The sequence below is a fragment of the Mesoplodon bidens genome, assembly GCF_964165515.1.
Source record: "Mesoplodon bidens genome assembly, chromosome: X".
NCBI classification, from domain to species: Eukaryota; Metazoa; Chordata; class Mammalia; order Artiodactyla; family Ziphiidae; genus Mesoplodon; species Mesoplodon bidens.
In genome coordinates, this window is record NC_138163.1 from 745314 (window position 1) to 880591 (window position 135278).

Below are 135278 nucleotides of genomic sequence, written 5' to 3' on the forward strand. Positions count from 1 at the left end.
CTGCAAATCTACATGAGGCTGTGGCTTCTGCCTCTGGTGTTGGGCCTCAGGTCAGCAGTCGTGGCCCTGGAAGGGAGAGACAGCCGTTCGTGGGAGAGTAAACCCGAATGGAGCCTGCCTGCATCTTTCTCGCTGTATCCAAATGCTGGCGATGCAAGTGGCCTACAGACAAGCGGGCACCCCACAGCACAAAGTCACGTGGGCAGCTGGCCTGGAATTTGGACCCGTGGGAAGTGCTGCTGTGGGTTGCTGCCCCCCAGCTGCCAGATCCCATGCAGATTTCTCCTGTGGCCAATCCTGACCTGGGACCACACAGCGAGCGGGACTCTGGGAAACGTTGTTTCAGTTCAGCTAGCGTGACGCGGTACCAGAGTAGCCCAAGCATCCGACCTGGGAGCAGGACTGGTGGGTCACGTGGGATGCGTGCGGTCGGTTTTAGCAGATTTCTGACAGACGTTTTCCAGAGTGGCTGTACCAGTTTACCCCCTTCCCCAGCACGTTTTCATTGTAATCGTTCTGACAGGGGTTAGGCTCGTTGTGGTTTAAGTTTGCGTTTCCCCGATGACTAATGGTGAACAGGAGTTCGTTTGTTTATTGGCCATCTGGACGTCCTGTCCTGGGAAAGGCACACTGTGTGATGAGGTCCTTGTCCTTGCTGATATGCGGTGCTTCTGTGTCCATTCAGAGGATTGGTCTTGGATGATATGTGTCCCATAGTATCTCCTGCCACTCTGGAGTTTACCTTTTCACTCTCCTAATGACGTCTTTGATGAACAGTTCTTCATTTTAGTGAAGTTCGACATGTTGATCTTTTCTGTGCTCTGTTCAAGGTCATGAAGATATTCTCCTTAGACTTCTAGACACTTCATTGCTTTACGTTTCCTATTTAGGTCCATGCTATATCTCAAATTGATTTTTGTTTCCGGTGGCAGAGGCCTGCATCAAGCTGTCCTTTTTTCCCCACATGGACATCCAGTCTGTCCCACACCAGTTAGTAAAAAGACCATCCTTCCCCACTGAATGAAAGTGGGGACTTTGTCATCAATCTGCTGGCCAGATGTGACCTCTGTTCCATTACACCAGGCTCTGTGGTGTCCCTCTACCAGCAGCACCCCAGCTTCATCACTGCAGCCTTAGAGGAAGTCTCAATTTCTGTGAGTGGTGAGCCCTCAGGTTTGTTCTTCTTCCAGATTGTCGTAGTTTTTCTGGGCCCTTTGCATTTCCATATAAATTGTAGAGCAGTTGGCACTCTCCTCCACTGCTGGTGGGAATGTAAAATGGGTCAGCCACTTCGGAAAATGGTGTGGCAGCATCTTAAAATGTTATCATCCACTTATACCATGATACAGCTCTTCCCCCAGCTAACATCGATCTGAGAGAAACGAATTCTATGTCCACACAAAAACTTGTTCATGAATGCTCACAGCTGCTCTAGTCACAGCAGCCAGACAGTGCAAACAATCCAAACGGCCATCAGGTGATGGGATAAACAAATTGTGTGTTCACACAACAGAAGAAAACTTACCAATAAAAAGGAACAAACTATTGGACCCAGAATAACTACAGAGTGAAAGGAGCATACACACTGGATGAATCCACTTATATACAATTCTAGGAAATGCAAACTTCTCTCTCCTGACAGAGGCTGATAGGTGGCTGCCTAGGGGTGGGCGGGGAGGGAGGGGCAGGAGGGAAGGGTCACCAGGAGCGAGAGGAAACTTTTGGAGGTCATGGATATGGCCATTCTCTCAGTTGTGGTGACGGTTTCACAGATAGAACTTTCAAAGGCTAGGCTTTAAACTACGTGCTGTTGATTTTATGGCAATTTTACCTCAATATAGCTGTTTTTTCAAAATACAACGTGACTCTTTTAAGCAACATATTGTCAGGGGTTTTTTTCCATTTAATCCAGCCTGGCAATCATTGTTTATTCATTGACATTTTAATGTAATTGCCCATATGGTTGTGCGTGTGTTTGTTGTGGTAAAATACACATGACATAGTATTTATCATGTGAACCATTTGGATCCGATTCAGTTGCACTGGATACATTCAGTGCTGCGTAACCATCAGCACTAGTGAAACCCCCAGACTTTTTCATCATCTCCAACATAAACCCGGTGCCCACTCACCAGTGGCGCCCCATTCTCCCTCCTGAGATGGCCATGTCGTCCCATCTGCTCTGTGTTCCTTCCTGTTTCCTTTCGCACCTTCTTTCAGTGTCACTTGTGTCATCCTTCTTGGGTCCCCCTTGCCCTGGTGCTCCTGTCTTCACGTTGGCATGGTTTGACTTATGCTGTGTTTACCTCATAGAGTCTCCTTCTGGGGCTTCCCTGGTGGCGCAGTGGTTCAGAGTCCGCCTGCCGATGCAGGGGACACGGGTTCGTGCCCCGGTCCGGGAAGATCCCACATGCCGCGGAGCGGCTGGGCCCATGAGCCATGGCCGCTGAGCCTGGGTGTCCGGAGCCTGTGCTCTGCTACGGGAGAGGCCACAATGGTAAGAGGCCCGCGTACTGCAAAAAAAAAAAAAAAAAAAATAGAGTCCCCTTCTAACGCTCTGCTTGCCTTCCCTCAGCTCTGGTCTTCCACCCTGGATCCCTCCTTCCCTCCCTTGCTTTCTTTCTCAGATGATTTCATTTCTTGACCGAAAATAAGGTCAAGAAAATAATCGGAAGATAACATCACCATAGGAGCCATTAACAAGCATGATCCATCCTCAGATGTTTTCTGACCTTGACTACTGCAAACCACCAAAACCCCTCTATGGATCCCATGGCCTAGACGTCAGTACTTTTGGAATAACTTCATTTTTTAAATTTTTTAATAAATTTATTTATTTTATTTATTTTTGATTGCATTGGGTCATCGTTGCTGCGCGCGGGCTTTCTCTAGTTGCGTCGAGCCGGGGCTACTCTTCATTGTGGTGCGCGGGCTTCTCGTTGCGGTGGCTTCTCTTGTGGAGCACAGGCTCTAGGCGCGCGAGCTTCAGTAGTTGTGGCTCGTGGGCTCTAGAGCGCAGGCTCAGTAGTTGTGGCGCACGGGCTTAGTGGCTCCGCAGCCTGTGGGATCTTCCCAGACCAGGACTCGAACCCGTGTCCCCTGCACTGGCAGGTGGATTCTTAACCACTGCACCACCAGCAAAGTCCCGAGACCACACTTTGTTTATCCATTCTTCCATAGATGGAAATGGGGGTTGTTTCCACTTTGGGGCTGCTATGAAGAGTGCCGCTATGAACGTTTGTGTATAAGTTTTCCTGTGGCTGTGTTTCATTTCTCTGGGAGGGGAGTTGCTAGGTGATATGGTAACGTATGTGTAACATTTTGAGGACCTGTCTATCTCCACAAGGGCTGCGCCATTTTACAGCCACACCAGCAACCTGTGAGGGCTCTAATTTGTCCATGTCCTCAGCAACCCCACGTTACTGTCTGTCCTTTCGATGATAGCCGTTCTAGTAGGTATGAAGGACCAGCTTATTGAAGTCTGGGTTTCTCCTTCCTTAGTGACTAATGACGTTGAGCATCCTCTCACGGGCAGGGTCATTTTCCTTCAGCCTGAAGAACTACCTGCAATATTTCTTACAGGACAGGTAGGCTGGTGTTGAGTTGCCCCCAACGTTTGCCTGAAATGTATTTATTTTGCCTTCATCTTTTTTTTTTTTTTTTTTTTTTTTTTTTTGCGGTACGCGGGCCTCTCACTGCTGTGGCCTCTCCCGTTGCGGAGCACAGGCTCTGGACGCACAGGCACAGCGGCCATGGCTCACGGGCCCAGCTGCTCCGCGGCATGTGGGATCCTCCCGGACCGGGGCACGAACCCGCGTCCCCTGCATCGGCAGGCGGACTCTCAACCACTGTGCCACCAGGGAAGCCCTTGCCTTCATCTTTAAAGGCTATTTTGCTCGGTATAGAACTCCAGGTTGGCAGTTTTTCTCCTTCAGCGCTTTTAAATACATTATCCCATCACCTTTCATTATTTCTGTTGAAAAGCCATCATCAGTCTTATTACAGTGCCTCTGCAGTCAATGTGTTGTTTCCCTCTAGGTGCTTTCAGTAGTTCTTCTCTGTCTTGGATTTTCAGCGGTCTGACTGTGCGATGTGCTTCCTGCCTAGCTGGGATTTTCTTGGTGTCTGTGTTGCTTAATGTTTGTAACCTCCTTGAACCTGGGGTTTGATGTCTTTCTGTCACTTTTGGAAAATTCCCGGCCACTATCTCTTCAAATATTGCTTCTGTCCTCTTTCCTCTGCTGTTTGAGAACCAGCCAGGGTGACTCTTGCGTGCACCCTCATCTCAAGGATTGTAGCCCCTCAAGTCAGGCCTTTGCTGCTTGCTTGTTCTCTGGTGCCTTCAAATGGTTCTTTAAAAATATACATTTTGGGGCTTCCCTGGTGGCGCAGTGGTTGAGAGTCCGCCTGCCGATGCAGGGGACACAGGTTCGTGTCCCAGTCTGGGAGGATCCCGCATGCTGCGGAGTGGCTGGGCCCGTGAGCCATGGCCCCTGGGCCTGCGCGTCCGGAGCCTGTGCTCCGCAACGGGAGAGGCCACAGCAGTGAGAGGCCTGCGTACCGCAAAATATATATATATATACATTTTGTCCAGCTTCTCTAGCTGTTTTCAGTGAGAGTTAGTCTGATATACTCTTATCAGTCGTGGCCAGAATCAGAAGAAGTTGCCAGAAGTTTTTCTTGACGCCTCCCACTCCTTCACTCACACCAGCGAACCAACACATCTTATCTTCTTCCACACTGTGGATTTCTCCCCCCTGCCTCGTTCCATCTCCATAGCCCTGCCTTGGCCAAACCGCTGTCAGCTCTGTCACGGCTGGCTGCAGCTGCCTGCATCCTGCTGCGGGGACCCTGCCCCTGCCTGGCCCTCCAGCCTTCTCTCCTACCAGTCGGGTCTCCTCACGAAACTCAGAGGTTAAACTGTGCTGTCAGTCAGATCTGTGCTCAGGCAAGCCAGAGCGAAGTCCAAGCAAACCTATGTCCCTTCACTTTTCTCTCCGTTGAAGGTACGAACCGTACTAAATTGCACCGCTAATGCTGGGTGGTTTTTTTGGTTTGCTTGTGCTCTACGGGCCATCAGTTGCTGTGGCAACCTGGAGTAAGCACTTGCGAAAGGAAGCTTTCTTTGCACCGTCAGCAGGAGGGTCCAGGCTGGCAGAGGGCAGGGGACCCATGGTCTCCTAAGGACAGGAGAGCAGAGAGACACCGCTCAGCTAGTGACAAATTAGAAGAGACGGTCGACTTGTCCTATCGCCTTCATTTTTTATCATCTCACCAGTTTGCAAATGTGACATCAGAAGTACTCCCTCGCTGTTGTTTTTCTGGAAGAGAAAGCAGGCACAAACAGTGAATGGAGACCTCCCTCCTGGGTTGGGTTTTCTGCTGAGTCACTGCCTTAATGGCTCCCCAAGATAACTGGCTCCCCGTCTCTTAGCCTGTTTCTAAGGCAACCAGTGAGCAGGCTGGGAGCAAAGCCAACCTGGGATCAGGAGTCCCATTCCTGGCCACCATGTGGTCATTTTTTCCTAGCCAGAACATTTTTAGAGTCCATTTTTTAAAAAAACAAACACTGCCTTTTAAAAATACCTGCTCCTTTTGAAGAATCCCAAACAGTACATGAGTGTAGTGTACAAAGGAAGACAAACCCCTTCTCACTTTCCCCGCCTGCATCTCCTCCCTGAGAGCAGAGCGCAGCCGCACAAGCCTCAGTGGTCCACATCCCGAGACCCAGACCACGCTCGCCCCCCTGCACCCAACTGGGCCCCCAAAGGCTGTGCCCTGGTGCGCACACTGTCTGGATATACTATCAAGTGACGTAAGTGGTCCTCTGCGGAGAGTCAGGTTGTTTCCAGTTCTTTCTTCTGTTTGTGCTTTTGCCACCATAAACAATCCTGCATCCTCGCATGTGTATTTTTACACACTTAGGCAAGGGTATTTTTTAGGTGACGCCCTCGGGAGCTGGATCACTAGGTCATTTTGGTACATGTAGCCCACGTGGCCTCCAAAGCACCAGGTACTGTCAAAAGTTTCACCTTTGCAATCTTTTTGGGTTTTTTAATGTTTATTTATTTATTTAGCCAGTGCCGGGTCTTAGTTGCGGCACGCGGGATCTTCCCTGCCACTTGCAGGATCTTCGTTGCTGTATGCGGACTCTTAGTTGCAGCATTTGGGCTTCTTAGTTGTGGCATGCATGTGGGATCTAGTTCCCTAACCAGGGGTTGAACCTGGGCCCCCTGCATTGGGAGTGTGGAGTCTTACCCACTGGACCACCAGGGAACTCCCCACCTTTGCAAATCTAATCGGTGAGAAGGCATATCTTGCTTTTTATTTTCATTTCAGTATGAGTGAGGTTGGACGTTCTTCACTGGTTTGCCTGCATTGGCCTTTTGAATTTCTTTTCACGTGAGCTATCTAGTCATATTCATGGTTAGATTCCACTGGGCTATGGGTCTTTTTCTTATTGGTACGGAGAGTTCTTTCCATAATCGGGATCATATGTACAAGTATTCTATCCTCATTTGTGATGTGTCTTTAACTTTGTTCCTGGTACTTTCCATTCAAAAATGTACTAATCTTCACCTGCCAGAATGGCTATCATCAAAAAGACCACAAGTAACAAATGTTGGCGAGGATGTGGAGAAAAGGGAACCCTCATACACTGTTGGTGGGGATGTAAATTTGTGCAGCCACTACAGAAAACAGTATGGAGGTTTCTCAAAAAACTAAAAATAGAACTACCATGTGATCCAGCAATTCCATTCCTGGGTATATATCCAAAGAAAACGAAAACACTAATTTGAAAAGATTCATACAGCCCAATGTTCATGGCAGCATCATTTGCAATAGCCAAGATAAGGAAGCTACCTAAGTGTCCAACAGATGAATGGATAAAAAAAGATGCGGTATATGTATACAGTGGAATACTACTCATGGGTTAAGGAGGAAATTTAAATCTTTTAAAATACTAAATACCAAATGTAACCTTTGCCAGTATATTTGAATAATAGCTTTTTTTTTTAACATTTATTTATTTATTTATTTAGGCTGCGCTGGGTCTTAGTTGCGGCACACGGGCTCTTCGTTGAGGCATATGGGATCTTTAGCTGCAGCATGAGGACTCTTAGCTGCAGCATGCGAACTCTTAGTTGTGACTTGTGGGATCCAGTTCCCCAAGCAAGGATCGAACCTGGGCCCCCTGCATTGGGAGCGCAGAGTCTTACCCACTGGACCACCAGGGAAGTCCCTATGCTGGTGGTACATTTGAAATTCTAGATTAAATGAATGATTTTCTTTGAAAAATAAAAATCTCCAAAATTGTCTCAAAAAGTAGAAAAACTGAGTACAACAAAAATCACATATGATATGGAATCATATGCAAAGGGCCCGTGTTCAGCAAATTGTTCTCACCTTTCACAGAGGCATTCCCACAGTGGGACAAGCCCAGGGATCCCCGAGTGTAAGCAGAAATGAGACTCGGGGACCCTCCCCAGCTGAGGCCTGTTGGGGGCTGAGACCGCGTCTGCACCCTCTCCCCATACCCCGTGTGGCCATCTGGCTTCGGACCATTCTGCATCTTTGGCTAATTAACCTGGGAACCTAACACCAGCTACGCTGAGGGTGTGTGCGTGGTCCCTTGCTACCTGTGTGCAGCCACCAGAGCCACTAGAGGTGACCAAGGGGGCAGACTCCCCAAAATGACCACCAGAAAAACTTGTTGATCAGGCAAAGCTGAGTTTACTGGACTCACTGCCAAGGCAATGAGGAAGAACACCCGCCTCGACAGAGGAACCTAGAAGAAAGGCTCAGAGCCTTAGAGCCACGCAGTGATTTCCAGGTGGGAACCTGGGGACAGGACTTTGGATTGGTGGACACAGCCTAGCGGTGGGGCTCCACCCAGGATTGGGTTACAGTCTTACCTTCCTAGGGCAAGTCTGTCCTGAAGCCAAGCGCTAGTGTACTCTGCTCCGTTCCCAGTTTGACAACGCAATGGGAAAGGATGCCCAGTCCCAGAATTGTTCGTCGTGGGGACAGGGTGGCCTGTTTGTTCCCAGTTCAGCTTAACACAGGACTAGGAAAGGGTACTGGTGTCAGATTTCACAAGTAAGACCCCCTCGGCCACCGTTGGCTCCCACTCCCCTGTGAGCCCATCAAGATGACTTGGTCAAAAAAGGCCAAGATCGGGCTTCCCTGGTGGCGCAGTGGTTGAGAGTCCGCCTGCCGATGCAGGGGACACGGGTTCCTGCCCCGGTCCGGGAAGATCCCACATGCCACAGAGCGGCTGGGCCCGTGAGCCATGGCCACTGAGCCTGCGTGTACAGAGCCTGTGCTCCGCAGCGGGAGAGGCCACAACAGTGAGAGGCCCGTGTACCGCAAAAAATAAAAATAAAGAAGTTTAAAATTTACCATTTTGACCACTTTTAACTGTGAGTTCAGTGGCATTTAAGTTCAGATGATTCACACAGGTGTGCAGCCATCACCACCATCCATCCGCAGAACTCTTTTCATCTTCCCAACTGAAACTCTGTCCCCGTTAAACAATAATTCCCCCTCCCATCCCTCAGGCCCTGGCACCCACCATCCTACTTTCTGTCTCTATGAGCTGGGCTACTCTAGGCACCTGATAGAATGGAATCATACACTCTGTCCAATTGTGTCTTGGTTTATTTCACTCAGCACAATGTATTCAAGGTTTGTCCACATTGAAACATGTATCAGAATTTCCTTCCTTTTTAAGGCTGAATGACATTCCACTGTGTGTCTCTACTGCGCTTTGTCCATTCATCAGTTGATGGACAGTTGGGTTGCTTCCACCTTTTGGCTGTTGTAATGCTGCTGTGAACAATGGTGTACAAATATCTGTCCCGATGCCTGCTTTCAGTTCTTTGGGGTGGATCCCCGCAAGTGGGATTGCTTCAAATACCTTTTGACAATGATCGATGTCATGTTTTCCTCCTTGGACGTATTAATATTACTAATTATAGTAACATCATTCCTAATTGAATCATCTCTGCAGTCTTGGAATGAACTCCACTTGGTTATGGTATATTCGTTTCTTAATCTGCTTTTGGATTGTCTGAGCTAATTTTTAATTTTTGAAATGTGCATCAACATTTCAGTGAAAAGGATCTGCAGTTTTCTTTGTGGGGTGTGTGTGTGTGTGTGTGTGTGTGTGTGTTTGTCAAGTCTGGAAACCAGATCATACAGTTACTCAGGCCAGAAGCGCCCACTGAGCACCAGACACCGGCCTGGACTTTCGGAATGGATCCCGGACAGAGAGCCACAGGGAGTCTGCCTGTGTGCTGCTCTTGTTCTTCTGCGAGAAGGTTCCTTCAGTTTCATTAAACACACTTGGAAGCTTGTCTTTACTTTCTGGGGTCAAGGTCGGGGACATCGGTTTCCCCGCCTCCCAGCTGCCAAGCCGCAGAGAAGCTGGGCGAGGCGAGGCCACAGCTCGGAACCAGAAGGCAGCTGGCCTGGGGTCTAGCGGTTCAGGAATGAGGAGCTGGCCCTGCGGGGCCCCGAGCTCCTCCCTGCGGGGCCCTGCCCCTCCCCCGCCCTCCCCCCTCCTCCAACAGCCCCGCCCCCGCCTCCTGCTCAGCCTCCTCAGTCGCGGGGAAACGCAAGAGAAAACCGCAGTGACAGGGCTGTGCACACACACCAGGATGACTAACACTAAAAAGACTGGTCATACCAAGTGTCGTCAAGGGAGTGGAGCCAGCTGCGGTGCAAAGTGGGCCAGCCACTTCAGATGACCGCTGGCCGGTTTCTTATGAACTTGAACTTCACCTACCCCCAGGAAGCCATTCCGCTCTAGGTGTGTACCAAAAAGAAATGAATGAGCACGTCCATACGAAGACATGTACCTGCGTGTCCACAGCAGCTTTCTTTATATGAGCCCCCAACTAAATGCCCATCAACAGCCTAACAGATCAACAGAGCTGTCGGACATCCATATCGCCCACTACTACTCAGTAATAAAAAGGAATCAATGTGCTGATACGTGTATGAATGTCACACGCTGTAAGCTTCCATTTATATGAACTTCTAGAATGTGCAAAACCAATCGGGAGTGATAGAGGTCACGGTAACATTTAGTTTGGGGCTTGGTTTGATGGCGCCTGTGCTGTGTGTATGGAAAGTCCAAGTGATTACACTTAATATGTTTTGGGTCAATAAAAATAATGTGGATACGTGAGCCCCTAAAGCTGTAAATTTTACTTTAAATAACATTTTCAGTATCACCCACAACTTGTATTATTTCGTTCTTTTTATTGCTGTAGTTCTAAGTATTTTTAAATTCTCGTTACGATTTTTTTTAAACTTTGCAATGTGTGGCAATTGTGTGTCTGTGTGTGTGCACATGCGTGCACCGACTTCTAACCTAATCACACTCTTCAGATACACCAAGCTTCCAACTTGCCATCATCTTCAGACACCATTTGCGGCCATGGGGGCAGAGGGAAGATGCTCTGACTGAGGAAGACTCAGTCAGGGTGCCCTTAGTCACTGGCTCAATCTTTAGTCACTGGCTTAATCTCTAGTCACTTTCTGAATCTTTACAGAACTGTTGTCTGCTTGACCTAAATACCTTCGAGGAAAGCCCATGGAAACCTCCCTCTACGGTGCTAGATTTGTCTATTTCTCCCTGGAGTTCTGTCAATTTTTGCTTTATATATTTTGAACCTATTTTAACATGATTCCTAAAATGTTCTTGTTTTGTCTGATTAATATAGCCACGCCAGCTCCCTCTGGGTTAGGAGGTGCAGAGTATATCTTTTTTTCTCCTTCTTTCACGTGTGATCTTTCCGCAGGCATATGTTTTAGGTGAGTGTCTAGTAAACAGCATATGCCTGGAGGTTGTGGTTTTGATGCAGCGTGACAATCTCTGTAATCTCTGACAGTTCCCCGATCTGAAGTCCTCTCAGAGGTGACATCTGTTGTTTGTTGTGTCGGCCACCCCAGAAGCCCCGCTAGTGGGGCTGGCTCAGCTCGTTTTGGGTGTCACAGGCTCAGCTCCACCACCTGTTTGGGTTGTACACTATAAAGAACAGTCTGGAAAGAAAGCCCATCTGAATGGCAAGGACAAATAGTTTCAAATGGAAAACATTTCCGAATGGCTGCCCGGCAAGGGCAGGGTGCTCTCTGGGGAAGCTGAGATGCCCCATGACACAACCAGGTGCGTGTGCCAGTGCAGTGCTGATGAGAGGGTTTTGAAAATTAAGAATATATTTTCAAAGCATAATGAGGTCCCATGTCACGCCCACTAGGATGCTTATAATCAAAAATCAGTAACAAGGGCTGGTGAGGATGTCAAGAAATCAAAAGCTTTGTGTGCTGTGGTGGGAACGGTGAGGCTGCTCCTTGAACAATTCCGCATGGAATCAGCCCCCATCCCAGCATGGCCACTCCCAGCTACCGACCCAAGAGAAAGGAAAACACCCTGTCCGCACAGAAACTTAGGCACAAATGTGCAGAGCAGCATTACTCATAAGAGCCAAAGGTACAAACAACCCAAATGTCCAACTGATGACTGGCTAAGCAAAAGGTGGTCTAGCCACACCGTGGAGGACTATGCGGCCGTCAAAGGGAATGCAGTACTGGTAGATGCTACAACACGGATGAACCTCGGAAACATGATGCTGGGTGAAAGCAGCCAGACACAAAAGGCCACATGGTGTATCAGTCCATTTATACGAAAGGCCCAGAAGAGGCAAATCCAGAGCGGCAGAAAGCAGCTGAGTGGCTGCCAGGGACTGGGTGGCAGTGTGGGAAGAGACTGCTAACAGGCCTGGGGTTTCTTCTGGAATTCATGGTGATGGTTGCACAGAATATACTAAAAAACACTGGAACGTACACTTTAGAAGCATGAATTGTATGGTATGTGATTCCTGTCTCAATTTATTTATTTATTTAGCCTGCACCGAGTCTTAGCTGTGGCACGCGGGATCGTTTATTGCAGCATGCACACGGGATATAATTCCCAGACCAGGGACTGAACCCAGGCCCCCTGCATTGGGAGCGCAGAGTCTTACTCACTGGACCACCAGGAAAGTCCCTCAATTTTTAAATGTATTTTCAAAATGAAATTGGGCTCCCAAGCCATGGTGGCAAGGACTCTAATTACAAATAACAACGTAGCAGCCGAGAGCAGGCAGGGAATTCTGAAGCCCCAGGGCCAACCCCACCTTGGCCACTTCCTACCTCCACAAACTTGAAGGTTATTCAACTTCTCTAAACTTACTTTCCTCGACAGTAAGCCCTCAGTAACCATTAACTACTCCCAGTATGATTCGTGTTTCCTCATCTACGGTGCAGCCCAAGAGATGCAGCTCTGCGCTGGGGAGAGCGGCCAGGACCCACAGCTGGTTCTGAGCAGACACTTTCCTGAACTGCTTTTATGGGTCACCTCGACCAGTGCTCACAACCAGCCATGCCGTATGAGAGGGGAAACTGAGGCACAGAGGGCTGACAAAGCGTATTCAAGGTGTCTCAGCTAGTGAACTGCAGAGATCAATGTCGATTTTTAAAGTGTAGTTAAATACAGATAACATGAAGTGTACCACGTTAACCATTTTTCAGCGCCCAGCTGGGTGGCATTAAGTACATTCAAGTTGATGTGCAGCCATCCCCACCATCCATCTCTAGAAGTGTTCATCTTCCCCAAGGGAAACTCTGTCCCCATTAGACACTAGCCCCCTCCCCCTCCCCCAGCCCGTGACCTCCTTACCCCTCCCCCAGCCCTGCCCCCTCCCCCTCCCCCAGCCCGTTCCCCCCCATCCTACTTTCTGTCTCTAGGAATCTGATGGCTCTAAGCAGCTCATACAAGTGGAGTCACACAGTATCCGTCCTTTGTGTCCGGCTGGTTTCCCTGACCATGATGCCTTGCAGGTGCAGCCATGTTGTAGTAGGTGTCAGAACGACCTTCCTTTTTAAGGCTGAATAGCATTCCACTGATTGGATGGACCACATCTTGTTTATACATTCATCCATTGATGGACACTTGGGTTGCTTTCATGTTTTAGTTATTGTGAATGATGCTGCTGTGAACACAGGTGTACAAGTATCTCTTCAAGACCCTGCTTTCCCTCCCTTTTTCTTTTTTTTGAATTTTATTTTATATTTTTTATACAGCAGGTTATTAGTTATCCATTTTATACATATTAGTGTACATATGTCAATCCCAATTGCCCAATTCATCACACCACCACCACCCCTCACCCCCCGCCGCTTTCCCCCCTTGGTGTCCATATGTTTGGGCTCTACATCTGTGTCTCTATTTCTGCCCTGCAAACTGATTCATCTGTACCATTTTTCTAGGTTCCACATATATGCGTTAATATACGATATTTGTTTTCCTCTTTCTGACTTACTTCACTCTGTATGACAGTCTCTAGATCCATCCACATCTCTACAAATGACCCAGTCTCGTTCATTTTTATGGCTGAGTAATATTCCATTGTATATATGTACCACAACTTCTTTATCCATTCGTCTGTCAATGGGCATTTAGGTTGCTTCCATGACCTGGCTATTGTAAATAGTGCTGCAATGAACATTGTGGTGAATGTGTCTTTTTGAATTATGGTTTTCTCTGGGTATATGCCCAGTAGTGGGATTGCTGGGTCATAAGGTAATTCTATTTTTAGTATTTTAAGGAACCTCCATACTGTTCTCCATAGTGGCTGTATCAATTTACATTCCCACCAACAGTGCAAGAGGGTTCCCTTTTCTCCACACCCTCTCCAGCATTTGTTGTTTGTAGATTTTCTGATGACGCCCATTCTAACTGGTGTGAGGTGATACCTCATTGTAGTTTTGATTTGCATTTCTCTAATAATTTGTGATGTTGAGCAGCTTTTCATGTGCTTCTTGGCCATTTGTATGTCTTCTTTGGAGAAATGTCTATTTACGTCTTCTGCCCATTTTTGGATTGGGCTGTTTGTTTTTTTAATATGGAGCTGCATGAGCTGCTTATATATTTGGGAGATTAATCCTTTGTCCGTTGATTCGTTTGCAAATATTTTCTCCCATTCTGAGGGTTGTCTTTTCATCTTGTTTGTAGTTTCCTTTACTTTGCAAAAGCTTTTAAGTTTCATTAGGTCCCATTTGTTTATTTTTGGTTTTATTTCCATTACTCTAGGAGGGGGGTCAAAAAAGGTCTTGCTGTGATTTATGTCACAGAGTGTTCTGCCTATGTTTTCCTCTCAGAGTTTTATAGTGTCCGGTTTTACATTTAGGTCTCTAATCCATTTGGAGTTTATTTTTGTGTATGGTGTTAGGGAGTGTTCTAATTTCATTCTTTTACATGTAGCTGTCCAGTTTTCCCAGCACCACTTATTGAAGAGACTGTCTTTTCTCCATTGTGTATTCTTGCCTCCTTTGTCATAGATTAGTTGACCATAGGTGCGTGGGTTTATCTCTGGGCTTTCTACACTGTTCCATTGATCTATGTTTCTGTTTTTCTGCTTTCCCTTCTGTTGGGGAGATACCCAGAAGTGGAATTGCTGGATCCTATGTTTGATTTTTCCAGGCAACCTCAACTTTAAGCCCAGAAAGGCAAACCATAAGGAAATGAAATTCTAGTTCACCACCATCAGAGCAGCAGACAGTAACTCCTCTCCCAGTACTACGTGCTGGTGAGGCCACGGAGCAACGGGAACTCGGCTGGGCAGTCATTTCAGCAACCACCGTGGCGAGGGATTTGGCAACTTCTAGTTCAGCTGAAGTGCAGATGTGCTGTGCACAGGCAGATCCCCTAGCGACGTGCTCACACGTAGGCAGAGAGGCCCAGACAGCAGCACCAAAGGAGGAAGTACCCTGATGGGCAGCCAGGAGACCTGGGGAAAAACACCCACAGATCCAGTCCTGAAGCCGGTGGGAGATGGATCAGGGCCACGTGGTGCATCTAGGGAAGGTGACAGCACGTGCGAGACGGCAGTGCACACTGCCGGTCATCTACCCCCGCTCCCCTGTAGGAAAGGTCTCAGAACGTGTTGGGGAGTGGACTCCACCCAACTCTGGACGGTGGCTGCCGCTGGGGCGGGAGAGTAGGCTCAGGCCCCGGTGTGATCTGTTAGGCTGCATGAAAAAGAAGAGGCAGAAGTAAAACCACAAGTCAGCAGTTCTGAGGATCCAAGTGAAAGGCAGGAAATGGAAGAAAAGACTAGAAACACATGAAAATGGTGAGAAGGGCCTGCTGGGCTAGCAGGGCGCGGGCTGCAAACAGCAAGCAGGCTTGGGGAGCTTTCCCGGCCTGCGGGCGCCAGGCCCCAGAATTCAGCACTTAGCAGAGAGGCAACCAGGGCTCGAGGGGCACCTGGGAGCTGAAAACACAGGGAAACCAAGACCCACTTAGAAGGGGAAGAGGCGCTCTCTAATTTCATAGCTATTTGGGGGCTCGCTTGAGAACAGAAATTGCCTGCTTTATATTTACCCAAAGATTTCTACTCATGGAGGTTTTCGGAGGTGAGAGGGAAATGTTTACCTGTGGGACGTGCCCAATTTTAAGTGCCAAGAAACAAAATCTCCTTTGTCCCCCAGGCTGCGATGAAACATGCTCCAAGGGGTTTGGGCATTTCCTCTCCGCCATGGAACATGATTGTGAAGGGCTCCGGTCAAGAACAGTTTGGTGAACTGTCCTGTTAACAGTGATGACAGCTGCACTGTTTTGTTTCTGAATGTAACTTTCAACTATTTTATGAGTATTAGTCTTAATAATTTTATAATTAACTTTTTATAATGAAAACTACCTGAAGCAGCTATAGGAGATGTTAAGATTTGACAAAGCTACCTGATGTATAGACAAGAAACCCAAAAGCTACAAAGAAAAAGACAGACATTTAGACATCCATGACTGGGGAAACCTTCAACCACGTTCCTTTAAGATGCCCACAAAGGCAAAAGACAAAGGAGATTAACAAAACGTATGTATCATCTGTATGACAGATGAATGGTTAATGTTTATAATGTAAAACAAGCTCCTGCAAACTTTTGGAAGAAAAAGTCCAATAATGAGGAAAGGATATAAACCAACAACCTACAGAAGAATAAATCCTAACTTCCAACAGACAAATGCACAAGCACCAGTTGTGCACAAGTGTGCATGCGTGTGTGTGGAGGGGCACGAGTTAAAGTCACAACGAGGTCTTGCTTTGCCCCCATCAGATTGGCATAAAATGCCCGGCCTCTGTCGTCGCTGTTAGAAACTGAACCATAATGTCAGTGGGAAAGGCAACCCGGGTGCCCCTGATCCTGGCCCAGGGGAAGGCGAGCTCCGGGGCGAAGGGACAGCCACAGGAGGTTGGGGTGAGGGCGGCCGGTATAGATGCCACTGCAGCGGCGCGGGGCCGGGGGCGGCATCTGGCCCAGCACCGTGAGTGGGAAAGACAGGTGCAGGGGGGTGTGTCCCATGCTGGGGCCACCGCAACCCTGATGGCGCTCTCAGGTGGCTCGTCGTCCCCACCGTGAGCCTGTATACCTGCACGATCAGAGCAAAACCAATACCACTACTTTCAGGGGAGCCACGTGTGGGGAAGTGAGGAAGAGGCCAGGTGGTACCGCCACTGTCACTGTTTCCCGGGAGAGGTGGGGCATCACAGCAGAAGGGCCTGGAGGCCGGCCGCCTGCCTTTCGGATGCTCAGTGTTGAAACCTTCAGCAAAGTCACACATGTATAGTTTCAGTTTCTGCGAAATGAGGGCGCTGCGCAGATGGTTTCTGAGATCCCTCCCAGCTTCGGAGCCTCTAAACCATTAGGCCAGACGCAGGGGGAGGGCCCGTCTGGTAACCATCGGCTTCTCTGCTTTCCGGGGGCAAGTTGCAGAGGAAAGAGCAGAGCCCAGAGGGGGCCCGGCCGCCAGCCTCCGTCCTCCGGCACCTCGGTCATCGCGGGCGCCCTCGCAGCCTGGGGCAGGGCTGAGGCTGGCTGAGGCCCCGGCCCCGGAAGCCAGGACTCACCAGGGCTGCAGGGGACGCAGGAAGCTGCGTGGCTGAGGCTGGCCACACTTTGAGAAACGCTGATCAAAAACAGGGGGCAGACAGAGAACGTTCCAGGCCTCTGGCTTTGGTTGGATGGGTTCAATATAGGGTCGTCTGATTTAGCAAATAACGACAGAACACGCAGTGAAACCTGAATTTCAGATAAACAATGAACATTTGTTTAGTATAAGCACATCTCATGAGACATTGGGGACGCACTGGTACTAAAACATTATTTGATGTCCTGCATTTCATCTGACCACCTTGGGCTTCTGGAGGTTTCTGCCCCATCCGAGGTGTCCCTTCCACACGAGTCTCTCCTTTGGGTGGAGTCCACCCCGCCCAGGGTCTCCTCAGGCCCCAGAGCGGGAAAAGACCCCCTGCGGTTCCCCCCCTTCCCTCCCTCCCCGTGGCACAGGGGTGTTCGTAGTTCTTCATGAAACAGTCCTGAATCACCCTGATCTCAACGTGACACCTGTTTCCTGTGGGGACCCAGCCTGACACACGAGTGGAATGAAACCCAGAAGGTTCCCAGGGTTATTTATTAAATAGGTATTGGTAAAAATAAAATAAAATAAAAACAACAAAATAAGTTATGGGTGCTTGCGGCTCAAAGGTATGGAATGAATGAGGCTATGCAAAGCCCCAATTTTCAGGGGATCCACTCTGTCAAGGAAGGAAACAGCGACTAAGAGAGAGGTAGCCAAGTAGGGGGGGATCACAGCCCACCCCACATCAGACCCTGGTCCTCCCCCATTCCTCCACACTGCCACCTCCGTCTCTAACTGAGCCACCCGAGAAATCACGTCTTTACCCTCTCTCCCCCTGGCCTCTTCGAGGAGATGCCCATAGCCTTTTTCCTCTTCTAGGACATACAAAGCCTTCGAAATAACTGTAGTGGAACAAAGCTGCTTCCCGAAGCAAATGTTGGCCCTGCTCTTCAAAACCGGCAGGCCCCGCCCCGGGCCCCAGTCCTCAGGGGAGGGGCAGAGGCAATGTTCACCGACAGGATTCTTCAGGTAACAACTTGGTTGAGACCCGCCACCCACTGGAGATGTGCCCAGAACAGATCATCCTGCCCAGGTACCCGGTTTCAAAAGCACCTTGGTAGTCATGGCAACGGTCCACACGCCAACCCTCGAGGCTCCAGGGAGAGGGGCCTCAGGGGGACACTGAACAGATGCACGTGGGCTGCCCGTCCTGAGACGCCATTCGGCAGGGACAGACATCCTCTCCCTTCTGCCCTCACCTTTGTCTTTAAAGACCAGATGCCTTTCAGGTGAGGGGGAATGAAACAGGTGTCTAAAGAACACGTTAACAAGTCTCTAAAGGGCAACCCAAAGGCAGAATCCTCAGCATCACTTGGGCCTCAGTGTCCCCCCACCCAGGGGGTTCTCCTGTTCAAACATCATCACCTGCATCAGAAGCACGCTTTGGGGTTGAAAGATGCCAACTCCATGGCCCTACGCTGAGATGCCATCAGGGGATCATGGTTCCTAAGGACCCGGGTTTCTCCGTGGGTGACAGACACTTGACACTTCAGTAACCCTAGCTGCTGAGGACATCTAAGCTATACCCTGGCTCTGAGGGAAGACCCAGCAAGCAACATTCTGTTGAGGATTCAACTTTTGACATTTGTGGGTATTTTTTCATCTAGACGCACCCTGCCTTGTTCCACAGAGGATCTGAGGTGACGTGACTTCCATGTGACCTGCTGTCAGCTTGGCAGTCGCAGATGTCACAGTGAGTTAGTGCTCTGGACTTCGGATTTCCCCACCAGTCTGCTAGGCGCATGTGTTTACTATGACTCAGTCTCCCTGAAGCCAGATACCTCTGGGGATGCTCACTGGTAACCCCAGAGCCTGGCCTGGCACGCCAGCCAGAAGCTACCCTGCCCCACTGTCGCCAGCCCATGCTTGTAGCCCACATCCCGAAGCAGACAACCATTCTTTGTCCAACTGTGAGTCTGATGGATTTCTTGGGGTCATTTCCCCCCAACATTTTATTTTGAAAAATTTCAAACTACAGAAAAATTACAAGAATAGTAAAATGGAACCCCACATCCCGGCCCTTAGGTATTTGCTTTAACCCTTTGAAAGTAAGTTACAGAGAGCATAACATTTCATAATGTTGAATATTTATACTCAGAGTACTGAAGCCCATAAGTTTGAAGGGAGGGGCAGTCTTCTGTCATCATCCTATCTTGTTGCACCCAGGACACTGAACACTGATGACAGGATGCCAGCGGAGAGCGCATTTTGATGTTAGGGTGGATCAGCGGCCGGAAGCACCTTCCTTCCACACTTTAACGCATCTTCTCCGCAGGCGGGCATCTTCGGCAGGTGTTTAAGTTGGTCAGGAACAAGAAGGCAAAGTGGAACTGGAGCACATCGCAGACTTTGGACCAGAAGTGGCCCGTGAGCCGCTGGAAGAGACACCACTGCGAGAGCTCGTGGTCACACAGCTTGAGGACCACAAAGCCCAGGCAGCAGAGCACGCCCAGAGCCAAGTACGTTCCCGAGGAAGTGCTGCCGTGACGCCCCTGAGTGCGCAGGGCCTGCCCCACAGCTGCTGCGATGTGTACGCCCAGCGCCACCTCAAACCCACGGGGGTGCAGCAGGGCCAGGCTATAACTGCACAGGGAGAGGCCCTCGACAGCCAGGAATAGCCAGGGCTTCCAGCCCCTGTCCAGGCAGAGGCACCAGGCCACCGGCCATGCAAAGATGGGCAAGGTGAGCCACTGGTCCAGCACGGCGGTGGGGCACGTCTGCATTGCGATGCGCAGCCACTGAACCGGGCCGTAGACCAGGGCCATGCCCGCAAAGACGTCCTTCAGGTAGCAAGCCTTCCGTGCCTCTGTGGGGCCCCCCGGGGCGCTGGCCTTGCTCTGCAGCCAGTATATCCCCAGGAGCACATAGGCCACGTTAACGAGCGAGTTGAAGGGCATGGCCAGGAAGGCAGGGAGGCTGGCGACCGGCACTTCGGCGTAGTGCTCATAGCCCACTTGGACAGAGACACCTGCAAAAACACCGGTGTGGACGGTGGCCGCACAGAGGCAGCTGACCAGGGCCACGTGGAAGAGGGCCTGCCCCGACTCGGGCTTCATCTGGAAGCCTATGTGTGACCCGGGTCAGAGAGCTTAAGAGAGCAGCCGTCTTCACTGTTATTTCAGAATTCAGATAAACAGTTTTTTTGCAAAACACTCCTCGGCCTCCCAGCTGAGCCAGCAGGAAGGAGTCCCTGTGATTTCCGACGCAGATGCTGCGACCTTGCCCCGAGTGGAGGTGGTGGCCCAGAGGAAGGCGAGGGTTCTGTGATTGGTTGGCACCAGTGGAGGATCGTTCTGCCTTTTTCCTCTGTGGTTAGAAAAAGAGTGTAGTTAAAGGGTGTGGGTAGAAAGAAAACCATCCAAAAAAGAGCCTCCATCTTCCCGATTCTCAGCCTCAGGATCCACCAACAGTTTTCATCAGAAAAAAAAAAAAAAACAGAAATAAAAGTGCAGGAATACCCACAGTCCATTCACCTTCTTATGCATGGCCTCTAGAAGGCTCTGGAACCCTCTTTCACCTAGAGGTTTTGTGCCCCTCTCTCCTGATACCTATGCTGTTGTTCTTTCATCTCTGTGCTATAAAAATCCCGCCCCTTGCCCTAGTTCCCTTCGAGCCACTGCATTTAGAGACTTAAATCTTTCCTAGGCCTGCTGTTAAAACTAGAATGGGCTTTTCCACCTCAGTGGCATTACAAATGTGGAAGTTTCCAAGCCAGTCCCAAAGCCCTTTGAACCAAATACCCAGTTAAATGAGAAACCATTAGCTGTGTTCCGAGTTCTGGAATCTAACGCAAGGATGGTGGGGGTGGGTAGGAGGAGGGGAGGGGGAGGACTCCCTTCTGCTTCTTAGGTGTGAGGCCAGGTGGCACAGGGAGCCGTCCCCCAGGCCTGCCACCCTGGTTCACCCTCCTGCCTGCCCCCGAAGTGCCGCGCCTTTCAAAATCACCTTCTGTCCTTGACTCACAAGAAAACCTTCCACTTCCTGCAGTCACAGAAGCAGTCCGATAATTTAAAAACAATGTGGACTTTTCATGGACCGTCAACTGCTCTGGGGCCTGCTGCAGTGTAAGCTGGCCTGGTAGCCAAGAGATGTATTAATATCAACAAGAGAAGAGGTTCAATGCCCTGAAAGTGACTGAAAGCGAAGACAGCAATCAGGCAGGCAAGCATGGGGATGAGAGGGACTGTCCATGTTCAAACCCCAGCGCCCCCACCTACTAACCGTGTGATCTTGGGCCTTAACTCTTCCGGGCCTCAGTTTGCATACCTGCAGAATGGGGATGCTACCAGTACCTCCCTGCAGAGTCGTGGTGTGAATTAAATGAGTTCTTAGATATGTAGACCACAGTTTATTTCTGAGGCCCAATGTCCACCTGCCCTCCTGCAGTTCAGGCCCTGAAAGGGCGGGGCAGGGTCTGATTCTGTGCTCGCGAAGACCTGCTCAGTTTCAGTTCAAGCACAAAACCAGCACCCCTGCTCTTTTTCCTCATCCTGTTTGCCAGTTCACTTCTCAGACTGACCCTGGGGCCCACCTGTCAGACCCGGGAAGGGGCCCACTGGGTCTCTTGGTCAGCCTTCTCGCTCCCATCTTGCCTTGGGGGCCTGTTGTTAAGGGGACCAGCATTTCCACGAAGGAACTGAAGGCCTTGTCCCGACTGCCATCTCAGCATGCAGCACTGTCTCGCACCTCCCCGCTGCAGCTTCCGGTTAAGGAGCCTCCAGGCTGGGGGGCTGCCCCTGCCCCGGGGTTCCCGCTTCCAGGCTGGCCACCGCTAACGTGGTCTGCACACAGCAGCCCCCAGCATCTCCCTCAAGGACCGCCCCTGCCTAGCACCCTTCCGTGGCCGGCTGTCCACTCACACATGATCACGTCCCAACCTCTTGGCCAGACACCAAAGTGCCATGCTCATGTAGTCCTGTGGGTCCCTCCTGGGCCTGGCCTGCTTACACCCTCAACTCGGCTGTGGCTTCCGCTCTGGCACCGGCACTTCCCCATTCCGCTCCTGAGTCTGGCTGGGACACCAGCTGAGGCCCGGCCTCATATCTCCAGGTCCTTCCCTGGCGCCACCTGGGGCCCAACTCCCTGGTGCGAAGAGCCAGGCCTCCCGGGCCCCACACGGCCAGCACTAGCCTGACCCTCTTGTGTGCCAGCCAGCATGAAGGAGAGCTGGGGACCGGAGTCCAACACTGTCAGCTTGATAGACAAGGAGGCCCAGGAAGGGCGTGGAAAGTGACTCCTCTCCGGCTGCTGGGCAGAGGCTACTGAGCCCTTGCGCAAGCTGAAAGCAACGTGTAATCAAACCAACTTCCCAAGTCCACCAGGAAGGCCAGGCTGGGTACCTTATGGCCTAGCTCCTCCGTACCCGAGGTGCTGTGACACTTGTTACATGACTCTCAAAGTTCTTCCCAGCTTCCCCTGGCACGTGAAGGTCCGAGGGCTCACCAGCATCACCCTCTCCCCTGGTCTGGTGCTGGGGTCTTTGGGGGAAGTCCTGCAAAACGTGACAATCTCCTGGCTAAGGGGTTAAGACGTGTTCCTTAAACTCTCCTGCTTCCTCAGTCTGTATGCATTGAAGCAGGAGCCACTGTCATGTGTCACAGTGGTGGTTTCTTTGGCCTGTATCATTTATGACAACTGCTTATTGTGCCCGTGACTACCCTGACCACCTTTGTTCCCTTTCTGCGGGTAAGGGGATGCCAGTCTGAGGGCTGTACCATGGGACACCAGCAGCAGGAGAGCTCAATCTGGGCCACTTGGATGCCCAAGGAGCCTGGAACTACCATAGTGATTCTTGAACTCTGAGGACAGAATCACTGAATGTGGCTAAGGCACCTGGGAGCCAGCAGCTTGGCTTCCTTATTTTACAGGGGACGGAGTTGGGGCCAGAGAGGTGACGTGAACGGACAAGGTCACTTAGGGCAGTTGGTGGCACAGAAACACAGATGAGGGCTCTTGTCCTTTGGCTGTGTCACAGGACTCTTTGGCCTTTTCTCAAACAAATGTTTCCAAATGCATAAACTAAAACAGAGAATTACAACAGAAACTTAATATGTCGAAAGACAGTTATTAAAGTATTTTTGAAAATGTATGATATAGTAATATATGTGCTTCTTACTAACAGGTTAAATTACAGGATCTATGGGCAGGTTGAACAACTACAGTAACTTCCTTTTTTAAAAATAAATTTATTTATTTTAGTTATTTATTTTTGGCTGTGTTGGGTCCTATTGCTGCGAGCAGGCTCTCTCCAGCTGCGGTGTGCGGGCCTCCCACCGCAGTGGCCCCTCCCGCTGCGGAGCACAAGCTCCAGGCACGCTGGCTTCAGTAGTTGTGGCACGCAGGCTCAGTAGTTGTTGCTCACGGGCTCTAGAGCACAGGCTCAGTAGCTGTGGTGCACGGGCTTAGCTGCTCTGCGGCATGTGGGATCTTCCCGGACCAGGGCTCGAACCCATGTCCCCTGCCTTGGCAGGCGGATTCCCAACCACTGCACCACCAGGGAAGCCCAACTACAGTAATTTCAAAGCAGTTATTCTGTAATAACGTGTAATTTAGTTAATTTCAGGATATCTATAAGAAAAGCTATATGATCTCAAATGATCTGTCATTTCCTTTGGTGACATAGTCACCAGGCTAACGCTCTGTGCTTTGCTGCCTACACTTGTAATTGAGGGAAAGGGCAAATTTCGGCTGGAGGTTGGTGAATGTAAAGATCAAATAAAGATGAGAGAAACAGGAAAAATCATCTGTTGTTATTCCAAGAGCCCGGACAGCAGCGCATTACACCCTGCGTCTGGCAGTGAGCATGACAGTGCAGCGACCAGACGGTCTCCTGCAAGATTTGGAACATCGCGGTGATGACAGTACCCACCTCTCAAGGTTGTTGTGAGAACTTACAGGATTGGCGCGAAAAGGCCAGCGATCACCATCCGGGTATTTTGCCTCTCTCGCTTTGCTGGGGGAAATTCAAATCTCGAAAAAGGGCGGACCCGAAAGGCGGCCATGCGCCTGCGCGCGGGGCGGGGCACGAGGCCCTGGGAAGCAGGCGGGGCGGGGTGACGCGAGGTGACGCGGGGCGATGCGGACCGCTCCCGCGCCCGCCCGCTCGCCTCAGGCGCCGCCAGCCTGGCTGCCCGCCCGACAGCAGGAGGGGCGGCGGGCGGCTCGGCGCGCGGCGGCCCCGCTCTTTTTCTTGGGGCGCCGGCGGTCGCGGCGGCGCCCCCGCGTGGGGGCGGGACAGCAGGCCTGGGAGCCTGGGCGGGCTCCGCCCCCGGCGTGGCGCGCCAGGCCGCGTTACCGCCCACTCTCACCCCGCCTCCGGCTCCCCTGGAGGCGGGCTTCGGGCCACCTTTCCGGAGGCAGCTGGGCGTGCGCAGCAGGAAAACGTCCCGCTCCCCGGTCCGAGGCCTGACTCTAATGTCTCCGTCAGCCACCCTCAGCAACCTGTGCTCTGTCCCCACTGCTAGTTAAAGCGATTCCTCTGGCGTGTGTCCCTTCAGCGACCCAGGGGGCAGTTCCCAAGGGGGCGGGGCCAGCGGCATCTGAGGCATTCTCATCCGGGCATTCCCCAGATGCCGCAGCCGCCATCTTTGTTTTGTGCTGAAAGTCGCTACTGACGCCCGCGGACGGCCGGGCGAGGGGAAGTGGCAAGATGGCGGCTCCCAGGGCGGAGGCGTGGGGGCGCGCTTCGGCGGCCACAGGGCTGGGGACGCCTGTGCTTGACCCGAGCGCGGCCTGACCCCAAGCCAAGCGCGCAGCGGCACCGGTCCCTCGCCGCGAGGCAGCGCGAGGTTCTTTTAAGAAGCCTCGGCCGGGAGGAGAAGCCTGCGAGGGCGGGGTGTGGGGGGAAGCAGTGACGTCGCCCGACTCCGCCCCCTCGCCCGACCGCCGCCGCCGCCATGTTTAGTTGTTACTTCTTCACACAAGATGGCGGCTCCCAGGGAGGAGGCATGAGCGCCCTGCCGTTACCGCTCCTCCTGCCGTACAGTTGCCACTTCGGGGCCTAACTCTGCCTCTTTGAAGCGGCTCCTGTGGGACGGAGTCATAAGGAGGGAAGCGAGGATCGGACGCTGCCTTGTGTTTGGTTTGCAGTGGAAGAACTGACCCAAGAGGAAGAGAATAGGGGGGAAGGGGGAGCTAGTCTCAAGATGGCGACTCCCAGGGCGGCAGGCGCAGCCTGAGCAGCAGAGGCGGACTAAAGGGAGACGCTCGAGACCTCACGAGCCGTACGGCGCGAGCCTCCGAGCAGCCCTCGAGAACTCAAGCTCGTTTCACTGGCCTCCGGCGCGCCTCTATTCTTTACAAGTGTCGAGGCTGTTTAGGGAGCGGCCTCTGCACTAAGCGCTGGGCGGGGAAGCGGGACGTTCTCAAGATGGCGGCTCCCACAATTGTGGTCTGAGCTCCGGCGGGGCTGGGACAACCGCGGCGCTTGTGGCTCATTTCCACCCGCCCCGGAAGCCGGCCAGTGCAGGAGACTTGGGGGGTGTGGGAACCGGGCCGGGGCTCCGCCATTTCCGGCGGGGGAGGGCTACGATTGAGGAAGGGAGGAGAGAGAGGCGGCTCAAGATGGCGGCTCCCAGGGCCTCCCGCTCGAGCTTCTAAGTGGGAGCTCTCAGGCAAGTAGTCAGGGCGGCGGGACTCAGCGGCCTCCAGCTTCTCGGGTCTAGGCGCTCGACAGCTTCAGGAGGCTCTTAAGGAGACGTGGTGAGCGAGAAGAAGGGGAAGAGTAGAAGAGGAGGAGAATAGTTAAGATGGCGGCGTCCATGGAGCCGTTCACCGCTGTGTGAGGAACCGCTTCTCTGTGCGAGACGCCTTAGACGAAAGGGGGTGTGTGTGAGTGGAATTGGGGGTCTCCCTTCTCGCTTGGTGACTTTTTTCACCGCGCCCTTTCCCGGAACTATGGCTTCGGCCGTGTCACCCGCCAACTCGCCAGCAGTGCTCCTGCAGCCCCGCTGGAAGCGAGTGGTGGGTTGGTCGGGTCCAGTGCCCCGGCCCCGCCACGGCCACCGCGCCGTGGCCATCAAGGAGCTCATCGTGGTGTTTGGCGGCGGCAACGAGGGGATAGTGGACGAACTGCACGTGTACAACACGGGTGAGTGCAAAGCCCGTTGGGTTCTCGGATCTTTCCCTCCTCCCTTCATCTCCTCCCTCTCCCTCCTTTTCCCTCCCTCTCTCTCCCCTTCCTTCCCTCCTCCCTCTCTCTCCTTCCTCCCTCTCCCGCCTTCTCCTCCCCTCCCCTGCAGCCCTCTCCCCCGCCTCCTATTCCCCCTCTCCGTCCGCACCCTTCTGCTACTTCTCCCCTCAGAGACCGTTTGCTCTGCCCGGCATCTCTGCTTTCCCTTTGCTCTTTTTCCCATTCTTACACCCCTGATTCCCATGTGTTTGAGAGGCGCTTTTCATTATTGGAGAGGAACCCTGTACCCTGGCTGGTGAGGGAGCGGGGGCGGCGCCCGCGGTGGTGACTTCAGACAGACACCGTTACCCCCGCCAGGCGGGCGGATGCGTCCCTTTGGCGCAGAGTCCCACCCCCTTCCTCCCTCCTCCTGCGCCCGGTCCGCTCTTCCTCATCTCTGGTGCTCTTTCGGGAGAAATGACAACTTCTAGATTACAGATTAGGTCGCCGTCTCGAGAAAAGGAGCAGAGTTGAGCAGCCTAATCCCGACCTGGGGGAGGGGGGCGGGTTGTGTGCTGCGCTGGGTAACCGTCTCCTGGGGACCCACAGGTCAGACGACATTGCTGCTTCCCTCTTGCAGCGTTGACTTCTCCAGTGTTTCTCTACAGATTTCCTGTTGTCTCGATCTGGGATCCTTTGATGTGAGAAATGATTTAATTCCAGTGATCCCGCAGCAGGCTGAGGAGGTTCCCCTGCCCATTCTCATGCCTCCCCCAAAGCCCGGGCCTGGTTGGTTGGGAGGGGCAAGGTTCGGTCAAAGCTGAAGACTGCGGTGCGCCTCTGTCTCTCCGGGTGCTGCTGCCGTGCCGTGCCGGCTCGCCTTCGGCCTGTTGCCTGGTGTCTCCGCTAAGTCTCTAGGGCTTAGCCGCATCCTCCTGCGGCCCCCTCCCCCGTGGTGGCCACTTGGCCCGGTTGGTACACCTGGCGCCTCCTTGGGCCCGAGCTGCCTGTTGAATGGACGCTGGCCCGCAGGGCCTCGCCTGGCCCGGAGGGAGGGAGGGGCTCGGCGGGCGTTTTCGCCGGGAGCTGTGGGCCTAGGTGCCTTGCGGTCCAGTCCACAGCCTGAGAGATGGAGGCGGGGCTGCGGAAAACCCCCTCCCAGCTCAGACAGCGTGCTTTTAGGAAGCTCCCCTCCGCAGCTCGCAGTCGCATTCGGGTCAGCCGCGGCCAGGGGCCGGCTTCCAGCTCTTTCCCCCTCGCCATCTCATCTGGTGAGCTCCTTTGGCCCCAGAGCCATCCTGTCCCAGGGTTCTGGCGGTACGGTGTCCTCGGGTCTGGGCATCTCCTTCCAGCTTTGAGGTTGCTCTGGGATAAGGTGTTGGTTGGAGTGCTGAGGCTTGGAGCTGGGCTCTCGGTTGGGTGCTCCCCACCCCCGCCTCCCCCAAGGCACAGAGTTTAGTTTTCTCTGCATCTTGTAGGTTATTGACCCTACAAAGTTGACTTTCAAGAGGCTGGTGGGTTGCCGGTGACCCTTCACATTCTGGGTCTGAGCACCTGTTGCCTCCAGTGAGGCTGGGCTGGTTGGTGGTGCTCTGTGCCAGATCAGACAGCTGCAGCGGCAACGATTAGCCCGGTAAGGTAAGGTTGAGGGGCAGGGCTGTTTTTAGAGAGGCCGTTGCCCTGAGCAGAACCTCCTAAACTCCTTGGACCAACTTCATTCTCGTAAGGCCTGGAGCAGGCTCCTTGGCAAGGAAAGACAATTTTAGAAAGTAGGGCAGGGGCCTAATTACCATCAGCTCCAAAGTCCACTGCTTCCTGGGGCCTCTGTGTATTCATTAGTTTATTAAAATGAATTGAGCCCTTTGGCGTTAATTCATTCCCCATTTGCAAGGGTGTGTTGTATAGTAGAGGATAGCCAGCCTTCCGAAGGGCTGCAGCCCTGGATTCCTCCAGGGTAGCAGTTTGGAAAGTGCCCTATGAACTCCCTCGGTGACGTCTCACGGTGACGTCTCAGGAGAGCCGTTAGCTGACCCAGCTCCCCGGTCCTCACCAAGTGTTTGCTATTTGACAGAGCCTTGAGCTCCTGCTGTTCTCAGAAAGACAGGCTTGGTGTTGCCTCTCTCCCACCAGCTGTGGCGCAGATGCGCAGCATCCTTAGCTGCTGTCTTGACAGCCAGCCTCCTGCTTATCTTGGTTTTGGTTTGTTTATGAATTTATTTATTTATTTATTTTTGGCTGCGTTGGGTCTTCGTTGCTGCGCGCGGGCTTTCTCTAGTTGCGGCGAGCGGGGGCTACTCTTCGCTGTGGTGTGTGGGCTTCTCATTGCGGTGGCTTCTCGTTGTGGAGCACGGGCTCTAGGCGCGTGGGCTTCAGTAGTTGTGGCACTCGGGCTCAGTAGTTGTGGCGCGTGGGCTCTAGAGTGCAGGCTCAGTAGTTGTGGCGCACGGGCTTAGTTGCTCCGTAGCATGTGGGATCTTCCTGGACCAGAGTTCAAACCCGTGTCCCCTGCATTGGCAGGCGGATTCTTAACCACTACGCCACCAGAGAAGTCCCTTGGTTTTGTTTTAAATGAGGTCAGAGCATACTCTCTAGTGCTTTTTCTTCTGCAAGATGAGTGCTCAGAGACACTCGCCCTTGGGAGAGAGTTCCCCATTGCTAAGACAAAGGGCTCCAGGGGGCACGTGCTTGCCTCGCTGTCTTGGTCAGCTCAGAGATCGGGGTCAGGGGCTGACAGGGCTGGGGGTGGCAGGTGTGCACTTGAAGGGTGTGTGAGAGAAAGTGTGTGTCCTTCCTCTTTGGTGGCTGTGAAACCACAGGCCTTTGGGAGATCTTAGGGTAGCAACTGTCCTTGACCTCGGGGAATTTTACTTCAACAGCAAAGCGGATTACCCAGAAGACCCGGCCCTGACACAGTGGGGTGCGCCCTGGTGAGGGGAGGGTGTGGCTGGTTGCTAAACCAGTGGCCCAGGGCTGGTCTGCCTCAGTGGTTCTCAAATGTCTGCAACTGATACCACTGGAAGGAGCCTTGGAAAACATCTAGTGGGACTTCCTTGTTTTTGCACATGAGGAAATTGGGGTCTGAGAGGGGAAGTGACAGGTCCAGGGTCACCCTGCCAGCTGGCAGTGGAGTCAGGCAGAATACAGGCCGTCACCGAGACTGTCGGGCTGTCTCGCCCTTCAGTTAAGGGGTGCGGGCCACCACCTTAGAGACACCTCCCTGTTCCTCTGTCCCTGGAGCTAATTGGTCACTAAATTGAGCTTATCTCAAACCCGTTCCCCCTCCGTTCCGGGTCCTTCTTGCTCTCACAGTCACTTCCTGCTCGGCCCGGCTGGTTTCACTTGTCGGGAAGTCACGTTCAGCCTTCAAGGCCCCGCTCCCATGTCACCTCTTCTGAGACACACACACACCCACCCACCCCCACCCCCACTTCGAGCCTCGGCCGAGCAGGAAGGCAGCTGCGGGGGGGGTTCGGCCACCTCCCACCTCCTGGGTACAGGCCTCCCTTCCTCGGCCCCCCTCCCAGCCGAGAGTGGCGACAAGCCCAAGCCTAGGGAGAAGGAGGGACCCGGAGGTCAGGTCATGCACTGCCCGCCCCGCTACATGAGCGAGAGATGATATGACTGGGGGCAGCTGCCATCTCAGGGTAGAACTGGGACTGTACTTGATGTGAAGAGCGGCGGGTTCTGGCTTCAGACCAGAAGCTGCACCGCCTCACAGACTGCTCCTGATGGCGGTGCAGGGGGCCCCTGCCCTGCCTGGAGTGTTCTAGAATGAGATCAGCCCCTCTTGGGTGCTGTAGAATGAGCTGTCAGGACGTCACAGGTCCCTCTAGCCCGGCCCGCTGAGTCAGAGGTGGCAGGTGACGACAGAGCTGCCGTTTCCCGTGTCGCCTCCTCCCGGCCCTCAGGTGGGCACCTAGCAGTCACTTTAAGTTGGTGACAAGGTTCTCATCTCTGTGTGTGTGTTTCGCCCTGTGACTTCGGGTAAGTTACTTCCACTCCTGGTCTCTGTTCCTTTGTCCACGGAGGGAGGCTCAGAGGTCTGTGTCGGCTTCTATCCCGGGAACTTGGATGAAGCTCCTTCCGGGCACCGCGGGAGGCCATCTCCCCCAGTTCGGGTAGGGCTGATGGCTCCAGCCTGGAAAGCTGCTGCTCTTCTCGGTTTGTCTTTGTGCTGCGCGGGAGGACGGGGCGGAGCGCGGGGGTCTGGGGCCTGGGCGTGCGGAGCAGGCAGGGGACCCGGAGGGGGGCGCTGGGCGTCCCGGAGGCCCGCTGGCTGCTGAACTGAGGACGGGACCCACAGCCCACTGCAAACTAACGTGTACACTTGGGAAGCGGCGAGCCGGGCGCCTTTACCTCGGCAGGTGTGGTGTGCTTTCGGGGGGGGGGGGCGGGGGGCAGGCCTCTCTGCCCAGCTGCAAGTAGAGTCGGGTTACCCAGCCCGGACGGGGTCAGGGACCGGGTGCGCAGTGCTGTCCCGGCTCCTATCGCCCCGGCAGGGGCTCTGTTCGCTCCCAGATCCGTGCCCTGCCCACCGGCCCCTCAGTCCCAAGTCGCTTGCCTACGTTCGACCAAAAGTGATCGAGGGCCGTGGAATCAGATTTGCAGTTGGCTGCCGGTTTGGGGTTTTCGGAGAGAGTGTGGTGTATGTTTTAGGGGATGGCCCTTCAAATAACATAGGACAGAAGGCATCCCTCACAAGAGGGCAGTGTTTGCCCCCGGACTTTTCCGGGAAGACCTGGCATAGCAGACGTGGGGGCGGTGGCCCAGGAGGGGCAAGGATGCCAGGCAGAGCAGGGGCAGGTTGGGAGCCCCAGCCCGGCTAGAGGCGATGGGCTTTGGGCAGCTTAGTTGGCACTGACTGCCGCCACCTCTGCCCATGTTCTGGAGGGGGGAGGGGTGGGCCCCGGGGGGGCTGCTCCGGACCGTCACCCGGGAAACAGCAGTAGAGATTGATTCGTACCCCCATGGTCCTCCCCAGCTTGTACCGCGGGCTGCTGCTCCCCGCCTGCACTGGTACCTCTTTTGGCCACTTAGAGGTGCAGCCATGGGCCCCTGGACGGTATTTTGGGTGTTAGATGTTTCTTTCCGATGAGCCGTAGAGTGGCGGGAGGTGGCCACATCGCCAGAAGCTGACGAATTTTCTTGGTCAGTGACTTCCTGCTTATTAAGACGACCGTGACGAGAAGCAGGGTGATCACAGGCTGTTTTGAGGTGGCCTCTGAGGCCAAGGGGTTTGGAAGATGGCTTGGATAGAGGGCTGGCACTTGGATGGTAAAAGGAGAAAGTCCCACATCCTTGGGAAGAGAGGCAGTGCCTCAGTCCCTCCTTTCTTAGACTGTATTTTGAAGGCTGGTGGGTGTGGGGAGGAAGAGGGGTGGAGGTTCTGGTTCTAGGGGCTCCCGAGGCGGTCTGACTTCTGCTAACTTTTGTTCTCCAGCGACCAACCAGTGGTTCATCCCGGCCGTGAGAGGGGACATCCCTCCTGGATGTGCAGCCTATGGCTTCGTGTGCGATGGGACTCGCCTGCTGGTGTTTGGCGGGATGGTGGAATACGGCAAATACAGCAACGACCTCTACGAGCTCCAGGTGAGGCCCCGGTTGTTGGGGCGGGGGCGGGGGCAGGCCCCGTGCCACCCAGGACCTTCTCACTCCCTTCAGGTCCCTCCCTCATCAGCACCAGCCCTTCCCTGTGCGGCCAATGGCCCGGCTCATCCCCGATTTAATCACTGAGTCTTGATTTTGCAGGCAAGCCGGTGGGAGTGGAAGAGACTCAAAGCAAAGACGCCCAAAAACGGGCCCCCTCCGTGTCCTCGGCTCGGGCACAGCTTCTCCCTTGTGGGCAACAAATGTTACCTGTTTGGGGGTCTGGCCAACGATAGCGAGGACCCCAAGAACAACATTCCGAGGTGAGGCTTTGTCCTGTTCACGTGGAATCCCATGAAGGCGGCTGCTCGCCCACACGCCAGCCAAGCCTGCCGTACCAAGTCCCTTTCCTTTGTGAAGCAGGAGGGTGGCACTGGATGCCCTCTAAGGAGCTTTCCAGCACTGAGGTTTCTAACCCCGAGGAGGCCTCGTGGGAGGAGGGCCAGGCCAGGAGGTAGAAACCCACCTTGCCTTGGGCTGCTTCCTGCTCCTCGGACCCAGTTTAGAGCTGGCGCTTTGCTTCTCAGCATCTGCTGCCTGCAGCCTTCGTGATGGGTGTTGTCCTTTCTAAAGTTTGGCGGTAGTCCTGAGATGGTGCCCCCTTTTCACCCGGGAGGCCCTCATATCATGCCCAACTTTGTGTGCAGGGCAGACTGGCACACCCCATCCAGCTCTTTCTCTTCTCCTCTCTCTACTCCTCTGGAGCTTCTGGTAGCCCCTCCTTCAGGACGAAGGTAGAAGACCTTGGAGTTCGTGCGGCCTCAGCCCCCTTTGTCTCCCCAGGAGTCCACTGTTCACCCATCGAAGCCAGTGGCCCGCCATAACTGACTGTCCTTCTCCAGGTACCTGAATGACTTATACATCTTGGAACTGCGGCCAGGCTCTGGAGTGGTAGCCTGGGACATTCCCATCACTTACGGCGTCCTTCCCCCACCTCGGGAGTCGCACACCGCAGTGGTCTACACCGAGAAGGACAACAAGAAGTCCAAGCTGGTGATCTACGGAGGGATGAGTGGCTGCCGGCTGGGTGACCTCTGGACCCTGGATATCGGTAAGATGTGGGGGCGGCCGGCGTGTGGTGTTGTGTTGGGGCTCACGGGGAGGGGAGTGTCCCCCCCAGCCCCGTACTTGCTGCAGGGTCAGGATAGGACCCATCTGGGGCTGTCATCTTTGCCCCGAGCTTGTGGCGTTGCTTGAAGAAAGAGCAGGGCTCGGTTGGCTGAGTTGGTCTGCTGTCTTCCAGAGAGTGAGGGGAGAGGGAAAGGCCTTTCTAGAATGGAACTGTGTAGGTGAGGTAGCACCCGTCCCTGTCGACTTGTCAGTGGTCAGGCTGTGCCAGGAGCGGGGCCCCCTGCTCTGTCACAGTCAGGGGGGATGTACAGATGCCCTTAGAGCCACGGGGACTCCTCGGGCTGGTCGGCAGGTGGGGAAGTGGGAACGGTTGAAAGGAGTTCAGGCTTTCGACCTGAAGAAGGCTGAGGGGAGAAGGTGGCCAACCACACATCTCTGGAGGGTTAGGTGGTCCTGTGGGGCAGCATCGGTGCTCGAAAGAAACAGTGTCTCGGGAGCAGAATCCCCAGCAGCAGCGGCTCTGTAGGTGGCGGAGGTGGTGTGGGAGAGAGTGTGTCTCGCGGGGAGGCAGAAGGTGCGCCCGCCGCTCCTACCCCGGCCCCAGGCGCGGTGCTGGCTTGTAGCGGGTGCTCAGTGAAGGTTCAGAGGACGGTAAACACAGCTTGGGAAATGCCAGAACCTGGTGATCAGAGGGCCTCCCATGGGCTGTAGAGAGTCCAGGTGTGGAATTCTTACGCTGGGTCAGCACCTGCCTCCCCGCACCTTCCCTGTGTCCGGGGCACATCCTGTGGGTCAGAGGGCCCGTGTCCGACCCAGTGTGGGTAACCTTCCCTTCCCATTGCTCTGCAGAGACTCTGACGTGGAATAAGCCCAGCCTCAGCGGGGTGGCACCTCTTCCTCGAAGTCTCCACTCGGCTACGACCATAGGAAACAAGTGAGCAGCCAGCCACGGCTTTTCCCTTCCTAGCCCGCCCCACCCCCACCCCCACCCCCACCCCCACCCCCGTGGGCTCGCAGCTTCCTTCCAGCAACCCCTAAGGCCTGAGGAGACCTCTTTCTGGCTGGGCTGGCGTTCGGCAGCCCCGTCTTTCCATTATGACCCTGGGGGACTGAGAAAAGACAGAGGGTAGAGGGGCACAGACCGTCTTCTCTGCCAGCAGCTGAGTGTTTTTGTCAGTGCCAAGGTCCCAAAGTGAATATAAGAACGATGGGGACTGAGGTGAGCTTTAGGTGAGCTAAACCGAGGCTCCACATACTGGAGGTGACACAGTTCTTGTGAGGGCTGAGCCACCAAGTAGGAGAGGGCCACGTCCAGAGCTTCGTGCGTCCTGGGGAGAGCTAGAGGACCAAGTGTGTTCAGAAGTTTCTGGATGGAAGAGGTGGCCTCTAGCTTGGCACCTCCTCTACAATCCTCTCCTACTCTTCCCTCCCTCGTCCCAGAATGTACGTGTTTGGTGGCTGGGTGCCTCTCGTCATGGATGACGTCAAAGTGGCCACACACGAGAAGGAGTGGAAGTGTACCAACACACTGGCCTGTCTCAACCTGGGTATGGCCTCCTCGGGCTGGGCTCAGAGCGGCCTCCTCGGCCTGAAAGCTGTGTGGGGAGCGCAGGGAGCTGAGCTGCTGCTAGGCCGTGCCTCTAGAATCCGCAAGGAGTAGCCAGTGGTCCAAGTGCTCTGAGGGACTCTCCTCCTTTGCGTCTTTTGAATAGGCTCTTCCTACCCAGCGTAACCACACAGAGCATCCTTCCTGTCTCCTGTTGGTGGTTTCTCACCCACCCTGCAGGGACTTTGCTATATACACGAGCGTTGCCTATAGGTTCCTTTAAAACCGAGGAAACAGGACAGCGGCCTGCTCTACGCAGCACGGCGCCTGACCCTTGCATTTACTCTGTCCTGGAGACCATCCCATCCCTGCAGGGCGAGTGGCCTCATTCTTTTGAATTGCTCTCGTGGTGTCAAAACTTGCACCAACGCTTCTCGTGAGTATCCTCGCACCATTCTTGCCAAGTGCAGTTGTATTCAAAGAGGAAGACTTAGACGTAGACTTGCTTTCAGAGGGATGTTGCTGTACACACAGATGCCCCTGGCAGTGTTTGCCAGGCCGGCAAACAGTTCGCTCTTCGCGGAGCCCAGTAGGCACTTGACTCTCCCCATGGGCCAGCCCCCATTCCCTCCCCTGAGCCCTGGCTGCATCAGCACGAACATCAAACTGCCAGGCACCTTCTGGGTTAAGTTTGCCTTAATCGTGAGTGAGGGTATGTATTTTTCCTTGGATCCTCTTGTCACCTTTTCTGTAACTTGCGTTCATCTTCGCCCATCTCTTTCTAGAGGCTCTTGTGTTGCTTGATGTGTGAGAAGGGAAACCTTTGGCTGTGTGTTTCACATAGTTTTCTCAGTTTGTAGTTCATGGTTTATAATTTTTTACGGTCTTTTTGCTATATGGAGTTGTTTTTGTTTTTGTCTTTGTCTTAATTTAGTAATCTTTGATGACTTCCTGGTTTTAATTCCCCATCCCTGACAGCGAAAGGCCAAAGAGCCCTTGGGGGTTGTCTATTCCTCTGCCCCCTGCTAACCTCCACATCCTGCCCTCCCCAGATACCATGGCCTGGGAGACCATCCTGATGGATACGCTGGAGGACAATATTCCCCGGGCCCGCGCCGGCCACTGTGCTGTAGCCATCAACACCCGCCTGTACATTTGGAGTGGGCGTGACGGCTACCGAAAGGCCTGGAATAACCAGGTCTGCTGCAAGGACCTCTGGTACCTGGAAACAGGTAAGGCCGACCAGAGGAGAGCTGCCATGCCCACCCCTGAAGTCTCTGCCACCGCCTTCTCACCAGCGGTGCTCTCTTACAGAAAAGCCACCGCCCCCGGCCCGGGTACAGCTGGTACGAGCCAACACCAACTCCCTGGAGGTGAGCTGGGGGGCTGTGGCAACAGCCGACAGTTATCTTCTGCAGCTCCAGAAATATGACATTCCTGCCACGGCTGCTACTGCCACCTCCCCTACACCCAATCCAGTCCCATCTGTGCCTGCCAACCCTCCCAAGAGCCCTGCCCCAGCAGCAGCCGCGCCTGCTGTGCAGCCACTGACCCAAGTAGGCATCACGCTCCTGCCCCAGGCTGCGGCCACGACCCCATCCACCACCACCATCCAGGTCCTGCCGACGGTGCCTGGTAGCTCGATCTCCGTGCCTGCCGCAGCCAGGACCCAAGGTGAGCTGGGGGCCGGGCTCTCAAGGGCAGGATCCGGCCCACCAGGGGGTCACGTGCCTGAGTGAGGACCGCTGGACAGACGGCACACCTGGTGGCCGTTCGTGCAGGCTTGTGGCCAAGTGGTGGTGGGGGACCTCGGTCTTGACCTTGGAGGCTGTCACTGAGGGTGTCTGGAAGGGCCAGATGAGAAGCACAAGCAGGTCACAGAAGCTGTTCGCCTCTGCCCCTTCTCTTGCCAGGTGTCCCTGCTGTTCTCAAAGTGACCGGTCCTCAGGCTACAACAGGAACCCCGTTGGTCACCATGCGACCTGCCAGCCAGGCTGGGAAAGCTCCTGTCACTGTGACCTCCCTTCCAGCAGGCGTGCGGATGGTCGTGCCTACACAGAGCGCCCAGGGGACAGTGAGAAGCTAGGGCGGGGCGGGGCTTTCCTGGTGGTCGGTGGTGCGCTGACAGGGTTTGAGTCCCGCTCATCCTGGACCTGTAAAGCGCTGATGAGGCAACCGCTCGTCACTAACTTAAGGGTTAATAAGTTCACGCCTCAGAACAACCCGTCTGACCTCAAGGGCATTTTAAATGTATATTTTCTTGTCCTGGAGCCTGAGGGGAGAATCTAGCCAGCTGGGGTTTGATTCAGCCACATGAGGAGAGAGCTGTATCTGTCTCCGTGGTCTTTAGGAAAGATCGAGAACTACTGGTAACTCTTGCTGCTGGGTTGTTGTGCCTCGTCAGTGGTAGGAGTCCACGTCTGGGGTCAGTAGAGCAGGGCCCGGCAGTCCTGACACTGAGAGGTGCCGCTTCAGGGCGAGCCAAGCGGGTTCTGGCGCAGGCCGTGGAGCAGGGAGCGTGGTGGCCTCGGGCCTGGCACTCCCTGTGGGCTCACACTCCCTGCGCCCACTGCAGGTCATCGGCAGCAGCCCGCAGATGAGTGGCATGGCGGCGTTGGCAGCCGCGGCTGCCGCCACCCAGAAGATCCCTCCTTCCTCGGCACCCACGGTGCTGAGTGTCCCGGCCGGCACCACCATCGTCAAAACTGTGGCCGTGACGCCTGGCACCACCACCCTCCCAGCCACTGTGAAGGTGGCCTCCTCGCCAGTCATGGTGAGCATCCCTTGGGCCTGGTTCTCAGCCTTGGGGCCTGGGGCTTCTGGGCCCTGTGATCAGACAGCGGTCACTCCTTCCGGGCTTCGGACCAACCCACGGAGGCTGTAGGTCCGTAACTGGTGTTTGCTGTGGGCTGTGGAATAAGCTGGCAGCCGTAGGGGTGTGGCAGCCTTAGGCTAGACTTGCTGGCCCAGTGTCCTCCCTTGCTTTGCTAGAGGAAAGGTAAACCAAGCTGAGCTGGGGACGCACTCACGCATGCATGCGTGGGGCAGGGCAGGCTAGAGTTTTGCTGTGCGCCCTCTCCCCACCCCACCCCCGCCCCCGCCATTCCAGGCAGAGGCTGGTGCGCTCTCTGCCCCGCCCACCACTCTTCTCTGCTCCCTCCAGGTGAGCAACCCAGCCACCCGCATGCTGAAGACTGCAGCCGCCCAGGTGGGGACGTCTGTCTCCTCTGCTGCCAACACGTCCACCCGCCCCATCATCACAGTACACAAGTCGGGGACTGTGACAGTGGCCCAGCAAGCACAGGTGGTGACCACAGTGGTGGGTGGGGTCACCAAGACCATCACCCTGGTGAAGAGCCCCATCTCTGTCCCAGGAGGCAGTGCTCTGGTGAGTGGTGGGTGCCAGGAGAGCCCAGTCCAGGCCGTGCCCTTGACTGGTCTCTGGATCACTCTCTGTGCTCTGTCTCTTCCTTTTCAGATTTCCAATCTGGGCAAAGTGATGTCAGTGGTCCAGACCAAACCAGTTCAGACTTCTGCAGTCACAGGCCAGGCGTCTACAGGCCCCGTGACTCAGATCATCCAGGTGAGCTCATGGGCCCCAGACTGTGACACAAGCAAGAGTGGGCGCTGGCCTGGGGTTAGAACTCGTGTCCCTGCCTAGACATGATCCCATGAGCACAGATGGCACAGAAGGTCCTGCTGCTTGGTCCTGTCACCCTCGGTCTTCAGAATATTCTGAGCTGCTTGGGCTGCCAGTGGAGACTAGCCAGACCAGAGTCACCGTTAAACTTGCCATTCTTCTAAAAAAAAGATGGATAGATATATATGGGTATAACTGAATCACTTAGCTGTACACCTGAAACTAACACAACATTGTAGATCAGCTGTGTTTCAATTAAAACTAAAAAAAAAAGAAAAAAACATTTCCCATCTTGACAACGATGCCGGTTCAGCTCACCCCCACTTCACGTGTTTTCCCCTTACAGACCAAAGGGCCCCTGCCAGCCGGGACTATCCTGAAGCTGGTGACATCAGCAGATGGGAAGCCCACCACCATCATCACTACCACGCAGGCCAGCGGGGCAGGGACTAAGCCCACCATCCTGGGCATCAGCAGCGTGTCCCCCAGCACCACCAAGCCTGGCACGACCACTATCATCAAGACCATCCCCATGTCGGCCATCATCACGCAGGCGGGCGCCACGGGTAGGGGCCTCCTCCAGCATGCTGGTGAGGGACAACGTCAGGAGGGAAAAGGCAGGCAGATGGAGGGCGGGCTGCGACGTGTTTCCATTCTGGTTTTCCCCTCTTTTCCACCCTCTCCCTGCCTTTTCCTTAAGATATGTCGGGAGGTAGCAGGGGTACGGCTACAGTTGGTACTTCTTTGTTTTAATCAAGGGGCAGCAGGAGTAACTGCTTGAAAGGGGGCCCAAGAGAAACGGGACCTGGCAGCAGGCCCGGGTGGGAGGCCGGCGCTGTCCCTCGTGGCCCGGCCTGAAGCCAGGCTGCCCCCCTCTCCTCCAGGTGTGACCAGCAGTCCCGGCATCAAGTCCCCCATCACCATTATCACCACCAAGGTTATGACTTCCGGAACTGGAGCCCCCGCCAAAATCATCACTGCTGTTCCCAAAATCGCCACTGGCCACGGGCAGCAAGGAGTGACCCAGGTGCGGCGTGCCTGGCCCTCTCCTCACCCCAGAGTCCAGTCCGGGAGCCCAGCAGGCCACGTGGGTCTTCCCGTGGGGCCTGGGAGGGCCAGCGCAGGGTCTGGCCAGCCCACATGTGACGTGGGGTTGCTTTCCTCTGTCATCCCAGGTGGTGCTGAAGGGCGCCCCCGGCCAGCCGGGCACCATCCTCCGTACCGTGCCCATGGGCGGCGTCCGCCTGGTCACCCCTGTTACCGTCTCCGCTGTCAAGCCGGCTGTCACCACGTTGGTCGTGAAGGGCACAACAGGTGTGTAGGCCGTGGGGGGAGTGGGGCAGAGTTGGGGTGCGCCCCGGCCCCGCCTGCCCAGGGAGAAAAGCTGCCGGGAAGGCGGCGCCAACAGCGGGCTTCCTCCCACATCCCACCCCCGCCTCCCTCTCTGCCTTCAGGCGTCACGACCCTAGGCACCGTGACAGGCACCGTGTCCACCAGCCTCGCCGGGGCCGGGGGCCACAGCACCAGTGCCTCCCTGGCCACACCCATCACCACCTTGGGCACCATCGCCACCCTCTCGAGCCAGGTGATCAACCCCACTGCCATCACCGTGTCGGCGGCACAGACCACGCTGACGGCGGCCGGTGGGCTCACCACCCCCACCATCACCATGCAGGTAGGGCAGCCGGGAGAGCACGTGGAAGCGCGGGCCCAGCCTCAGGGTTCCGGTCTCCACGTTGGGGCCATCCTCTCCAGGCTTCCTTCTGCTGCCATGTGCAGCTGGGTCCTTTTTTTCCCTCCCGTGTGTGGCACCCGTAGGACGGTTTCCCTGTAGCCATGTAATCACGATTCTTAGTCACCGTCTGATAGCGTGTCGTGCTGAGATAATATATTTCAGCCATTTTTAGTTTTTGAGCGTTAGGCTTTTTCTTTCGTGATACTGTAGAGGATACGATAATTCATTTTGGGGTGCATATGGCATCTTTCTCTTCGTACGTTGTAAGCTGAATTGCTGGTAAAGTGCTGAAGCGTCTGTGGCTGGCCTTGGTACAGCCTGGGGTCACCAGGGTTCCCAGCCCAGGCCTTGCCCCCGCCCAGCCCCTTCCCAGTCCCTGTGGCCCTTGAGGTGATGCAGTACCTCTTCCTAGGTTCCTGAGAGAGTCAGTGTTTGGGGTCAGAGGGTGAGCAGGTCCTGGATTTGCCAGCTTTGTTGCTTTAGGAGCCAAGTTGGCGGTCCCAGCCACCGTAGGGGATGCTGTACTAATTCCCCTTCTGGCCTCTTCCCCAGCCTGTCTCCCAGCCTACCCAGGTGACTCTGATCACAGCGCCCAGCGGGGTAGAGGCCCAGCCTGTGCACGACCTCCCCGTGTCCATTCTGGCCTCGCCTACTACAGAACAGCCCACGGCCACGGTTACCATCGCTGACTCAGGCCAGGGTGACGTGCAGCCTGGCACTGTGACACTGGTGTGCTCCAACCCGCCCTGCGAAACCCACGAGACGGGCACCACCAACACAGCCACCACCACCGTCGTGGCTAATCTTGGGGGGCACCCGCAGCCCACCCAAGTGCAGTTTGTCTGCGACAGACAAGAGGCAGCTCCTTCTCTCGTGAGCTCCACAGTGGGCCAGCAGAACGGCAGTGTGGTTCGCGTCTGTTCCAACCCGCCGTGCGAGACCCATGACACGGGCACCACCAACACAGCCACCACCGCCACCTCCAACATGGCTGGGCAGCACGGCTGCTCCAACCCGCCGTGTGAGACCCACGAGACGGGCACCACCAGCACAGCCACCACCGCCATGTCGGGCATCGGAGCCGGGCAGCGGCGAGACGTCCGGTACACCTGTGTGGGAAGCACTGTGCCCGCCATGGTCCGGGTCAGCATGGCTGCCGGGGCGTCAGAGGGGGCCCAGGGCTCTGTCAAGCCCTCGTGCCAAACCCGCCAGACCAGCGCGACCAGCACCACCATGACTGTGATGGCCACCGGGGCCCCGTGCTCAGCTGGCCCGCTCTTCAGACCAAGCCTGGCCCTGGAGGCTGGTGGCCGTGGCGCCACGCTCGTGCAGTTGGGCCCTCTGAGCACCCAGGTCAGGCCTGGCGGTGAGGGTAGCCCCCTAGCTGGCCTGGGCCCGCTGGTGTCTGTGGGGCGCCAGCCGGAGGCGCATCACGCCCACACGACGTACACCGCCACCACGGCCCGCTCTACCGTGGGTGGCGGGGAACCCATTGAGGTGCAGGGGATGCCCGCGCTTGGGTACGAGAGCTCGCCTGGCGCCGCTGTGACTGCGAAGGCCCTGGAGGCACTACTGTGCTCCTCGGCCACCGTGACGCAGGTCTGCTCCAATCCCCCGTGCGAGACCCACGAGACGGGCACCACCCCTACGCCCACCACCGCCATGTCCACCGGGGGTGCAGGCCAGCCAGAGGGTGGGCAGCAGCCCCCCGCTGGCCGCCCCTGTGAGACGCACCAGACGGCTTCCACCGGTACCACCATGTCAGTCAGCATGGGTGCCCTGCTCCCTGACACCGCGCCCTCCCACAGAACCCTAGAGTCCGGCTTGGAGGGGGCGGCACCACCCGCAGTTACCCCCCAGGCTGGAGCTTCGTTGCTGGCTCCTTTCCCGACGCAGAGGGTGTGCTCCAACCCACCCTGTGAGACCCACGAGACAGGCACCACGCACACGGCCACCACCGTCACCTCCAACATGAGTTCCAACCAAGGTAGGTGGACGCAGCCAGCCTGGCACCCGTGCTCCCCGGGGCCCGGGGCCCAGGCCCCAGCAAGAGGCCCTCGGTTTGATTCCGCAGAGCTCGGTTAACTAGCCTGGGCGGGTCCTCTGGGCGATGGTGTCCCCTGCTGGCAGAGCTGGGTGGAAACCCTGCTGGAGTGGGGCCTGTCATCCTGCTCTCCGCTTGCCCCCTGCAGACCCCCCGCCGCCCGCCAGCGACCAGGGAGAGGTGGAGAGCACCCAGGGCGACGGCGTGAACATCCCAGGTTCCAGTCCTATCACGACAACGGTGTCCTCCACGCTGACACGGGCCGTGACCACTGTGACACAGTCCACACCGGTCCCGGGCCCTTCGGTGCCGGTAAGAGCCCCTGGAGGGCCCCCCTCTGTCTGCCTCCCTGCTGCCCGCTGCACTTCAGGCCTGCGCTGTTCCAGGGTTGGACACCAGGTGTCGCTCTCGCTCCAGGCACGTGCCACTCCTGGTTCCTTTTCCAGACCATAGAAGGGCAGCCTCGTGCCTGACAAGGCAGGGCGCAGGAGGCCCCCAGGCTTGGTGGGTGTCTCCTGGGCGCTTTTCTTTCTGTAGCTGTTTCCTATGGCTTGTTACTTGTCTGTTGCCTGTAAAAGTGGCACAGCGGGAGTCTGAGGGCCCCTTTGTCGAGGCAGGGAGACCTCTGTGAGGATGGGGTAAAATTGGCCGGCAGGTCAAGGGTCTCTACTCCTCTTGCCACATCCCCCACTGCTCAGTGACCTGCTGCCCCTGCTCATCAGATGGGGTCGTGGCGGCCCCTGGGGAATGCAAATCCTGGCCCACAGGGAAAGATGAAGGTCTGCCTGGTTCTGGTCTCCCACTCCTTCCCTCTGACAGGGGCTTCTCTCCCTTTCTAGAAGATCTCATCAGTGACTGAGACTACCCCAGGGGCTCTGACCACCGAAGTCCCCATCCCGGCCACGATAACAGTGACCATAGCCAACACAGAAACTTCTGACATGCCCTTCTCTGCTGTTGACATCCTGCAGCCCCCAGAGGAGCTCCAGGCCTCGCCAGGGCCTCGCCAGCAGCTTCCGCCACGGCAGCTCCTGCAGCCTGCCTCCGCACCCCTGATGGGGGAGTCCGCCGAGGTCCTGTCAGCCTCCCAGGCCCCCGAGCTCCAGGCCGCCGTGGATCTGAGCAGTACAGGGGACCCGTCTTCAGGCCAGGAGCCTGCCAGCTCAGCCGTGGTAGCCACTGTGGTGGTCCAGCCGCCCCCGCCCACGCAGTCCGAAGTAGACCAGTTGTCACTTCCCCAAGAGCTGATGGCCGAGGCCCAGGCGGGCACCACTACCCTCATGGTAACGGGGCTCACCCCCGAGGAGCTGGCGGTGACTGCCGCTGCTGAAGCGGCCGCCCAGGCCGCGGCCACAGAGGAAGCCCAGGCCCTGGCCATCCAGGCCGTGCTCCAGGCCGCGCAGCAGGCCGTCATGGGTAGGTGCTGGGGGCACGGTAGGTGGCTCACCCCACTGTCTTTGGTTAAAGGGTAGGTGGGAGCCCCGAGGGGGAGACGGACTCCTCGGGAGGCGTGAGGAACCCGGGTTCCGGAGCCTCCCTGCTGGCAGCCCTGGCTGGCAGGCCCCGGTGACAGGCAGCCTGGGAAGAGGAGGCTTGTCTCCCGCTAGGGCAGCACGCCGCAGACTTGACGGGGAGGGCAGGCTGACTTGGGCGCCCAGGAAGGAAGCGGGCTTTCTCGGGCGGGGGAGGGCAGGGTAGAGGTGGGCCGGAGACGAGGTCTGAGAGACTCTGAGGGCCGGTTCTGAGGGCCGGCGCCCACCAGGGCTGCCCCTAGCTCCGGGAGGGCGGTGACCGTGGGCAGCTGGGGCTGGGCTCTCCCGCCTGCTGCTGCTCCTAAGTAGAAGTCGTGTCTACCTGGAGCAGGCACCGGGGAGCCCATGGACACGTCGGAGGCGGCGGCCGCTGTGACGCAGGCGGAGCTGAGCCACCTGTCGGCCGAGGGCCAGGAGGGCCAGGCTACCACCATCCCCATCGTGCTGACACAGCAGGAGCTGGCCGCCCTGGTGCAGCAGCAGCAGCTCCAGGAGGCGCAGGCCCAGCAGCAGCAGCACCATCTCCCCACGGAGGCGCTGGCCCCTGCCGACAGCCTCAACGACCCGAGCATCGAGAGCAACTGCCTCAACGAGCTGGCCGGGGCTGCGCCCAGCACCGTGGCACTGCTGCCCTCCACGGCCACCGAGAGTGAGTGGGGCCCTGCTCCCCCGGGGAACTCGGTTGATTGTGGAAGAAAGTCTCGGGACGGGGCGGGGGCTGGTCCCGGGCCCCTCCGTGCAGAGGCGGGCGTGTCCTCTAGCCTGCGGGAAGGGCTCCCACGCAAAAGCCAGGTCTCCGGGGCCTTTCCTGTTGATGCCGTCTTTACTCCCAGGCCTGGCTCCATCCAACACGTTTGTGGCCCCCCAGCCAGTCGTGGTCGCCAGTCCCGCGAAGCTGCAGGCCGCGGCTACCCTGACAGAAGTGGCCAATGGCATCGAGTCCCTAGGCGTAGTGAGTCTGGAGTGACGGGGACTCGGGGGTGGGGTGCAGCATCTGGGCCCCGAGGGTGGAGGGCCTGATCTCTTCTCCCCTCTCTGACTTCCAGAAGCCAGACCTACCGCCCCCGCCCAGCAAAGCCCCCGTGAAGAAAGAGAACCAGTGGTTTGATGTGGGGGTCATTAAAGGCACCAACGTGATGGTGACACACTATTTCTTGCCACCCGATGACGCTGCCCCGTCGGATGTAAGTGTCCCCGCGAGCTGAGACCCCCGGGTGGGTAGCGATTTATGAAGCTCCCCGGGGGCACGCCTGTCTTAGAGCTGCCCCCTCTCTCTCCCTGTGACTCTTGAAGTGGCTGTGAAGCCCAGCGTCGGCCCACCTTGCCCTGTCCCCCCCTTGTCGTGAAGGGGCTGCCGTGGCTGCCCTTTTCCCGGCCCACCCACCCCACCGTGTGGACCTGCATCGTGCCCAGGGTAGAAAACTCCTCTGCTGGCCCCAGAGCCATGCTCCAACAGCCCTCTCACGTCACTTCCGTGTCTCCCTTCCTGTTCGCCCGGCCTCTTCCCGCAGGACGACTCGGGCACGGTGCCCGACTATAACCAGCTGAAGAAGCAGGAGCTGCAGCCTGGCACTGCCTATAAGTTCCGTGTTGCCGGGATCAACGCCTGTGGCCGGGGGCCCTTCAGCGAGATCTCAGCCTTTAAGACGTGTCTGCCTGGCTTCCCGGGGGCCCCCTGTGCCATTAAGATCAGCAAAGTGAGTCTCGCCGTTGCGTCAGCCTCTGCCCTCGGCTAAGTCCGTGCGCTCTGTGTTGGCCCGGGTGGGGGTGACTCGGGAGGGGGCCCCAAGGTGTGGGCGGAGCCAGCTGGCTCTGGGGTGAGGCTTCTGGTCCTGGCTCTGTCAGCGACTGCCAGGGAGACAAGGGCAAGTTCCTCCCCATGCCTCTGCCACCGCCTCCCCCTTTGACACACTGTGTGCTGTGCTCCACGTGGTCTTTCATCTAATCCTTAACCCCCCGATGAGGAGGAGACCGAGGCCCCAGGAGGCTAAACGAGAAGCCGTGCGCTAGGGGGCCAAGCAGGGCTAGGACGGCTGTCTGGGGCCCCGCTCGTTTCGTTGTGCTGTCGCGTCAGGCTGCCTTCCACGTGTGGGCAGAAGAAGCCATCTCCTTGGAGCTCCTCGAACCCTGCTCTGAAATAGCTTTGTTGTGTTAGCAGGAGGGGTGAAGTATGAGCAGTCAGTTCCGGAGGCTTTGAAGCATTCCAGGCCCTCTGTACCCGGGCGGGCGGGCTGGGAATAAGTCACGAAGGCCGAAGATGGCCCAGCTTTTGGTCTCTGCCCCCCTCGGTTCCAGAGTCCAGATGGTGCTCACCTCACCTGGGAGCCGCCCTCTGTGACCTCCGGAAAGATCATTGAGTACTCGGTGTACCTGGCCATCCAGAGCTCGCAGTCTGGGGGCGAGCCCAAGAGCTCCACCCCCGCGCAGCTGGCCTTCATGCGGGTGTACTGTGGGCCCAGCCCCTCCTGCCTGGTGCAGTCCTCCAGCCTCTCCAACGCCCACATCGACTACACCACCAAGCCCGCCATCATCTTCCGCATCGCTGCCCGCAACGAGAAGGGCTACGGCCCAGCCACGCAAGTCAGGTGGTTGCAAGGTGGGTGCTGTTCGTTGGGCTCCTTGGGGCAGCTCTAGGGAGAGGTTGGGGGGAGGCGGAGGAGAGCCCCGCGAGCGTCTCCGAGACCACCCGGCTCCAAGCTGGACTTGGTGGCTTTATATTCTGGGGCGGGTGAGGGCCTAGGGCCCTGGGGCGATGTCTCGGAGTGGAGGGTTGCTCGCCTTATCTGGGGGTGCAGAAAAAGCTCCTCGGGGCTGGTGGGGGCGGGGAGGGCTGCCGGGACCTGCAGCAGGAGGCACGGGGTGGGGAGCAGAGGCCTCGGGCTGCTCCGTCAAGAGTTGGCACGGGGTTGGGGGGGCCACGGGCGTCGTCCCCGCTCTCGTCCCCTCAGCTGGGCCACTGGAGTCATCTCACCCCCGTTGCTGAGCTGCCCCCTCACTGTTGCCTCTTTCCCTTCAGAAACCAGTAAAGACAGCTCTGGCGCCAAGCCGGCCAGCAAGCGGCCCATGTCCTCTCCAGAAATGTAAGTGGGGAATGCCTTTCAGGAGCCTTCTGAGGCCAGGGATGGGCGGATCCCGGGAGGAAGGAGCGGTGGGGACAGTAGGGCCCACCTTCTCCTTAAGCGAGGGGGGCTGCTTAACCGGGCGTGACGCCCCGCTAGGGCCCAGTCAGAGCCCCCGATGAGTCCCGCTCGCTTCACCGTGGGGACCCACACTGACGCTTTCGCTCTGCCTTTGCCTCCCGTCTCCCAAGGAAATCCGCTCCAAAGAAATCAAAAGCAGACGGTCAGTGAGAGGCAGCTGTCCTGCGCCTGGCTGCTTCTCCAGATTCCCCTCTGCTTCAGGACCGCCACCCGCCCGGGCCTGCCCGCCCCGCCCACCCGGCGCTCACTTCGCCCTCACGAGCCACCACACCGGCTGCCCTTCTCTCTCCCTCTCTCTCTCCCTCTGTTTTAAAAATAATCTTGAGAAAGCACATTTTACCATTGCTGTGGGGAGGAAGCAGAAGGCAGATGTGTAAGAGGCCCCCTTCCTCTCCCCGCCCAGCGCCTGCCAGGGGACCAAGGCCCCAGGAGTGGGGGGTGGGCGTGGAAGCCGAGGAGAGGTGCCCCCCCCCGGCCCCTTCCCCACCTCCACACCCTGAACTGGGTGTCTGTCTGGTTCTGTTGCATTTTCTTCCATTAGTGTTTCCCGACACCCGCCCGCCCTTCTGCTTCTCCCACCCTGCCCTGCCTGGCACTCCCATGGGAAGCTGACACATTTTCTCAGAGGCCTTCGTACACCCACCTCTTTCTCCCTTCCCTTTTCTTTCCCATTTGAAAAAAGAGAAGAAAGAAAGAAAAAGAAAGAGGTGGAGAAGGAACCCCGTGGTGGCCTGAGCAGTGTTCTGTGAAAACCTCCCGACTCCCAATTGGGGCGTAGAGTAGCCGCCCACGGAGCCTGGCTTCTGCCTCTCTGGGGTTGGGGCTAGGGGCCACATCACCAACTGCTGCATTTGGGGTTTTTTTGTTGTTGTTGTTGTTGTTTTTTTTTTTTTTTTGCGGTATGTGGGCCTCTCACTCTTGTGGCCTCTCCCGTTGCGGAGCACAGGCTCCGGACGCGCAGGCTCGGCGGCCATGGCTCACGGGCCCAGCCGCTCCGCAGCATGTGGGATCTTCCCGGACCGGGGCACGAACCCATGTCCCCTGCATCGGCAGGCGGACTCTCAACCACTGCGCCACCAGGGAGGCCCTGTTGTATTTTTTTTTAAGTTGAAATTGATGGAGTTAACATTTTTATTGTAATTTTAGCCTTAGCGTGTGGGGTTTTGTCCCTTTTTTTTGTTGTTGTTGTTAGCTGTGTACAGAATGTGTATCTCCCCCCCCCCTTTTGTTTAAACTCTTTTTCTCCTTGGCTAAGCCTTGGCAGGGATCTTTCTGGAGGAGAAGCTGGGGCAGCCAGGGTAGGAGAGACATGGAATCTCCCCTGTGGGCCTGGTGTTTGCTGCCCAGCCCGGTTTCCTCTTTCTGGCCCCTGCCCTCTGTCCCTCTGCCTGTCCCCAGGCCTCTGGGACAAAGGAGGGTGAGCCGTCAAACCTCACTCCCCATGGGCAGTTGCTCCACACCTAGAGGCTTGAGCTTGAGGGTCCACTAGAGCCCAAGATCGGGTCGCTGAGGAGGATGGTGTGGAGGTGGGGGCCACGGCCTGACACCCAGTCCTGGGTTCACAGCACTCTCCACGACCCCCAGGCTCGATCCCTGGCATGACCGCTTAGAGCATCCAACACCCACAACTGCCGCTTCCTGCAGCCGCCCTCTCTCGACAAAGCTGATGCATGATGGAGGGGAACTTGGCCTCAGAGGCAGCCTGGGAGGGCAAGTTGGGTGGTACCACCGATTCTGTGAATTTACAGTGCAGTCCCCAAGCTGGGCCCATCCTCCTAGGGCCAGGCTTGGTGGGCTTGGGGCTCTGCTCAGAATGGCTAGTGACAGCTTGCTGCCCCACGTCCCAAGCTTTAGGCAACGAGTGAGACTTGCAGGCGGGTCGCACAGAAGGATTTGAAATGACCAGCCGGTCTCTTCAAAACCCCTTTCTCTGCCCTGGAGACGCAGCTGTGGCCGGGGGGACCCCAGCCTCTGCAAACCCCCGCCCCTGGCCCACGCCCTCTGGGGCCTCTGATTTGTTGTATTATAGTATATTTCGCTGTGGAAAACGTTATGTTTAGTCACCTTGGAGCCCACCGCCTGGTCCCATTGTTTTCCCCCATCCCTATTCCCGAGCACCCGTTGATCTCTTGTTTCTGGAAACAGTAAGCTCGTTCACCTATTGTAGAGTAACCCCCGTGACTCAATATTACCATAGTGCGATGTCGTTTTGTGCTATTTTGAACAATTAAAAGACTTTTTTTGAAATAACCATCTGCCGTATTGCTGTGTCTGGGGCTCCCACAGGAGGATTCCTGAGGTGGGAAGTTGGGCCCCACAGGGCTCACCAGAACCCTCAGGGAGCCTCTTGTTCGCAGGGCCTGCTGTGAGCGGGATTCTGCTTCCCCATTGGCTCCCGTGTCTCAAAGTTCTGTGGGCTGTGGCCTTGGCACTGAGCTGCATTAGGACCAGGTTGCCCACAGAAGATCCCATGATGGTGGCCAGAGCGCAGGCCACAGGCCAAGGGGCTCCCTGGACACCTGTTGCCGATTCCCTGTGTGGAGACCAGGTCACCTTCCTTCTCCCCAACCAGCGGACAGGGGACCGGGTCCAAGGCCTGGCAGGTCGCCAGCCGCCACCCTCCTTGGACGGTTGGCCAGGGCTGAGCACCTGCCACTGAGCGCTCACAGACCCCGGAGAGCCCCCAGGATGTCAACTCTGCAGGAGAGCCCGGCGTCAACCGAGGGGTGGCTCCTCTGGTGCTCAGTGGGCGCTGCCCGAGTGACTCCTTGTCTACTCTTCCTGCACACGGGCCAGGGCCCCCAAGGGGGAGCAGCAGAGCTTCTGTTGAACCAACTGTGACAGTTGCACTGTTGGAGTGGGCTGCTATCGCTAGGGTGGTGCTGTACCCAGGGTTAGACGGGCAGAGTTCGTCCTCAGCGCGGACCAGACAGGAGCTCCGCGGAGCGCGGGGTGAGGTGGCCGAGACTCAGCACAGCCTTGGTGCCACGCGGGGCAGAGGGGAGCACCTCGCTGCAGGCCCCGCACTCTGACAAGGATCGGGTGCCCCGCCTCATTCCCCGCTCTTGGCAAGTCGCTCTGGTACCAAAAGCCATCTCCTCCCTCTCTACCCCACGGACGCGCCATGGCATCTCGCCTGAGAGGCCTCCCAGAGTGCGCTCCTGTCCCTGGTACTCCCTCCACTGGAAGCGCGGGGTCTCATGAGTGTGGGGTCCCGTCGCGCCTCCACCACACCGACTCTGACCTGACTCAGAGCCCAGACGCCTCACAGCTCATGGGGGTTGGCAGGGACAGAGGCCCAGGGAGAGTGGCAGGCACGTGTCCTTCAGGCTAGAGCAGGAGAAGCAACGTCCAGGGGTGGGAGGATGAGGGCCAGCCGGGGCGGGGGGCCCACCTGGGGGACTCTGGAAAGAAGGGGCCTGTGCAGATCTGCCAGACACGTGGTACGTGGCTCTGTGGATGCTCACAGCGTGGGGGGGACGGGCGCCAGGTTCCTGGCGCTCACTCGTCCCTCTGCTCACTTGCACGGCTCTCTGGACGGCCAGGGCCATGCTGCTGGTATCTTCAGCACCGGTCTCAAAATACTGGGCTCCAGCCCCGCCCAGGGACAGGAACACCACCGGCTCTCACCTCGCGATTGGGACCCAGGGCCGGGGGCCACCCGTAAGAACCTTAGAACCCTCCCCATAGCAAGGCTCCTCCTTGCCTAGGCATGAGGGAGACAGAGTGCCAGGAAGGCATGGGATCCGCAGGCAGGTGGCTGACACCAGCCCAGCTGGGCCTACGGCTGGGACCCCCCTACGCAGGCACGAGGGAAGGCGGAGGGTGGAGGGGCACAGCAGCCACAGGGCACACCAGATGCCGGTCCCCCGTGCTGTCGGGACCAGCGCACAGCTGCGGGAGCCGCAGGGGCGCCAGGCCCCTGTCCCAGGGCTGTAGGACACTCCTGGGCTGTTGTCCCTCCTTCCGGAAGACGGGGCGACGGACCCTGAAGGCCACGCTTCCCTGAGCCCCACTGGGAGCCCAGGGTCCCTGGAATGCCCCCTCCACATAATTCTTCCATTGGCTGGGCAAGTAGGCGACAGTTCGGCCAGCCTTCCTCAGAGCACCTGACCTAATCAGACAGTCACAGAGCCTTGAAGTGAAAAGCAGATCCGGGTGCTGGAAGATATGCCTGAAGAACTCGGGGGTGTGACGGCGGAGAGGGCCCAGGATGCCCACTCTTGCCTGGCCTTCGAGCTGCCGTCCCTGGGGCGAAGAGGTCAGGTGCTGAGGGGCTGCTTCATCAGAGAGGACTTGCTCCCCTGTGGGGCCCTGGTCAGAGGAGCCGGGGCGTTCAGCCAGTTCCAGCTGCTCTCTCTCCTGCTGCACCGGGGTCCACGCCCCGCCCTGTCCAGCCCCCTGCTGGTCCCCCCCCGCCCCACCCCCCGTCCCAGACCATCCTCCTGCCAGCTCATCCAGCACTTCCCACCGGGACGATCTTGAGCGGAGGCTGCCCAGCAGAGGGGCTCCGCAGGACTCTGCCGCCCAGAGGTGGGGTAGGCCAAGAGTCGGGGCGCAGCCGGAGGGCGGGGTGGAGTCGCAAGCCAGCCAAGCCCCGCCCCCGCTGCGGGCTCTGCCCCCAGGCCCGGGCGGAACCCCGGGGAGGAGGGGTGGGTGGGGCTAGGCTGGGTCAGCTGAGTGACAGTCACGCGACCACGACCAGCTCGCCTCCGAGCGGCTTCCTGGAGGAGAGAGGGGGACAAGCGGGAGTCTCCGAGTGTGGCAGGCCAGTGGTGTGGGACCCGAGAGGGGGTGGGGGAGGAGGGCTTGTCCTGGAGGCTCCCCAGGGCGGTGGGGTCAGTCCTGGGGCTGGTCTGGGGCTGGAGGGCAGACCGGCACAGGGCTGGGTCCCGAGGCCTGGGGGCCTGGGGGACCCAGCCCTGGGGTCCACTCGAGCCTGGGGTGAGCTGGGGCACCAAGGGGCCCACTGAGGAGGCTGGGACCCGGAAAGATGGGGAGGTCTGAGGGGGAGCTGTGCCTCCAAGTGCAAGTTTCCCAGGACATGGAGAAGGAGAGAGAGACCCTGCAGGCCTGGAAGGAGCGTGTGGGGCACGAGCTGGACGTCGTGGTGGCTTTCTGGTTGGAGCACTCCCACGACCAGGAGCACGGGTGCGCCTCGCCCTGCTCGGGCCCTGGGTGGGGTCCCTACCCCTGCTGAGCCCCCACCTCACTCAGCTGACTCAGACCTGCTGGGCTCCCCCCCGCCACCGGCTCCCCGCTCGGCTAACGCTGCGCGTGGCCCACAGGGGCTTCTTCACGTGCCTTGGCCGTGACGGGCAGGTGTATGACGACCTCAAGTACGTCTGGCTGCAGGGGAGGCAGGTACGACAGGGGCACCCGAGACTTGCCGTCATCCCGGCCTCGAGGACTGGGCCGCTCCCCACTTAAGCCATGTTTCCTCCACTCCCCCACAGGTGTGGATGTATTGTCGCCTGTACCGCAAGCTTGAGCGCTTCCGCCGCCCTGAGCTTCTGAATGCAGCTAAAGCAGGTGCCCCCTCCGTGTCCCCATCTCCCCAGAGGCCGCTCCAAGTCACTCTGTAGCACACGTGCACCTAGGTGCCTAGTTCTTAGAGGGGTCTAGAAGCAGCAAAGGGCCCGGTATGCTCGCAGGTAGGGAGGAAGGGGGAGGCGGTGGCATCCTCACCCAAATTCTAGCAGGCCACCTTCCTGACCAGCAGGTGGCGAATTTTTGCTGCGTTATGCCCGAGTGGCACCTCCTGCAAAGAAGTGTGCCTTTGTGCTGACGAGGGACGGCCGCCCGGTCAAGGTGCAGCGGACCATCTTCAGCGAGTGTTTCTACACCATGGCCATGAATGAGCTGTGGAGGGTGACAGGGGACGCGCAGTACCAGGTGCATGGGAGGAAGGCTGCCCTGCGTGTCTCCGTGCCCTCGCCTGTCCTGGGCATGGCTGCCAGAGCATTCCCATTCAGCATGCGAGCCCCTCCCTGGGTCCTGTGTGCAGGGCCGGGTCTGTCGTCACCGTCAGTCCTTACTCTGGGCCCCCACAGCCCAGGGCTGCTGGTAACACCCTGCCTTGTTGCACTGTTCTGTCACTGTGCGTCTACAGGTGAAGGAAAGTGCAGGGTTTATTACAAGCCTCCAAGCAAGGAGAAAGGGCAGGTCTTGCTCAAAAGACCCAAACTCTCTGATGGCTTCCGGGGAAGGGCTTTTAAAGGCAAGGTGAGGGAGGGGGTGGCGGAACACCTGATCAGCTTATGGACGTTCTTCTGACTGGTTGGTGGTGAGGTAACCAGGTGGTATTTCGGGAGGGAGTCAACATCATCAGCCTTCTGGTTCCAGTGGTCTGGGGTCTACACGCCGGTGGTCAACATGCCCTTACCTTCTTCCACCCGCTGGGGGTCTTAGTATCTGCAAAACAACTCAGGGATATGACTCAGGATATGATCTATAGCCCTTGAGGAGCAACTAAAGGTCCATGACTTTCTTTTACGGCTAAACTATTAGTATTTTCTGTTGCTTATCAGTTTTCCTTTGCTTCTGCATTTTCTCACTTCTATGATTATATTTGCTCTATGGAACTCGGGGAAGGCCTAGGAGGCTAAAGCTTTTCTACAGACAAGAGGCAAGGGACACGGGGTCTACCCCCCCCGAGGGCTCTGCAGGTTGCTGCTCAGTTTCACAGGGATCAATCCGTGCCCTGCCCTGGCTGGGAGAGGGCCGCTCCCTCCTCCCTGGGCCCCCTCTTGCTTTCAAACGTGACCTCACTGTCTGGGAATGGTCTACGCCCCCAGAGTGGGAGCCCTAGCCCCCAGCCCGGGGCCAGGCCCAGAGTAGGCCTTGGTGAAGGTGTCCTATGAGTGGCAGGGAGGACATGGTTCTCCCACCCCAGGGCTGGGGACCCAGCAGGTCAGCACCTGGGGGACCAGACTGGATGGGATGCAGCCTCAGCCTGGGCCTCCCCTCATCCCTCCCCAGAGCGAAGCGGTGGAGATGATGGATCAGATCGTGCACTGGGTGCGGGAGGACCCCTCTGGGCTGGGCCGGCCCCAGCTCCCTGGTGCCCCGGCCTCGGAGTCCATGGCGGTGCCCATGATGCTGCTCAGCCTGGTGGAGCAGCTCGGGGAGGCCGACGAGGAGCTGGCGGGCAGCTACGCGGAGCTGGGGGACTGGTGCGCTCGGAGGATTCTGCGGCACGTCCAGGTGGGGGCAGGGCAGCAGGCGGACAGCGGCTGCCAGACAGGGCCTGGGGAGCTGGGGGGCAGGGCGACCCCCTACTCCCCACCCCCGGGGCGCCTCCTCCGCCCGCACCCACCCCCGGAGCCGGGCCCCGATGGCTCCCTTTACAGGCGGGGAGATGGGGCGAGGTGCGGCCCAGAACTCTCGGGAAGGGAACGAGGGCCCTGGGGGAGCCGGGGTGGGTGCCAGAGCCCCGGGCACGTCAGGGAGCAGGAAGCCTGGCCAGACTCAACTTCGTCCCAGGCCTCTGCACAGCCCAGTCCTCCCAGTCGCAGCCTCCGTTCAGTGTCTTACCCTCCCCACATCAGGGGCCCAGGCCCAAAGCAAGGGTTAGGACAGGTCCAGACCCTTGGGAGTGAATCGGCTCCTCCTCCAAAGCCCCTCTGAGCGAGGCCACCCAAGCCTGCAGATCAGGAGGGAGGGAGGGTGGGAGGGCACGTCTTTCTTGTTGGATGATGGGGCGGGGGTCAGGGGGTGCTGAAGGCCAAGCTACCTTCTACTCCTCCCTCGGCAGAGGGGTGGGCAGGCTGTGCTGGAGAATGTGTCAGAGGATGGCGAGGGGCTTTCTGGCTGCTTGGGGAGACACCAGAACCCAGGTGAGGGGCAGGGTGGGCTGGGGGTGGCCTGGGAGGAGGGGGGCGCTCAGCCTTGGTTCTGGACTCCAGATGCGGGGAGTGCCCTCCTCCCTCCGCCCTCAGCGCACAGAGGACCAGGCAGGGGAGGAGGGACGGGCCTCCCACGCTGGAGTGTCAGCAGCAGGAGAGTGACTCTGGGGCAGACCGGCAGGGCTGGGGGGCTCAAAGCAGGCCCCACAGAGAGGAAGGGAGTCAGCGGTCAGCACGGCGCTTGAGCCCCCCGCCTGGGGGAGGACATGCGGCCTGCCTTACCCGAGCCCTCACCAGGCCATGCGCTGGAAGCTGGCTGGTTCCTGCTCCGTCATACCATCCGGAGAGGTGACCCCAAACTTCGAGACCACGTTATCGACAAGTTCCTATTGTTGCCTTTCCGCTCTGGATGGGATCCTGACCATGGAGGTCTCTTCTACTTCCAGGATGCTGATGGCCTATGCCCCACCCAGGTGGGAATGTACCCAGGGCTACATGGTACTAGCCTGTTGAAGGCTTTCTGCCCAGGGAGGTGCGTGCTGTCATCACCCATTTCAGAGAGGGGGACCCGGGGCTCAGAGGAGTGAACCTGCCCAGTGTGACCCCAGTGGGAAGCTCGACTCCTGTGCCGGTGGCACAGGGAGGCACAGGGAGGCCGTGAGGGAGCGCAGACCACGCCCACGCAGAGACACATGGCCCTTCATGTTGGAAAGGCTCTCTGAGTGACGCTAAGGCATCAGCAGTGGGAGCAGATTTGCTCCCTTATGTCTGTTGTCTGACTGTGCCTTGATCCTGCTGAGCTCTGCAGAGGGTGGCTGAGTGTCCGAGGGCCTTTAGACAGACTGACGACACAGCCGGGGTTTCGATTCCAGGGCTCAAGGGGCACCTGCCCCAGCCCTGCCCATTGGGAGGGGCTACTTGGGCTGCATCTGGCTCAGGAAGCTAGTCGCCATCTAATGGGCAGTTAAGGCCCCCAGAGACGTGACTCTCCTGCTGGGAGGGGTGGTGGAGTGGGGTCCAGGGCTCTCAGATGCCTGCCTCCGCTCTGCTCTCAGCTGGAGTGGGCCATGAAGCTCTGGTGGCCGCACAGCGAAGCCATGATCGCCTTCCTCATGGGCTACAGTGAGAGCGGGGACTCCGCCTTGCTGGACATCTTCTACCAGGTGGCCGAGTACACTTTCCGCCAGGTAAGTGCTGCTTCCTGGTCTCAGCGGCGGCGTGGAGGAGACCACAGGCACGGCACACCCCCTCCTTCCCCCCCTCGCCGGACATGGTCCCTCAGTAGGTCTGAGAGTTCCTGGAAGTCCCGGCCCTGGTGCCCTCTGTTCAGTCAAGAGAATGGCCCCTGCCCCACTGGAGCTCACATTTTGGTGCTGGTGGGACCGACCATAAACAAGTAAACCAGTAAACACAGATGGTGATGAGAGCTCTGGGAAATAAAGCAAGGTCAGGGCACTGGGGGGCTAGTGGGAAGGAAAAAGGCTGGGGCTTCAGGAGGGGAGGCCATAGGGCACTAGGCAAAGGCAGGGAGACCGGGCTGTGGCTGTCATCCTGGCTAGTGAGTGAGTGGGGGCCTGGCCCAGGGCCTGGCCCAGGGTGGGAGCTGCAGCGGCTCAGGCGTCAGAGTGTGGTCGAGCGGGAGAGGTGTGGGCTGGGAATAGACAGGCCCAGCAAAGGAGATGAGAATCAGCTGTGAGGTAGGAAGGAAACCAGGCCCCCCCCCACAGAGGCCTGAGTGCTGTGAGCAGAGTGATGAGCTGTGCCAGCTGCTGCCAAGGGGCACCTCGGGTGCTGAGCCAGATGGGGAATGAAGGAAGATTCCCGATGTGTTTCTAAAGCCACGACTCACTCCATTAGTAAACCCCAGTACGGGAGGGATTACAACAGGGGGGTCTTATTCTGAGGTCTGTGGGCTTTGAAACCTGAGAGAAAGTTCCATCTTTATTTGCACTAACCTCTAACTGAAATCCAGCATTCACGTTCATCATGAATGAAAGCAGTGAACCACAGTATTAGCAGTGTCCGACTTTGTCACCAGTAGAAATTCCAAATGTCTTCGTGTTATGCTGTGGTTAGAGAGGCATCTCCAAGTACTGCACACGCTCGTCACTGCTTCCAAACACGGGATCCACAAGACCAGAGGCGATATATATTAATATTGAATGCATTCATAGAGAACATGTGTTCGAGGTGATCGCTCTTAACTGCATAAAGTGAAATTTAAGGAATACATTTTCAAGAAAGAGAGATTGCATTGAACAATCACAAAAGTTATAAACAACAGGTAATTCACTATGCACTAATCGTCATAACAATACAGAAAGCAAAAATGCAGACATCCATGGGAAGGCTGGACAGGAAAACAGTCAAATCCTTTGTTATCTTCCCGTGTCATATCTAGTAGTCGAATAATAAGTAAGGACATGAGTAATGTCACTGGAAAGATAGAATGAACAGATACAGAACTAGTTTTACCCCCTATGAAGAATACACCTACTCATAGGTCCCCATTTAAAAAGACATTTTTGATAGTGGACTTCAATGTCACTGATTTCTTTTATGGTCCTTCTGAGAAGGGGTTCCACTCAGGTCTCTATCTGGGGAGGAAGGGCCTAGGCCAGGGCTCTGAGGTCTATCCTGGAGCATCTGGAAGGAACTGGGCAGGAGAGAAGCGAGGAATTTGGAAAGGGTCAACAGAGCTGCTGGGCAGGGGCAGGCTTCAGGTGGCTCCGAGGGAGGGGTAGATGTGTTTGGGACCTGTGGTGAGCAAGGCAGAAGTCAGACCTCTGTCCGGGATACCTACAATGGGTATCTACAATCTCATCCACTGGAAGACAGCCCTCTGAAGCAGGGAACAGCAGCTCCAAAGGAATAACTTGTTACAGTTACACGGCAGGTCAGCACTTCCTCAGGGTTCTGTTTCCTTTTTTATAGTTATTTTTTTTAATTATATTTATTTACTTTTGGCTGCGCTGGGTCTTCTTTGCTGCGCGGGGGCTTCTCACTGCGGTCGGTGGCTTCTCTTGTTGCGGAGCACGGGCTCTAGAGCGCAAGCTCAGTAGTCCCAAGCAGGGTTTTTGTTTTTGTTTTTGTTTTTTTAATTCCATCTTGCAAGGTTTCATCTCACAGCCTGCGGCCCCTTCCCCAAGTGGGGTAACTAGCTGCAGACTCAAAACTCCACCACCCCCCCAAGAAAAAGGAAAAGGAAAAGCCCCTTGCTTTCATATTTGTCCAGGAGGCGGGACCTCATTTAAGAGCACCGATTCTGGAGCCGGGGGTCAGCCCGGGCTCTGACCCCGACGTAGCGGTTTAGTGGGGCCGGTGAACGCCCCTTTCCCAGGCCTGCCTGTCACTGCCTCATTGTTATTGCAGTTTCGCGATCCCGAATACGGGGAATGGTTTGGCTACCTGAACCGAGAAGGGAAGGTCGCCCTCACCATCAAGGGGGGTCCTTTCAAAGGTGAGTGGGGGAAAGGGCGGGGCCCAGGGGCTTCGGCTGCCCACGGCCCTCCCAACCCGCCGTCCCGCCTCTCCCCGCAGGCTGCTTCCACGTGCCGCGGTGCCTCGCCATGTGCGAGGAGATGCTGAGTGACCTGCTGAGCCGCCTCGCCCCGGCCTCGGCCCCGGTCCCGGCCCTCAGCGTCCGGTCTCCGCCCGCCGACCCCGCCCGCACAGGCGCAGAATAAAGCCAAGCCTGCTCCACTGCCCGTGTGTGTGAGCGTCTGTTGGGTGTCGGGTGGGGGACCAACCGCCGCCTTTGGCTGGAGGGCACCTGCTCGCCCAGCCAGTGACCCGCCCCGCGCGCTGGACCCTCCCACCCTGCCAACAGGCCCGCCCTGTGCCAGGGCCCGCCCGGCCATTGGCCCGCCCCGCCCCGCGGAGAGGCCCACCCCGCCCTTGGCCCTCTCTGCGCCAGGCCGAGCGGCCGGGAGGGCGGGCCCGGCGGGCGGGCTCGGCGGCGCGCACTTCCGGCCGGTGGCCGGGCCCGGCGCGCGCCGCCTCTTCCGCCGCCGTCCCCGCGATCCCGGACCCAGCTCCAGCTTCAGCTCCAGCCCAGCTCCAGCCCCAGCCCTGGCCTGGCAGCCCCGGCGTCGCTTCGGAGCACATCGGAGCGCGGTGGCAGCTGACTGCGCGTTCACGACCCGCTGGGAGCCGGGAGCCCCGCCGCCGTTATGAACATCCGCAATGCGAGGGTGAGGGGCCGGGGCCGGAGGCTGTCCGCGCCGCGTGGGAGCGGGGCCCGGTGGCCGCGTGCGCACGCTCCCGAGGGGCCCGGCCGAGCACCGGGCCAACCGCCCTGCGCGCCCTCGGCCGCCCGGCGCGGAAAAGTGACGGCCACGTCCTCGTGGGGCTGGATCTACCCGAAGAGGAGGCCGGGGGAGCCAGGGACGCAGGGCCGGGGCTGCGAACCCCTTCTTTTCGGATGTCGGGTTGGCGTTGGATGGTGTCGGGGAGCTTCCTGCAGCTCAACGTTCATTCCTGGGAGTCAGTTTTTGCACAGCGGCTGTGGGCCAGGCCTGTGCAGAGACAGATAGTCCCAGCGCCCGCCCAGCCCTGTGGGGGGGGGGGCGGGGGTCGCTGAGTAGACAGAGCAGGGTTCTAACACGACCGAGGCCTACTTAGTCACCGCAGCCCCCGGCCTGACTGCATTCCACTGCCCTCCTCTCCCGCAGCCAGAGGACCTGATGAACATGCAGCACTGCAACCTCCTGTGCCTGCCCGAGAACTACCAGATGAAATATTATTTCTACCATGGCCTTTCCTGGCCCCAGGTGGGCAGCTGTTGAATTTGGGGACGAGGGAAACCAGGCCAAGGAAATTCCACGCTGGGTCGGCTTGGGACGAGCCGGGGAGGTCGCGCGAGGTCGTGAAGAGTCCGGGGGGCGCATGGGTCAATGAGGGCCCTGAGTGTTTCCGGCTGGGGTGGCGGGAGATGGAGAGGAGGCGCCTTGAAGAGGGGCGAAGAACAGGGCCAAGGTAGGGGCAGTATTCCCACCTGCGTCTGTCCACTTCTTCCGGGTTAAGGACATGGGGCACGGGGTGATGTGGGAAAACCAAGCCACTTGGCCTGGAGGTCAGGAGCTGTCACTGAACTCGCTGCCCGATCGCCTTCTGTCTGTCACGCACACAGCGACAGGCAGGCGCTGGGGCCAGGTGTCCGATAAGGGCGCCTCCAGCTCTGACAGGAACTTGTTTTCTGCCTTCTCTTTCCTCCCTGTCACCCAGCTCTCTTACATCGCTGAGGATGAGAATGGGAAGATTGTGGGGTATGTCCTGGCCAAAATGTGAGTCACCAAGGACGGAGGGACAAGCCTGGTGCCTGACCTGGGGGTGGGGGGAGGAGGGACACCGACACCGCACGCGTCTGGCGGATGCTGCCTGGGTTGGGTTGGGGTTTTTTGTTTTGTTAATTAATAGACTGTTTCTTTAGTTCAGTTTCCTCACATTAGCCATTTCAGACCACCTTTCACTTAGACATATGCATTGAAGTCTCCCCCCATGTCTTTTCATGGCTTGAGAGCTCCTTTCTTTTTGGCACTGAACAGTATTCCATTGACACTGCACGTGTCTTTTGGCTGCTGCCTGGGGTTTGGAGAGTCCTGGCTCTCCCCCGTCCCGGGACTGGACGCACTTTGGGGTTCACGCCTAGCCCCTCTCCTTTCTTCTTGCTCTAGGGAAGAGGACCCGGACGACGTGCCCCATGGACACATCACCTCGCTGGTGCGTAGGGCCCACCCAGGCTCTGGTGGGGGCAGGGGCGGAAGTTAGTTGGAGCCGCCCCGAGGTCCCACCTTTCTCCCACCAGGCTGTGAAGCGTTCCCATCGGCGCCTTGGCCTGGCTCAGAAGCTGATGGACCAGGCCTCCCGAGCCATGATCGAGAACTTCAATGCCAAATACGTCTCCCTGCATGTCAGGAAGAGGTGGAAGCCAGGGCCGAGGGAAGGGGGGTGGGTAGGGGGATACTGTCTGTTTTGTTGGGGTCTTTTTGAATTTTTGAATTTTATTTTATTTATTTTTATACAGCAGGTTCTTATCAGTTATCTATTTTATACATATTCGTGTATATATGTCAATCCCAATCTCCCAATTCATCCCACCACCACCAGCGGGGATACTGCCTTGATGTGGATCCTGGGCTGCCTTGGCTTTTGGAGAAGATCGGGAAGTGGGCTTAGTGGGGAGGGGGACCGGGAGGAGGGGCAGGACCTGGACGTGCTGTCCCTGCCTGGCCTAGTCTGTACAGCTCAGCAGTGCCTTATTCCCCTGCAGTAACCGGGCCGCCCTGCACCTCTATTCCAACACCCTCAACTTTCAGTAAGTAGATCTAGAGTTTTCGCATGGAGTGGGATGGTCCCCAGGTATGGCTTATCCAGGTGGCTGAGATGGGCTGAACTACTTTCTAGGCAGGGGCGTGAGGGCGGCTAGGGTTAGCTGAGATGGGGAGCGGGCCTTGGACAGCACTCCTGAGGGCAGGAGCACCTGCCTGCCGCAGTCCGCTTGAGGCATGTGCTTCCGGAGGACGCTTGGTGTTTCTTGCTTGATGCTGGTGGCGGCTATGCTGGAAGGGCAGCATGGTGAAGAGGTTCGGAAGCAGAGACAAGGGCCCAGGACAGGAACAGAAGCCAAGGAGCAGAACTGAGTGACCAGGCACCCAGAAGCATCTAAGCGGGACCAGAAGAAAGGATAAACCTGGGCACGTCCACGCAGGAAGGGCCACTGGCAAGAGCAGCAGAGGGATCTAGAGCCCTGGGTGTCCTGGTGGCTGAGGGTGGGTCCACTCAGGGATGTGGCAGTCTCTGTGTGCCCAGCACAGGACAGAGAGAGCCTAGCAGGGAACTGCTCTGCCCAGTACATTGTGGTGAAAGCCGCTGGAAAGTGAGGCTGAGGTGGGCTGTCCGTGGAGGGCCCACTGAGACAGCGTCAGCTTCAGCTTGGTGGGGGATGAGGAGGGACTGTTGGGAAGGGAAGTGGCCTCAGGGCTGGGTATTTGAGGCAGGATCTTTGGCCTGGATGCAAATGCCTCTGGTGGTTGACAGTTCTAGGGTCTTAAGGCAGGGCCGTTCTGGGCCATCCAGACCGGCTCCCTTTTCAGTGGCAGGGTGCCCAGGTCTGCACACACACCTCCCAGCGCAGGCCTGGCCCCCGAGCTGCTCGCGCTAGGGGCCACGCTGCCTGGTAACGACCACCAAGAACAGACGCCGCAGCACCCCTCCCCGGTTGCAACTGTTAGGCATAGGGCCAGCCGTGCATGCCCAGGAAGTGACAGGGAGCGGGGAGGGGAAGGGAGGGGACTGCCAAATTCAGGGCTTCAGTTCACAGGAAACCACAGCTGCAGATCCTTGGTGGCCAGGTTAGGGACGAGGGGCAGTGGCAGGATGCCAGGGGTGGGGGGGAATAAAGGAGCTGGGTGCTACTTACTGTTGGAGAAAGCAGAGGGAAGACCATGTTGGAAATGTCTCCCAAAGGGTCCTTGGGGGGGGCAATGACACCCTGCCCCACTGAAGGCTGAGGAGAATTGCCCCCAATTTGGGTTGCCCTCCTTCTCTCCACCTGCTGCCCCCAGGATCAGCGAAGTGGAGCCCAAATACTATGCAGATGGGGAAGACGCATATGCGATGAAACGGGATCTCACCCAGATGGCCGATGAGGTAAGAGTCCTGCGGGGCCAGGGCCGCAGTCCCCAGGCAAGGCGAGCAGGGGTGGCCTGGGGCAGTGGGAGGCTGCGTCGCCGGAAGTCCTGGCCCTCTTCACCTCAGCTTCCGTAGCTGACAGGCGGGGAGCCGGACCTTGGCAGGGCTTTAACGAAGGCCATCGGCCCAAGATTCCATTCTCCGAGGAGGAAGAAGCCCGTCCTGCCCAGAGGCTGCTGTGAGAGGAGAGGGAGGGGGCCCCTGGACGTGCTGAGAGACACGGGGCCTGGGGACAGCTGTGGCTGGCTCCAAGGCTCAGGGGCCAGACAAAACCGGGCTGAAGAGAAGTCAGGGTTCTGCTCAAGGCTCCTCGGGGGCCAGGGCCATTCAGAGGGCTCCACAGCAGCCTCATGAGGGAGCCGTGAGCACCTCCACTTTACAGGAGAGGGAACAGGCCCACAGGGGACAGTGCCAGGGCTCCCCTCCCCCGGAGTCGGACTCAGTCCTGTTTCCTGCCCTGGCTCTGCTGCCTCTCATCTTGCCCCCCGCCGCCAGCAAGGGACAAGGCACGGGCGGCAGGAGAGGGCCTTCGTGGTCTAGAGACTTAGGTGCCGTCTCCTTACTCCCGTTTCTCCCCGGGCTCCTGGTGGCAGCTGAGGCGGCACCTGGAGCTGAAGGAGAAGGCCAGGCATGTGGTGCTGGGCTCCATCGAGAACAAGGTGGAGGGCAAGGGCAACTCGCTTCCGAGCTCGGGAGAGGCCTGTCGTGAGGAAAAGGGCCTGGCTGCGGAGGATAGCGGTGGAGACAGCAAAGACCTCAGTGAGGTCAGCGAGGCCACGGAGAGCACCGATGTCAAGGACAGCTCAGAGGCCTCTGACTCGGCCTCCTAGAGCCTGCACATGCTCCCCTCCCTGCCCTGCCCACCCCATCCTCACCCCGAGAGGTTTCACAATAAACTTCACCCAGTGGCCTTGGGGAGTCTACCTGTGCGAGCGTGCACATTTTGGGGGGGGGGTGTATGCCCCTCTCTGGCTCTTCTGCATCCCTGTGGATGTGGACCTCACATCCTTTTGGCACAGTGCTTCCTGCCAAGCAGGAAGAGCTTTGTTGGGGCTTTGGAGATGTCTGATAGCTTGGAGCCATCTTTGGGTCCAGGGGGAAGGAAACCCTGGAGTTCTGGGAGCCTTCCGAGCCCTGCTCTGCTGCCGCCTTGACAGGCTCCAGATGCCTGAGTCCAGCTGCTCGCTGAGCTTCTCTACCAATGTCCGATCTCGGTAATGGCCCAACCAGCTACCCAGTTGCTTGAGCCCTGGCAACTGTCCTTGATTCCTCCCTCTCCTGCAAACCGAAATGTCAGCGAGTCCTGTCTGTTCGATCACCGTGATACCCCTTGAATCTGCTTCCTAACCCAAGCCTTCTTTTTTTTTTTTTTTTTTTTTGCGGTACGCGGGCCTCTCACTGTTGTGGCCTCTCCCGTTGCGGAGCACAGGCTCCGGAGGCGCAGGCCCAGCGGCCATGGCTCACGGGCCCAGCCGCTCCGTGGCACGTGGGATCTTCCCGGACTGGGGCACGAACCCGCGTCCCCTGCATCGGCAGGTGGACTCTCAACCACTGCGCCACCAGGGAAGCCCCCAAGCCTTCATTTGAAAATAATCAGTGGGCTTGCTTTCTAGCATAGTTTTACATTTACAGAAGTGAGCAGATAGTATAGAGTTCCCGTGGACCGCCCCCCCGTCCCCCTCAGTTTCCCCATTAATATTTTGCAACAAGTGTTAACAGGTGTTTGAACCAAGATTGATACATTGCTAACTACAGTCCACAGTTACATTTCCCTCTGCGTTGTACACTCCGGGTTTTTTTTTTTTTTTTGCGGTACGCGGGCCTCTCACTGTTGTGGCCTCTCCCATTGCGGAGCACAGGCTGCGGACGCGCAGGCTCAGCGGCCATGGCTCACGGGCCCAGCCGCTCCGCGACATGTGGGATCTTCTTCCCGGACCGGGGCACGAACCCGTGTCCCCTGCATCGGCAGGCGGACTCTCAACCACTGCGCCACCAGGGAAGCCCCGTGAGTTTTGACGAGTGCATAATGTCATTTCATGCAGCCTATAAGCCCTCTGTTTTTCATAGCTTCAATTCTAACCCTAAAATTGGCTCCTGTGCGTTTCATCCCTGCCATTCCCTCTGGCTGCAGCGCCATTGTTTGCTGCTCCTCATACCTGGGCGGGCCGCCTGGGCCGCCCACCTCCCAGCGGAGCTCAGCACTCCTTAGCTGTCACTTTACCTTGTGCGCCTGCTGCCGCAGACGGCACTCTGCTCCTCTGCTACGCAGAATGATTTGCTACGGAGCTCGATTCGCTCTCTGGCTGGCGCCTGCCACGTGACCAACTAGCAGCCCGGTAAGCTAGCGAGCTGGCCGGGAACAGGAAGATGCGTCTGCGCGCGCCCGCTAACTCGCGGGCTGGTGGGGGGAGGGAGGCTGTATTCTGATTGGCTCAAATCGCGGGCTTGCTGTCGGAGGCGGAGCCTCGCCCCGCCCTCCGCGCCTGCCTTTCGGTCCCTTTCGGTTCGCAAGCCGCGCCGGGCTTCGTTCCCAGGCTCTCATTGGTACGGCGGCGGCGGGGCTGGGCTCCGCGCGGCGGGCGGGGCGGGCGAGGGGGAGAGCATGCGCGCCACCTCGGCCGCGCCCCAGCGCTGGCGGGAGGGAGCCCGCGGGGGCTCCCACGGTCCCCTGCGGCACACTGCTTCCTCTCTCGTCGGGCCCGCCCTGTGCTCTCCGCGTCCAGCGTCCCAGGAGGGCCCGTTGACGCTCGGCCGCCCCCAGGCGGTTGGGTTTCCTGGGCGGGGGCGGCAGCTGAGGCGAGGGCGGAGGGCAGAGAGGGGAAGCCGCAGGCCCGACTGACCCTTGGGGCCCAGCACTTTCTCCTTCTCTGCAAGACCTGCCTCTGGGAGGGGCCGCTTCAGTAGCTAGGTGCTGAACAGAGGCTGGAAGGCTGAGGGTGGGAAAAGCAGGAACTCCTGTTCCCTAGCCGTGTGACTGGGGGTGGGCTCTGGGGACGTCTCCCCAGGGGATGAACCTATACACAGAGGTGCACAGCCTGGACCCCCATTGTGAAACTTCTCCTGGAAAGCTCATTTGTGGGAAAATGGGAGGGGCCTCACTGTCCAATTCATGCTCTCCTCTGACGTGGACATCTGTTAACAACCTCCCCATTGATCTCATCTCCCTCTGGTCCATCCTTCACCCAGCAGACCTGACCACGTCAGCCCTATGGTCACCCCTCAGGACCAAGCGTTCACTCCACTTGTCAACAGGCTTAGCAAGGTCCCGCAGATCTGGTCCTGCCCTTCTGCACCATTTAGATTCTTTGAAGGGGAACAATAGAGCTGAGGACAGAGCAAGCAGTACGGCCTTGCCTTAAATGCCAAAGAAGCGTCCTAAAAGCCAGGGCTAGTTACTCAAGTTTTGACACCAGTGGCTGAATGGGGCTTCACGTGAGTATTCCTGGAGTCCTAAAAGTAAAAGGACAAAGGAGAGCATTTGAAAGTAGGCGCCGACACCAGTTCAGCCACAGTTTCCTGCGGGCTTGAGTCCTGTGCCTGGCTCTGTTGAATGGGGGAGGAACTTTGGGCGACCAGTCAGGGCTCAGATAGAGGGTAGGGGGCAAGGTGTGTTGTGTTGGGTTTAGCCGATGAGGGGCATGCCTTCCTGCTGGGGTCCGGCCTGCTCCCAGGCCGAAAAGCCCCAGTGCTCCATGCACACACTACACCTTAGAGAAGGGCCTGGTACTGGGGGTGGGGGGCAGGAAGCTGAGGAGGTATGTTTTCCCCTTCTGGGCGAGCAAGATGCTCACAGTTGAAAGCCAGGAAGTACCTGCGCAGACTCCCCTCCCTCCCAGAGCTGCAGGTCCGGGTCACATGTGCCCACATTTGCACAGAGCCTGACTTGGACATCCACGCACACACATGCCCGGACCCCTTGCACTAGCGCCTACAGGCCCGCCTCCCCTGGGCACGAGCCCAGAGCCTAACTGCCTTCGCCCCCGTCCCCACCATCTATACCCCAGGGATTTCCCTCCCACCCAACTGAAGACAGTTGTCCAGTCCGGCTGGTCACTTGCTACCTGCATCCTGCCTTCTCAGTATACTGGAGAAAAACCTGTCGGCCTGGCCTGTGACTTCGAGTTGGTAGAGAGGGGTGAAGGGAAACTCCAGCACTCCTGTCCAAGAGAGGCCCCAAGACGCCCCCAGGCTCAGTAAGGCCGTGCTCTGAGGGTGCAGGAAGAGGGCTGCCCCCTCCCCAGTCCCCCGGGCCTAGGACAGCAGGTGCAAGCTGCCGGGGAAAGGAGGCGGAAGAGTCTCTTCCGGCAGCAGGAAGTGGTAACCACCTATGGGGCAACAAGGCTTGTTCCTCCCTGCAGGGCTGAGCAGAAGGGGAACCTTAGCCCGAGCCTGCTCTCTGCCCTCCGCCCCCACCCGCTCCCCATGAGGGGGCCTGGAGGGAGCGAAGGCACGTCCTGTTCTCTGGTGCTGACCTCCCTTCCCACCTGGCTCTCCAGGATCCTTGTGCTTGGGAAGGGTGGGCCCCGTCTGATGTCCTGGGGATCTGGGGGAGACAGGTGACCCAAGGGAGCCCAGGGTCTGGAGCAGCTATGGTGTCGCTGCGCACTGGCATTCAGGGCCAATGGCCACGATGTGCAGTCTGGCAGTGGTGACCAGACAGCCTTCTGGAGGCTGGGGGGGAATGGCAGCCAGAGGATGCCAGCTTGCCGGGCACCTTGGGGCTCCCACACCGGCCCTGGCAGCCGAACCTTGGGCACAAGGCTGCCCGGGTGCGCGCCCAGTGCCTGGGGCGAGGCGACGGCAAGGCCCGGCCCCAATGGGCACACACACCCCACCCCCTGACCCCAGACCCTCGCGAGCAGTGCCGGGCCGCGCCTGGCCGCGCCGGGCCGCCCCTGGCCGCCTCCGGCCGCCCCCGCCCCGGGAGCCGCGCTGGGGGCGGGACGGGGCGGGGTGGGGCGGGGCCGGCGCAGGGTGCTGGCTGCGGGGTCCCGGTCCCAGCGCCCGGCCCGCTCGCGGCCGCGTGGGAGCAACGGAGCTCGACGGCGCGGCTGCCCGGCGGCCATGGCCACGCACGGGAAGCTGCGCCGGGAGCGAGGGCCGCAGGCGGACCATGAGGCGCAAGTCAAAGGTGAGAGGGCGCTGGGCGCTCCCGGCCCAGTTCTCTACGGAGACCCCGAAGGTCGTGGGGGAGCCCGAAAAGTCCTGGCCGCTGGCCCAGGGCCCGCTGCCCTCCCCCACTGACCTCCGGAGGGGACTGAGGGAGGGAACCCGCGCCCCCTGCCTGCCTCTCCACGCCCCTTTGGCCTCAACCGCCGCTGTTCCCCCTTCCTTCCACTCTCCCTCCCTCCTCCCTCCCTTTGGTAGCTCTGTCCTCCTGGGTTCTCCCTGCACCTCACCTAAGGACTCCGAGGAGGGAAGGGGGGCACCGAGTGCCCCCAAAAAAGTGGTATTCTAGCCACAGTGAAATGGAGCAGCTTGACTTTGCTGACGGGGGCTGGGTAGGGGGTCCGAGAGCTTCGGGGGATGGATTTAGCGATGGCTTTACCCTAAAACCACTCCAGTCCCCTGCAGCCCAGTCCCTGTTCCCTCCCTTGGGCGCTGAGGTGGCTCAGAGTTGAAGGCCACTGTCTCTGGCTCAAACCGGCACAGTGTATCTTGGCCTGAGGGATCTTGCGCCCTCTGCAAGGGCAGACCTCTTTGGGTTCCGATAAACACTCTGTGCAAATCGTATGCAAATCAGCTTTGCAAACTCTTAGTTGACTGCTTTTGTGGGTCTTATTCAGGGCGTGGTAACTCTTGCAAAGGGAAGAAGGCAGCGTCCAAGTGCCAGCAGTTTGAGGCTGTAAACTTTTCTGGTGTCTTCAGATGTGCGACCCCGTATATCACTCTCAATAGCTCAATTTTACCAATGAAGGAAACCGAAGCTCAGAGAGGAGCAGTGACTTGCTCACGGCCACTCCTATAGGTCCTAGGAGGTGTCATGAAATGAACCTCGAATGTCCTTCCAATGCAGAGATGGAGATTCCAACGTAATTATCCAATACAAGCAATTTACACCAAAGTGTGCTCGAGTCCTCCCCGTCTGGGAAGGGTGGCCTGCTGCCCAGAGCCAGCTTGAGGTGACCATGCAGGGCCAGTCAGCTCTCCAAGCCTCGTCTGCAACATTCCTCAGATGGAGAGAATGATCCGCAGCCGCATCCCCCAAATGTCATGAGGCTGAAGGACTTTGGAAACTCTTCAGTCAGCAACTATGGGTCAGTTCATTCACACTGCAAAAAAATTGGGGTTTCGAGCAAGGCTGTCTTTTAAGATGTTCCTTGCCTGCTCTGGGTCTCTTAATGATTTTAGCTTCTGTTCCCCGTCCCCCCGCCCCGTGCCCCCACCACCCCTCCCAAAGAAACTTCCTACTATGCTAGAAAAACGGGGTCACTGTCTTGACACCCGAAATTCTGAAAGGTCAGCATAGTCGTGGTTTGGGAGGCCATCTTTTCTGCTTTGCTTGTCAGCAGAAGTGAGACCGAATGCCTCGCTCACAGGAAGTGTTGTTGAGGCCCAGTCCTGGCTCTGCAATTCAAGCATACGTGGATTCCATCCTTCCTTTTGATAGATGTTTTGTATGCATCTGTTCTGTGCCAGGCCCTGAACGTACAGTGCTGAGCACAGGAGAAGCAATCCCTGCTGCCATATGGCTCACAGGTCTAGTGAGGGAGACGTATAGTGAACAAGCTATCACACAGTTAATTTCAATTATGATGAAAGCCACTATAAAGGGAGAGCGCGGATGTCAAGAAAAGGGACAGGAAGAGGGCCAGACCTAGTCTGTGGGGAGGTTGGGAAGGGTTCCCTGATGAGCGCATCCCACCTGAGATCTGAGGGCTGGACGCTGACTCAGCTGAGAGCCTGGGGAGCTAGGTGGGCACCAGCTCACTGCGCTCAGACCCTGCCGACTCAACGTCTGCCTGACACCAGGTCCGAATCCCAGCCAAGGCTTGGTTGCACCGAACGGAAGAAACGAAACCGTTTGCCGTGCTGGCCCGTTGAGCACTGTTCACTTGTGATAGGTCCCCAGGGAACTGTTGCTCCACGAGGAAGGGGCAGACGCCGGAGGACAGTGAGGCAAGCCGGGACATCTCAGATCTTTCTTGGAATGAAATGAAATTTACTTTTATCCCCAAACTGTTACCCTGATTTAATGAAGACTCTCCTGATCTCAAGTGGCCTGGCCTCGGACGGTGGAAGGAGACTCTGCATTGGTTTCACCTTCAGGAAGCAGTCCTCGCCCAGGCTTCCATTTACCCAGCTTGACCCCTTGGTGGAAAGAGAGCGCGGGGAGGGGATGGTGGCCCCTGGGCCTTGTCACTGAGCTAGTCTTAGCGGTGGAGGAGGGTGGAGGGGCCGAGGGATGGGTTATGCAAGAGCCACATCTGGGTCACCTGGAGTCAGGGAGAGGGACCCAGGGGCTGAGAGTAAGAAGGGGACATTCCCCAAAGGGAGATCAGAGGAGGAGATGGGGATGCTGGGCAGGCAGGACCCACGGAGGCTGCCACATGCCCCACAGCCCGTGGGACGTCACTGGCGGGACAGAAATCCACATGGTACCAGTACCAAGCTGTTCACCGCAGAGTTCTTTCCAACAGCCACCCTGGGTCTGCCACTGCCCACCTCCTCCTAGGCTGGCTGCCTGGTCCAAGCCCCTGACTGTCTTTTGCCTGGACTGGTGCAGTAGCTGCCACCTGGGCTGAGCACGTTTCCTCCGTCACCTGACCTCTGCCCTGGCTCCCCACGGCAGCCTGAGGGGCCCTGAGTGCGAAGCCGGACCCCCATGGCTCCGCTGCTGTGGCTCCCCTCTCCCTCGGCGTCCAGCGGGGAGTCCTCCCCAACTGCGGGCTTTGGCCATCTCCCCCTCCCCTCGCCTGCGCACCTCTCTCCAGCCACGCTGGCTCCACGGCCCCTCTGTTGCTTCCTTCAGCTCTCTATTCCAGTGTCGCCTGTTCCTGACCACCCTCCTCTCAGAGGACACCTCCTTGTCCCCACCTCCCGCTCTGTGCTGTCTTCTCAGTGCCACTTGTTCCGACACGTTCTAGCGCGTGCCTGTCCCCCTGCTGTCTGTCCCCAGGAGTGTGGGCACCGTGTCTCCATGTCTAGACTGACTGGATGCATAATCAACATTAAGGAGTCACTTAACGTCCCTTTTTTGGACAGCGATTAGTAAGTGGTGACCCGCTTGCCAGAAGCCAAGACAGTGCGTTATGTCCCCGGGATGCCCAGGGCTCGCCAGTGGGTTGCTTAAGCTCCTCATTCAGGCGGTTCTTTGCTTTAGGTCTGTGGGGAAAGTTGCCAAATCAAGTCAGCGATAAGGTGTCAGAAGCCAGCAGTGTGGGGAGCGGGGTGTGGCTCTCTCTGCTGGGACGTGGGTAGTTAGGAGTCGGTACTGGGAACAGAAAACAGACCAGTTGCCTCAGTCCCATCACTGGTCAGCCTCCACCGTCTGGTCGGGCCCTCCCGCTGGGGCTGCCCTTTCTCCCTGGGGCTGAGGGCAGGGTTTCCAGCCAGCGAGGCCGCAAGTTCATTGCAGGTTTGGCAGAGCGCCGTGGCCCCCCCGCGCCTGCGCAGCCCCGTGTGTCTCTGTGTTTGCGGGGGCGGCCACCCTGCCTGGGGTCCTGGGCACCCAAAGGTCAGGAAGTGGCAGGGGAACCGGGGAGTCATGGGAAGCCCAAGTGCCAGGTGCTCCCACCATCCCAACCTGCTCCGAGCCTCCAGGACCCTCCACACTCCCTCTCGCCCCTGGCACTTTGCAGGGCTCTGCCCTCTGCCTGGAAGGGCCTTTCTGTTCTTCCTTCCCGGCTGGTTCCCTTCAGCCTCAGCTCTGAGGTCCCCTTCGTCAGGCCCGCCCCGAGCCGGCTGGACGGCAGACCTCCCGCAGCGCCGGGCCGGCCTCCTGCCCCCTCGGCCCGGCGCTCCCTGCACTCGGCGGCGGGTCCACTGCCCCAGCCTGAGCCGCGTCGTTCCCCCCCCGCCCCGCCCCTACAGAGATGCGCTGGCAGCTGGGCGAGCAGCTGCGCTGCCTGGAGCTGCAGGGCGAGCTGCGGCGGGAGCTGCTGCAGGATCTGGCCGAGTTCATGCGGCGCCGCGCCGAGGTGGAGCTGGAGTACTCGCGGGGCCTGGACAAGCTGGTTGAGCGCTTCTCTGGCCGCGCAGGCCGCCTGGGGGGCGGCAGCCGGGAGCACCAGAGCTTCCGGTGGGTCCTGGGGACTGGCCGGTGGGACGACTGCGGCAGGGCCTGAGGCCCCGCTCCCCGTCGGTCTGAGTTCCCGTCTCCCCCAGGAAGGAGCCGTCCCTCCTGTCGCCCTTACACTGCTGGGCCGTGTTGCTGCAGCAGACGCGGCAGCAGAGCCGCGAGAGTGCGGCCCTCAGCGACGTGCTGGGGGGGGCCCTGGCCCAGCGCCTGAGCCACATCGCGGAGGATGTTGGGCGCATAGTCAAGAAGGCAAGGCCCCTGCCCTGGGCACGGGATGCTGGATGGCCTCAGGATCCAGCGAGGGCAGCCCATGGGTGCCCGATGCAGAGGTGTCACGGCTGGGAGGGCCCAGGAGGCCGGGGGGGGGCGTCGGGCAGAGGGGAGCCGGTGGGAGCCTTGAGTGCCGAGCTGAGGGCTGGCCGCCGCTGCAGGCTGGAGGTGGGTGTTGCACTGGGGCAGGGCTGTGCTTAACTCCCCTCCCCCCCAGAGTAAGGATCTGGAGCAACATCTGCAGGAGGAGCTCCTGGAGGTGGTGTCCGAGCTTCAGACGGTGAGAGTGCCGCAGGGCCCGCCCGAATCAGAGGGAGGCCATCGCCTCACATCTCCCTGAGCCAGGCTCAAGGAGAGACCTGGGTTTCGAGGACCGCAAGCTCCGCCCTCTCTTCCTGCTCTGGGCACTGGGTAGTTGGGCAGAGTGCTCAGGTCCGAGTCCCAGACGGGCTGGGAGGGGGAGGAGGAGGGCTGGCTGCGGCCGTGGCCTTGAGCAAGGCTGCCTGGCCTTGGGCCTCCTTGCAGGCCAAGAAGACATACCAGGTGTACCACATGGAGAGCGTGAATGCCGAGGCCAAGCTCCGGGAAGCCGAGCGGCAGGAGGAGAAGCGGGCATGCCGAAGTGCCGGCACGGAGGCAGGGCCCCTCCGCAAGGGCTCCCTCAAGAAGGGAGGGCGGCTGGTGGAGAAGGTGGGCCTGGGGGGCAGCCGTCCGTGTCCGGAGGCTCTGGCTCCTGGTCTTTGTCCTTCCGAGTCCCGGCCCTGCAGGGAGGTGGTGTGCAGCAGGAAGGCGGGGCTGGCTCTGGAGGGCTCCTCAAGCTGCAGTGGTAGACAGAGCGGGCAGGAGAAGAGCCACTAGGCCCGGGACAGCCCGCACGCTCCTAGCTGGTCTCCCCCACCAAGCCCTGCTGGGCAAAGAGAAATCTGCTGCCGGAAGCCTGGGGGCCCTTCCACCCACCCGTCCTTGCCTCACGCAGTGCTGTGAGATTGCAGACAAGCGAGCGGACGCCTCGAATGGGTGACTGAGTGACAGGAGGGGAGGAGGAGTGTTTGAGGCGGTCCCTGAAGAGAGGATGGGGACGCTGAGGCTGGCAGGGTCGCGGAGGAAGGACATCATGACTTCGGGGCCAAGTTGTTTGAGGGACCTGGTGGGACGGCGCGTGTAGCTGTCCGCGTGGGGAAGGGAGTGGAGAGAGCGTGCGTCGCGGGTGAGGGCTACATGGGAGGCGGAGCTGGGGCTGCGTGGGTGACCCTGGGGCTTGTGTGGTCCTGAGCAGCGTCACGCCAAGTTCTTGGAGCACAAACTCAAGTGCACAAAGGCGCGCAATGAGTACCTGCTCAGCCTGGCCAGCGTCAACGCCGCTGTGAACAACTACTATGTGCGTGACGTCCTGGACCTCATGGACGTGAGTGCTGGCGGGCAGGCGGGGCCGGGCGCCTGTGCGCCGAGCCCGCCTGAGCCGTGTCCTCGCTTGTCCCCCAGTGCTGTGACACGGGATTCCACCTGGCCCTGGGGCAGGTGCTCCGGAGCTACACGGCCGCTGAGAGCCGCACCCAGGCCTCCCAGCTGCAGGGCCTGGGCAGCCTGGAGGAGGTGGTGGAAGCCCTAGACCCTCCAGGGGACAAGGCCAAGGTGCTGGAGGTGCACGCAGCCGCCTTCTGTCCCCCGCTGCGTTTCGACTACCAGCCCCACGAGGGAGATGAGGTGAGGATGAGGTGAGGGTCTCTGCCCACCCCTTCAGGCAAACGGCTTTGTGTTTTCTGGTCTTCATTGTGATGGTAGGTAAGTGGAATGAATTACCTTCCATTTGCTAACGAGTCGAAACTCCTGAATGCAGCTTATTTCTCAGACCCTCCTTCAGTGGTCTCAAGGCAAATGAGGCTCTGAAGTTCCCGGACTTGCGTTTGAAGCCAGCAGACCTCCGCAGCTCACTTCTGCGGTTCAGCCAAAGAACGCACACACCCCCTCCCCGCAAGGGCAAACACAGCCAGGATGCCACTGGTTTTGAGGCCAGCTGGTGGGTGGTATATAGCTGTCCGTATATTCTTCTTTCGATGGTTCTGTGTACCTTAGACGTTTCATAATGCAAACTTGGGGGGAAAGAAACCATGCAAACAGTAACTTATAACTAGGCATCTTTTTTTTTTTTTTCTTTTGGGCCGCACCGCACGGCTTGTGGGATCTGAGTTCCCCGGCCAGGGATCGAACCTGTGCCCCCTGCAGTGGAAGCTCAGAGCCCTAACCACTGGACCGCCAGGGAAGTCCCCACTAGGCAATTTTTAAATGCACCTCCGAGCTATTCTTTTGTTTACCAGTTTATCCTCATGAACATTGTGCAGGGACTGGGGTTACACTGAGCTTTTGCTTATTTAATTTGTATTTTGACCACAGTCGTATCTGAAAAAGTCAAATGTTACTCAAGGCATCCAATGGCACACAGCCCTTGTCTGACTCACCCGCTCTGTTCCTGATTCCCACTCCCCAGACACAACCCCTTCCCAGTCTTCTAGCTGCTGCTTCTGCTGCAAGCAACACGGCAGGTGCTGCTAGTGCTTTTCAGCTTTCCGGAGGCCCTACCGACCTCCTTCCATGGATGATTAGGGCTCCTCCCCACATCACCATCTCCGAGTGCTAGTCCTCTCCGTCTTTTCCCTCACACCAGGCAATCTCTTCTCTTCAGAGCTCTGCCCTGGAGCCGTCCAGTCCAGGCTTGTAGGCCTTGATTGGCTTGCAGGCCTGTGAAGTCCAGGACCTCCCTTCCCCATCGTCCTGAGCATTCCTGCCATTCTCTCTTGCGTTGGACCGTCTGTGTCCCAGATCCTATGTCTTTCTCTTTCTTGGTTTATTACCCTTGTTTGTGTGGACATCTTTCCCCATACTTTCCTGACTTCGAATGTCTGAAAAAATGTCTGTATTCTATCCTTGAAATTGATTGGTAGTGTAGCTGGGTATAGAATTCAAGGTTGAAAATCATTTTCCTTTTGCAATGTTAAAGGTATCAATCACTTCAAGCTTTCAGTCTTGTAGGTGAGAAGTCCAATGCCATTCTGATTTCTGGACTGTTGCACGTGACCTGTAATTTGTCTCCCTGAAGCTATTAGGATAGTCTTTTTCCCTCGTGTAAAATTTTATGATGATATGCCTTGTGGATCCTTTTTCTTTCATGGTGCTGGGCAACCAGTGGACCTTGTCAGTATGGAAACTTGTGTCTTAAGGTTTTGAGCTCATATTATTCCTTTGGTAATTTCCTTCCCTTAATTTTCTTTTCTCTTGCTTTCACGAATTCTTGTAATCTGATGTTGAACACCATGGGTTCACAGTCTAAGTTCCTTATCTTTTTTTAAAAATAAATTTATTTATTTATTTTTGGCTGTGTTGGGTCTTCGTTGCTGTGCGTGGGCTTTCTCTAGTTGTGGAGAGCGGGGGCTACTCTTTGTTGAGGTGCGCGGGCTTCTCATTGCGGTGGCTTTTCTTGCTGAGGAGCGCGGGCTCTAGGCACGAGGGCTTCAGTAGTTACAGCACGTGGGCTCAGTAGTTGTGGCTCACGGGCTCTAGAGCGCAGGCTCAGTAGTTGTGGTGCACGGGCTTAGTTGCTCCGCGGCATGTGGGATCTTCCTGGACCAGGGCTCAAACCCGTTTCCCCTGCATTGGTAGGCAGATTCTCAACCACTGCACCACCAGGGAAGCCCTGATTTCCTTATCTTTTATCTTTCCTATTTCTCATCGCTCTACCTTTTAATTCTGCTTTCTTAGATATTTTTTCGACTATTTCTTCCCACCCCTTGTTGAATTTTTTTTAATTTACTTTCATATTTTTTTGTTTTTAAGAGTTTTGGTTTGTTTTCCAAATTCCTATTTAAAATAGACCTTTCTTCTTGTTTCATGGATACAATATCTTCTCAAATCTTTCTGAAATGTTCATTCTATTTCTTGACATTTCCCCCGGTTCCCTGCATTTTCACTGTTTTCTTGCTTTGATCTATGTCTTCCACTTTAGAGCTCTCCCTCAAATGGCTGCCAGTTCTTGGCCGTCAATTCATATTTCAGAGGAGGCACTGAAGAGAGGTGCATTACGTATTTGATGTGTGTGAACAGAGCTTGTCAGCAGTGGGTTTCCCCCCAGGGTGGCTGGGCAGGGACTCAGATCATTGCTGCGAGGGACACCCACATCATGGGGAACTGGGGGTTTCTCAGTAAGAGGGCGCTAGAAAGGACTCAGAGGACTTGGGCAAGGGTTAGGGGACTTGGGGGAGGGGCTTGGCTCTGGCTTGGATGCTGTCAGGAAACAGGGGTAACTCTGACAGGGTGTCTTAATAAATCTTATTGAGAAGACGGGGCAGGGGTGGGTAAAGGGAGGCTAGAGCCATCATCAGTGAGGAAGGAACCGTCCCTCACACTAGCTGGGACACAGGGAGGTTTGCTCATTTTTGTGGCTTGGACAAAGTTCTTGCTTTGGTCTGTGCTCAGACACGCTGATGACTTGATCTCGTTTTTATCTTCAGCCGTCATGGCCACAGTGGCTTTGTCTGATGTTGATGCTCTGTGACATTCCTTATGTCCAACAGGCCCACACTGAGGCACAGCTCTGAGCTCCTGGCCAGCCCCAGATGGCGGCGGCTGCTGTATTCTCTCTCAGCAGTATGGACTTTCGTCCCCTTCCTCAGCAGTGACTAGTGTCCCTGAGTCCAGAATCCCTCTGATTTATCCTTTCCAGAGAGTCAATTTCTAGTTTTCTGCGCATTATGTGGGCTTGAAGGGGTGGGTCTTCTAATGTCAGTGTTTTCTAGGGCCTGGAAAGAAATTTTATGATCGTGGTAAAATATACATAAGACTTACCATTTTGTCCGTTTTTTTTTTTTTTTTTTTGGCAGCTCTGGATCTTTGCTGCTGTGTGCGGGCTTTCTCTAGTTACAGCAAGCGGTGGCTACTCTTCGTTGCGATGTGTGGGCTTCTCCTTGCGGTGGCTTCTCTTTTTGTGGAACACGGGCTCTAGGCACACAAGCTTCAGTAGTTGTGGCTCACGGGCTCTAGAGCACGGGCTCTAGAGCACAGGCTCAGTAGTTGTGGTGCACGGACTTAGTTGTTCCGCGGCATGTGGGTTCTTCCAGGACCAGGGCTTGAACCTGTATCCCCTGCATTGGCAGGTGGATTCTTAACCACTGCGCCACCAGGGAAGCCCCCATTTTGTCCGTTTTAAGCGCACAGTTCAGTGGCATGAAACACCTTCACATTGTTGTGCAACCATCACCACCGTCCATTCCCCCGACCTTTTCCATCTTCCCCAATGGAAACTCTGTCCCCATTAGACACTAACTCCCCCCCTCCCCCAGCCCATGGCCCCCAGCATCTACTCTCTGTCTCTAGGAATCATATCCTATTTGTCCTTTTGTGACAAAAGGCTTATTTCACTGAGGGTATTGTCCTCAGTGTCCACCCGTGTATGAGAATTTCCTCCCTTTTTATGGCTGAATAACGTTCCATTGTATGGAGAGACCACACTTTGCTTGTCCTTTTGTCAGCTGCTGGACACTTGGGTTGCTTCTTCCTTTGGGCTGTTAGGAGTAGCGCTGGCGGGAACATCCGTGCACAAGTCTCCATGCGTGCGGGTGTGCGCCTTCCCCTTGGGAAGGTGTCCTTGCCATGCTTCAGATCTGGCTGTACGCAGCGTCAAGGCTGGTGATCCTGTGCGTCGGCCACCAAGGCAGCGAAAATGGGCCCCAGAGACCTCGGTGCCTGCTGCCCAGCCCCACCCTGCGTGTCAGGCGTGGCCCTCAGCCCCCTGGATGCTGCCCTCTGCAGGTGGCTGAGATCCGAGTTGAGATGGAGCTGCGGGACGAGATTCTGCCCAGAGCCCAGAATATCCAGAGCCGCCTGGACCGACAAACCATCGAGACAGAGGAGGTATGGGTGACCTGGCCCTGGGTAGGGACAGGGACCCGGAGACATGGCCTGCCCTCCCCCTTCCTTCTGACTTGGACTCCCTGTCCCTCACCTGTCTCCCACTTCTTCCTGTCCTGGTGCTGGCCCCTCCCCAGGTGAACAAGACGCTGAAGGCCACCCTGCAGGCCCTGCTGGAGGTGGTGGCGTCGGAAGATGGGGACATGCTCGACTCCTTACAGGCCAGCCCCTCCACCGAGTCCCTCAAGTCCACCAGCTCGGACCCAGGGGTTCGGCAGGCCGGCCGGAGGCGGGGGCAGCAGCAGGAGACCGAGACCTTCTACGTCACGGTGGGGAGGCGGGGCCAGGAGGGCGGGGGCCGGGGAGGCCCAGAGCTAGGACTAAAGCCTTGGACTCTTCCTGGGGCTTCATAGAAACTCCAGGAGTACCTGAGTGGACGGAGCATCCTCACCAAGCTGCAGGCCAAGCATGAGAAGCTGCAGGAGGCCATTCAGCGAGGTGGGCCCCACTCCTGGCCCCCTGAGCCCCTGCCTCGCCACCCCCAGGGCCGGGAGCGGCCGCAGCTTGGCTCTCCTCCTGGGTCCTCCACCCGGCCCACGTCCTCTCCACCCAGAGAGGGTGCTTGGCACGCAGGGAATAAGCCAGCGAGGATCCCGGCCCCTATCCCGCCTTTTGTCCTGTGACTGCCCGGGGCCTTCAGGCTGCCCTCTGCCTCTGCGGTGTGTTGAGGAACCTCCCGGCCCGAGAGACACACCAACGTTTTCTCCTCCCCAGGTGACAAGGAAGAGCGGGAGGTGTCTTGGTGAGTCCTTCGTGAGGGACCAGCTTGTCCCGAGGAGCTGTGGGGTCCCCACCTCCCCTCTCTTTGGGACCCGGCTCTGTTGCTCGTCCTTCGGTGGCCTGTTTCCCACTTTGCCCAGTGGGTTCTGGAATAACTCGCGAGCTCCAGCATGCTGTTTGGCTGGGCCAGGGTGTCGGGGCAGCCTAGTCTCCACACCCACTCCCCTCAGAGCCAGCTCCTGTTCACGACAGGACCCAGTACACACAGAGAAAACTCCAGAAGAGCCGCCTTCCCCGCCCCAGCTCCCAGTATAACCAGAAGCTCTTTGGGGGAGACATGGAGAAGTTTATCCAGGTACTTGCTTTGCGTCACCCGCCAACCAAGTGCGGGCCCCTCCCCGCTTCCGCTCTCCCTCCAGCCCCGGGGGCCGCCTGTGAGCCCAGTATCCTCTGCCCCGGCCACTGGTCTCCTCCTGGGTGGGCCTTTGCCGGGCCTGCACTGATCAAAGGGCACGTCCCTAACTAGTAACGGAAAGCCTCAGGTGGCAGCGATTTTAGGGCTGAGGAGTTGAGTTAACAGAAGCAAGGGTGTCCGCGGGCCCCACTTCTGGGGTACGAGAGAGGGAAGTAAGGGAAGCAAGAAAGATCAGAAAAGAAGAAATAACACTGTTATTTGCAGGATGTGATTCTGTATGTCATGGTTCAAAAGAATCAACAGATTATTTAAGTGAACAAATTTGGGTTTCATGATGTTACTTGATTCGAGGTCGACATACGGAGTTCGATGGCATGTCCACATGCCAGCAATAAGCAGTGAGCAGGTAAAGCGTAAGGCATGGCCCGAGACGTCACCAGGGATGTCGGACACCTGGGCATACATCTCGCAGGCCTTATTGCTGACCGCATAACACATTAAGAGAAAATAAAAGCAAGCGAGTGACGAGGCAGGACGTGCTGTGTCCACAGTGGAGGGAACACCCTCTCTGTCCCTGTCCCCAGAGCTCAGGCCAGTCCGTGCCCCTGGTGGTGGAGAGCTGTGTCCGCTTCATTAACCTCAACGGTGAGTAAGACCTGGGCCCTCCTGCCGCTGGCCTGGCACCCGATCCTGCGCCCACCGGCTCTCCGTCCTCCTGCAGGCCTGCAGCACGAGGGCATCTTCCGGGTGTCCGGCGCCCAGCCCCGGGTCTCGGAGATCCGTGACGCTTTTGAGAGAGGTGGGGACCGGCGAGGCCGGGGGTGAGGGTGGGGGTGAGTGGAAGAGCCGGTGCAATCCACCTTCTCGCCCCCTGCGCCACCGTGTCTCCCTCAGGAGAGGACCCACTGGTGGAGGGCTGCACCGCCCATGACCTGGACTCGGTGGCAGGCGTGCTGAAGCTCTACTTCCGGTGCCTGCAGCCCCCGATATTCCCCCCAGAGCTGTTCAGAGAGCTGCTGGCTTCTGCGGGTGAGGCGGGGGTCTGAGGCGGGCCCGGGGGCGCCCCTCCCCGCTGGCCTCCACGGCTGCGCTCACGGCTTCTCTCCGGGGCGCTGGCCTCGGCCGCAGAAGCGGAGGCCGCGGCGGAGCGGGTGGAGCATGTGAGCGGCCTCCTGGCCCGGCTGCCCGGACCGGTGCTGGTGGTACTGCGCTACCTCTTCACCTTCCTCAACCAGTGAGTGCCTCTCGGTGCAGGGGGAGGGGCGAGGGCGGCTCAGGGGTGGCCCTAGCCAGCTGCTAGCTGGGGTGAGGGGACACCGGGCCGAGAGCTCCCTGCCTGTGACCCACGTGTGCCCCCAGCCTGGCCCAGTACAGCGATGAGAACATGATGGATGCCTACAACCTGGCCGTGTGCTTCGGGCCGACGCTGCTGCCCGTACCCGCCGGGCAGGACCCTGTGGCCTTGCAGGGCCGGGTGAACCAGCTGGTGCAGACGCTCATTGTGCAGCCCTCGCGGGTCTTCCCACCCCTGGCCCTGCTGCCCGGCCCTGTCTATGAGAAGTGCATGGCGCCGCCTTCTGCCAGCTGTCTGGGGTAGGCTCTTCGCGCTGCCGGGAGGGAGGTCCGGCAGGCGGGAGGTCCCTTGTGCGCTCACGCACCTGGCTCTGCTCTGGACTGCAGGGATGCGCAGCTGGAGGGCCCGGCGGGGGAGAACGAGCCGGAGCCGGAGGCTGGGAGCCTGGCCCAGGAGGACGGTGAGGGGGGGCGGGAAGGAGTGCCCCACCCTGTCCCCACCCTGGATGCTCACTCCACCCCTCCCCCACACTGGGGTCCCCTTTTCTCCCTAGACCCAGAGGGCGTTGTGGAGGCCGTGGCCTGCTTTGCCTACACGGGCCGCACGGCCCAGGAGCTGACCTTCCAGCGGGGGGACGTGCTGCGGCTGCACGAGCGGGCCTCAGGCGACTGGTGGCGGGGCGAGCGCGCCGGGGCCCGGGGACTCATCCCCCATAAGTACATCACGTTGCCGGCGGGGTGAGTGAGTGAAGTTGGGGCCCTTCCTGGGAGGTTCTCCTTTCACCCGGGCTTCTAGCCCTTCCCCCGCCCCGAGTTCCCGCTTCCGTAGGCCTGTGGTGGCCCAGAGTGTGCCTTTCTGACTGCTTCTGGCCAGCGCTGAGCCCTCTGGCCCCCAGACCCCAAGCCCAGAATGAGCGTTCTAACAGGCGGTCTTGTCTTTCTGGCGCCAGGGCAGAGAAGCTTGCTGCGGGCCAGGGGCTGCCGGCCGCCGGGGAGCTGGTGAGCAGCCCAGAGGCCCTCCTAGCCATGGAGCTTGTCCAGAGGTGAGCAAGGGGAAGACCCCTTCCAGGGGCCCTGCCCGCCCACCCCAGGCTGGAGGAGGGTGGGGCCAGACCTCAGCCGCGTGGAGAGGGACCGGCCTCACTGTTGCCTTTCCCTTGGCCGCACCCCGGGCTGGGAGAAGCCACTGCCAGGCAGCGCAGGGGCTCCCCAGGGCCCCCGCCAGGACCACTGTCTGTGCCCTGCAGGCCAGAGCCGTGCACCCAACCCGAGACCCCTCTCGGCACACCCGGGGGCCCCTCTGGGCACAGACGACGCTGCTTGGTCCCAGCATCCCCGGAGCGACATGTGGAGGTGGATAAGGTGAGGGCTGGGAATGGCCATGTGGCAAGTGGGGGGCACCTCTCGGGGGTGGGTCTCTGCTTCCCCTTATGAACCGGACTCTTCCCTCCCAAGGTTCAAGTCTGACCTTCCTGACCTCAGACAAGCCGGTGGAGCCCAGCCTAGGGAGGGGCAGGCCGGCAAGGGTGTGAGTGCAGTGGGGGGGGGGGGAACGGGCCTGGAGGCAGGGTAGAAGGGAAGCGGACCCGGGGCTCTCACATTTGGGCTTCACGTTCGGTTCCTGAGTGGGACGCGGTGAGTGGGACAGGCTTCAAGGCTGGCATCTACAGCCAGACTAGGTGAAAGGTGGTGACGTGGCAGGCGCTTGGCGAGCCAGGGAGGATGAAAGGGGCAGATGGAAAAGAGGCTGAGGGAGGTGGCTGACTGGGGGGCCAGGCGGGGTCGTAGTTCTTGTAGGGGGAGAGAGCGGGTGCCGGATGCGGCCGGGGCCAGGGGTGCGGCCCGGGGACCCCTGACTCCCTGCTGTGTCCGCTGGGCCCAGCGCACCCCACTGTGGGCTTCCACTGGGCACTGCCGGGCTGAGCCCCGGGAACCGTGTGAGCACTTATCACTACATCTGGGGTCTGCCCAGATAACCCAGGATCGTCTCCCCATCTCAAGATCCTGAACTTACATCTGCAAAGGCCCTATTTCCACACAGGGTCCCAGCCCAGTGCAGGCTGGGGGTGGTTAGGATGTGCACGTCTCTCCAGGGGCATTTCAGCCCCTCCTCCCTGGGCTGCAGGGGACCACTGGCCGTGGAGGTCCGGGCACGCTGGTGGCCCCCGAAGCCAGGGGGTGGTGGCTGTGATCTCAGCCAGGGAGAGAGTGGGAAGAGGAGGGGGACCCGGGGCCCAGCCAGAGGGGCTCCCATTTCAGGGCTGGGCTGAGGATTGTTGTCCCCGGAGGAGACAGTGACCGCCACACCAAAAGTGGCAGGAGCGAAACCGGGCAAGGGAGGGGCGACAGCTGCGGGGCCCACAGAGAGGAGGGGCCTGGGGACAGGCGGTGGCCGAGGACTTTGTTTCAGGGGGTGGAGGAGTTTGGGCAGAGGCTTGGGCAGCGGAGGGTACGAGGGCCTCACTCCTGGGTCAGCTGGCAGCACTGACCTGGGGGTGGGGGACTGGCTGGCCAGGTGGAGGCCGCTCACACCGACGCCCTGCCTTTCTCTCCTCCCCGCCAGGCCGTGGCGCAGACCATGGACTCTGTGTTTAAGGAGCTCTTGGGGAAGACCGCCGTCCGTCAGGGCCTCGGGCCGGCGTCCACCAGCTCCCCTGGCCCTGGGCCCCGCAGCCCGAAGCCCGTGGCCTGCAGCCGCCTCGGCAAGAGCAAAGGCCTCTCCCGTGGCCCTGGGGCCCCAGCCTCACTCTTGGCCTCCCATCCCCAGGGCCTGGACTCACCCCTCAAGCCGCACTGAGGTGCTACCGGTTCCTCTGCAGGCCCCGCCCCGCCCCAGGCGGCCACGGGCGAGACCGGCCGGGCTCCCCAGGCCCTTTGCTTCTCCCTGGTCCTGTGCAGCATGCTTGCTCGTGACCGTCTGCAGAGAGGAGGACGAGGCTGCCCCAACCCACCCCTGCCTCCCCCGCCCTGGCTCAGGCCCCTCTGGGAGGCAGCCGAGGAGGGAGGCTGGGGGCAGGCCCCTCCTGGGCTGGCCGTGAGGGCTTGTCGCTGGTTGTCGGGTGCTCGGTGCCCTTGCTCAGCCGAGGGTGCCAGCCTGGTGTTGGCGGCCATTCATAAAGTCCTGTGCATTGACTCCCCGACGCGAGCCAGTTCTCTGTCTCAGTGGGGCTGGGCAGGTGGGTACAGGGCCAGCCTCCCGGCACCCCAAAGATGGAAGGTTGGGAACAGCTTCTGCAGGGGGTTCTTTGGCACGGGGCTGCCTTTGAAGGCCTGCGTGGCGGGTTCCAGAGCCGCTCACGTGTCTGTGGGTGCGGGAGGGCTCTGAGAATCTTTCCGCGCTGCCCCTGTGCCCACCGTTACCCTGATCCAAGGAGACTTGCCAGGTGGAAAATGAGCTGGAACTTTTATGACGGGGAGAGTCAGAAGGGAGGTCAGAGGAGGACTAGAGAGGCGGGAAAGGAAGGCCCCCGGCCCCACCCATTTCCTTCCTCCTGGGCCCCCCACCCCCACCCCCTGCTCCCAGGACCTCCGTCAGCTGGCAGGGCAGGCACTGGTTGGGGTGGAAGCCATGCGCCGGCCCCTGCAGCCCACCACCGCAGCCCCTCCCCACACGTGGCACCAAGGAGCTGACTGCCGGGCCCCCACGCGATCACGGAGCCCGTCCCCGGGCAGGCAGCTGAGCTTCGTGGAGCCTCTGGAAGGAAGGTGCCCCCCGTTTCTCAGGAGGAGGTTTCCCTGGCCAGGAAGGAGCTGGCCGTGGCACAGGACTCCTCGTGGGGCCCCAGGCCAGGCGGGGCGCGCGTCTGGGCGCAGCAGAGCAGGCTTCGCAGCTCGGAGGAGACGCTGCGGCTGAAGGAAGCGTAGATCCAAGGGTTGGTACAGCTGTTGAGGCTGGCCAGCAACATGAGCAGCACGAAGGGGGGCCCTGTGTGGTGCAGGGGTCTGGGCTGGGGATGAGGGTGCCCAGGGAAGGCCGCGACCCACGTGCCACCCAGCGGCTAGCAGTGCATATCAGCCCGCGTCCGCTTGGGAGCCCGCGGCTGGGGAGGGGAGGGGCCGAGGTGTGTGTGCAGCCAAGCCTGAGCGGCCCCCACGGCTCAAGCCACGGCCACGCACCTTCCCGAGGTGCCTCCGGGTCCCACGCTGCCCACAGCTGCACGAGGAAGAAGGGCGCCCAGCACAGCACGTATACTATCACGATCACCAGCGTCATCCTCACGGTCTTGGCCATGGCCGCCGACACCCGGGCTCCCTCGCTAGGACCGCCCGTCCGGCGCCCTCCGCGGCGCCTCCCGGCCCTCTCTGCCGGCCCCGGCACCAGGCTGGCGTGAATCTCCCGAAAGATGAGCACCTGGCAGGCGGCAATGCCCAGGGCAGGTGCCACGAACACCATCAGGGCGATCCAGGTGACGTAGGCGCGGAGGCCCCAGGGCTCGGCAAAGCGGGCCCAGCAGTCAAGGACACCGCTGCCGTCTCCCACGTCACGCTGGGCGAAGATGAAGAGCTGGGGCAGGCTGAGGAGCAGCGAGAAGGCCCAGGCCACCAGCACAGGCCGGTTCCAGCGAGCTCCGCCTCCATGGCGGTGTGCCAGCATGGGGCGGCAGATGGCGCGGTGGCGGTCCAGCGTCATGGCCAGGATCATGTAGGAGGAGGCATACATGCCCACCATCTGCAGGTACTTGACAGCCCGGCACAGGGCATCGGGCCCACGGAAGCGGTCGGTGGCGTCCCAGGCCAGCTGGGGCAGCACTTGGAACAGAGCCACGGCCAAGTCGGCCAGGCACAAGTGGCCGATGAAGACGTGCATGGGCGCCCAGCGGCCCCGCCGGCCCCGCCGCACTAGGGCGCCCAGCACCAAGCCGTTGCTCAGGGCCACAGCCACGAAGACCGTGGAGAGAAGGGCCAGCTCCGCCTGGGCCAGCAGCGGGTCCCGGGCGTCCAGCGGCTCCTCCTCGCTGCCGTTGCTGGGCGGTGTAGGTTGGGAGAGGGGCCGGGGCACAGCTGGGCAGGGGTTGGGGGAGAGTCCCGAGTTAGGGAGTGTGCTCTACAGGGGAACCGAGCCCAGGGAGCTTCCAGCTGGTCAGGCAGAGCTGGTGGCCTGGGCAGCCATCAACCTGGGCCTTCTGCTTCCCTCCAGCCTCCCACTCCCTGGATCCTGGCCTTCCAGCATAACACAGGTCGTCCCCCGCTGACCGCATGTGGTGGGGAGGGAAGGGCAACCCCAGCCCAAGCAAATACATAGGGGCCATGCGCTCCCCTCCCCGCACCAGCAGCCCGGAGAAGAGGGTGAAGGAGGTCTCTGAAAGGGGCTTCTTGGCTTCATCCAACCCCACCCGGCCCACCTGGCTCATTCCAGTGGAGGAAAGGGTGGGGGGATGGGTAGGGACAGTGGCTGGAACCTTACCCGACGTGGTGGACGCCATGACCATGGTGGGGTGGGCAGGAGTCCTGAGCGCCTGGAGGAGATGGGGTGGTGAGCTCAGCCTCCCACCAGAGGGGCCAGCCCAGCTGCCCAGAGTCTGTGGATAGGGGTCCTTAGAGAGCTGCTGCGGTGGTGGTGGTGGGGTGTGTGTGTGTGTGCGTGCGCGTGCGCGTGCGCATGCGTGAGTGTGTGTGTTCCAGTGATCAGGCACTGGGGGTACATCCTTAGCCTAATCAAGGTTGGTGACGTCTGGCCCCTGAGACAGTCATCGACCTCGGAGCCCTGCTACACTCCTCCCAGGACTAGGCAGGGGACGCTGGAGAGAGGGACAGTCAGACAGATGGACGAACCAAGCCTATGACCTACCTAGGCAGCGCACAAGAAGCGAGTCAGACAGATAGACCCCCCCCCTGCCCTGACAGAGGCCAAGAGAGGTGGCCATCAGAGGGCTGGGGACATGGTGGGAGGGCTGGTATGCCCGCATGTAGCCCCTTACCTGGCCGGGCTCCCGGGCTCCTGGGCAGCTGGGCGGCAGCTGGGAGGCAGCGGGCGCAAAGGTGGCCCAGGAGCTCAGATCGGCACTCCATCGCCTGCCCCGCCCCAACCAGGCTTCTGGGAGTGACTTGATCAGGAGGGGACTTCCTCCCCCTCCCCCATGAGCCTCCTGCCTCTGGCACAGGGAAGTAGGCTCCTGGCCTCCTCTGCTTCCCTTCCTGGCCGCAGCCATCCCAGGACTCCCTTCTCCCTGCCGAGAGGGAGCTGAGCCCTCCAGAGCTTGGCTTAGCTCTAGCCGGCTATCGGCTACCACCCCCGCCTGCCCCCACTCCCGCAGGGCCCCCTTTATTAACATGTGGGGTTGCGGAGCTCTGGGCCATGACTTAGTTCAGCGTGTGTATTTTATAAGTGGGGAAACTGCGACTGGAGATGGCTGGGCCTGGCTCAGCATCACACAGCTTTCTCATGGCGAAGCTTGACTCCCCTTTCCCAAGCCAGGCTCCTCTGCCCCTCTCCGGGCCTGGGCGAGGCTCTCCCGAGGTCCCCACTAGGCAGAAGGAGGGCTTCTCCCCAGCCTGCGAAGGCCCCTCCCGCTCCTCAATTAGGCCGCAGGAGATGAGGCACAGGAAGAAGGGGGGCGGGGTCAAGCTGGGGCTGAAGGTGTCCCCGAGAGATCCAGCTTCCTCCCCAGACTCTGTGGGAGCCAGGGACACCTCCACACTTTTTCTCCTCCCACACCTGTCCTAGGAGAAGGAGGCTCAGAGCTTCTGCACTCACGCATATTCCAGCTCCCTCTCTCCCCTCCTCCCACATATGCTGCACGCACAAACACACACACACACACACACACACACACACACGCTCCTGTGCCCTCCCTCCCTCCTCTCCCCTCCAGCCCATTCTTTTCCCCATCCCACGCCCTCCCCACCCCCACCCCAGCTCCTGCCACCGGCCCTGGCCTCCATCAGCCCAGGCCAGCCCAGCCCAGCCCAAGGCAGTGGCCTGCATGCGGCCCAGAGGCCGGCTCCAGGCTGAGATTGGCCCTTTCTTCCTGTTTGTCCGTCCTCTCTGTTGACCCGTGAGGCTAGGGACCAAAGCAGCCTCTCACAGACCAGGGGCTCAAGTACAGCCAAGGCCAGGAAGTCGGTTGTAGAATAGCAACACCGCACATCTGAACACGTCAGCCACACCTGCTAAGAACCAGAACATCCTCACTCTCTCCCTGTAACCACACGACCATTACTAACCCAGGAGCATAGAAAGGACTTTTCTGCTGCCATCCAGATCAACGAAGAGGGTAGAAAATGGAGTTCCCGGGCACTTATTTCCTTGTGCACCCCCTCCCCGTGTGCCTCCCGGGGCCCGGTCCCCAAGACCCTCCCAACCTTGCCGGTGAGATGACACCTCCCTCCTCTGCCCCGGGGAACTGAGGCGCCTGCAGAGGAGCGCATGTCCCCACTTGGCCACTCCCCCACTGTGGGACCTTGGACAGGCTGTGGCCAGCTCTCTGTGACTCAGCTTCCCCCTCTGTAAAATGGGAATCCAGTGACTGAAAGTTGAGCCACGGCGATAGGATGGGCAGAGACTTAAGCCAGCAGGTGTGAAAGCGCCTTTTTTCACTCACTGCATCTCGGGCAGCTCTGGAAGCAGTGCCAGCCTTCTGGGGTAAACGGGCCATCACCCCCTTATGGGGTTCTCTGCCCAGCCCCGAACGAGGTCATGCAGGCCTGTATCCCGGCGGAGAGCTGGCGCAGGGCTCGGGGCCACCTCTGCGCCCTGTGCTCCTTATTTCCCGCTGTCGAGTCCAGGGAAAAGTCTGGGGGAAGGCCCTTTGCTGTGGCTTTCTCTCAGCTCCAAGAAGGAATGGGAGGGCTTTGTGACCACACCAAAGCCTGGATGTAAAGGGAAACAAGTGCTGGGACCTCTGGGAGGAACGAAGAGCCCCTGAGGCCAGCCAGTGTGCCCGGAGAGTCTGGCTACCTGGCTGACAGCCCGACTCAGGAGCCCCTGGTGCACCTGCCGGTGCTGTGCCAGCTGAGAGGCTGGGCCGAGTCCCGCTGCAGGCAGCAAAGAGCTGGTCAGATGGAGAGACCCCAGGCCACCCCAGTCCCAGCCACCAAGGAGGACTTGGCCATGGAGCAGCCAGTTAGCCTCAGGTGGCCTCAGGCCCCGGGCAGAAGTGAACAGACACCCTCCCCACCTCCCCGGGCGCAGCCCCCTCTGCCCTGCCCAGTACCGTCTCCCTGTAGGACTGCCTTTGCAGAAAGGTTCTGTGGGTGGCCGAGGAGTGGGCCCCGAGCTCCCCCAGCCCAGTGTCTGAGCAGAGCGGGTGGGGGCACTGACCATCCCAGGTGCCAGGTGCCAGTTGCCAGGGCAGTGGGTCAGAACTGTGGGACCTGGATCTGTCTGTCTTGCTCTACCACTGGCTCTCAGGAACCAGGACCATTTGCTCAACAGGTACAGCGGCCCTACCCCCCTGGGGGGTGGAGGGAGAAGGCACAGGCCTTGGAGGGGACACTTGAAGGCTATTTCAGGGATGAAAGAGAAAGAGGAGCCAGCCAGGGACACGAAGAAAGAGTGACGAAAAAGCCAGGAGAAAACCAGGAGAGCAGAGGTTCCCGAGGCTGGGAGGGGAGACAGGTGCCCTACGGGAAGGAAGGACGCGAGCAAAGCCTCTGGAAGGCCATGCCTGGTGTCAACTGGAAAAAATGCACACCTGAGGGACTTCCCCGGTGGTCCAGTGGTTAAGAATCCACCTTCCAACGCAGGGGACACGGGTTCAAGCCCTGGTCCGGGAAGATCCCACATGCCGTGGAGCAACTAAGCCCGTGCGCCACAACTACTGAGCCTGTGCTCTAGAGCCTCCGAGCCACAACTACTGAGCCCACGTGCCACAACTACTGAGCTCGTGTGCTCTGGAGCCTGCGTGCCGCAACAAAGAACCCACGTGCCACAACTAAGCCCCAATGCAGCCAAATAAATAAATAAAATAAATTTTAAAAAGAAAAAGAAAAAAAATGCACACCCGAAAAGTTGAGGATTATGTATTATTCGGTGGACTTTGTGAGGATTCCAGTCCAGGGGACAGCCTCTCAGAGAGCTCTGAGGGACAGCTCCGAAGAGGTAAGCGGGGGAGCCAGGGTAGTGAGAACATCAAAAGATTACTGTCAGTTAAAGAAAACTAGACATTTCAAGTGACTGAATCCACCACTTTTCTAGGTATGGGAAGAGGCAAGAGTCTGATGCTCACTGAGGTCATTCCTTTGATCTGTGCCTCAGCTATCTGGGGCCAGCATCCTGTTTCCTCCATCCTGAATCCCCTCAGAGTGCACAGTGTGGGGCTTACCGATGTGGCAGGCAACTTTCCTTGCACACAAGGATGGAGAGAGGTGCCCTAACTGGGCATCCCACCTGTGGGGTGGGCTTTGCAGACAGTGGCAGAGGGAGGACTGAGTGAGCTCACAGCGGGTGAAATGAAATGACAGGGGAGCGCAGGGCGAGGAGGCGAGGCCTAGGAGGTGAAAGAGCTCCAACGGGGCAAAGATGCATTGACTCAAACCACGCGTGTGTGCCTTCGTGCGAGTGTGTACTGCGAGTCAAGTGGACCCAAGACGACAGACAGACAGCGTGGTGACCCACCTGAGGTCTGAATTAAAGTGAACATTAATTTTAAAAATGGGACAAGACCTGTCTGCATGCTGGGGGAGGCACGAGAGTGGTACTTGATGGATTAGGAGCCCTGCAGGCTGTGACTTCTCTCCTTGCCCTGAATGACTTTTTTTAAAATTAATTAATTAATTAATTTTTGGCTGTGTTAGGTCTTCGTTGCTGCGCACGGGCTTTCTCTAGTTGCGGTGAGCGGGGGCTACTCTTCGTTGCAGTGAGCGGGCTTCTCATTGCGGTGGCTTCTCTTGTTGCACAGCATGGGCTCTAGGCACGCGGGCTTCAGTAGTTGTGGTGCGCAGGCTCAGTAGTTGTGGCACACGGGCTTAGCTGCTCCGCGCCATGTGGCATCTTCCGAGACCAGGGTTCAAACCTTTGTCCCCTGCATTGGCAGGCGGATTCCACTGCACCACCAGGGAAGCCCCTAAATTCAACTATTAAAAAATTCTTTTAATTCCTGTACAGAAAAAAAAAAAGTCTAAGAGAAATAACAAACTGCAAAAAACAAAACTGATTTGGGACCTTTCTCCTTTTCTAATATAAGTAGTTAATATTATACATTTTCTTCTAGTCACTTGTTTAGTTGAATCCCCAATTTATGATATTTTATATCTTTAGTTTTATTCAATTAAAAATATTTTCTGGGCTTCCCTGGTGGCGTAGTGGTTGAGAGTCCGCCTGCCGATGCAGGGGACACGAGTTCGTGCCCCGGTCTGGGAAGATCCCACATGCCGTGGAGCGGCTGGGCCCGTGAGCCATGGCCGCGGAGCCTGTGTGTCCGGAGCCTGTGCTCCGCAACGGGAGAGGCCACAACAGTGAGAGGCCCGCGTACCGCAAAAAAAAAAAAAAAAAAAAAAAAAAAAATTTCTAATTCAACTTGTGATTTCTCTTTTGATCTATGTGTTACTTAGAAGCATCTATTTTTTCATTTCCAAATAGTCAGATTTCCTAGATGTCGTTTCGTTATTGATTTCTAATTCAACTACATTGTGATCAGAAATCCTGCTTTGTATGATTTCTGTCCTTTGTAATTTATTGAGGCTTGTTCTATTGTCCAGCATGTTGTCTATGTTGGTGAATGTTACATCTCCACTTGAGAAGAATGTGTATTCTCTTGTTGGTTGTAGTAGTCTATAAATATGAGTTAGGTCACTTTGGTTGATAGTGTTGTTCAAATCTTCCATATCTTAATGATTTTTTTTCCTATTTATTTTGTCAATTACTGAGAAAGGAATGGGAAAGTCTCCAACTATGTTTGTAGCTTTGTCTATTTCTACAACCCTTTGGCACTGTCAATTTTTCTTTCGTGATTTGGGAGCTTCGTTATTGGGTGCTTACATATTTAAAATGATTATATCTTCTTGATTATTTGTCCTTTTTCCATTATGAAATATTCCTCTTTACCTCAGGTAATATTCTTTGTCTTGAATTCTACTCTATCTCGCATTAATGTAGCTATACCTGCTCTTTTATGTTCAGTATTTGCATGGTGTATCTTTTTCCGTCCTTTTACTTTCAGCTTTTCTGTGTCTTTATGCTTGTAAATAACATATAGCTATTTTATCTAGCCTGACGGTCTCTGCCTTTTAACTGGTGTGTGTGGCAGATTGTGTTTTTCAAAGGTAGCCCCAACAATATCTCCCATCCCACATGCTCTTCTGGAACCTTGCCACTTTCCCATCAAGAGGTGGCATTTAACCCTCCCTCTATAATCTGGGCAGGCTTGTGACTTGCTTGTAAGCAACATGATATGGTAAAAGTGATGCCACTTGATTTCTGAGGCTAGATCAGGAAAGGCAATGCAGCTCCTGCCTCGTTAGCAAGGATACTCACTCTTCCAGCCTTTAGCTACCACCTGACCAGTCCAACTGCCCTGAGGCTGCCATGGTATGAAGGGGCCCAAACTAGCCCTTACAGAGGAGAGACCACATGAAAAGGCTCTGAGACGACATGAAGATTGAGATGCCTGACCAGCTCTAAGCTGCTCCAGCTCCAGCCACTGTCTGATGACAACCGCATAAAAAACCTTCAGCCAGAGCTGCCCAGTTGAGTCCTTCCCAAATCCTTTTTTTATAAAAACTGTGGAATCACTGGATCATATGGTCATTCTATGTTTAGCTTTTTGAAGAATGCCTTTCCTGTATACTTGACTCACAGAAACCATGAGCAATAAGAAAATGATTGTAACTATTTAAAAACACTAAATTTTGGAGCAATTTCTTATGCAGCAACAGTAACAGGAATGGAGTTTTAGTCCATTGATACTTACTAAAATTATTGATAATTTTGGGTCTAAATATATCATCTCAATGTTTAATTTCTATTTGTTCCATCCATTTTCCTTCTTTTTCTCCTTTTCTGCCCTTTTCTCTGGGCGGGGGACAAATTGGATCTTTTCAGTATTTCATCTTCTTTATTGACTTTTTGGTTACAGATCTTTTTGTGTTATTTTAAAAACTGTTGCTCTAGAGATTACCGTTTGTTTCTTTGGCTTAGCACATTCTACCTTCAGAAAAAAATTCCACTACTTTATAAACAGTGTAAGAATGTTCCAACGGTATTCCGATTGCTACAGTCCCAACTTTGTGTTCTGGTTGTCATATAATTATTTTTACACACAATATACAAAAAGATAACTCCACATTCCATTGTTATTATTTTTACTTTAAAGAGTAAATAGTCATATATTTACTCTTTCTGGTGTTTTTCATTCCTTTCTTCAGTCTGCTATAATTGATCTTCTGTCTAAATAATTTATTTTAGCATTTCTCTCATTGCAAGTCTGCTGGAGATGAATTATTCATTCTCATCTGGGGGTGCAACTTTATTTTGTCTTAATTTTTGGTGGATATTTTCACTGGATATAGAACTGCAGATTGAAATGTTTTCTTTTCCTTTTAGCATTTGAAGGTGTGGTTTCATTATCTTCTGGCCTCTATTGGTTTTAGATTGGGAGTCTGCTGTCACTCTTATTGTTCCCCTGGATGTAGCGTGTCTCTTTTTCTCTGACTGCTTTCTAGGTTTTTTTTAAAAAAATTGTTTTTCAGCAGTTTGACAATGAAGTGCCTAGGGGATGCTGGAATTATGATAAATGTTATTATTTTAAAGTCTCTGATAATTCTGACATCTGGGCCATCTATGAGTCCGGTTTTATTGATACTTTTCTTTTGATCATGGGTCATATTTCCTTGCTTTTCCACATGTATCTTTTTTTTTATTGAATGCCAGACACTGATTGTAATAGAACAGTAGGGAATATAATAAATAACATTTATGCCCCACAAAGGACATGCCTCTTCTCCTGTTAGGCTACGTGTGTGTGTGTGTGTGTGTGTTGTGTGTCTAAGGCCCCTAGGGATTCAAACTGTCACATCATCCCATACTCGACGTTCAAAAATTTTATTAAAAGTTCCTCCTTCTGCCAAGGATAAAAGCAGCAATGGGGGGCTTCCCTGGTGGCGCAGTGGTTGAGAGTCCGCCTGCCGATGCAGGGGAGACGGGTTCGTGCCCCGGTCTGGGAAAATCCCACATGCCTCTCGGAGCGGCTGGTCCCGTGAGCCATGGCCGCCGAGCCTGCGCGTCCGGAGCCTGTGCTCCGCAACGGGAGAGGCCACAACGGTGAGAGGCCCGCATACCGCAAAAAAAAAAAAAAAAAAAAAAAAAAAAGCAGCAATGGGTCTTTTCCCTGGGAAGGACTTGCCATTTTTCAGACTTTGGCCCACTTTTGTTGTTGTTGTTGCAACTTCAGCTCCCTGATAGGCTTCAAAGAAAAAGAACCTATGATCTTGTAGGGATGTTGTATTGCAACTTTCTGTATCCTAGGCAGAAGCAAAATAGCCAGCTACTGACTTTTGAATTTCTGCTACTGCAGAAGTTCTTGTTTGTTCTCTGAATGTTCTTTTTTATGGCACCCATTCTTCTCTCATGGATATTCATCCTATTATCTCCCTGAGGAAATTAAGGAGTTTTTTTAAAAAATAAATTTATTTATTTATTTAATTTTTGGCTGTGTTGGGTCTTTGTTGCTGCGGGCAGGCTTTCTCTAGTTGTGGCGAGCGGGGCTACTCTTCGTCGCAGTGCACGGGCTTCTCATTACGGTGCCTTCTCTTGTTGCACAGCACAGGCTCTAGGTGCACAGGCTTCGGTAGTTGTGGCTCGCAGGCCCTAGAGCGCAGGCTCAGTAGTTGTGGCGCACGGGCTTAGTCGCTTCGCCGCATGTGAGATCTTCCTGGACCAGGGCTCAAACCTGTGTCCCCTGCATTGGCAGGAGGATTCTTAACCACTGTGCCACCAGGGAAGTCCGAAAGTAAGGAGTCTTTAAGAAAATATTTCTTATCCCTTACAATCCTGTTTCCCACTAATTGTTTTCTTCTTCGTTTTGATCTTTATCTTTTATGCTTTCATGTTGGAGGCATCCTCAGATGTCTAGTGAGCCTTGGTTGTCATCTCATATTTAAGGATGGGATACTAAAAAGCTTATTGGAAGGGGGGGGCTTGTCAAGTATGGGCTTCATTGTAGGGTGAAGTACCTGGGCTGTTTTCGTGGGGAATCCCACTGTTACCCTCTTTGGTCCCTTCCTTTTGGAATGCTAAATAGCCCAGAGGAAGACCCAACACAGCCCCAAATAAATAAATACATACATACATACATACATACATACATACATACATTTTTTTAAATAATAAAAAAATAAAAGGCAGCCCAAAGCTGAGGGAATGGCTGGGATGGTCGCTGCTGCTCAGCTTTCAGTCCTAACTAACTCCTTTTTTCTTTTTTTTCCTTTCAATTTTATTTATTTATTTATTTATTTATTTATTTATTTATTTTGGCTGTGTTGCAGCCCACTGGCGCTTTCTTCCCCCATCACTGGCTTCTGTGATTCCCGCCCCCTCATCACATGGCCCTTCATCTTGGGGGCGTTCTGGCAGGACTCTGGCGGGCTGCCCTCTCCAGCTGACTGTGCCCAAGAGGGGTGAGTCACGGGGGCTGTGAGGAGCACTTGCCCTCGAAGCACGTGTGGCTGGGCAAGACCCAGCCGTCTGTCTGTTCAGTGCCTCCCAACCTCCCGGCAAGCATGCAGCAGTGCAGGGATGGCTTCCCTCTTATTCGAGGCCAACCCCTCCAGCTTCCCCTGGGACTTGCTCTGCCCTTGTTCCTGCTGCTGCTTCCGCTGGCCCCTCCATTTCTGCACACGGCAGTCACACAGAAGAAAGTTCAAATCCCAGCTCTGCCGTTTACCTTCTGGGAGATCTTGGGTAAGTCACTTGACTGGTCCGAACCTCAGTTTCCTCATCTGTGAAATGGAGGCAATACTGGTGCCTACTTAGAGTGATGGGCTGAGTAGCAGGTGGGTGAATGCCTGCGGAGTGCTCAGCACAGAGCCTCTCTGCTGCGTGATTGCTCCTCTGCCTCTCGGGCTCTTTGCTTGGAGAGGTGGGTAATGGAACCTTCCTCACAGGGTTACCTGTGGATGCAGTGAGCTAATGAGACAAAGACACTCTTCCCAGCCTTGCTCCCTGGGCACATTCCTTGAGCTCTTTGGGCTTCGGTTTTCTCATCTGTGATGTGGACTAATGGCTGACCTCCCTGGTTGGTGTGCAAAATAATTGTGCCAATACGTGACATGTGCTTATAACTGGCAGGCCCGGGGCAATGCTCAATAAACGGGATTTAGTGGAATAATAGTAATGAATATAGTATAACAAATGGAGACTGAACCCGTCACTATGCACTTAATAGGAGCATAGGAAGTGGCTCTATCCCCTTCTTACTTCACTCTAGTCATTCTCATCCCAGGGATCAGCATGGAACCCTACGCTCCTTAAAGGATTTGTGGAAGTTGGGGCTGGAGGTAGAGGTTGGGAACTTGGCGGGGAGGGTGGTGAGCGGAGGCGGCTGGAGAGCAAAGAGGCCAGGCCTATCGGAGGTCAGATCAGAGCAGGCAGGAAGTGAACCGCAGCTCAGTGCCTCATGGAAAATACCCCCTCTTGGGCGCCCAGGCCTGCCCTCTGGCCCAGCTTCCTCCGCGCCCACCGCCCCGCCCACCAGCCTAAACCCCACCTCCCCAGCCCCAGCCTCCTCACTGCTCCTGAAAGGGCTGCAACCATGGCACAAGGGCCCAGCCAGCATTCCCACCCTGGGTCTGCTGGAACCAAAGGGTGGGCCACTGGCAACTCTGGGGAACACCCTGCCCCCAGCTCCCTGGTCCCCCGCAACTCCAGCCCGCACTTTCACTCAAGACTCTGGTCTTGTCCACGCCCCTTCTAAAGGCACCTAGAATCCTGGAGTCCGGACCTTCCCTGAGGGCAAGTGGGGCCACTCCAGCCCTCCCCTTCCAGGAGAAACTGAAGCTGGCGAGGAGATGGGCGGATGGGAGGGGGACTCCAGGCCCCTTCCCACGTGGGCCCCCTGCATGGCTTGGAGGGTCTGGGGAGGCTGAGCTGAGGGCCCGGGCATGCTTCACTGGGCAACAGGCATGCCCATAAAAATACCGTGGCCAACAGGGCCGCAATCTGCCATCTGGGCCCTAGGCCTTCCTTGCCCTGCGGCTGGGCTCGGCTCACTCCGGAATAGCTATGCCCTCCGCCTGGCCTCGGAGGTCACGACCGCGAGCCTGGGGAGCGGGGGGGGGGGGCGCTGGGGAGGAGATGCGTCCCCACGCTTCCCAGTGAGAGGAGTGGGGCTGCCGGGAGAGGTCGGGATAGGGCCAATCCCCACGACAAAGAAATAGGACGCCGGGGAAACCGACAGGGAGTCGGAGGAAGATCTGGGGATGCTCTATGGCAGCTCGGGGGGCGCTCTCTCAGCAACCTCCCCGCCACCCCCCACCCCCACCCCCCCACCCGGCTCTGGGCTGCGCAGGAGCACGCGCCCCTCTGCGCCTCCCTGGAGGGCTGAGATCGACGCCCGTGCGCCCCTCCCGGACCAAGCGCCTAGGATGGGAGGGGGGTGCTTCCGGGAAGAGCCCAGGGCCTCGGGAATCCTGCCCTGGGGGGGGCGGCCAAGCACCCCACGACCAGGGCGCGGCCGAGACCGCGTCGCGTGTGGGTTCCGGGCGCTCGCCAGCGCCCTCGAGGGCCGGGTGGAGGCTGAGGGGATCTGCTTCCCCACCTGACTCCTCTCCCCACCGCCCAGCACCGCGCCCCGGGGGCACCCCTGCCTCGAGATTGCTGCCCGGAGCCTCCACTGCTGCGTGGGTGCCCTGCTGCGGGGCACTGCCGGGCCAGGGACGACAGAGCTGCGGGCGCGGGTCAGGCGGGACCCGGCGGCGGGGGCCCCACTGAGCTCCCTCCCGGAGGGGGTCGCCGCAGTTCCCAGTGCCGGCCTCGGCAGCCCAACTCCGCCGGGACGAGGGGCGCGGCGGGGCGGGGCGGGCGGCCGGGGAGGTGATCTCACTCCCCCTCCCCCGCCTCCCCAGCGCTCCCCTCCCCCTCCCCTGCGCGCACGCCCGCCCCGCCCCGCCCCGCCCCCGCCCCGGCGCCGCGGCCGCCGCAGCATCAGCATCGCAGACGCGCTCGGGCGGCGGGTCCGAGGCCGGCGAGTGCGGAGGCTGGGCGGGTAACCCGAGCGGCGGCCGCAGCGCAGGTAAGGCGGGCAGGCCTGCCCTCGCGCCCGGGCCGCGCATGCAGCTCCCCGAGCCTCCCGTCCCAGCCCTGCCCCGGGGGCGAGAGCGGGGAGCCCCACCCGGACCAGCCCGCGACCACCGACGGAGCGGCCAGAGCCCCACCCAGGCCGGGCACCCGGCTCCGGGCCCCGCGGAGCGCAGCGGGGCAGGGAATGGAGGCCGGGGGCCGGAGCCCGACAGGTGAAGAGTACCTGGGCGGCGCCCGAAATGCCGACCCGGGGAGGGATGCTCCGGGGGAAGTCAGGCAGGGTCTGTGCTGGCTGGCGGGTGCTGAAGGTGGCACGTCCCTCCGGGTGTGTGAGTGGGTGAGAAGGGGAGCGCGGTGGGGCCGTGACCCCCATCCCCCCCATCGGCCGCCGTGGGGTGTGGCCCTGGGCGTGGCTGCCCCCCTTCCCCAGTCCAGAGTCCTGTTTGGCCGAAAATCCAGCTGCCAGCACGGTTGGGGGGAGGTTAGACTAGGCTGCCCCTGCAGTGGGGGGCAGGGGAAAGAACTGGGCTGGGCGCTGCCTGGCCCTCAGCCCTAAGGTGGGAAGGGGGGCTTTGTTCTCCTCCTCCTTTCTAAACCCCACCCTGGACTCCCCAGGCTTACGCTCCCAGCCTGCACCAGGACCAGAGTCTCCTGCCCTGGAAGCGTGGGGTGCCTCTGGAGCCGCAGATTCTGCAGGCTCTTGTGGCCAAGAAAGGGCGCACTGAGTGAGGCTGGCCTGGGCACCCAGCAGGGTGCGGCTGCGCACATGAGTGTAGAAGGTGGGCCCAGTAGGTAGGGGGACGCAGGGAGGGCCTCAGCTCCTGGGGCCCTGCCTTGCCCACTGCAGGTCTTTCGCCCATTGCCAAGTCTCCCTATCGCTGTCTGGTTATGAGAGGGGTCTGCAATTCCTCTTCCCCCCTTCCTAGGGCAAATTTTGGGGGACTCTTGGTCGGCAGGGGTTGCAAAGAGCCCCTAGTACAACCTGCTGCCCCTACAGGGTATCTGGAGCCCGGCCCTTCGCTGCCTGTCTCAGGAAGGCAGGCCCAGGGCCATCTGCCCCCACCCAAGAAGTGGGGGGCCTGACACCCCCCTCTAAGTAGGTGCCCTGCTTCCAGTTAACTCCACCCAGAGGCAGGGGCTTCTGGGCAGCCCGGTGCCATCTCTGCTGACTCACGTGACCCCGAGGGTGAATAAGCCAGTCACCCTTTCTTCCCAAGAACTGCTCCCGAGCCCCATCTTTCTTGACCCCTGTGAGGTGGCTGGGACAGAAGGTGGCCTGGGGCCTCTCTCCTCTGACCAACTCCTTGCTGCCGGCGATGGGACTCAGCCTGGCCTGGCCTCTCACCTGGCACAGCGCCCATGCAACGTGCACCCATGGGCCCCCTAGCTTTCGCGGGGGGGCTTAGCTAATCTGTGGCCACATGGCAAGTTCTTGTCAGTGCTGAGGCTGGGGACCCCCCCAACCCGTCCCCGGCTCCTGGACATTTTCTTTGCTGCATCCTAGTCTCTCTCTCTTCCTACTTATTTATATCTGTGTGTGTGCGATCCCAAAAGTGATACATCTTATTGTGGTATGCTTGAAATGTACAAAAAAGAACAAAAGAAATTAAGGATCCTGGGTGATCGGTTTACCGAGGGAGAATCCCGCTCAGCACACCCCAGCCTCAGTCTCCCTGCTTTGCTACAACCCACTCCCAAAAGGCTCCTCCCCCAACGCCCAGCGCCCAGGCCCCCTGCAAAGCTCGGAGCCGGCGCTTAGCGCGCAGGAAGGAGCTCCTCCCAGCCCAGGAGCTCAGTGGCCCACGGGGCGGGCAGTCATTCGCTGGGCAGCTGCACTGCCAGGTGCCTGCCTGGACCAGGCTCGGGGCTACCCATGGAAAAGCCAGTAACAAACTGGACCAACACCGTCTTTGTCTTCATGGGGTGTGGATTGGTTTTCTGTTTTCTTTTGTGACTATTCTCAGGGAAAGGGGAGGCCGGGATTGAGGTTGTGCCCCCATCAGCCTCTTCCCCTGCTGAGGCGGATGCCTTCCGTGGTGCGCACTCGGGCACTCGGGCGAGGCCAGCTGGGGAGGGTGGGGGAGCAGCCCGTGTGCCACACCCGCCATTGCCCAGGCCAGCGACATGGGACCCTCAGTCCTTTCCCCTCTTTGAGTCTCAGCCCTCTTGGTTATCACATGGGGCGTGGACTCGTTAATCTCCAAGGTCCCTTTCAAGGCAAAAGGTCCCTGGTGCCAGTCTAAATGGCTGCAGCTGGACAGAACGTCTCCTGGGGCACCCTTTCTGCCAGCGGGGCAAGTGGCCTTGCCTTGCCGGGCCTGCCTTCAGGAGAGTCAGGGTGAAGGTATGAGGGGAGCTTTCCCCCAACCCCTTCTTGGGGCAAAAGGTTGAAACAGGTCTGGAGTGAGGAGGGGGGCTGCTTTCCGGGGGTGCCCTGGGCCTAGGAGGGGCCTGTCTGGGGAGAATGGAGCAAAGGGGGGCCCTGGGCAAAGGTTGGCCAAGATGGGCATCCCAGCCAACTGCCCTGCTCCACCAGGCCCCCCTCTGGGCGTGAGTGGCGACCCAGAGCGCCATCCCAGGGGCTCTGTCCCACCTTGTGATGCAGACCACGGGGCTGCTGTCTTCACCCTGCCCCTCCTCCCATAACTGGGAAGGCTGGGTTGAGGTCCGTGGGGGGGGGGCTTTACCCCCCCTCCCAGTCTTTCTCCCTCCTGCTCGCTGACCTGGCCCGTCCTGGATGCCCTGGTCCTGCTTTCCCTGCCCTCGCCTTCCTCTTTACACCTCCACTCCCACACTGTCACCTTTCTCCTCCCTGCTCTGTTGGAGTTTCGCACAGCACTGCCCTCCTCTCCTTCCCCTGCTTCTGCCTGCCCCACCCCTCCCTGGATGCCCTTGTCGCCACCTCCCCACTTCCCCTTTTGTCCATCTTCTCTCTCTGAACCTCTCCCTACCCTGATTCCTAAAGCCCAAGCTCGGCCCGCGCTCTGCACCTCAGCACGGGGGTGACCGCCACCCAGAACACGTCCCCTGGACTCTAGGCCTTTGGGTTGGGCCCAGACCTCCCGTGGGGGCCTCGTCTGACCTGGAAGGTGTACAGGGGGCACCTGGTGGCCACCAGCAGAGGACCCTGGGGGAGGCAGTTGGCGGTTAGCAAGGCCAGCCCACCTTCTCCCCAGATATCAACAGGATCTTTGTGGCTTCCTAGAGGCTGTGGTCTGAGAGGGGGAGGAGCCGGGGAGGGTCTGGATGGACTGCTAGTCTTTCCAGAAGCTTTTCTTTGTCCAGTGCCCCCGTCCAAAGCCTCGGGCTATTGCCTATGCCCCCCTCCATGTTCTCCCCAGGTCACGAAGCTGTGGGGGGAGGACCTGGCCGCTGTCCTGCCACCCGGCAGCTCAACCCAGTCTCTGGCCCTGAACCCAGCAGGGACGGCCTCGGATTGGGTGGAGCAGGAAGGCGCCAGTGTCCTGGGCTTTGCGCACTCGGGTCAGGGGCCCAGACACTGAGGGGCCCTTCTGAGCCGGGCCGTCTTCCTACCAGTCTGATGGTGGAGCTTGAAGGGAGGTGATGAGTCCCCGGGAGCCACACTTCCCTCTGAAGTGTTAGAGCCAGGCAGATCGGGAGGTTTGCGCGGGGCAGCTTTGGGTGTGGGAGTGTGTGCATGGCGTCCCGTGTTCCTATTCGCATGTGTGGGCATTAGCCATCTGGTTGCATGTGTGCAATCGTGTGTGTGTGTGTGTGTGTGTGTGTGTGTGTGTGTGCTGGTGAGAGTGCGCACACAGATCCTCCTGTGCCTGCACTGATCCTGTGCTGGGAAGGGGCGGGGCTGCTGGTGGTGGCTGCGGAGGCCGCAGTGTCTCCCTGTAAGACGTGGGGCTTCCCGCTGAGGGGGGTGCCCTCTGGCCCTTCCCCTGACCGCCTGCGTTCATGCCTTAGGAATGCTGAAGCCCAGGGAACAACAGAGGCTCCATTGTCCCTTCCCAGGCTTCCTGTGCCCCCTCTGCTCTTTACCCTTTGGAATGGGGAGCCCCAAGGCAGCTGGAGGGGCCTGACAGTGTCTGAGCTTTTTCCAGGAGCCCCCTGCCCTCCTCACTTGGGCCAGGTGTCCCAGGGCCGGCAGGGCCGAGCAGCTCCGGGTGGGCCTCGGGCTGGGCCCCTCCCACCTCTCTGTTTGCCTGGCACCTTCCCTTCCCCGCACTGCCTTCCTTCCCTCCTCTGGGTCCTGGGGCAAGCCCTGCTGGCCCATAGGAGCCGACATATGTCTCCCTCTCTTGCCCGGCCCCTGAAGCCCCCGCTGGTGCCAGGTTCACTTCTCAGGTTGGGGGCTTCTGATCTTGTTCTAAGCCCACTTTCCAGAGCTGGAAGGAGGGCTTAGAGGGGGTGAAAGGGCACAGTTTTTAGGCCGTGGGTGTCAATTTCCCCAACCGTGCATGGGCAACTTGGCTATAGTGCTTGCATTCTAGGGGCCTGAGAGGCCGGAGTTTGGGCGCCTGCTTCACTGGACCCCAGTTTTCCCTTCTGCATGGGAAGGGAGTCCATGCTGTGCCTAAGGTCTGTCTGGAGAGAGGGGCCTCCCAGGTAGCCAAGTGCTCTTTGTGAGGGGGCCCTGGAGCCTTTGGTTTTGAGAAAGCAGTCAGAGCAGCCCAAGATTCTGCATAGCCAGGGAGGGGAGCAAGAAACCCAGGCTGTCCTGGAGCTGTTTGCCTTCTCTTGCGCGGAGTCCTTGGGGGGTTGAGGGATAGGGGGGTTCCTGCCCTGCGCTGAGGTGTGATGTGGGTCACATCCTACTTCCGTGTGGCCTCCTCCCAAGACTTCCCTCCCAGTTCCCTGCATTTGCCTGCCATCTGCCTAGCAAATAAGGCCCTTCCCCAGGGGGCAGGCCGGCCTGGAGCCCATCCTTGTCCAGGCCCTGGCCCTCTGCGAACGCAAGCAGGCATACATGTTGCGATGCCTGAGACACTGGGAGGAGAGCCAACCGCCCGAGTCGTCTTTGGCGGCTTTGGGCGCCTCCACCCCACCTAGAACCCCATACCTGCTGATCATCAGTGCCACCTCCGTAACCTTGGACATGGTGCTCCGCTTCTGAGCCTCAGTTGCCTCAATTATAAAATGGGGATAATGATAGTGCTCCTTCCCCAGGGTAATTTTAAGGATTCAACGAGTAACGCGTGTAGGGGTGTTTAGAAGAGTCCCTGGTGTGAGGTAAGTGCTATCCGCGAATTCAGTTAATAAAATAGGGAAGGGGGGCGGAATGTCTGTCTGGCTGCTGATGGTGAGATACCCCCTTCCTTTCTCAATGGAGACTGTCTGTTCTCCCCTCTCCCACAAAGGGTTAACCTCTGTCCCGCCCCTTCCTTATCCTGTAAGGAGAATGGTCCATTACAGGTGAGCTGTCGTTGCCTTGGAGACCGCAGCCTTAACGGGGCTGAGGGCGCGCTCTCCCTTAGGGAGGGGCGAGCCAGAGAGCACCAAGGACTAAGCAGCCGTCCTCGAAGACTTCTGGGGCCCCTGGGTACATTTGGGGGCTCCCACCCAGCAGCCTCTTTTATGTATTATCTAAATAACCCATTAGGCTGCGGCAGGCTTTCCCCCATCTCTGCCAGTGGAGGGAGCTGGCTCCATCTCCATGGAAACCCGCCAGCCACAGCCTGGGGGGAGGGTGAGGAGGAGCCTTAAAGGAACACAGTGCCTGGGGTGTAGGTGACACCCACACCCTCATATACACACCGACAGGAAGGCCCCCAGCAGCCCTGCTGAGGGGACAGCCCAGGCATAGGTGCCCCCAAGTGCCCCCACAAGCCTACAAGTACGTGGACCTGGCACTCACACTCTGACCATCTCACATACCAGGGCTGAGCCCCCAGCGCTGCCCCCACTCGGAACAGATGGGCTGGGCTACCTGCCTGTGACTTCTCCTTGGGCAGGTGCATTTCTCTCAGATGGGAGGGGCAGAGAGGACTCCAGGCAGGACCTGGGAGCTGGCGGGCCTGTGTGCAGCAAGCACGCACAGGGCACCCTTGGAGGTCCCCAGGGTGTGTGTGTGCACAGAGAAAAAAGCAGCCATCCCAGGTCTCAGCCTGGCTCCACGACCTCCCAAGTGTCCCCCACCCCCCGGTCAGAGGCTGGAGGCCGGAGGAGAGGACTGGCCGTGGGACCCAGGGTGTGGCCAGGGCTGGCGCTCTCCTAGGGTCCCACTGAGCCCCTCCCTGCTGGCTCTGCCACCTCAGAGCCCGCCACGCCCTTTCTCCTTCCCTGCCCCCGTGAGTGTGCATGAGGCCTCCAGAGAGGATGGGTACTCAGCCTGCCTTGGTCGTTGCCTCCCCCAGCACGTGGGCACTCACGGTTGTGCCGGCCCGTGGACGCATCGGCACCCCCTCAGCCAGGCGGCTGCTCTCTCCGTGCCAACAGCAATCTTGGAGGGAGTCACTGGGGTCCTCTGGCTGCTTCTCCCTCCTCCCCTGTGGGGATTCCCCACCTGCTCCCTGAGGGCTGGCCAGCAGTGGCTTGCTCATCTCGTCTATAACCGTCTCCTTGCCCTAGTGCCACAAGTGGCCAGGGACGTGCTGCTCTGTGTCTGTCGTTGTGGGCTTTGTTTGTCTGTGGTCCTGGCTCGCAGCTTCTCTGCCTTCTGTTTGTCTCTCCACCCTACCTGTCAGTCCAACCTCACCTCCAAGCCCAAGAAGCCCACCTCCTCTGAGTCAGGTCCATCTCTCCTCCTTTCCTGTCTCTTGCCTGGCACACCCCCCAGGGACAAGGATGCCGAGGAGGCGCCACTGGGTTTGCGCGTAGGTGTGCACGCGCGCGCGCACCCACCCCCACCCCCCACCCCGCCCAGGCTTCTTGCTCTTTCGGCCATTTCTCATCAGTGCTTTCTGGAGCTGTCTCTCATCCTTTGTGCTCCTTTCCCCTCTTCTCTTCCTTTCCCCACTGCCTGGGTCTCTGTTTCTGGATTTCTCCACCTTGGTTACTGTGGCGGTCCAGCATCCGTCTTTGTCTCCCCTTCCCTGCCCTCCCTCCCCCAGCCCTACTTCTCTGTCTCTCCTGCTCCCTCCTGCCTCTTTCTCACCCTGTCTGTCACCCTTCAGTCTTCCCCAGCCTGCCCCCACTTTGCAGACATGGCCTTCGCTCCATCTGTACACCAGCTTGTGGAACACTCCCCCGCCTCCTTTGCCCCTGGAGGTGCTGATGGGGGGTGGGGGCCTGCCGAGCTGACAACCTGAGCTGCTTGCTCTGTAATTGCCTGAGGAATGGGGAGAGATCAGAGAGCCGGCAGCAGTGGGACAGGAGGAGACAGAGCCCCTCCCAGCTGTCGGGGGCCTCTCAGCCTTCTGGCTCCTGCCCGTCTCTGAGTGCCTGGGAAGGTGGTGAGCTGGGTGGCAAATGCCAGAGACTAAAAGAGGTTGGATGTGAGACTGTGGGGTGTTGGGATGGGGCAGAGAGTGGGGACCAGGGGGTTTGGCGGTATCGTATATCCCCTGCATATACACTGGAGTACACATGCCAAACCCAATTCTGGGAACCTAGTCTGGGGACAAACGGCCATCATCATTCCAGCAAAGGGAGTGCACTAGTCTCTCATGGGGGAAGGTCTGCCTTTGAGATTCTCTCTCGTTGCTCTCCCCTCCCCCTCCTAAGACCAGAGCGCTCAGAGCTCCCAAGGCTGCCGTTTGATCACCTGCCCTCTGATCTGAGTCTCCTACTGCTTTCTACAGGCCTTGAAGCTGAGGCCAAGGCTGCATGGGGCCCACCCTGCTTGCATTGGCTTTGTGGAGGAAGGTGGGGGCAGAACAGGTCCGCTGTTGCTCCTCCTTTCTGGGCCCCAGCTTGGCTCCTGCAAGTTGGGAATTGGCCATGCCTTTGCCACTTCTTACCCTCCGAGTCATTCTCTTGGCCTTCAGCCCATCCATGTTGACCCACCCTGGTGCTTCTCCCCCTCCCCCTCCAGCTTTGGGTCTGGGAGTCTGAGAGCTCTAATCTAATTGCTATTCGCTACCGTCCATTTTCCCTGCCCAGTCCCCAGGCAGTCTGCTGGATTCACTCTTCTCGGGTCACCTTACACAAAACCAATATGTGGCTTCTGGTTGCCTCCTGACACCCTGGATGTCTTAGCATGGCGTTCCAGGCCTCCCCACCCACCCCTTCAGCATTCTGGCTGAGGCTTGGTCCACGCTTTGATAAGGTCCTGGCTGGGCACAGCGAGGATGCCCGGCATGGACTTGGTGAACGCATCCAGACCCAGGCCCCAGCCTCCAACCTCTCAGTCACCCAGCAACCTGCTCTTGCCCTTCTTGCACTTTTACCACTGTCTCTTTCTCACACCTCTTCCTGTTTGGAGTCAAAACGATCTGTCTTCTTGGGAGTGTCTTCTCTTCTAGTCATTGGCAGAGAAGCCCCCTCCCCCGGGCCCTCAGTCGCTGGGGCTTCTTGCATGCAGGTGGGATGTGCATATAGCTGGCATCACTTGGGCTTGCGGTGGACACATCTATCAGTTGAGCCCTGAAGACTCAGGAAAAGACCCAGAAGGTGGGCTTGCCAGACACTCGAGATGTCAGAAACACTGTCCCAGAGCTTTTCCTGACCCCTGCTCTGACCCTGGCCTGGAGCATCTGGAAGAGGAGAGGCCACAGTCGCTTCTATTGTCCCCCCAGGAGCCTGAGGGACAGCAGGGAGGTGCTTTCCTCCTTGCCTCCCTCCTGCCACTTTTTGAGGGCAGACTTCCTTTTCCTCAACCTGTTCTGTGAAATGCAGCCTTCTTGGGCCCCTTTCCTTCTTTCCCTGTTCCCACTTCCCAAGTCCCCCTTGCCCCTCACCAGCTTTTTAGGCCTGAACAGCACCCAGGGATCAGTTGGCTCTGAAACCCACAGCAATGAGACGGTGACGAGTTTTTCTCTACATATGTGCGCAGGCATGCTTGTGTGTGCAAACAGAGATAGCAGACATGAGGATTCATCCCCCATAGATACAGACACACAAGACACACACATACTTCTGCGTGCGCACACCCACTCATGAGTGCATCCCCCTCCGTGAGAAGATGAAAATGGACACACACAGCCACAAAGATACTGATCTGATGTGCATATTTGGCTACATGCAAACCCACATCCCCACTCATGCCCGTAGGCATCTGCTTGCTGGGATGTTGAGTCACACACGGGGATGACATGCACAGAGCAGCCTGTGGCATGCCCAGGGGAGCTGATCGGGGCAACAAGTTGGTGCCGGAGAGACAGCTGGCGGAGGAGGCACAGACAGAGAGTAGGAAGGGGATGAAAGGCAAACGAGCCCCAGCCTCTGCTGTCTCTTGCAGGTTGCCTTCTCCAAGGTGGGGGGGAGGGAGGGCTGGAGGAGCCGGACAGCCGGGGGCGGGGCTGGGGGCGGGGCCAGGAGCCCAGGCTCGCCCAGATGTTAGTCACTAACATCCGTCCGTTCTCTCTCCTCCCTTACCTTTCCCTTCCCTCCTCCCCTCTCGCAGTGTCCCCACCCCCGGCTCCCTCCCCAAGCCGCCCACCAGCCCCCTTCCCTCTGGCCGGAGCTTGAGCCGAGCCCGGCCGGCTTTTGCCGCGCCGAGCCGCCGGCGCCGCCGGGAAGATGGCCGTGGCGCTGCGGTACTTGTGGCCTCTCCTCCTGTGCAGCCCCTGCCTGCTCATCCAGATCCCCGAGGAATGTGAGTAACCGGAGGGAGCCTCGGCGCCTCCCTTCACCGCCGCGCTGGGCTTCTCTTTATCTTCTACCTCTTCACCTTCTCCCGGTTCCGGCCCCTCACCCCTCCTTTCCTGGGCATGGAGTGGGCAAGAGGTACCCAGGACGTGAGTACCTCCGGAAAGGACAGGGTGGAAGACTCGGGGTATCTCAGTACCACGGACAGGGACCAGAGGTGAGGGAGGGCCGGTGCGATTTCAGCACCACGGACAGCGGGCCAGGCCCTGGACCCTCCTCCTCCCGGCCTCCGCGCTCTCCTTCGGCCCGCCCCACCCCTCCTCCAAGGATGGGGCGCGCAGGTGAATGGGGCCATCCCCAGTCCTCAGCTAGCTCGATCTAGCCTCGCTCCGGCTTCTGGCTTGGGTAATCCTATCTTGGGCCTTTGGTAGCCCTTTCTGTGAACTGAGACAAGAACAGACCCCTTAGCCTTCTGGATCCCCGCGATTTGATGTGTAGTTACTTGGTGGGGCTGGGGGTGGGGCTGATGGAGTATTACCTTTGGGGGGGTCACGGGTAGGTGCGTGGGTGTTGGGGAGTGTGGCTGGAGGGTTGTGACTGAACGAACATGAGTACTGGTGTATGCTTGTGAGCTGGCCAGACGTTATATTTGTCTGGATGTATTTGTGGATGTGTGTGGTGTAATGGGCTAAGTGTGGGTATTCCCGAGTGTGAGTCATATAGATTTCCTATATGGGTAAGTTTGTGAGTCAGTATAACCGTTACTTACTGGTCACATTTGTGAAGGTCTGTAGGTATTTGACTGTTAACATTGGATTGTAGTGGGTCGTGTGAGTATGTGAGTACCTGTGTGTGTGTGGAATGTGTGTTACTGTGATGATGTTTTCTCCTGAAAACACACCGTTGTAAGTGGCTGTTGGGCTTGGGTGAGGGGCAGTATCCTCGGTAGCTCCACTCCCTCCCCCCCTCACCTTTCCACCTTTGTCTCTGAGCCTGGACCTATTGGAGGCCAGCATCACTGAGAGACGAGCCCTGGGCTGAAGGTGGGGACTGTCCATGCCAGGAATGGGACAGGGGCTGAGGGAGGTGGGTTTGGAAAGTACCTAGCACTGGGGGGACAGTGAGGGTTTGGAGGAGGTGGAGAGGGGTTGATGGGAAGAAAGGTCGGGGATGTCTCATTAGATACACACACGTAGGTGCATGCAGTCACGCCTATGCCAGTCCCCCAGCTGCGGATGCACACGGACAAGCACGTGGGTAGACGCAGACGAGCCACCTGTATCCACCCAGGCACAGAGACTCAGAGGCACACAGTGAGAAGTTTAGATACAAAGGAACACAGTCATCCACACAAACACAGAAGTGGGTGTGCAACACAAAATTGTACACTGAATGTAAGCAGGCACACACAGCCTTCAGATGTACTCTGGCAAGACACACCCACGTACAGACACATGAGCGGACGCTCACAAAGTCACTGCAGCTCAGCCTGGAGCATCCGCACACGTGCCCAGACTCCCACTTTTCCACATTCCCACACACGTGCTTATCCTCCTCCCCTCCTCTCAACTGCTGTCAGGCCTTGCCCTGAGCATCAGCCTGCACTGCTACACCTGTGTGTGGAGGGGCAGGGAGAGTTTGGAGAAAGGCAGGGTAGAGGAAAGAGAAGTAGATCAAAGACCACGGCGAGTCTGAGGCTGCCCTGGGCGCCGGCTGGCGCTTGTTATTGACCCCAATAGAATATGGCGGGCGGCCTGGCCTCCCTGTTGGAAACTATCCTCCAGCTCTCTCCCTCCCCGGCCACTCCAGGCCCCTTTGTCTCCTTTCCTGCCTTCCCCATCCTGTCGTCCCTCTCTCTGTCTCTGGCTCTTGGGCTGCCTTCACTGGCCCCTTCCCAGCGCAGGGCCCTCTCCGCAGTGTCCCCAGGGAGCCCCCTCTTCTCTCCTGGGGGCCCTTACACTGAGGTCTTGAGCAGAGACAAAGCTTTCAGAGGCAGCCCACTGCTCTCCACCCTTCCCTCCCCTCTCTCCCCTCCTCACAGCCACCCTGGCCAGTGCTGGGCTGAGTCCAGCGGCACTGGGGGCAGTAGCTCTGGCCTCAGCTCCAGGGAGCTTGGTGGCAGGCTGAGAGGAAGGAAGGGGAGAAAATGAGGGCTGGCACCGGCCCTGCAGGCAATGGAAACTCAGATTCAGCAGGGCCTTTGGGAGGGTTTGGAGGGGAGGGGGCAGCTGGGCTCTGAAGGCTGGTCCTGGGTAATTGAAAACACCGAGCTGTGCTAATTGGATTAGGAGGGAAGCGGGCTGAGCAGGGGAGGGTGCCCTGGCTGAGGACTGTCTGCCTCCCAGCCTTCTGAGGCATCCTGCGTGGGCTGGGGGTCAGTTCTGCAGGCCCTGCCAGGAAGACGCAAGGGTCTGTTCAAAGCACACTCTTTGCTAAAGTCTCGGATTTCTTGCTGCCTGCCTGCTGGAACCGAGGCCTGGCTCCCCCTGGGCATTGACCCACCCCAGAACTGGTGATGCGAGCTGTGTCCCCTCTTTCTGGGTCTTGACTTGCCACAGCTCTAGGCCAGCACGTGTCCCCACGTAGCACCTCCTCTCCCGGCCTCCCCTCCCCCAGGGGTGTCTTCCCGCAGCACTTACTTCTACCCGTGCCAGGGCCCCCTGCTGGGGCGGCATGTCAGCTTTTCTCTCCCTCTCTCCCTTGCTGCCTGGATTTCTCAGATGAAGGACACCACGGTAAGTTACGGGGAGGGTGGGAGTGTTTCCCAGAAGGCCAAGGAGAGAGGAAAAGGGGGGGTGTCAGCACGTCCCTGCCCCTCCCGCACATGCTCAGCTCTCCCTGTGTGCCGTGCGCCCTGCGCAGGTTGCAGTCTTTTCTGGTTCTTGGGTCCTGTGCCGGAGGCCTGGAGGCCGCATCAGCCTCCCTCCTCTCTCCTGGGGTGCCTGGGGGACATCTTTGTTCTGTCTCCGCTGGGTTTCCTGCCTCACCTTCCCGTCTCTTTCTGGTGCTCCGCCCTTCCCTCTGGTCCCCTCTCTCCCTGTGAGGGGTTTGCCCTTTTTGGTTTCTGCGTCTTTGGCTTTCCTTGTCTCTCTTTTCTTTCTTTCACACTCTTTGTCCTTCTCTTTGGCTTCATGTCTCCCCTCTAGTTTCTTTCTTTGTAACCTTTAGCGCCGTCTTCTCTCTATTCTGTCTCCTTCCGCATCTGCCCCAGCAGCTTTTGGCCGGGCTTCTTCCTCCTCTCCCCGCAACCCCATTGCCGTGGGGCCTATAAGGCTCCAGACCCTGCTTCCCTCACCACGGAACAGGGGTTAAGGCCGCGCTGCCCGCCAGAGGCCATCCTCACCACCACTGTCCCCATCTTGTCCCCAGTGATGGAGCCCCCCGTCATCACGGAACAGTCTCCACGGCGCGTGGTCGTCTTCCCCACAGATGATATCAGCCTCAAGTGCGAGGCCAGCGGCAAACCCGAAGTGCAGTGAGTGACCCTCACCCTCTAAGCCCTGGGGTTGACCGCTGACTTTATCTCCAGCCCTCGTGTCTCCCAGGGCCTCCCAACTGCTGGGTGCAGACACCCCAGATCTCCCTCATCACCCTTGGTCCTCGCCCATCCCCGGGGCCCCTGGCGGCTTGCAGCCTTGCCTTGGCCTGTGCCAGCCCCGGTCCTGGGTTCCCGGCCTCAGGCCTCCGAGCCTTTTTCTGCCCGCAGGTTCCGCTGGACTCGGGACGGCGTCCTCTTCAAACCCAGGGAGGAGCTGGGTGTGACCGTGAACCAGGCCCCCCACTCTGGCTCCTTCACCATCGCGGGCAACAACAGCAACTTCGCCCAGAGTTTTCAGGGCACCTACCGCTGCTTTGCCAGCAACAAGCTGGGCACCGCCATGTCCCACGAGATCCAGCTCATGGCCGAGGGTGCGAGGCGCTGCAGGGACCGGGGAGGGCCTGGGGCACATGAGAAGGTCCCCAAACAGGCCTGGGGAGCTCGTGTGAGAGTCCAGCCTCAGCTGGCTGTTAAGTGTGCCCATAGCCACATCCTCCTTCCTTGCCTTGTTCTTTCTCTGCTCTTCCTGGTCGGCTCCATCTCCCCTTCCCTCTCCTCTTCTTCTGTGCTCTACCCCATCTTGGCCTCGGGGGCCTGCCGCCTGGGGGATGCGCGTGGGCTTGGGCTTGTTGACTGACTGAGTGGGCAGAGGATTGAGCCTGTCTGAGCCACTACCTGGGCTTTGGCTTCTGCCCCGTCCCTATCCCCGAATGACCATCTCCTCTCTACCACTCTCGGGTCACCTCCTCCCGCCTACCCCATCGCTCTGTCTCCTCTCCCCTCTGCTTTCCACCTCTCACCTGGCCTCTCCAGCTCCCTCCTTCCTGCTCTCCCGGCTCTGTCTTTATCTGTGTCGCCCTTTCCCTGGGGTTTTCCCTCTGCATTCCATCCTCCCTGAGCTTTCTGCCTCCTGAGCTTGCACTCCTCTCCCCTCTCTGCCCCTCCAGTTACCTTGGGAACCGTTGCCATGGTTTCTGTGTCAGGATGATGGAAGGGTCTGTGACTCCAGCATCCCTCCGCAGCTCCCCTCCCCCCACCGCTGCACCTCAGCCTTCCCCCACCCGCCCTCGTCCTGTCCTCCTGGTGGGAGCCGAGAATTGTGGAGTTAACCCTTCACAGCCATCTGGCCTCCTGCCCGTCCTCTCCTCTGCATGGAGTGCTGGTCTCTGCCTTGAGCCCCAAAAGGACCCAGAGTTTCTGCCTGCTTTACGTGAACTTCCTCATGGCCTGGCCCTCTGACCCACCCCCTTGGCTATCCCTCCTCCTTTCCCCTGCTCTGCCTTGGCCGGGAGGAGACTTGAGACCCACAGTACCAGCCTCTCTGTCCCTTCTAGGTACCCCCAAGTGGCCAAAGGAGACAGTGAGACCTGTCGAGGCGGAGGAAGGGGAGTCGGTGGTTCTGCCTTGCCACCCACCCCCCAGTGCAGAGCCGCTCCGCATCTACTGGATGAACAGCAGTGGGTGCCCACAAGGGGCTGCTGCCTGGGGGCGGGAGGGTGTCAGTGGGTGTGATTCCTGGCTGGGGGTCCTGACCTCTGCCTCCTTGCGTCCCCCACCCCACAGAGATCTTACACATCAAGCAAGATGAACGGGTGACCATGGGCCAGAACGGCAACCTCTACTTCGCCAATGTGCTTACCTCGGACAACCACTCGGACTACATCTGCCACGCCCACTTCCCTGGCACCCGGACCATCATTCAGAAGGAGCCCATTGACCTCCGGGTCAAGGCCAGTGAGTCCCAAAGGCTCTGATATACCGCCCTGCCGCTCTCTGGCCTCCAGGCATGGCCCATCCCATCGGTCAGGCCAGCCCGGCATTCCTCGAAGACAGCTTGGCCCAAACGCCTCCCCGGGTGGTGAGGGCAGAGATGGGGCCCTCTCTTTCACAGAGCAGGAAACTGCAGCCCTGGGGGCTTGCTGGGGTGTCCGGATCACCCAGCCTGGGAACTTCGTGGGTGGAGGGAAGAGTCAGCCGTGCCGCCCACTCTGTGTCCTCACAGCCAACAGCATGATGGACAGGAAGCCGCGCCTGCTCTTCCCCACCGACTCCAGCAGCCACCTGGTGGCCCTGCAGGGGCAGCCGCTGGTCCTGGAGTGCATTGCGGAGGGCTTGTGAGTCTGGGCCCCTTGTGAGGGGAGGGGTGGGGTGGGGCAGAGCCTTTGCCTCGGGGCAGGGCTCAGTGGCCTGGTCCTCTCTCCCCTGTGCTCTCTCCCTTGGCCGCCCATGCACCGTGGCCCCGGGCAGCCCCACGCCCACCATCAAATGGCTGCGCCCGAGCGGCCCCATGCCGGCTGACCGAGTCACCTACCAGAACCACAACAAGACCCTGCAGCTGCTGAACGTGGCTGAGGAGGACGACGGCGAGTATCGCTGCCTGGCTGAGAACTCCCTGGGCAGTGACCAGCATGCCTACTACGTCACCGTGGAGGGTATGGTGCCTCTGCCGGCTCATCCCATTCAGGCTCCCCAGAATGCAGCACTCACTGTCACAGGGGTGGGCAGGGCCTGGGCCAGGGCCAGGGCCAAGAGCTGGCTGCAGGCTGCGGGCTCAAGGCGGCTCCCTGCTTCCTCGCAGCTGCCCCGTACTGGCTGCACAAGCCCCAGAGCCATCTGTACGGGCCGGGAGAGACTGCCCGCCTGGACTGCCAAGTGCAGGGCAGGCCCCAACCAGAGGTCACCTGGAGAATCAATGGGATCCCTGTGGAGGGTGAGCAGGGCCTCGGGCAGGGACAGGGAGTGAGCGCGGGGAGCGGAGCCCTGGGGACGGTGGGGACGAGGAGCGGCTTTGGCGTGGCTCACTGCTCTGGCGCTGGGCCCGCGGGCCACCTCTGCACACACAGAACTGGCCAAGGACCAGAAGTACCGGATCCACCATGGAGCCCTGATCCTGAGCAACGTGCAGCCCAGTGACACGATGGTGACCCAGTGTGAGGCCCGTAACCGGCACGGGCTCCTGCTGGCCAATGCCTACATTTATGTTGTCGGTGAGTGCCAGCCAGATGGAGCCAGCCGCCACCGCCTCTTTGCCTCGTATCCCCCAGTCCGTCCCTGCAGCCCACCAGGCAAGGCCACCAGACTGACTCAGCCAGCAACTGGTCTGTCTACCGTGGCTGCCTTTCTCCTCTCTGGAGCCTTCCCCTCTTCTCCCGTCCATCCTCCCAACAGCGGGGTGGGAATCATGGAGGAGAGGCAGGCTCTTGTCCGTATTTCCAGGTGAAGAAGCAGCCTCAGAGAGTGGTCTGGCGCACCACAGGTCACTGAGCAGAGGCTCATCCTGGCCAGGGTGTGCCCGAGGCCAGCCTAGCGGCTCCTCTCCCAAGAGTCTTGGGGAAGGCTAGGGGGCTAGGCCTGGGGGGGCTTTTGGGAAGAGGTAGACTGTCAGGGGGGCCTCAAATAATTGGTACGACATGGGTGGCTGGGACGGGAGGCACATCTGAGGCAGAGGGGATGGCGTGTCCTAAGGCTGAGAGAGGCTCAGCCTGGCAGGGGCCAGAGCCGGGTGCGGGCAAGCAAGATGGGCAGGGCTCTTGGGGGCCTGAGAATGCCTGGAAGAGTCACTGGCAGCTTCCAGAGGCTGCAAGCCCTCCTGGGAGAAGCTACCCTGCCCATCCCCGCACGTGCCTCCTGATCGCGCGTGGGCTCACCAACCCTGAGTCCTGCCGTGTCTCCTGCCTCAGAGCTGCCGGCCAAGATCCTGACCCCAGACAACGAGACGTACATGGCGGTCCAGGGCAGCACCGCCTACCTTCTGTGTAAGGCCTTTGGAGCCCCTGTGCCCAGCGTCCAGTGGTGAGTGCCCCAACCCCAGCTGGGGGCACCATCTTCTGGCCCAGGGAACCAGGGAGGGCCGGGGGGCCCAGCCCACTGGTGTCTGAGCCAGGCTTGCCCTGCTCACACCAGGCTGGACAGGGAAGGAAAGACGGTGCTTCAGGACGAGCGCTTCTTCCCCTACACCAATGGGACCCTGGGCATCCGAGACCTCCAGGCCAATGACACCGGCCACTACTTCTGCCAGGCTGCCAACGACCAAAACAACGTGACCATTGTGGCTAACCTGCAGGTCAAAGGTGCGATGACACCGCTGCACATCGCTGATGTGATCAGCACAGCCCCTCCAGGAGGGGGGTCAGGGTCTCTGGGGGACCCTGGAGTGACCCTCCCCTCCCGTCATTGCCCTCAGATGCCACTCAGATCACGCAGGGTCCCCGCAGCGCGATCGAGAAGAAAGGCTCGCGAGTGACGTTCACGTGCCAGGCCTCCTTTGACCCCTCCTTGCAGCACAGCATCACCTGGCGCGGGGATGGCCGCGACCTCCAGGAGCTTGGGGACAGTGACAAGTGCGGGCCCAGCCCCAACCTGGGCTCGGTGGAAGGGGGAAGAATGGGAAAGGCAGGACATCATCCATTGGCGGGGGGGGGGGTGCCCCGCTTTGAGGGGGAAGGTGCTGGCAGGAGAGGGAAGCGGGGCGAGCAGAGTGCAGGTGGCAGGAAGTAGCTGGTCCGCCGGGAGCAGAAGGACACGTGTGCCCCCCACCCCCTCTAGGTACTTCATAGAGGACGGGCGCCTGGTCATCCACAGCCTGGACTACAGCGACCAGGGCAACTACAGCTGTGTGGCCAGCACCAAGCTGGACGCCGTGGAGAGCAGGGCAGGGCTCCTGGTGGTGGGTGAGTCCCGCATGGGATGAGGCTCGCGGCCCAGAGGTGCGGGGGCACGGGAGCCCAGGCTTACATTGCAGGGTGCTTTCGGACAGGGGGGTGGGGCGGCCGGCTTGTGAGTGGGCCCGAGATCCACCCTCTCTGGCCCTCAGGGAGCCCGGGCCCCGTGCCTCAGCTGGAGCTGTCTGATCGCCACCTGCTGAAGCAGAGCCAGGTGCGCCTGTCTTGGAGCCCCGCTGACGACCACAACGCCCCCATTGAGAGTAAGAGGCCCCCAGCGTGGCGCCCCATTAGCCCTCCCTCCTGGCGGGCCCACCCTCCTCCCAGAGCTGCGGCTTCGTGGCCGCCCAGCTCACTGAAGCACGCACTTGTGTTCGGGGGCTCCAGGTTGCTCGCAGGAGCCCGAGAACACCACTTGCCTGGGGCCCCCTCTCCCTTCCTCAGGGAGGGCCAGACTTTGCCGCCCCATCACTGCTCCCCCACTGGCCACACGCCGATTACTCCATTTCTTGGCAGAGTATGACATTGAATTCGAGGACAAGGAGATGGCGCCTGAGAAGTGGCACAGTCTGGGCAAGGTGCCCGGGAACCAGACCTCCACCACCCTCAAGCTGTCGCCTTATGTCCACTATACCTTTAGAGTTACTGCCATCAACAAATACGGCCCTGGGGAGCCCAGCCCAGCCTCGGAGACTGTGCTCACGCCAGAAGCAGGTGAGCACCTGGGAGGGGCCTCAGGCGCCGGGCCCCCTGGGCTCTGCAAGGAGAGTCTAGAGCAATGACTGTGCCCAAGCCCCTCTGCTTCCAGGGCCAGAACGGCCCAGGCTCATTGCTTCCTTGGTCCCTGGCCTTCACGGCCTCAGCAGGAGCCCCACAGCGCTGATGTGTTAACACATTACTTTGCAGCCCCGGAGAAGAACCCCGTGGATGTGAAGGGGGAAGGAAACGAGACCAACAACATGGTCGTCACGTGGAAGGTGCGGGGGCCCCTGGGCTGAGCTCACCCTCAGACATAAGACCGGGACCCAGATATTGCAGCTCCCCCTGGCCGTCCTAAGGACCAGGGCCCTGAGGCTGGGCTGTGGAGTGGGTCAGAGGCCGGGGAAGGGGCTCTTGGCCAACCAGCTCCTTTTCTGTTCTCCTGCTCCAGCCGCTCCGGTGGATGGACTGGAATGCCCCCCAGGTTCAGTATCGCGTGCAGTGGCGCCCTCAGAAGACACAGGGGGCCTGGCAGGAACAGATCGTGAGCGACCCCTTCCTGGTGGTGTCCAACACTTCCACCTTTGTGCCCTATGAGATCAAGGTCCAGGCCGTCAACAGCCAGGGCAAGGGCCCGGAGCCCCAGATCACCATCGGCTACTCTGGGGAGGACTGTGAGTATTGGGCTGGCCCCGCCTGCGTGCGCCCGCTTGGCCCACTCCCCTCGCACCCCTCAGGGATCCGCCCAGGTGCCCAGCTCCTACCTTTTCATATACAGTAGTGCATTTCCTAAGAGTAAGGATGTTTCCTTACATAACCAAAGTGCCGTTACGAAAATCCAGAAAGAAATTTACCGTCAATAAGTTGGCATCTATGACTTTGCATCTACCTGAGTGACAGCCAATACCCCCGTGGTATGGACCGGTGCTGTCTTCACCCCAGTCCAGGGTCCCATTCAGGATCCTGCATGGGGTCTAGTTATCCTGCTTCTTTCCTTTCCTTGAACGTAGAGCGTTGCCAGATGTCAAGATGTTTTCTAGTTACTGCTCAGTGTAGTTCCCATTTTCTCTCGCGACTAATAAACAGTCTGCAGGGAGAGACCCTGAGACCATGCGAACGCCCTACTCATCAAACTGCCCGCGCCTCATATCGCATCCAGATCCGCCTTCCCCCTGCGGGAGGGCAGGGTTCTGGGCTGGCCGCAGGATGCCACAGGCCCTCATCCATGTCATTGGCCGTTTCCAGACCCCCAGGCAAGCCCTGAGCTGGAAGGCATCAAGATCCTCAATTCGAGCACTGTGCTGGTCAGGTGGTGGCCTGTGGACCCAGCCCAGGTCAAGGGCCACCTCCGGGGATACAATGTAAGAGTCCAAGGCGTAGGGGCTGGGGAGATCCCCGGGGTGAGGGGTGAGGCTACCAGGAGTGACAAGATTGGGGGCGGGCTTCTGCCAGCTGCTCTGCCAGAAGTCCTCAGGTTGGAAGGAAGGCTCCCCTGGGAGGGCAGTGGGGAACACGTACCCCAGGGTCACTGCCAGAGGCCTTCTGCCCTTTCGGGGTCTCCTGTCCACCTGCAGGTGACATACTGGTGGGAGGGCAGTCAGAGGAAGCACAGCAAGAGGCATGTCCACAAAGGCCACGTGGTGGTGCCTGCCAACAGCACCAGCACCATCCTGGGAGGCCTGCGGCCCTACAGCTCCTACCATCTGGAGGTGCAGGCCTTTAACGGCCGGGGACTGGGGCCTGCCAGCGAGATGACCTTCAGCACCCCCGAGGGAGGTGAGCTTTGCACCCTGCACCCCTGCCCCGCCCTCCCCCACACCCGGGTTGCCAGGGCGAGGACCTGCCGCTGGTCTCTGTGCCCCACAGTACCTGGACACCCCGAGGCGTTACACCTGGAGTGCCAGTCAGACACCAGCCTGCTGCTGCACTGGCAGCCCCCGCTCAGCCACAATGGCGTGCTCACGGGCTACGTGCTCTCGTACCAACCTCGTACGTGTGTCGTGGGCCCAGAGCTCCGGCCCAGCCCGGCTGGGAGGTGGAGGGGAGCCGGGGGGTGGGCAGTGCTGGTGGCCAAAGCGGACTCCTCGCCTGTCCTCGCAGTGGATGATGGGGGCAAAGAGCAGTTGTCCTTCGACCTCCCGGACCCTGAGCTGCGGATGCACAACCTGACCAACCTCAGCCCCCACCTGCGGTACCGCTTCCAGCTCCAGGCCACAACGAAGGAGGGCCCTGGAGAGGCAATCGTGCGGGAAGGAGGCACCATGGCCTTATCTGGTGAGCTGGAGGGGGCTGAGGCGGCGGGCTAGGCAGCCGGGCCCACGAGGGCGGCCCGGGGGCTGCCTCGAGGTCCCACACCCTCCTCTCAATCCCCAGGGACCCCGGATTTTGGCAACATCTCGGCCATGGCTGGCGAGAATTACAGCGTGGTCTCCTGGGTCCCCAAGGAGGGCCAGTGCAACTTCGGGTTCCAGATCTGGTTCAAAGCCCTGGGGGGTGAGCGCAAAAGGGGACCCTGTGGTGGGGGGAAGGGGCTCAGGGCCCAGAGGGGCTTGGGGCGGGGTGTGGAGCCAGGGTGCTGCCGGGCCCTCCTGTTCACCCCTGCTGCCCTCTGACCCCTACAGATGAGAAGCTGGGTGCTCATCTCCCGCCGCAGTACGTCAGCTACAACCAGAGCTCCTACACACAGTGGGACCTGCAGCCTGACACCGACTACGAGATCCACTTGCTCAAGGAGAGGGTGCTCCTGCACCAGATGGCCGTGAAGACCAACGGCACTGGTAAAGGGAGCCTGGGCACTGCCTGGTCAGCTCCCCTCCGTCCCCGGCCGGGCTACAGCCTCCTCAGGCCCCAGGCCACGGCTCGGCTCTTTCCCCCAGTACGTGGGGGCCCCTCGGCCCAGGATGGAGAAGTCTGGATCCCTGGAACGATCCCTTTTTGTATCCTCTGTTTGAACTGTTGCCAGGGCAACCATTTTTGCAGAAGGTCCTCCTCCCTGCCCCCCAGAGGGTCCCCCACAAGCATCAGCTACAAGCACGCTTCGCCCCAGCTTATCGCTCCTCCTGGGCCCTCTGGCGTCCACGGGCCTGGCCCTCACCGGCCCTTGCCCGGTCCCCAGGGTTGGAGGGGTTGGGAGTGGACCGATGGAGCTAGAGGCTCTGAGGGAAGCCCGCGCACAAGGCTGGGAACTGGAGGGGCGGGCTCAGGTGGTGGGTGTGCAGCGCCCGGGACCCAGCATCTTACCCCGGGCCTGGGCCCGTTCTCCTTCCCACTGTCCCTGCCAGGCCGAGTGAGACTCCCTCCCGCCGGCTTTGCCACGGAGGGCTGGTTCATCGGCTTCGTCAGCGCCATCATCGTCCTGCTTCTCATCTTCCTCATCCTTTGCTTTATCAAGCGCAGCAAGGGTGGCAAGTACTCAGGTAACTCCTGACCCCAGGGCTCAGGGAGGATGGTCGCGCCAAGGGCCCCCGTTCGTCCCTCCTACGAGTTCTCCTTGGTCCTGGGAGCCCCTGGCAGGATGGGGTGGACGTGTTGGGGGCGTGCAGGAGGCCTGAGGGGAGTTTCTGCGCACACCGGAGCGCATGGTGGCCAGGCCCACATGGGGTGAGCAGTCCACCCTTGAAGGCTTCTCGGTTCCTGAGAGCCGCTGAAACAGGGTGCTGTCAGCGTTCAGGGCCCAAAGGGACAGCCTCACCTGCGTCCCCGCCTGGGGCGAGGCCCGTTGTCCAGTGAGAGGCTGGGGCGGGAGAAGAAGCTGGGCCCTCTCTGTGTCTGCAGTGAAGGACAAGGAGGACACCCAGGTGGACTCGGAGGCCCGGCCCATGAAGGACGAAACCTTCGGCGAGTACAGGTGAGCCGGGCTGGGGCAGGCACTGCTGGGCCGCCCAGCTGCTCACTTTCAGGCCTGACCCCGTCTCTCTCTCTTTCCTTCGTGCTGCGGGGTGCCGGCAGGTCCCTGGAGAGGTAAGGCAGGGCTGGTGGGGAGATGCTGTTAGACTGCAGGGCCGGGGGCCTCCCATGGCCGCCGTGTGCCCGGGAGTGCCACTGGCCCCTGCTTGCCAGGCCTCTGCACTCCCCCGGCTCTCCGGCCCGGCAGCTCCCTATTTCAGGGAGAGGCCAACGCTGACACTCAGCTCCTGGGCCTGCCTGTCCCCATCCCAGCTGCCACTCTCTGGGCTCTGCCGGGGCCACAGCTGTACAGGTACCCCTGCCCATCTCGTCTGCAGATGGGAGCCAGGCCCCGCGAGCCCCCCACCTCCCCCAGGATCCAGGGCATGCCCAAGCCTCGCCCCACTCGTGCTATGCATGCCACCTGCCCTCCCGGCAGTGTGTCCAGGCTGAGTGCCTCTGCCCCAATACATTCAGAGCACACGGAAGACGGAAGACGGAAGACGGGCGGAACCCAGGCCCCTGGGGCTCTGCCCCGCTCCCAGCCAGGCCTCCTTCCACAGGCCAGCACCTGCCAGCTCCTGCTGGGCACGGCTGGGCAGCCTCCCACTCCCTTCCGCCCTCCCCCTGCAGTGACAACGAGGAGAAGGCCTTTGGCAGCAGCCAGCCATCCCTCAACGGAGACATCAAGCCCCTGGGCAGTGATGACAGCTTGGCCGACTACGGGGGCAGCGTGGACGTGCAGTTCAACGAGGACGGCTCCTTCATTGGCCAGTACAGTGGCAAGAAGGAGAAGGAGGCGGCAGGAGGCAACGACAGCTCAGGGGCCGCCTCCCCCATCAACCCTGCGGGGACCCTGGAGTAGCAGGGTCCAGCCAGCCCAGGGCCAGGCCGCAGCGGAGTCAGAGGCCAAGACCCCCCAGTCCGAGGCCTGTGCTGGGTCCCTGACCTTGGGACTGAGGCCCCTCCCTCTCTTCACCAGGTTGTGGCCCGGCCCTCTGACCCGGAGCCCGAGGGAGGCTTAAGTCGGGGGCAGAGAAGAGGAACTCACTGCCTCTAATCCCCTTCTGACTACCTGGTCCCCTCTTGATTGCCAAAACCCAGCTGCACCCCTTCTTGGGCACATACTGCTTTGCTCCAGCTCGGGAGCCAATCACCCACACATCAGGAGCCTTCAGGTGCTGCCTCGCCAGCCTTTGGGCAGAGAGAGGCTGTGGTCAGGGCAGAGGAAGCGGGGATGCTGCCTGGTGGGGTCTCCTCAGGACCACGGCTGGCACCTGCACCCCCAGCCATTCCTTGGCCAGCCTGGCTGGGACAGGGGACAGAACTCGGTGTCCCCACCATCTGCTCCCTTTTCTTTGCCATCTCTGCTCCAACTGGGATGGGAGCTGGGCAGGCTGGCCATGGGTGCAGAGGAGGCCATCTGGAGAGCCCAGAGTCCCAACTGCCGGTGTCGCGCCCGGCCCACCCCACCCTGCGGCCGGCTTTCAGGAGTTCCATACACACGCTGCCTTTGGTACCCACCAGACGACATCCAAGTGGCCTCCGTCGCTGCCCAGGTGCGGGGCAGGCACACCTCCTCCCCCCCTGGCCCTGGCCTCTCCCAGCCTCCACCGCACCCCAGGACCCCTTAGCAGCCCCCCGCCCCCAGTCTGAACAGTTCCCTTCCTCAGCCTCCCCCAGCCCCACCTTGGGAATGTAAATACACCGTGACTTTGAAAGTTTGTACCCTTGCCCTTTCCCCATATGCCACTAGTGTGTAGGCAGATGTCTGAGTCTCTAGGTGGTTTCTAGGTTTTATAGCAATTAGCTTTGATGATCCCATCCCAGGAAAAATAAAAACAGAAAAAAAAAAAAAAAAAGGAAAGATTGGTTCTCCCAGCTCTGCTGTGCTCCCGCCCAGCAGCCACCATCTCCCCATATGCCTTTGCTTGGTCTGTCGATGAGCCCTTTACAAAAAGCAAAAGTATATATATATATGTACATAAATATCAGAATTATAAAAGGCAAATAAAAACCTGGAAACAAAGAGGAGCTGTTGTCATTTTACCAAACACCCTGTCCCCTACCATGTTCCACACTGCAGTCCACCTGCCCCGCCAGGCCCGCCTCTCCGCGGGGCCCTGCTGCCTGCTCCTCGCTGCCACTGGCCTCCAGGGGAGCTGAGCTCTAGGCTTTCACCACGGTTGGGCCCCTTGTTCCCGCAATGCTCCCTGGGCTGCCCAGCCCTCTAAAGCAGTAAAGCGTGCTTTAAGCCAATGACCAAAAACCGCAAGTGGACCCACAGGGACAGCCAGCCTACCCTGGGGATCTCTGCATCGGTTCACTCCCTGGCTTTCCCAGGCCGGATTCCCGCACCTCTCCCCAGCCCCTGCCCTCTGCACTCAGCCGAGGCCTTGGTTTCATCTTTAACTGAGCCACTAGGAACCACCATCAAATCTGTCCCCTCCCCCACCCCCGCCCAGCCCCAGCCCCAGACCCGAACGCTCTATCCTCTGGCCCCTGTGGGTGAGCGGAAGTCTGAGGTCAGCCCACCACCCAGGCACTGGGTCCCGCCCCACCAGGACCCATCAACGATTGTTCTCCTGCTCTGCCTTCCTTGCCTTTCCTGTATCTCTAATTTTTCTGTCCCTGTTGATCAGTTCCATGGGCAAACATGCTGTAACAGCCTCCATCACTAAAAACACCCACTACTAACACCACGCGCCCCTCCAGCTCTTGCCCCGCTTCTCTGCCCCTACTGACCGCACCGCCCCTCAAGAGCTGTCTATGCTCATCAGCCCCACTTAATCACCTGCAGCAGCATCTGCTTCTTGTCCCCAATACCTGTCTTCTTGTTGTTACATAACAATAGAATTTCGCTCAGCTGAAGATACATCTCCCAGGCTCCTTTGCATCTAGGTAGGGCCAGTGGAATGTGAATGCAGGGGCAACCTCTGGGCTGTGCCCTTAAAGAAGCACAGTGTGCCCTTCCCTGCCCGGCTCCATCTCCTCCCCAGCCTGAGAGGAGAGTCATCTTGCACCGCTGAATGGAACTTGGCTGTTGAGGATGGCAGAGCAGCAACATAAAAAGAGCCTGGGGTCCTGCTGAGATGGAGCTGCCATGTCTGCCCTGGGCTGCATACTTGTTTTTAAGAGCAATTTTAGGTTTACAGAAAAACTGAGCAGAGAGTAGAGAGTTCCCACACAGAGTCCCTCAGTCCCGTCCCTCAGCGGTTTCCCTCATTATTCACGTCTTACATTTGTTACAAGTGATGATCCGGTAGTGATTCGTTTTCATTAACTGAAGTCCACAGCTTACATTAGCGTTCACTCTTGGCGTTGTATGTGCTATGGATTTGGACAAATGTACAGTATCATACGGAGTAATTTCACTGCCCTAAAAATCCCCCAAAAATGTCATTGTTGGGAGTTAGCACGCATGACATAAAGTGCACACCTGCATTTTTCACTTTTGAGTTCACCACTCAGAACATTTGCGTCACTGCGGAAAGCCCCTCTATGCCCCTACCCAGCCAACACCTTGCTCCAGAGACAGCCCCTCTTGTGACGTCTTCCCTCCCGTTCATTGCTGGGGAGTATCCATCGTGTGGATGCACCGCAATTCGCTCATCCATTTGCCTGTTGGTGGACATTTGGGTTGTTTCCAGCTCTGGCTATTCTGGGTACAGTGGATCTACGCAGTCCGTTTTTGGGGGTGTATGCCCTAGAAGGAACGTGGCTGGGCCGGGTATTAAGCCATTGTCTCTTGAGTCCCAACCCACTTTGTTGTCCTCTGCTTCTTGATGCCTGAGCAGAGGCTCTGCAAACCACATTCTTACTTTGCCAGCTGGCCCCATCCTAGGCTCTGCTCTCACAGGGTGTTAGAGGGAGACTGCAAGGCCAGAAGAGGAAGAAGGGATGTGCGCCTTCCTGGGAGCATCACCCTCGTGAGTCCTCTTCATCCTAGCTGTCAGCAGCTCGTTTGCATGGCACCAGCTGAATCCAATTTTCAGATTTCCCAACACTTACAAAAACAGCTTTGTTGCATCCCACTTCTGAGACACCGACACCAGGCAACCAGTGCCCGTCCTCCTCACAGGTCTGGGTCCCCGCCCCCTGGGGCTCTTTTCTGAGCTCAGAGACCCCAGCACTAGCTAGGCTCTGCCCCCACTCAGACACTGAGCGTCACTGATCAGGGCCCCTGTCCAAGCTGCTAAGTTTGAGGAGTCGCAGCCCCTTCCCTTCCTTCCAGGCTTAGGGGCTCTATGAGTTTGTGGGGCTGCTGTAGCAAAGGACTACAAGCTGAGGGGCTTACACAGCAGAAATGAATTGTCTCCCAGTTCTGGAGGCTGGAAGTCCAGGATCAAGGTGTTGGCAGGCTTGTGCAGAGCGCTAGGGAAGGACCTGCCATCATTTCTGCTTCCTGATTGGATCTAGGCTGATGGAGAAACTGGTAACAGGGGTGGTGTCAGGAATCACATCCTGAGAGGGGCTTTGGGGATGGGTTTGTTTGCATCTTTCGGCTTGAAGGCACCATTCACTCCTCCCCACCCACTGGCCTCTAAAATCTGCCTTCTACGGGCTTCCCTAGTGGCGCAGTGGTTGAGAGTCTGCAGCAGAGAGGGACACGGGTTCGTGCCCTGGTCCCACGTGCCGCGGAGCGGCTGGGCCCGTGAGCCATGGCCGCTGAGCCTGCGCGTCCGGAGCCTGTGCTCCGCAACGGGAGAGGCCACAACAGTGAGAGGCCCGCGTACCGCAAAAAAAACAAAAAGAAACAACCAACGAAACAAACAAACAGACAAAAAAAGATTTACATGTAGACCCACTGACATAAAGAGAGCCTCAAATCATGGTGCTGAATGACTTCTGTGGCCAGCGATGATAGAATAAGCAATTTGAACCACAGCTCTCATTGAGAACAAGTAGACAAGCTCAACAAAGTATGAAAAACATTTGCTTGAAAATGTCCAAGTGATAACCGGTGGTGAAGAATTGAGGCCAAAATATGGAAGAAGGAGGAAAGTGAAAGAGATGTGAGCTCAGCATTTAAGGGGACTTATACCCTAAGGCCACCTGCTGAGTCCAGGAGAGGCAGCTGAGAGTCTGAGAAGCTGAGCACAGCTGTTGACAGACTTATGTGGCAGGGGATCAAAACTTGGAGTTCAGGGCCCACCAAAGAGATGGCACCTCATGCTTTGGGCTAAAGACCCAAAGGTCTAGGAGTAAGTGTAAGGTGGAACTAGAATAGCCCTCTAAAAGATTGCAGCTCTGTCCTGTAAGGGACTGTACTCAAGATCTGAGCTATTTAGATCCCTGGAAACTGGATTAAGGAAATCCGGGATTTCTAGTGACCCAACTGTCTGCCAGATGCAAATATAGATTATCTCTGGAGCAAAGACCTGAGTCCTCACCAAGGGACCATCAGGGAATTCCCTATTTGTCGACTTTTTGGTGATGGCCACCCTGACCAGTGCGAGGTGATACCTCATTGTAGTTTTGATTTGCATTTCTCTAAAAGATTCTTTAAATTTGACTACAACTTTACAGGATAATTTGTTGGAACTGACTATTTTTTTTTTTTTTTTTTTGGAACTGACTATTGATGAAAGATCGAAGGGACTTCCCTGGTGGCGAAGTGGATAAGACTCCTCACTCCCAATGCAAGGGGCCCAGGTTCGATCCCTGGTCAAGGAACTAGATCCCGCATGCATGCCGCAACTAAGAGTTTCCATGCCACAACTAAGGAGCCCACGTGCCACAACTAAGGAGCTCGCCTGCCACAACTAAGACCCAGTGCAACCAAATTAAAAAAAATCATGAAAAAAAGGAAGATTGAAGATGAATTTTGAAAATACAGCATCACTTGCTTCATTTTAGAGAAAAGTGTAAAACGAATATCCTGAGCTTGTGAAACTTACTTTAAAAACTCTTCTTCCATTCCTGACAATATATCATTGCTTTGCTACCATGAGATTTATTAACATAAAACATTAAAACAGTTGAGATGATAGACATTATTCCCTGAAAGTAAATTGTTCTCAATCTGACCTAAATTCAATAAAATAAGCAAGAAGCAAGATAATTTACCAAACGAAAGCACTTTAAATATTAGTGCATATGGTATTCATTCTATGATGGAAGGTGCAGCAACGTGGACTTCCACTCACCAAGTCCAGCCCGGCTATGGCCACTGTTGAGTGCCCAATCTGCCAACAACAGAGACTAGTACCGAGTCCCAATATGGTACCAATCCCCAGACTGATCAGCCAGCTCCCTGGTGACAGGTTGATTACATTGGACCACTTCCACTGTGGAAAGGGCAGCTGGCTTGGTAGATGGGTGGAAGGGCCCCTTGCAGACTCACTTACAGTGCCAGCTAGGTGGAGATACCCTCTGGTGCAGGGGCAAGGTTCTCCAGAAGGCTGTATACACTCAGAGTCAGCGTTCAGTGTACGATGCTGTTTTTCCCACAGCCAGGATTCACGGTGCAGGCATCAGGGGCTGGAAATGGGGGTGGCACCACTCTCTATTACCCCCAGTGACCCACGGGCAAAAGCTTTGCTTCCTGTTTCTGCAGCATTATGCTCTGCTGGCCTAGAGGTCTTAGCTCCAGAGGGCGGAGGCTTCCACAAGGAAACACAGCAATGGTTCCATTGAACTGGAAGTTAAAACTGTCACTCAGACACCTTGGGCTCCTTATGCATCTGAATCAACAGGCAAGGAATGGACTTCCTGTGCTGGCTGGGGTCATTGATCCTGACTACCAAGGGGAAGTTGGACTGCTGGTCCACACTGGAGGTAAGGAAGACTATGTCTGCAATGTCTGGAATACAGGAGATTTTATACACACACACACACACACACACACACACACACACACACCATGAGATTTATTATAAGGAATTGGTTCATGCAATTATGGAGGCTCAGAAGTCCCACAATCTAAAGTCAGCAAGCCGATGATATAAATTCCAGTCTGACTTCAAAGGCCTGAGAACCAGGGGACCTGATGGTGTAAATCCCAGTCCAAGGTCAGGAGAGACCACCAATGACATCAGCTCGCAGTCAGGCAGAGAGAGGAGATTCTCCCTGGGTCTTTGGGTTCTATTCAGGCCCTCAAGGGGTTTGCGGAGGTCCACCCCCACTGGGAAGGGCCATCTGCTTTCCTCAGTCTAACCGATTCAAATGTTCATCTCTTCTGGAAACACCCTCACAGACACACCAGAAATAATGTTTAACCAGATATCTGGCATTCCAGGGCCCACCCAAGTGGACACATAAAATGAACAATCACAACCACCAACAATAGATGAGGGTTCCAGTCTCTCCACATCCTCTCCAACAATTGTTTTCTGCTCTGACCATTCCAGTGGGTGTAAAGTGACATCTCATTTTTTAAAATTAATTAATTAATTTATTTATTAATTTTTGGTTGTGTTGGGTCTTCGTTGCTGCATGCAGGCTTTCTCTCGTTGCGGCGAGCAGGGGCTACTCTTTGCTGTGGTGCGCGGGCTTCTCATTGCAGGGACTTCTCTTGTTGCCGAGCACGGACTCCAGGCGCGCGGGCTTCAGTAATTGTGGCACCTGGGCTCAGTAGTTGTGGCACACGGGCTCAGCAGTTGTGTCACAAGGGCTTAGTTGCTCCACAGCTTGTGGGATCTTCTGGGACCAGGGATCGAACCTGTGCCCCCTGCATTGGCAGGCGAATTCTTAACCACTGCACCACCTGGGAAGTCCTCTCATTTTGGTTTTAAATTGTTTCCCGAAGGACAAATAAGATGAGCTTCTTTTCATGTGCTTATTATCCACTCATATGTTTTCTTTGGTAAAATGTCTATTTAAATCTTTTTTTTTTTTTTTTTTTGAGGTATGTGGGCCTCTCACCGTCGCGGCCTCTCCCGTTGCGGAGCACAGGCTCCGGACGCGCAGGCCCAACGGCCATGGCCCACGGGCCCAGCCGCTCCGCGGCACGTGGGATCCTCCCGGACCGGAGCACGAACCCGCGTCCCCTGCATCGGCAGGCGGACTCCCAACCACTGCGCCACCAGGGAAGCCCTATTTAAATCTTTTGTCCATTTTTTATATTGAACTTTTTCAGTTTGAGGTAATTGCAGATTCACATGCAGTTGTAAAAACAACCACAACAAAAACAATACCAAGAGCTCTCCTGTCCCCTTCACCTAGTTCCCCAATGGTGGTAACATCTTGCAAAATTAAAGTGTGATATTACAACTAGGTACTGACATTGACCACGAGGTTCCCTCCTGTTCCCTTTTATAATCACACCCACTTCCCTCGGCCCCACCCCTTCCTTATTCCCGGGTAGCCATGATCTGTTTTGCTTTGTTTTTTTGGCTGCACCATGTGGCATGTGGGATCTTAGTTCCCCGACCAGAGATCGAACCAGTGCCCCCCTGCACTGGAAGCACAGGGTCTTAACCACTGGACTGCCAGGGAAGTCCCAGAATTGGTTTTTTACACTGAGCACAATTCTCTGGAGATTCTTCCAAATTATTGAGCATATCACTAGTTCCTTCCTTTGTATTGCTGAATGTTCCATGGTGTGGATGGACTACAGTTGTTTAACCACCCCTTATTGAAGGACTTCTGAATTCTTTGCAGTTCTTGGCTATTACAAATGAACGACATACTGCAATAAACATTCATGTACAGATTTTTGTGTGAACATAAGCCTTCACTTCTCTAGGATAAATACCCAGGACTACAATAGCTAGGTCATATGGTTGCTGCATGTTTAATTTTATAGGAAACCGCCAAACTGTTTTCCAGAGAGGCAGTACCATTTTGCATTCCCATCAGCACGTATGAGTGATTCAGTTCTCTGCATCCTTACTGACATTTGGCATTATCACTATTTTTTATTTTAGCTATTCTGACAGGCGTGTAGTGATAATCTCATTATGATTGTAGTTTGCATTCCCCTAGTGGACAATGATGTTGAACATCTTCTCATGTGCTTATCGGCCATCTGTATACCTACTTTGGTAAAATGTCTTTTCATGTCTTTTGCCCATTTTCTAATTGGATTGTTTGTTTTTACTTTTGGATCTTGAATTCTTTATATATTCAAGATACTAGTCCTTTTTCAGATATGTGGTTTGTAAATATTTTCTCCCAGTCTGTTGTTTGTCTTTTCATCCTCTTACTTAACAGAGTCTTTCAGAAAGCAAAAGTTTTTAAATTCTAATGAAGTCTAATTTATCAATGTTTTCTTGTATGGATCACGCTTTTGGTGTCAAATCTAAGAACTCTTCACCTAGCCCTAGGTCCCAAAGTTTTTCTCTCTTTTTTTTTCCCCAAAAGTTTTACATTTATGTCCATGATCCATTCTGAGTTAATTCTGAGAATAAAGTGTGAGACGTAGGTCAAGGTTTATTTTTTTGTCTCTGGATGTCCAGTTGCCCCAGGATAATAACTTGAAAGTCTACCCTTCCTCCATTAAATTGCTTTTGTACGTTTGTCAAAAATCAGTTAGTTATATCTGTGCAGGTCTATTTCTGGGTCTCCCTTCTCTTCCATTCATATTTTACTTTCCCCTGACAATAACATGCCATCCTAATTACTGTAGCTGTGTAATAAGTCTTGAAATTGGGTAGACTGATTCTTCTCATTTTATTCTGCTTTTCAAAAACTCTTTTAGCTATTCTAATTCCTTTGCCTTTCAATATAAATTTTAGAATACTGTTGTTTATAAGGGATCTTCCTGGGATTTTTATAGGAATTGCATTAAATCTGCATGTCAATTTGGGGAAAATTGATATCTTTACTATGTTGAGTCTTCCAATACATGAACAAGTTGTGTCTCTCCATTTATTTAGATCTTTCATGAGATTTTTGTAATTTTCAGCATGTAAGTCCTATATAAGTTTTGTTAGATTTATACCTAAGCATTTAATTTTTTTGAGCTCTTGTAAATGATATAAATGATATTGTAATTTTTTTTGACCACGCCAGGCAGCATGTGGGATCTTAGTTCCCTGACCAGGGATTGAAACTGCGCCCCGTGCAGTGGAAGCATGGAGGCTTAACCACTGGACCACCAGGGAAGTTCCTGATTAATTTTCAAATATTTAACCAGCCTGAATCTCTGGAATAAGACTCTCCTTGGTCATGGTATATGTCTTTCCATATTTTGTTGAATTCCATTCACTGATATTTTGTTAAGCACTTTTGGGTCTATGTTCATGATGGATACTGGTTTGTAGTCTTCTCTTTTTAAATGTTCTTTGTCTGATTTTGGTGTCAGAGTAATACTAGCTTCATAAAATAAATTAAGAAATACTCTCTCCTCTTCCATTTTTTGGAACAGATTGTGTAGAATGGATATTAATTCTTCTTTAAATGTTTGGCAGAATTCTCCAGTGAAACCATCTATGACTAGAAGTTTCTTTTCTTTTTTTTTTCTTTTTTTTTTTTTTTTTTGTGGTACGCGGGCCTCTCACTGTTGTGGCCTCTCCCGTTGTGGAGCACAGGCTCCAGACGCGCAGGCTCAGCGGCCATGGCTCACGGGCCCAGCCGCTCCGCGGCATGTGGGATCTTCCCGGACCGGGGCACGAACCCGCGTCCCCTGCATCAGCAGGCAGACTCTCAACCACTGCGCCATCAGGGAAGCCCTAGAAGTTTCTTTCTTGGGGAGATTTAAAGTCATCAATTCAATTTCCTTAATAGTTATAGGATTATTCAAATTATTTATTTTATATTGGGTGAGATTTGGTAGTTCGTGTTTTTGAGGAATTTGTCTATTTCAATTTCTTTTTTTTACTTTTATTTTTGGCCATGCAGCACAGCATCTGAGATCCTAGTTCCCCAACCAGGGATCGAACCTCTGCACCCTGCAGTGGAAGCGTGGAGTCTTAACCACTGGACTGCCAAGGAAGTTCCTGTCCATTTCCATTTATATTTAAATTGTCACATTTATGTAAATTATTGGTAGAATTCCTTATGATCCTTTTGATGCCTGAAGGGTCTATGGTGATATCCCCTATTTCATTCCTGATACTTGTTATTTGTTTCTTCTCCCTTTTTTCTTTCTTTCTTTCTTTCCTTTTTAAAAATTATTTATTTATTTATTTGGTTGTGCCAGGTCTTAGATACAGCAGGCGGGTTCCTTAGTTGCGACACATGGGCTTCTTAGTTGTGGCATGTGAACTCTTAGTTGCAGCATGCATGTGGAATCTAGTTCCTTGACTAGGGATCGAACCCAGGCCCCCTGAATTGAGAGCACAGAGTCCTATCCACTGTGCCACCAGGGAAGTCCCTCCCTTTTTTCTTTGTCAGTCTTCTAAAGGTTTGTCAATTTTATTGATCTTTTGTTTCATTAATTTTCTCATTTGATTTTCTGCTTCCATTGTCCTTGATTTCTGGTCCTACCTTTATTGTTTCCTTCCTTCTGCTTGCTTTAGGTTCCTTTTGTGCTTCTTTTTCTACTCTCTTGAGGTGGGAACTCAGGTTATTGATTTGAGACTTATTGTCTTTTCTAATGTATGCATTTTAGTGCTATAAATTTCCCTCTCAGCACTGCTTTAGCTGTCCCACACATTTGGCTCTGCTGTATTTTTATTTTCATCCAGCTCAATAGACTTTTAAAATTTCCCTCAGGACTTCCTCTTTGACCCATGGATTGTTTAGAAGTGTGTTGTTTAGTTTCCGAGCATTTAGAGATTTTCCTGTTGTCTCTCTGTTATTAATAAGGTGTTAAGCTGTTGGACGTCAGTACTGGAAAGGACAGCAAAATGCAGTATAATTCTACCTTTTTCTTGTCGCAGTGAGAGGAAAATGAGCTCTTCCTACTTAGATGGTCAGCAAGGCTGATGCCATTGTGAAGCTACCCAGGGCTCTGAGGTCATCCACATGCCTTCCTGGCCACCTGATATTACCATTTAAAGCCCCAGAAGTGGACTTCCCTGGTGGTGCAGTGGTTAAGAATCTGCCTGCCAATGCATGGGACATGGGTTCGAGCCCTGGTCTGGGAAGATCCCACATGCCATGGAGCGATTAAGCCCGTGTGCCACAACTACTGATCCTGCGGTCTAGAACCCGTGAGCCACAACTACTGAAGCCCACACGCCTAGGGCCTGTGCTCCGAAACAAGAAAAGCCACCACAATGAGAAGCCCGTGCACTGCAACGAAGAGTAGCCCCCACTTGCCACAACTAGAGAAAGCCCATGTGCAGCAATGAAGACCCAACGCAGCCAAAAAATAAATAAATAAAGCCCCAGAAGTTGCTGAAGCACTTGGCAGCATGAAGCAGTGGCAGCTGCTCAGCTGGAACTCTCTAAAGGGAGTGATCTCTACTCTGGCCAACGTGTAAGGGGGAGAAAAGAAGAAAGACCCTGTATATCTTTATCTGAAGAAGCCGAAGACTGCCAGGCAGAGGGATTTTGGAGAAAGAGATCGGAAGAGGCAGGAATTGCAGGGACCAGAGAATCAGAAGAGCCTAGAGGGCAAGACCCTCAACTAGGAAACACTTGGCAGACGGCTCAAAGCTCACAGACCGTGGGACTTTGAGACAAGGGAAGTGGGGAACCTCTGTGTCAATAACATTTCCTCCTTTCCTGGGGCTAATCCATCCTTGCCTTTTCTGGCAGATACTGGTGCTGCTTATTCTGCAACTTCCTGAGAAATGTCTTGCTTCCCACCAATACTGGCTGCTGTTCCTTTCCCTCTGCAGTTCCCACACAGATACTTTTTCTGACCAAGGAATGTGTGTTCTCACTGCCTCTGGAATCACCACAAACCTGCTGGGGAGAGGGGCTTGCTGTGCAACTTAGAGGCTGCCATATTCTGTCCTCCAGAGGGAGTGTCTGTGTAGCTCCTGGTGCGAAAAGCACCTGATCTGGTTACTCTGTGGCTTCTGAAAGGAAATGGGGATGACAGAAGTGGTCATGTCACACCATGCTGGAAAAGCACCCCAAGCTGAAACAAATTGTTGCATCTTTTGAACCCTAGAGAATAAAGATGTTAGTTAAATTCGAGATATAGAAACAATACAAATAGTTTACTAAAGGGATAAGCCATAGTCATGTGTAAAACAAAATCCTTTGTGAAGAGCTCAACTAGAAGGAATATAACACACACGTTATAAAAGAATTCAAAAAACAAGGGATAATTTTTAAAAGGCACTCACCCCCTAAATTCCCACACTTCCAGTAAAAAATAAAGATACCTTAGTCAGCTTGGGCTGCTATAACAAAATAACATAGACCTGGGATCAGGGGCAGGGTGCTTAAACTATAGACATTTATTTCTCACAGTGCTGAATGCTGGACGTCCTAGATCAAGATGCCAGCAGATGTGGCTCCTGGTGAGAGCTCACTTCCTGTCATGAGCTCCCTTCTCACTGTGTTCTCCCACAGCCTTTGCTATGCACTTTTGGGTGGAAAGATCGAGATCTCTATCTTCTTCTTCTCTTAAGGGCACTAATCCCTTATAAGGGCCCCCCCATGACCTCATCTAAACTTAATTACCTCCTAATGTCTCCACCTCCAAATACCATCCCATCAGGGATTGGGGCTTCGACATATGAATTTTTAAAATTAATTAATTAATTTATTTTTAATTTTTGGCTGCGTTGGGTCTTCGTTGCTGCACACGGGCTTTCTCTAGTTGCAGAGAGCAGGAGCTACTCTTTGTTGTGGTGTGTGGGCTTCTCATTGCGGTGGCTTCTCTTGTTGCAGAGCACAGGCTCTAAGCACAGGCTTCAGTAGTTGTGGCACATGGGCTCAGTAGTTGTGGCTCACGGGCTCTAGAGCACAGGCTCAGTAGTTGTGGTACACGGGCTTAGTTGCTCTGCAGCATGTGGGATCTTCCCAGACCAGGGCTCGACCCCATGTCCCTTGCATTGGCAGGTGGATTCTTTTTTTTTTTTTTTTTTGCGGTATGTGGGCCTCTCACTGTTGTGGCCTCTCCCATTGCGGAGCACAGGCTCCAGACGCGCAGGCTCCGGACGCGCAGGCTCAACGGCCATGGCTCACGGGCCCAGCCGCTCTGCGGCATGTGGGATCTTCCCAGACCGGGGCACGAACCCGTGTCCCCTGCATCGGCAGGCGGACTCTCAACCACTGCGCCACTAGGGAAGCCCTAGCAGGTGGATTCTTAACCACTGCGCCACCAGGGAAGTCCCCAAAATATGAATTTTGGGGGGAGACACATTCATGCCATAGTGGAAGGTAAATTTGGTAAAAATAATCAACCATTACATAGATTTGTATAAGAGCTCAAAGAATACATTTGTTGTTTCATTAACTCCTACAACTCCTTTGACTTTGGTACCATTGTCTGCACAAGTTTTTCTGTATCTGATCATTGTCCTGCATTTTCTTTCTTTCTTTCTTGTTCCTCTAGCAGATGAATCTAAATTCTTGTTTGCTTTTGCTTATGGAAAAAGTCTAATATTTATAGCAAGGGACTCCTCGAGGGTTTCACACTCTCTTATTATTATTATTTTTTACATATGGAATGCTTCACGAATTTGCTTGTCATCCTTGTGCTGGGGCCATGCTAATCTCTGTGTCGTTCCAATTTTAGTATATGTGCTGCCAAAGCAAGCTCCACACTCTCTTATTATTGTCTCTATGCATTTATGGGAAAATTTAGAGAGATGTGTCCACCAGAGAGCTCTAAGGTTATTCAGGATATAGATGACTTGCTGGCCAACAGGCAGCGCAGGACTGTGATCAGAAGGAAAACAAATGTGGTGACTGCTACGAGCAGCCTGCATTTCTGCCTGGAGGTACTTTCCAGAATATGGTGCAGGAAGAGGGGGCTCCTGAGCAGAACCAGTGGTCTCAGTTATTAGAGCTAACAAACCAAGAGCAGAGAAAAAATAGAATACCAGAAAGATTTGATTAATCAAAAGAAATCAGGAATAGAGGAGAAAAGGAACAAACAACAGATGGGACAAACAGAAAATAAATAGCAAGATGACAGACTTAAACCTAACCATCACATGTAAATGGATTAAACAGACCAATGAAAAGGCAGAGATTATGAGAGTGGTTAAAAAAGTAAGACTGAGGGACTTCCCTGGTGGCACAGTTAAGAATCTGCCTGCTTTTGGGTTTTCTTACAATTTCTCCCTGAATAAGCACATAAACCTCACCAGACGAATTGCAATCTTGCTAAACTCAGGTCAAATATTTAGAGCATCTGTTGTCAGTTGCCGGCCATAGAGTGTTAGAGTCTACGAGTCGGCCCATTTTGCAGATAAAACAGCTTACTCCGACTGAAAATGATCAGCCAGTTTGGGGGCTAGTGCAGTATAATCCACAGTGGATTCCCTCCAGCTTTTGCAGAGCACACCAAACCTCAGATGGAGCAACTGCATGGACATTCTCCCAGTCTCTGCTTTGTCTCTGGAACCTGAAGAGGCTTTTGAACAACTGAAATTGGCTTCCAGTTTCTCCCCCATCTTTGGGGGTTCCAAACTGTGAAAACCTCAACCTGATTCATCCGATATTCCTATTCATATCGCACATTTGATGACGTTTACTCATGGGTCATGTACTTGGGATAAAAGTGGCCCACTTAAGTCTAAAATATGACACAAATGAACTCGTCCATGGGCTTCCTTGGTGGTCCAGTGGTTAAGATTCCGCGCTTCCACTGCAGGGAGCACGAGTTCGATCCCTGGTTGGGGAACTGAAATCCCTCATGCTGCGAGGTGCAGCCAAAAAAA

General features: G+C 57.3%; 7 protein-coding genes across 22 annotated transcripts; 5 read left to right on the plus strand and 2 right to left on the minus strand.

The window, feature by feature from the left end:
* Positions 1 to 18964: 18964 nt before the first annotated feature.
* TMEM187 (transmembrane protein 187) lies at positions 18965 to 24159 on the minus strand. 5 transcript variants are annotated; one of them, XM_081221845.1, is made up of 2 exons: positions 23921 to 24159; positions 18965 to 20332 (listed from the first exon to the last, which is right to left on the minus strand). In XM_081221845.1, exon 2 carries the CDS (start codon positions 20080 to 20082, stop codon positions 19282 to 19284), a length of 801 nt encoding a protein of 266 aa, XP_081077971.1. In that variant the 5' UTR covers positions 20083 to 20332; positions 23921 to 24159; the 3' UTR covers positions 18965 to 19281. The 5 variants fall into 5 exon arrangements, with proteins under 5 accessions (XP_081077971.1, XP_081077968.1, XP_081077972.1 ...); XM_081221842.1 differs by having other exon boundaries at positions 23895 to 24159; XM_081221846.1 differs by lacking the exon at positions 23921 to 24159 and adding an exon at positions 21974 to 22207.
* A 289-nt stretch (positions 24160 to 24448) lies between these two features.
* HCFC1 (host cell factor C1) lies at positions 24449 to 48802 on the plus strand. 8 transcript variants are annotated; one of them, XM_081222223.1, is made up of 26 exons: positions 24449 to 26114; positions 31576 to 31724; positions 31884 to 32044; positions 32624 to 32832; positions 33702 to 33786; positions 34293 to 34399; positions 35451 to 35630; positions 35713 to 36072; positions 36312 to 36472; positions 36974 to 37171; positions 37562 to 37786; positions 37877 to 37981; positions 38385 to 38628; positions 38923 to 39065; positions 39214 to 39352; positions 39493 to 39713; positions 40326 to 41760; positions 41966 to 42129; positions 42660 to 43233; positions 43678 to 43998; positions 44183 to 44301; positions 44396 to 44533; positions 44861 to 45046; positions 45645 to 45945; positions 46366 to 46429; positions 46660 to 48802. In XM_081222223.1, exons 1-26 carry the CDS (start codon positions 25922 to 25924, stop codon positions 46697 to 46699), a joined length of 6222 nt encoding a protein of 2073 aa, XP_081078349.1. In that variant the 5' UTR covers positions 24449 to 25921; the 3' UTR covers positions 46700 to 48802. The 8 variants fall into 8 exon arrangements, with proteins under 8 accessions (XP_081078349.1, XP_081078347.1, XP_081078348.1 ...); XM_081222221.1 differs by having other exon boundaries at positions 24450 to 26114; positions 42657 to 43233; XM_081222222.1 differs by having other exon boundaries at positions 24450 to 26114; positions 42657 to 43233; positions 43681 to 43998.
* Positions 48803 to 51267: 2465 nt separating this feature from the next.
* Positions 51268 to 58098, plus strand: RENBP (renin binding protein). 3 transcript variants are annotated; one of them, XM_081221874.1, is made up of 11 exons: positions 51268 to 51317; positions 51591 to 51700; positions 51838 to 51913; positions 52006 to 52081; positions 52269 to 52444; positions 53531 to 53755; positions 54306 to 54387; positions 54694 to 54869; positions 55452 to 55583; positions 57769 to 57856; positions 57937 to 58098. In XM_081221874.1, exons 2-11 carry the CDS (start codon positions 51594 to 51596, stop codon positions 58080 to 58082), a joined length of 1284 nt encoding a protein of 427 aa, XP_081078000.1. In that variant the 5' UTR covers positions 51268 to 51317; positions 51591 to 51593; the 3' UTR covers positions 58083 to 58098. The 3 variants fall into 3 exon arrangements, with proteins under 3 accessions (XP_081078000.1, XP_081077998.1, XP_081077999.1); XM_081221872.1 differs by lacking the exon at positions 51268 to 51317 and having other exon boundaries at positions 51341 to 51700; XM_081221873.1 differs by lacking the exon at positions 51268 to 51317 and having other exon boundaries at positions 51343 to 51700; positions 52272 to 52444.
* A 128-nt stretch (positions 58099 to 58226) lies between these two features.
* On the plus strand, positions 58227 to 63011 carry NAA10 (N-alpha-acetyltransferase 10, NatA catalytic subunit). Of its 2 annotated transcripts, none has more exons than XM_081221879.1 (8): positions 58227 to 58589; positions 59070 to 59168; positions 59623 to 59681; positions 60072 to 60117; positions 60203 to 60318; positions 60668 to 60712; positions 61962 to 62046; positions 62682 to 63011. In XM_081221879.1, exons 1-8 carry the CDS (start codon positions 58569 to 58571, stop codon positions 62916 to 62918), a joined length of 708 nt encoding a protein of 235 aa, XP_081078005.1. In that variant the 5' UTR covers positions 58227 to 58568; the 3' UTR covers positions 62919 to 63011. The 2 variants fall into 2 exon arrangements, with proteins under 2 accessions (XP_081078005.1, XP_081078004.1); XM_081221878.1 differs by having other exon boundaries at positions 60203 to 60317; positions 60664 to 60712.
* A 2505-nt stretch (positions 63012 to 65516) lies between these two features.
* ARHGAP4 (Rho GTPase activating protein 4) lies at positions 65517 to 83122 on the plus strand. Of its 2 annotated transcripts, none has more exons than XM_081221881.1 (22): positions 65517 to 65520; positions 71122 to 71329; positions 71416 to 71578; positions 71817 to 71879; positions 72125 to 72289; positions 72876 to 73004; positions 73082 to 73303; positions 77399 to 77500; positions 77635 to 77826; positions 77911 to 77995; positions 78272 to 78299; positions 78530 to 78632; positions 79277 to 79337; positions 79414 to 79491; positions 79587 to 79721; positions 79821 to 79926; positions 80052 to 80285; positions 80373 to 80446; positions 80540 to 80723; positions 80936 to 81028; positions 81233 to 81347; positions 82549 to 83122. In XM_081221881.1, exons 2-22 carry the CDS (start codon positions 71124 to 71126, stop codon positions 82780 to 82782), a joined length of 2772 nt encoding a protein of 923 aa, XP_081078007.1. In that variant the 5' UTR covers positions 65517 to 65520; positions 71122 to 71123; the 3' UTR covers positions 82783 to 83122. The 2 variants fall into 2 exon arrangements, with proteins under 2 accessions (XP_081078007.1, XP_081078006.1); XM_081221880.1 differs by lacking the exon at positions 65517 to 65520 and adding an exon at positions 67055 to 67219.
* A 582-nt stretch (positions 83123 to 83704) lies between these two features.
* On the minus strand, positions 83705 to 87547 carry AVPR2 (arginine vasopressin receptor 2; the record flags this gene model as incomplete). The annotated part of the gene is made up of 4 exons (XM_081221431.1): positions 87527 to 87547; positions 85390 to 85441; positions 84102 to 84986; positions 83705 to 83910 (listed from the first exon to the last, which is right to left on the minus strand). The coding sequence occupies exons 2-4, from the start codon at positions 85412 to 85414 to the stop codon at positions 83705 to 83707; spliced, it is 1116 nt and encodes a 371-aa protein (XP_081077557.1). The 5' UTR covers positions 85415 to 85441; positions 87527 to 87547.
* Positions 87548 to 97061: 9514 nt separating this feature from the next.
* Positions 97062 to 121615, plus strand: L1CAM (L1 cell adhesion molecule). The gene is made up of 27 exons (XM_081221649.1): positions 97062 to 97150; positions 106631 to 106822; positions 110185 to 110290; positions 110522 to 110724; positions 111688 to 111810; positions 111917 to 112087; positions 112356 to 112467; positions 112601 to 112785; positions 112932 to 113063; positions 113197 to 113340; positions 114034 to 114145; positions 114257 to 114423; positions 114537 to 114693; positions 114899 to 115023; positions 115167 to 115277; positions 115531 to 115728; positions 115921 to 115991; positions 116165 to 116387; positions 116959 to 117074; positions 117288 to 117489; positions 117580 to 117702; positions 117814 to 117987; positions 118087 to 118206; positions 118335 to 118490; positions 118995 to 119129; positions 119488 to 119560; positions 120232 to 121615. Exons 2-27 carry the CDS (start codon positions 106747 to 106749, stop codon positions 120461 to 120463), a joined length of 3747 nt encoding a protein of 1248 aa, XP_081077775.1. The 5' UTR covers positions 97062 to 97150; positions 106631 to 106746; the 3' UTR covers positions 120464 to 121615.
* Positions 121616 to 135278: the final 13663 nt, after the last annotated feature.

What these genes read in the sequence shown, in the direction of transcription:
- NAA10 (XM_081221878.1), top strand. Translation starts at nt 58,569, where the DNA reads ATGAACATCCGCAATGCGAGG. An exon ending in ATGGACACATCACCTCGCTG is followed by an intron (nt 60,118 to 60,202) that starts GTGCGTAGGGCC and finishes TTCTCCCACCAG; the next exon opens with GCTGTGAAGCGTTCCCATCG. An exon ending in TCCAACACCCTCAACTTTCA is followed by an intron (nt 60,713 to 61,961) that starts GTAAGTAGATCT and finishes TGCTGCCCCCAG; the next exon opens with GATCAGCGAAGTGGAGCCCA.
- RENBP (XM_081221872.1), top strand. Translation starts at nt 51,543, where the DNA reads ATGGGGAGGTCTGAGGGGGAGCTGTGCCTCCAAGTGCAAGTTTCCCAG. An exon ending in ATGGCCTATGCCCCACCCAG is followed by an intron (nt 54,870 to 55,451) that starts GTGGGAATGTAC and finishes CTCTGCTCTCAG; the next exon opens with CTGGAGTGGGCCATGAAGCT. An exon ending in CAAGGGGGGTCCTTTCAAAG is followed by an intron (nt 57,857 to 57,936) that starts GTGAGTGGGGGA and finishes CTCTCCCCGCAG; the next exon opens with GCTGCTTCCACGTGCCGCGG.
- ARHGAP4 (XM_081221880.1), top strand. Translation starts at nt 67,153, where the DNA reads ATGGCCACGCACGGGAAGCTGCGCCGGGAGCGAGGGCCGCAGGCGGAC. An exon ending in AAACCATCGAGACAGAGGAG is followed by an intron (nt 77,501 to 77,634) that starts GTATGGGTGACC and finishes GCCCCTCCCCAG; the next exon opens with GTGAACAAGACGCTGAAGGC. An exon ending in AGAGCTGCTGGCTTCTGCGG is followed by an intron (nt 79,722 to 79,820) that starts GTGAGGCGGGGG and finishes CCTCGGCCGCAG; the next exon opens with AAGCGGAGGCCGCGGCGGAG.
- L1CAM (XM_081221649.1), top strand. Translation starts at nt 106,747, where the DNA reads ATGGCCGTGGCGCTGCGGTACTTGTGGCCTCTCCTCCTGTGCAGCCCC. An exon ending in TGCCTACATTTATGTTGTCG is followed by an intron (nt 113,341 to 114,033) that starts GTGAGTGCCAGC and finishes CTCCTGCCTCAG; the next exon opens with AGCTGCCGGCCAAGATCCTG. An exon ending in CGTGCTCTCGTACCAACCTC is followed by an intron (nt 117,703 to 117,813) that starts GTACGTGTGTCG and finishes CTGTCCTCGCAG; the next exon opens with TGGATGATGGGGGCAAAGAG.
- TMEM187 (XM_081221845.1), bottom strand. Translation starts at nt 20,082, where the DNA reads ATGAAGCCCGAGTCGGGGCAGGCCCTCTTCCACGTGGCCCTGGTCAGC.
- HCFC1 (XM_081222221.1), top strand. Translation starts at nt 25,922, where the DNA reads ATGGCTTCGGCCGTGTCACCCGCCAACTCGCCAGCAGTGCTCCTGCAG. An exon ending in TCCCGGGCCCTTCGGTGCCG is followed by an intron (nt 42,130 to 42,656) that starts GTAAGAGCCCCT and finishes CTCCCTTTCTAG; the next exon opens with AAGATCTCATCAGTGACTGA. An exon ending in GCATCGAGTCCCTAGGCGTA is followed by an intron (nt 44,302 to 44,395) that starts GTGAGTCTGGAG and finishes TCTGACTTCCAG; the next exon opens with AAGCCAGACCTACCGCCCCC.